This window comes from Leuresthes tenuis, unplaced genomic scaffold (genome assembly GCF_036924035.1).
Source record: "Leuresthes tenuis unplaced genomic scaffold, fLeuTen1.0.hap1 SCAF_22, whole genome shotgun sequence".
NCBI classification, from domain to species: domain Eukaryota; kingdom Metazoa; phylum Chordata; class Actinopteri; order Atheriniformes; family Atherinopsidae; genus Leuresthes; species Leuresthes tenuis.
In genome coordinates, this window is record NW_027325376.1 from 28650446 (window position 1) to 28794624 (window position 144179).

At 42.4% G+C, this 144179-nt stretch overlaps 1 protein-coding gene across 1 annotated transcript; it reads left to right on the plus strand.

The window, feature by feature from the left end:
• The first annotated feature begins 11312 nt into the window (after positions 1–11312).
• On the plus strand, positions 11313–83419 carry LOC140281736 (uncharacterized). Its single transcript, XM_072376224.1, has 5 exons — positions 11313–15911; positions 15991–16088; positions 16244–16434; positions 16588–16669; positions 83131–83419. The coding sequence occupies exons 1-5, from the start codon at positions 11313–11315 to the stop codon at positions 83417–83419; spliced, it is 5259 nt and encodes a 1752-aa protein (XP_072232325.1).
• The last annotated feature ends 60760 nt before the right edge of the window (positions 83420–144179 follow it).

Here is a 144179-nt window from a genome sequence, read left to right on the forward strand (position 1 = left end):
TCCACGGATTACAACGGTACCTCATTTGTGAAATTTGGACAAACGGGTCAAAAGTTATGACCAAAAATGCATTTTTGCTAAATATAGCGCCACCTATAGGTCAAAGTTCTCCAAAATTCTTGGGCCTCTTCAAGATCGAGTTATGAATATGTGTTATGAGTTTGATGTCAAAAGATTAACCGGTTGCTGAGATATGGTCTCACGTGCTTTTTGGCGTAGTCGCCGTCAACTTTGATTGGATGTACTGGGTGAACAAAGTCGAAATTGAAGTAAAAAACGAGCAACTTTTGTGCGGATTGGTCCAAAGATACTGTGTGCCAATTTTCATGAGAATTGGTCAAAATTTGTGACCTGTGAAACTTTTTGAAGGTTTTCAACAAAATCCAAGATGGCGGAAAATCTAGTTAGACGGAAAATGACGTCATAGGGTGCGATGGACTCGTCATCATCCAAGGATTCCAACGATGCCTTGTTTTTGAAATTTGGATCAACGAGTCAAAAGTTATTTAGCTGAATGGGCTTCAAACTTTGACATGTTGGTGGCGCTAGAGAGTTTAGAATTTGGGCACCAAATTTGTTGAATTTGCTAATGGGAATGTGCTAAATAGATGTGCCAAATTTCACAACTTTTTACCATTGCGTTAATGGGGCTGCCATAGACTTCAATTGCAGCGGAAAGTAGAAGAATAATAATAAATATAGCTGCGAGCAGCGATGGCGGGGTCTAGCAGAACAGCAGGTAAGCCTGCGGCTGCTCAGGAAGGCATCATGAGTCCACACACCAAGTTTGGTGTTTGAGATGAACTCGTCTTCATCCAGGGATTCCAACGGTACCTCATTTGTCCAATTTGAACAAACGGCTCCAAAGCTATGAGCAAAATGCAGTTTTTCTACTTATAGCGCCCCCTCTGGGTGGAAGTTCCCCAGACTTCTTGGGCCTCTTAAAGACTTGGTCATGAGTCTGTGTTAGAATTTTGATGTCAAAAGATCAAATGGTTGCTGAGATATGGCCTCACGTCCTGTTTGGCGCGTCATTGCTGAATTTGATTAGCTGCTACGGGCAAATGGAAGTGAATATAAAAATTTCACATGATAGCTCTTGTGGGGCATGGTCTGAAGATTCTATATGTCAAGTCCCGTGGAGATCAGACAATCTGGGTGACCTGTAATGCGTTTTGAAGGTTTTTGACATAATTCAAAATGGCGGACAATCCAAGATGGCGCGAATGACGTCATAGGATTCGTTTACCTCGGCTATATCCACGGATTACAACGGTACCTCATTTGTGAAATTTGGACAAACGGGTCAAAAGTTATGAGGAAAAATGCATTTTTGCTAAATATAGCGCCACCTATAGGTCAAAGGTCTCCAAAATTCTTGGGCCTGTTCAAGATCGAGTTATGAATATGTGTTATGAGTTTGATGTCAAAAGATTAACCGGTTGCTGAGATATGGTCTCACGTGCTTTTTTGCGTAGTCGCCGTCAACTTTGATTGGATGTACTGGGTGAACAAAGTCGAATTTGAAGTAAAAAACGAGCAACTTTTGTGCGGATTGGTCCAAAGATAATCTGTGCCAATTTTCATGAGAATTGGTCAAAATTTGTGACCTGTGAAAATTTTCTAAGGTTTTCAACAAAATCCAAGATGGCGGAAAATCTAGTTAGACGGAAAATGACGTCATAGGGTGCGTTGGAATCGGCATGATCCAAGGATTCCAACGATACCTTGTTTTTTAAATTTGGATCAACGAGTCAAAAGTTATTTAGCTGAATGGGCTTCAAACTTTGACCCGTTGGTGGCGCTAGAGAGTTTTGAATTTGGGCACGAAATTTGTTGAATTTGCTAATGGGACTGTCCTAATTAGATGTGCCAAGTTTCACAACTTTTTACCATTGCGTTAATGGGGCTGCCATAGACTTCAATTGCAGCGGAAAGTAGATCAATAATAAATATAGCTGCAAGCAGCGATACGGGGTCTAGCAGAATAGCAGGTAAGCCTGCGGCTGATCAGGAAGGCATCATGAGTCCATAGACCAAGTTTGGTGTTTGAAATGAACTCGTCTTCATCCAGGGATTCCAACGGTACCTCATTTGTCCAATTTGAACAGACTGCTCCAAATCTATGAGCAAAATGCAGTTTGTCTACTTATAGCGCCTCCACTGGGTGGAAGTGCACCAGACTTCTTGGGCCTCTTAAAGACTTGGTCATGAGTCTGTATTAGAAGATTGATGTCGAAAGATCAAATGGTTGCTGAGATATGGCCTCACGTCCTGTTTGGCGCGTCATTGCTGAGTTTGATTAGCTTTTACGGGCAAACGGAAGTGAATATAAAAATTTCACATAATAGCTCTTGTGGGGCATGGTCTGAATATTCTATATGTCAAGTCCCGTGGAGATCAGACAATCTGGGTGACCTGTAATGCGTTTTGAAGGTTTTTGACATAATTCAAAATGGCGGACAATCCAAGATGGCGCGAATGACGTCATAGGATTTGTTGACCTCGGCTATATCCACGGATTACAACGGTATGTCATTTGTGAAATTTGGACAAACGGGTCCAAAGATATGAGCAAAAATGCATTTTTTCTAAATATAGCGCCACCTATAGGTCAAAGATCACCAAAATTCTTGGGCCTCTTCAAAATCGAGTTATGAATATGTGTTATGAGTTTGATGTCAAAAGATTAAACTGTTGCTGAGATATGGCCTCACGTCCTTTTTGGCGTAGTCGCCATCAACTTTGATTGGATATACTGGTTGAACAAAGTCAAATTTGAAGTAAAAAACGAGCAACTTTTGTGCGGATTGGTCTAAAGATACTCTGTGCCAATTTTCATGAGAATTGGTCAAAATTTGTGACCTGTGAAAATTTTTTAAGGTTTTCAACAAAATCCAAGATGGCGGAAAATCTAGTCAGACGGAAAATGACGTCATAGGGTGCGTTGGAATCGTCATGATCCAAGGATTCCAACGATGCCTTGTTTTTTAAATTTGGATCAACGAGTCAAAAGTTATTTAGCTGAATGGGCTTCAAACTTTGACCCGTTGGTGGCGCTAGAGAGTTTTGAATTTGGGCACGAAATTTGTTGAATTTGCTAATGGGAATGTGCTAAATAGATGTGCCAAATTTCACAACTTTTTACCATTGCGTTAATGGGGCTGCCATAGACTTCAATTGCAGCGGAAAGTAGATCAATAATAATAATAGGAAAAACTACTAAAACAATAGGGTTCTGCAGCTTCGCTGCTAGACCCCTAATAATAATAGGAAAAGCTACTAAAACAATAGGGTTCTGCAGCTTCGCTGCTAGACCCCTAATAATAATAAATATAGCTGCAAGCAGCGATACGGGGTCTAGCAGATTAGCAGGTAAGCATACGGCTGCTCAGGAAGGCATCATGAGTCAATAGACCAAGTTTGGTGTTTGAAATGAACTCGTCTTCATCCAGGGATTATTACAAATGTAAAAATGTGTTTAACGTGCTGTTTTTATGTGCACATGTATGTTCGCAGGGATAAACGTAACTATTTTGAAGGGCCATCACAGAATTAAGAGTTTTATTTTGAAGAGGTAGACCGCGTCACTCAGGGAAACTGGGCCTGCCTGCCATTCGTCTCGAGAGCTTCGATACAGGTAAGACGTGTGGCTTGATTGTTGCTAAGCTAGTGATTGCAAATGATGTTCGTGTATTTGATCTCATTGTGTTAGTTATACTGTTCCTGAGAAAGCTAAAAGTAATATGATGATATAAAACAAGGCAGAGTTTGACCGTTACTTTTTGAAGTCTGTGCGATAGCAATTAACGTGGCGTATGTTGGTTCGTGAAAGGTAAGATGGCCGACGCGGCTTTGCAATTATGATGTTGGCAAATGTTGTTTGCGGTGTTTTGCTAAGCGAGTGATTGCAAATGATGTGTGTGTATTTTATCACTGTGTTAGTTATACTGTTAATGAGAAAGCCAAAAGTAATGTAATATAAAACGAGGCAGAGTTTGTCCGTTTCTTTTGTAGTTTGTGCGATAGCAGTTTTGCAACACATGCTTGGGAATGTGCTCCAAAGAAGCTTTTAGCACTAAGAGCTTCTTAGCTAATCTGGGAAACGTGGCCTCTGTTGGTTGTGAAAAGTAAAATGGCCGAGGCGGCCTTGCAATTATGATGTTGGCAAATCGTGTTTGCATTGTTTAACCGCGTTAGTCAAGATGATCTGCTGGCAGATAGTACGCGTTCATAATTAACTGGTAAAAGGCACGTCTGATATGTTGTCTGACAGCGCTAAGAGCTTATTAGCTAATCTGGGAAACGTGGCCTATGTTGCTTCGTGAAAAGTAAAATGGCCGACGAAACGTGGCCTCTGTTGATTTGTGAAAAGTAAAATGGCCGACGCGGCCGTGCAATTATGGGCAAATGGTATTTGCGGTGTTTCACCGCGTTAGTCAAGATGATCTGCTGGCAGATAGTACGCGTTCATAATTAAATGGTAAAAAGCACGTCTGATATGTTGTCTGACAGTCGAAGCATTTATTAATTTAAGTAATTGGTTAGCTGTTAGATTCGGCGGGGAGGGAGGTGGTGAGGTGAAATGAAATGCATGTGGTGCATGCATTCGGGATGTTGAAAGAAGGCCAGTCGATTTTAAAATGTTTGAAGAACTTATTGTCAAAAAGTCCTAATTGTTAATGATTTAGTGTGCTTTTTGCGTAAGAGTAATGGGATGAATGCATTGGGTGAATGCTAGCTTGTAATGTATTTATCAAGAATGAAACAATCGCGCTAATTTAAGACAACCGCTCTGAAAGAATCGGGGAATAACTGTTTATTTTTCAGATTAATTGAAGCGTTGTGGAGGCCGGTGGTGGTTTATTATTATGCTATGTGACTTAATGAAACCATTATCCCTCTGTCTGTTTGAGGTGTGATGTTGGCGGTGTTTATATGTGCTTAATGTACTCACTGTAATTAATGTAAAAGTAGACGCTGATAATTTAATGTGATTTGTGTCCAATGATTGGAGATGGAGAATGATGGAGAATTTGTAAAATGTACAGAAAGCAGGCAACTATGCAAATATTTTGTATTTAAATGAACAATGTGTTGGTCACTTGTTTGACCCACACACATGTACATGTATATTGTCATGTCAGTGGGTTCTGCTCCACATTGTCAGCGTTTGAGAGATTCATTAAATACATGTCAATTAATGGAATAATCATGTGATGCAAATGTGACTTACATTGAGTTTAAAAAACAGTCATCACTATTCATTGTATTAAAGTATAAATGAAAACCGATGATAAAAGTAGCAGTGGTTTGCATCTCAAGTCAGTGGCAGCTGATTTGAGTGTATTGTGGCTGTCCTAAGAAACTAATTGCTTTCATGTTGATAAGGATTTGGCTTCTAATGTAGTAATATTATAAAACAATCACATAAGAAGTGAAAGTGAAATTTGTTATGAAAAATTATATTATACAAAACACTTAGAAATCATAAAAAGTGATGTGTAGCATAAATGTACTGTTGTGAGCCATTTTATAATGAATGCTAATTGATAATCAATTATACTAAATAATTGATAATGAATGTTTATTATTTTAAATGTATGTTGAAAATTGTTATAGAAAATTGTATTTCTGAAATATTTTGAATGGTTGAAGTAGTATTTTCTTACTTGAATTAATACATCTGGAGGAACACTTTTGATCATATTTATATTAATAGTATATCTGACTTTTGATAGTGCATGCAGATGTGTAATAAATGTGATAATGTGGTTCACAGAGCTTCTAAAAGTAGAATGGGAGGCAGAGCCTTCAGTTATCAGGCCCCTCTCTGTGGAACCAGCTGCCAGTTTGGCTTCAGGAAGCAGACACCCTCTCTACCTTTAAGATCAGGCTGAATCTTTCCTTTCTCATAAAGCTTATAGTTAGGGATGGCTCAGGTGAGCCTGAAACATCCCATAGTTCTGCTGCTATAGGCTTAGACTGCTGGGGGAGTTCATCAAAGAAGAGCCACCATTGTCAAAGAAGAGCCATCAACATCATCAAAGACCCTACCCACCACTCTATACGCACTGCCCTTCATCAAGTTTACAACTTTCATCTCCATGTTGCTGCTTGCCTCATTGCACCTTTTTGTAACTCAATACTATTGCACTCCAGCAACATACATACCTTAAGGACTCTTGATACACTGACAGTCTAGAATGTATGCCCACAGTTCTGCTGCTTGTTATATGTTACCGTTTACTGTTAGCGATATCTGATATCAATTGCACTTTGTTCTAGTGTGCTGTTTCAATACAGTTATGTCTTAGTTGTATGTCAACTTTTAACTCGTGCACATTTGGAGTTAGATAAACGAAATTTCAGTCTGCTTGCAATGTACTGTTGAAAAGCTTGATTGACGATGAAGTTGACTTTGACCTGTCACACCTTTCCTCACTTTGATGCCCCCCCCCCCCCCCCCCCCGTTTCATTTCTCAAATAATTTTATGTCCATGTGACATTATTGTGGTTGTTAACTTGTGTTTCCCTGTTCCAACAGTTATCCTTTGAATGGTGTTATGGTGTTTTTTTTCCCCCTCTTTTCTGGCTTCTCAAACCCTAGCTGGTTGAGGCGGATGGCCACTCTTCCTGAGTCTGGTTCTGCCAGAGGTTTCTTCCTGTTAAAAGGAAGTCGTTCCTTTCCACAGTCGCCACAGGCACGCTCAGGACGGGAGATTGGACTGAAGACAAGTTTCAGTGCAATCTGTTGGTTTCCTTAGCTAGGATATTATTTTTGAATTGGCTCTATGTGAATAAATTGGATTATTTTTAAATGAATGGATTTCATTGGTTTATGATGAAAATGAATTGAACTCCAATTGGCTTAAATTGGACTACATTATTTTAGTACCTTGAGATGACGATTGTAATTTGGTGCTATATAAATTAAACTGAATAGAATTGAACGTGTGGATTCGAGATTGTGTTATTTTGCTTTCACTTGTATCATGATATTTCTTTGTTTTCCAGATTTGAATTTGCAAGCAATTGTTGGAGAGGTAAGCACATGACTGATAATGTGGGAGTATTTTATAGAAACTTATTGACTTATAGCAGTTGGGGTCTTTGACATTACATCCTGGTACATGATCTTCTGCATCAAAGTTGCCAGACATGAATAAATGGAAATTTACAGAACTGCTGAGTCTGGTTCTGCCAGAGGTTTCTTCCTGTTAAAGGGAGTCGTTCCTTTCCACAGTCCCTCAGGCTCAGGACGGGAGATTGGACTGAAAACAAGTTTCAGTGCAATCTGTTGGTTTCCTTAGCAATGATATTATTTTTGAATTGGCTCTATATGAATCAATTGGATTATTTTTAAATAGGATTTTATTGGATTATGATTACAATGAATTGAAGTTTAATTGGCTTGAATTGAACCACATCATTTAAGTGCCTTGAGATGACATTTGTAATTTGGTGCTATATAAATGAAACTGAATAGAATTGAATGTGTGGGTTCTAGATTATGTGTTGTTTTGCTTTCACTTGTATCATGATATTTCTTTGTTTTCCAGATTTGAAATCGCAACCGATTGTTGGAAAGGTAAGCACATGAATGATAATGTGGGTGAATTTTATAGAAACTTACTGACTTGTAGCAGTTGGGGTCTTTGACATTACATCCTGGTACATGATCTTCTGCATCAAAATTGCCAGACATGAATAAATGGAAATTTACTGGTGTGTGTCTATTATTTTGTATGAGACAGTACTTGTTTAAGATTATTATTATTATGTATCACTCAGGCTTACATGAGTTGCATCTTTTTTTTTTCGTTTTGCATTTATTTTGGCAATATGATCTTCAAACTATTCCAACTTTATTATGCCATTTTCACATTTGTTTAATGTTTATTAATATAGAGACAGAAGGAAATGAGTGGCACATGTCTCAACCATCAGTTTCCATTTCTGATATGTTTTAACTTTGTGTTCCAGATGCCACATCCCAGCAAACGGTCTTTGGCCTCCAGAAATAATCGGGGTGCTGCTGCAGCCAAGGAGCCCTCTGAGGGGGTTAGAAACATCACTATTTTGGTTCACAAGTATTATGATTGTGTGTGTTTGGGAAATATGTTATCCTGTGGAATGCTAATGATCAAAAAGTCATGCCAGCCAACATCTGACTTTTGCAGGAGTTTTCCACCTTAACTTTCTCTCCCTTAGTGCTCAGAATTGGTCATTTCTTTGACTACATTTCCAAATTCTTAGAACATTGTGATGAATATTGAGATAACTTTAACATTTTTCCATCATGGTGTTAAAGAAGGAGAAAAGTGTCAACTTAGTCAGGAACATTCCTCATGAACAAGAAGCTGTGGCAAATACATACCATGTGTTTTGCAAAGGTTGTAGCACTGTCTTTACGGTAGGGTGTAGTTGGAAATACTAGTAAAGGCTCAATTCAAATGAGCTGTGAAAGAGCCTCCTTATTTTGTATTAAAGTTTCTATTTTCACAACATAAATTAGGCAGTTATGAAATATGTGCATTCCTATATAAAAAAACGTGGAGATTACTAGTGATAAAATGATTTTAGTGGTGCTGTATCAGATGATAAAGGAAATGTGTTACATTACAACTTATTGTTTGTTCTGTGTGTTGCAGATTCCCTGTGCCAAAGAGGGGTTGGTGGATGGTGCCGAGGCTGGGCGTCCTCGTATAAAAAAAGCCAAAACATTCCCCCTTCCCCAAATGTCAAAATCCCCAATCAAGGCATCTGAGGCAAACTTGTGCAATGAACTGTCAAAAAACCTGTGCAAAAACTTGTCAAAAAACCTGTGCAAAAACTTGTGCAATGAACCCTTGAAAAACCAAAAGCCAAATTCTCAAACTGTATCTACTGACTGTGCAGTTGATTTTCCAGAGATATCTGTGCTGATGGGGTCGTTTCATCAAGGTCATTCCCGGTTTGGAACCGTGCGGAACAAGCAGTGTGGTGCCATCAGTCTGACAGCAGTTCTGAAGAGCAAGACCAAGAATGTGTGGACCTGGAACTCCAGAGATCTGGATGATGTGTTGATTAAAGGAACTGTTATTTACAGGTCAATGAGTGCACAGGGAAGAATAAATGATAGTGTGGCACGCCGTGGTTACATTGCTGTGTCTGAACTGCCTACACAACAGCGAATGTGGAATTGTAATTTTGCAATAAACTTTGCTGAATCTTACACTGGCTTTGTCAATATTGATGATTATGACCAAGCTTTGCAGGATGTGGCCATGCCTTTTGATGAAGCACTACAGCGAGCACTGTATGGTAATGATGCATGTTTATTGACAGTTTGTGCTAGTACATGTGCTATAATTAATGAAGGTGGAAGATTTGCCTTTGTGGATTCACATGCAAGTGCAAGGATTAACCAGCAAGGTGAGAATGCAAGTTGTGTTGTATACATCAGCTCTGTACAGTCTCTGGTTAGCTTTGTGTATGATTATGCACGATCGTTTAACGTAAGGACGCCGAGCTTTGAAGTGACGGGAGTGAAAGTGGTAAGCAACATCCGTACTGATACACGAGCACAGATGACCGAGCCATCGTCCGGTCGCGTGACAACTACTTCACACATCCGCCCGCTGTACAGCAAAGTGGTAACAGGTGAGCACAAAGTCGGCAAGCAGGAGCCCTCTGTTGGTAAGCTGACTAAGGTCGCTTCAAATGTTGGTAATGGTTGTAATAGTTCAACAGAGACGCGATCACACATGAACGAGTCAGCTTCTGGTGACGTAAGCACAACAAATGCTACACACAGTCGCCTGCTGTACAGCAAAGTGGTAACAGGTGAGCACAAAGTCTGCAAGCAGCAGTCCTCTATTGGTAATGGTTGTAACAGTTCAACAGAGACGAGATCACACATGAACGAGGCAGCTCCTGGTGACGTAGGTGCAACAAGTCCAACACTCAGCCGCCCCCTGTACAGCAAAGTGGTAACAGGTGAACGCAAAGTCTGCAAGCAGCAGTCCTCTCGTGGTGGGCCGACTAAGGTTGCTCGGAATGTAAACAATGTTAATAATAAAACAGTAAGTTCCGTTAACGTGAATGCCGATCTTGATGTCATTGTGAGCAATGTGACAATTGCCAAGCAGCCTTTCAAACCACTGACCCGTCAAGACCGCGATGACTTGTGCAAAAAATTAGGACTGTCAAAAGAAAAAGCTGACAAAGACCAAATGATAGCTGACGTGGATGATATGGGGTGTCCTTGCAACATTAAAAGCATAAAACCAGATGGAAACTGTTTTTTTCGTTGTCTGGCCTTCAGTGTTTGTCACGATGAGGAGAAACATTTGAAAATAAGACGGGCTGTTGTACGACACCTCCAGAACAACAGTGGTAAATTTGCACAGTATTTAAGAAATGAATATACATCTGTGCAGGACTATGTCACAAAATCAAGGATTTACTACTGTGGGACCTGGGCAAAGGAGATCGACATATTTGCTGCCGCCGATTTATTCCAAACTGCTATCTTCACATTAAATGATGGGAGATGGAACATGCACAGACCTACTGTACAACCATGCATTCAGAACTGTATATATTTAAGTCACACTGCCAATCATTATGAGGTTGTAACATGTGTCAAAAACAGGAATACACAGAGTCCTTGTGCCGGAACATGCCAGTCTATCGACTATGGACAGTTAAGACCCCAGCGGAAGAGAAAGTTCACTGAGTCAGACAAGAAAGCAGAAAAAGAACGTCTACGATGCAGTGACATCAATGTGAAGAAACGAAAAATTGAGACTGAAAAGACAAAATATAATGAATATGAGTGCATTAGGAATTCCAAATGTGAGACATCTCGTAAACATTTTCATAAGAACAGAAAAAATTCTGAGTTTCGGAAAAAGAAATGTGATTATTTCAACACAAACTATGGGACCCAAGAGCAGTTCAAGGCACATATACTTGCACAGCGTAAAAATAAATATGGTACTGATCCAAATTATAAAAAATCAAAGTGTGATTCCTCAAAAAACACTTATAAGACAAACATCTCGTTCCAACATAAAGTTCGTGATTATAGTCATACGAAATACAAAAGCAACATCGTCTTTCAAAATAAAGTTCGTGATTATAGTCATACGAAGTACAAAAGCAACATCGTGTTTCAAAATAAGGTTCGTGATTATAGTCATACGAAGTACAAGAGCAATATCGTGTTTCAAAATAAAGTCAAGGAGAATATCAAGATGAAATATCATGAAAATGATGAAATGCGCGAAAACAAAATTAAGACTAGCAATGACACTTATGCAAATATGAGAAAGAAGCAACAAGACATTGACTTTGTCATTGGTCAGTTTCGTCAAGACGTCAGCCGTGGTCCTGAATACGTATGCTCTGTTTGTCATCGCTTACTTTTCAGGAAACAAGTGATTGAGTGTAAAAGAAGTCATTATGAAAGCAAAAGACCAGAGGTTGCTGCACTGGCAAAGCGGTGTATAACATTACAATATTTACATGTTTGTGATACTGAATGTGGGCAGGAATGTCATTTGTCTGATAGTCCTTTTAGCAAATTATGGGTTTGCCATTCCTGCCATCAAAAAATGCTTAGAGGAAAACTACCAGAAGAGAGTGTCACCAACAACATGTATTTGGATGAAATTCCACCTGAACTGAAATGTCTGAACTCTTTGGAGGAACATCTCATTGCTCGTCATATTCCCTTCATGAAGCTGCTGTGTTTGCCCCGAGGACGCCAAAGAGCTTGCCATGGTCCATGTGTCTCTGTACCTGTTGATAACAGTAGCGTGACAAATATTCTTCCAAGGAATGAGGGTGATGACAAAATGATAAGAGTCAAACTCAAACGGAAGTTGACATACAAAGGTCATTATGAGTACATGTATGTTCACACTGATCGTGTAAGGAATGCACTGAGATATTTGATCACAAACAATAAGTGGTATGATGATGTGATTTTTAATGATGAATGGGTAAACACTCTGAATGGAAGTGATGAATGCGAGGCAAATGAGGACACCGAAGAGCTGACAGCTAACAGTGATGATGAAAATAACCTTGAAGAGCAAGCAGAGGAGGAACTGACCTACATTAAAGACCAGGGTGGCCTCTTGTCAGACACATCATTGCAACCTGTCAATCTGGGTTCAGAGATCATTGATCAGAATTTCCAGGATATACTGAGCGTGGCACCAGCTGAAGGTAACAGTCCTGTTCGGTTGCTATCTGATAAAACCAACGAGGCCAAATGTTTTCCTGTTCTGTTTCCATTGGGTGGACCTACATTCCATGATGAAAGGGAATCAAAAATAACTCTGTCACGTTACCTGAACTGTCGCATTCTCAATGCTGATGGACGTTTTGGTCGCAACACAGACTACATTTTTTATGCACAATACATGTCAGAAGTGCATCAAGTCATATCTGGTGTATCAGTGGCAATGCGCAAAGGTGGTGGCAAGTCATCTCTGAAAGAAGTATCAGACCTGTTGTTGAACTCAGATTCACTAAGTAAAATATTACGAAATGATGAAGGGTACAAGTTCTTGCGAGGAATTCGTGGAACCCCACCTTACTGGATGTCAGTACAGAAAGATTTGTTCAGTATGATTCGACAACTATCAATTCCAACGTTTTTCATAAGCATGTCAAGTGCCGATCTGAGATGGCCCGAAATGCTTGGTTCTCTTTTGAGGTTGGAAGGAAAAGAAACACCTGTGGAGGATCTTGACTGGTCTGACAAATGTGCGCTGATTGGAAGAAATCCAGTTACTGCAGCAAGAATGTTTGATCATCGATGGCATTGTTTTCTTCGTGATGTAATCATGTCACCAGCTGAACCCATTGGGAAAATAAAGGACTACTTCTATCGAGTTGAATTCCAACAGCGTGGTTCTCCTCATGTTCACTGTTTGTTTTGGGTGGAAAATGCACCAAAGATTGATAAAGACAGTGATGCCGATGTGGTAACTTTCATAGACAGATACATTTCATGTGAGATTCCACCAGAGTCTGATGCAGAGCTTCATGAGGTTGTGAACAGTGTACAAAAACATAGCACCAAACACTCAAAAACATGCCGTAAGAAAAAAACTGTGTGTCGATTCAATTTCCCACGACCTCCATCAAGCCGTACTTTCTTTACAAGAAGTGGGAACTCAGAGGACTTGAGTGGAAAAGATGACAATACCAATGCCAATGCAATCATAAAGAAAGTGAAAACAGCGCTGGACAATCCTGACCTGAATTATGATACAGCTGATGCTTTTTTTGAGTCTCTTGGGATACATCAAGGCCTGTTTGAGAGAGCATACAGCATATGTTCCAAAAAGAAAAGCATTGTCCTTAAGCGAAATCCTTCTGAAATTTGGGTGAACCAGTACAATAAAGACTTACTGCGTGCTTGGCAAGGAAACATGGACATTCAGTTTGTCACCGATGCCTTTTCTGTTGTGGTCTACATACTGTCATACATCACAAAAGCAGAGCAGGAAATGGGTTTGCTGTTACAGCGTGCACAGAATGAGGCGAGGAATGGCAATCTTGATGCAAAAGCTGCGTTCAAACAGCTCGGCAGTGTCTACTTGCACAACAGAGAAGTTTCAGCTCAAGAGGCAGTGTATAGATTGACACGTATGCACTTAAAGGAATGTTCTCGGGAAGTACAGTTTATTCCTGTCGGTGAAAATCCTGTTAGGATGAGTTTGCCTTTGCATGTGCTCCAAGCTAAAGCTCAGCTCCAACAGTCTGATGATGAGAGTAGCATTTGGATGACTAATGTGGTGGAACGGTACAAGAGCAGACCTCGATCAGCAGAAATGGAGGAGTTATGCCTTGCCAGCTTTTGCTCTCAATACAGAGTTATTTCAAAGTCTGAGGGTTCACAACAAAGAGAATCACATGACATAATACAACTCAACAACAACCGTGGTTTCATCAGAAAAAGGACCAGAACACAGCCTGCTGTTGTGAGGTATCCCAGGTTTTCACAGACAAAAAATCCAGAACAGTACTTTCATTCATTGCTGCAGCTGTTTTTGCCCTATTATGAAGACTTGCACCTCAGACCACCTCAGTTTGATACATACGAACAGTTTTACAGAAGTGGCGCGGTGAAATGTGGCACTGACATTGAAAAAGTGCAATCAATTGTGGATTCCAACAAAGCTTTATTTGAAAAAGAAAGCGATGAGATTGACAAAGCCAAAGAATTGCTGGATAACGACATTGATTTAGAAGACGCTTGGGCTCAGATATGTCCGGAAACAGAAAGGGAACGTCTCAGTTGTTTGGATATCATGAAACACAAAGCTGTAGATGATGAGGAAGGCAGTGATGATGTTGGTGATCTTATTCCTGACCTGACAGCAAACCCAAAGACAACATGCACTTTGGAAACTAATCACATGACAATGCCCCGAGAGGCTGCACTAGGTTTATTGCGAACATTGAATGAAGAACAGGCAACAATATTTTATGCTGTTCGTCAGTGGTGTCTGCAGATACTCTTTGGACAGAATCCTGAACCGTTGCGATTGTTCATTACTGGTGGAGCAGGAACAGGTAAATCCCATTTGATCAAAGCCATCCACTATGAATCTACACGACTGCTGTCACAAATTGCTGACAATCCAGAGGATCTGACTGTGCTTCTTACAGCACCCACTGGTGTGGCTGCATATAACATTGGTGCTGCAACTATTCACAATACATTCTCCATTGGTGCAAATGTTAAACTGCCTTATCAACCTCTTGGTGATGAGAAGGTCAATACTTTAAGGATGAAAATGCGAAACTTGCACATTTTGATCATCGATGAAGTGTCCATGGTTGACCACCGTCTTTTGTCCTACGTTCATGGCAGACTACGTCAAATCAAACAGACTGGTGATTATTCTTTGTTTGGAAATGTTTCCCTGATTTGCGTGGGTGACTTCTTTCAGTTGAGACCTGTCAAAGGCACACCTCTTTTTTCTGACAACACAGAAGTCAACATGTGGGACAACAACTTTGAAGTTGCGGAGCTTACTGAAGTTTTGAGGCAAGAAAATGCAGATTTTGCAGAGATGCTGAATCGCCTCAGAGTTCGTAAAAAGAATGAATGTCTCAGTGCTCGTGATGTCCTTGCATTAAAGCAACGTGAAACTGGTGAAGGCTCCACAGACATTCACATATATGCTACAAATGCAGAGGTTGATAAATACAATATTACTAGATTGCAAGAACTTTGCCCAGATGCAATCAGCATAGATGCCCAAGATTTTACACGGAGTCCCAAAACTGGAAGAATGGAACCAAAACTAGGCTTCCATACAAAGGTTTTCAATTCATGCTTGCCAAGGTGTGTGTCATTGGGCATTGGTGCAAAGGTGATGTTGAAGAAAAATATAGACGTGTCTGACGGCCTTGTCAATGGTGTGTGTGGTACGGTTGTGGAAATTATTAATGGTGAAGATGAGGATGACATTCCTATTGCTATCCATGTTGAATTTGAAGACCCTAATGTTGGAAAGATGCAGAGGTCAAAATCCAAAAGAAGTTCTGAACGCTCTACAATTGTGGAGGTACAAGAGGATCAAGTATCAAATGCTGGTGGAATACGAAGGCAATTTCCTCTCACCCTGGCTTGGGCAATGACAGTACATAAGTGCCAAGGCCTTACTGTGGACAGAGCTGTTGTATCACTCAACAAAATCTTTGCTGCAGGGCAAGCGTATGTTGCATTGAGTCGGGTGAGAACTGTTGATGGACTGATTATTGAGGACTTCAAAGAAGCAGCTATATTTTGTGATGACAAAGTAGACACAGCCATGAAAAGCTTGCCAAAGTTCAACTTTAAAAGTATTGGTTCAGCTGACATTGATCCGGTCTGCACAATTGCACTCCACAATGTACAGAGTTTGAATGCTCACTTTGACGACATGCGATCCCACAAAACCCTCATGAAAGCTGACTGTATTTGCTTAACAGAAACATGGCTCAATGCAGACAGCAAAGACCAACCACAACTACCGGGATATGTCTTTAATCACAATCCAAGACAGAACTGTTACGATGACTCTGACACAGTTTTTACAGCATTGAAACATCAGCAAAGAGGAGGAGTTGGTTTGTATTATTCAGACAACATTGATGTGCAGGTGTCAATTCCAACGAGATGCAACTTGGAATGTTTGTATTTCCATATATCTCATGTAAATTTGACTGCTGTTGTTTTGTACAGGCCAACTTCCTACAAGATTGACATGTTTCGACAGCAGTTATCACAGGTCGTCTTTGAACTTGAGAAGCATGCAGGGAGGAAGGTGATCATGGGAGACTTCAATGAGGACGTCTTTGTTTCGTCTACTGTGGCAAAATTCCTGGAACAACATGGATACACTCAACATGTCCAAGCAGCTACAACAGAAAGAGGTACGTTAATAGATCATGTGTACTGTAAAGATGTAGGAGATGTTGTTGTCGATGTTGTACAGACATACTACAGTTTCCATGAAGCAATTCTTATCTCACTGTTGTAATATTTGTGTTTGCAATGTGAATTATCCACCATTATATGTACTGTAGATGTTCCGTCCGCTATTTGGGGTTTGGGGGGGTCGCAAGGAGGGAGCGATATACAGGACGGCTCCTTGCAGGGAGTGGGAGGGTATGTAATCTATTTTCCAAAAGAAGTTTTGTGTTTTGGAGACCAGGGCTGGTTAGCATGCAAAGGAAAAAATAATGTGAGTGTCTGTCTGATATTTTGTGATCTTCGCAAGTGCAACCCCAGCTATCACAGATACTTAGTAACTTTCTCCCTCTCTTTCAGTTCATCATTGACAGATTAGTTGGCACACAATTATGTTCATGCTTTTGGAGTGGGTTACTGTTAAGATCTTAACAGATCTTAACAAGTGGGCCCATTCAAGACTACAGTCATTTTACTCTTAGTTTATTTTTAGTCACTGCCCCATAGTCACTGCACTTGCACTTTATCTCCTGTATTGACTATCCTTGCATCAACTAGCCCTGGTCTCCAAATAAAAGCACAAAAGAACAATATCTAAACATAAACTAGGTGAAAATGTAATGTATTGTCTTGATAAATAAATTATATGCTCAGTCAGCTCATTTGAAGCCATTGAATCATTAGGCCTATCTAATTATAAAGTGAATATAAGGACTTTTAAAAATGTGTTTTATCCATTACAGTTCCTGGCTTATTTGAGATTTAGATCAATATACTGTGTGTTCTTTTTAAAAACATAAGTTATTTTTTTAAAGGAAAAAGCCATACATATTAAAAGTTTGAGACACAACCTTCTTTTGGAAAATGTGTTACTTCATTTCATTCTTATTTCTTTGTTTTTACAAATCATCACAAGTGGGCAGGCATGGCTATACTGTAATCTCTGTCTTTTTCTGTCATTCAGCTGTCCAATCAGCACTATGTTCACCTTCCTTCTAAAAAACTGTTACACTTTGTATGCAGCATCTTTTTTTTGTTGGTTATCTTTGTAATAACAAAGATAAAGATATTTTAAACATAAAGTCCTGCTCACTTGTGATCCAGTTTTGTAAACAGGGTATTTTAACACTGTGTACTATTTTATAATAATGTTTCTATTGTACACTATTTTATAAGGTTAATTTAATGTAAAAATTCTGTTTTGACAGTTATGGGACCATTCACTGCATTAATTGTGTGCGTGAGTGAGTAACACAAGGCTATCACATTTGCCTTAATTTTCAGTAACTGTGTTGTGTGTCCCATTGAAGATGAATTGTTTTTAGGCTTTTTTGGTTTACTTGTTGTTTTTATTTCATCACTTTGCATTTGTAATAGAGTTAAGTATTACTTAAGGATTACTTAAAAATGGACAGTTGTTTTGCAAAAGCCAACTAAGGAATTTTTCCCACTTTAAGGTGCACAACAAAATGTTTGTAAGCTTACTGATGTCAAAGAACTGTACAAATCATGTTTTCCCAAAACTTAAAAAGCTGTGTGGACCTTGCCTATCTACCTGGTTAAATTCCCATGGGATACACAGATGATGAAACCGGCAAAGACTTTTGAACATCGGCAATACAACCTGCCAAAGCAGCTGTCACTCATTTGACTTTTGCATCCTTGGTGCTTTGCAAAGCTGAAATGTCTTCATCTGTGCCCTGGAACTTCAAAAGAAACTACACCTCTTGAAAATATGATTATTGGAAACAGGGAATTTTGTGAGTATCTCTACTTCCACAATTAGAAATTCATGTATCTTTCACAAGATTTAATGAAGAAACATTGTTCTGTGTTTATTGCTCACAGTAGTGTTCCACCCGTGGTCCATGCCTGTATTTCCAACTGAACCCTGGCCGTCCAAGACCCATTTGAAGAAAAAAAATGACAGCAGTCTGAGTTAATAGTCCTTGATTTAATTTAATTCCGTGAGTATCAATTCATTCTTTTACTTTAAATAAATGTATAACCTATGTTTTTTTTGCCAATGCTGTAAATGTCTTTGTTTTATTCATCACTAGATGGATGTCCTACATCTGCAGCCCACTGAATGATTCGTACCAGCCACAGAACCTGTTGATGGTCATCGACCTTTACTATCCATGGTCATTCCTAAAGACTGCTGTGTTTCACTGTACACCTTCTGAACTACAGAAATCTGATTCCAAGAAATGTTTCTCAGTGACAAAACATGTAAGTATACAGACTGTTCCAAACTACATTTTAATTGTCATTTTTCTATGTTGTTCAATATTAGGAATGAAGTGATTTGTTCTGTTTGATTGGCCTGATGAGGAACATGTACCAACCTATCTAGTATGCATGTTTTGTGCGATTTTTCCTTACAACATATTGTTCATTGCCAGGAATACCTGTGCACTGACGGTCATGTCGCTTTAACAACATCCATGGAACAACAGGACAACACTGTGCTATGATCACCAGCATGGAAGATCTTCTCAACTCGACTGCTCAGAGCCGATGGATATAATCTGTGGACGTATCAACACAGCTCTGAAGTTGATCTGGCTGCTTAACGTTTGCTGCAGACACTTGCTGAGACTGTCTGGACCACTCTCCTATCTCCTCTTCTTCTTCTGCAGCTACAAATATTCAAGACATCAACTCCATGCTTGCTTTTGTGACTCTTATAAACGGTGAAGGTGCTGACTGCTCCTGCAGTCAAATTGGTTGTGCATACTGCAAAGTCTGTATGTAATGAGGTATTTGTTTTAAAGGATCATTTCATTTAACCTCAGCTGAAATTTATGTTCATCACAGAGTCCTTGCTCTGACGACATAGTCCCTGGGGAACTCCGCACTGTACTTAATGCTTTCACTACATCAAAACTAGATTATTGCAACTTACTTTATACAGACCTTACTCAAATCACCTTAAGCTGGCCTTACACTATACTTTTTTTCAGTCTTAAGAGTCTGAGATTAGATTTGATAAGTCCTGCCGAAATCTGAAGTAATGACAGAAACACAGCACACTGCCTTTCGTCTAGTTACATATTGAGCGAGTATGACTGGACAATCTCAAACTAGTGAGCTGTTATCTCACAGTAGTCTTTCACAAATCTTATACAAATCTTTTTCATGTCTTTCGGTGTAAAGCCAGTTTTACCCACAGTACATCGTGTCCAGGATGCAACTGTCATAAGTACAAAAACACGGAATAGTTCACTCTTGTTTTTATTAAGCTGCAATCGCTGGCGGTGAAATTTAAGATACATTTTAAAATTCTTTTAATTAAAAAAAAAAAACAACAACATTGAATGTATTGCTTGTATGCTTCTAAATTTATCACTGACTTAGTAAGACCTTATTCTGCATCTAGTTAAATAATCCTCCGAAAACCTTGTCTCAATTCCCTTTTCACTTAAAAAAAAGGGGGAACATTCTCTGTGGTTACACTCATGCTTTGGGATGATCTCATTCATATCAAATGTTGTACAACTACAAATAGTTTTGTTGATTTGTTTATTTTCTTATTAAAAAATTGTTTAAAATACTCTTGATCATTTTTTTATTTGTATCATTGCTAAGATACAGTATATGCCCACATAAGATACCTATATCTTCCAATCGTCACCCAAATTTTTGGGTCTCTCAAAAAAGTGGTCACGGGTTTGTCAGAAGTTTGAAGTGAAAACATCAAATGGTTGCCAAGATATGGCCTCACTCATGTTCAGCGGTGTTAGCGTTTGATTGGCTGCTACAGGTAAACGGAAGCTAGATTAAAAAATACACATGACAGCTTTTATGAGGCTTAGTCTAAAGAATCTATGTGTCAAGTCCCGTGGAAGTCAGAAAATCTGGGTGACCTGAAATGCTTTTTGAAGGTTTTTGATATAATTCAAAATGGCGGAGAATCCAAGATGGCGCAAATGACGTCAGAGGTTGCCTTGACCTCATCTACATCCAGGGATTCCAACGGTACCTCATTTGTCCAGTTTGAACCAACGGCTCCAAAGTTATGACCAAATTGCATTTTTGATACTTATAGCGCCCCCTCTGGGTGGAAGTTCACCAGACTTCTTGGGCCTCTTAAAACCTTGGTCATGAGTCTGTGTTATGAGTTTAATGTCAAAAGATCAAATGGTTGCTGAGATATGGCCTAATGTCCTGTTTGGCGCATCAGCGCTGAGTTTGATTGGCTGCTACGGGGAAACGGAAGCGAATTTAAAAACACCACTTAATAGCTTTTATGAAGCTTGGTCTGAACATTCTATGTGTCAAGTCCCGTGAAAATCAAACAATCTGGGTGACCTGTAATGCGTTTTGAAGGTTTTTGATATAATTCAAAATGGTGGACAATCAAAGATGGCGCGCATGACGTCATATGATTGGTTGACCTTGGATATATCCAAGGATTACAACGGTACCTCATTTGTGAAATTTGGACAAACGGGTCCAAAGATATGAGCAAAAATGCATTTTTGCTAATTATAGCGCCACCTATAAGTCAAAAGTTTCCAAAATTCTTGGGCCTTTTCAAGATCAAATTATAAATATGTGTTATGAGTTTAATGTCAAAAGATTAAACTGTTGCTGAGATATGGCCTCACGTTCTTTTTGGCGTAGTCGCCGCCAGCTTTGATTGGTTGTAGTTAGTGAACAAAGTCGAAATTGAAGTAAAAAACGAGCAACTTTTGTGCGGATTGGTCGAAAGATACTCTGTGCCTATTTTGATGAGAATTGGTCAAAATTTGTGACCTGTGAAACTTTTTTAAGGTTTTCAACAAAATGCAAGATGGCGGAAAATCTAGTCAGACGGAAAATGACGTCATAGGGTGCGTTGGAATCGACATGATCCAAGGATTCCAACGATATCTTGTTTTTGAAATTTGGATCAACGAGTCAAAAGTTATTTAGCTGAATGGGCTTCAAACTTTGACCCGTTGGTGGCGCTAGAGAGTTTTGAATTTGGGCACGAAATTTGTTGAATTTGCTAATGGGAATGTGCTAAATAGATGTGCCAAATTTCACAACTTTTTACCATTGCGTTAATGGGGCTGCCATAGACTTCAATTGCAGCGGAAAGTAGAAGAATAATAATAATAAGAAAAACTACTAAAACAATAGGGTTCTGCAGCTTCGCTGCTAGACCCCTAATAATAAGAAAAGCTACTAAAACAATAGGGTTCTGCAGCTTCGCTGCTAGACCCCTAAATATAGCTGCAAGCAGCGATGGCGGGGTCTAGCAGAACAGCAGGTAAGCCTGCGGCTGCTCAGGAAGGCATCATGAGTCCATAGACCAAGTTTGGCGTTTGAAATGAACTCGTCTTCATCCAGGGATTCCAACGGTACCTCATTTGTCCAATTTGAACAGACGGCTCCAAAGCTATGAGCAAAATGCAGTTTGTCTACTTATAGCGCCTCCACTAGGTGGAAGTGCAACAGACTTATTGGGCCTCTTAAAGACTTGGTCATGAGTCTGTGTTAGAAGTTTGATGTCAAAAGATTAAATGGTTGCTGAGATATGGCCTCACGTCCTGTTTGGCGCGTCATTGCTGAGTTCGATTGGCTGCTACGGGCAAACGGAAGCGAATTTAAAAATTTCACATAATAGCTCTTGTGGGGCATGGTCTGAAGATTTTATGTATCAAGTCCCGTGGAAATCAGACAATCTGGGTGACCTGTAATGTGTTTTGGAGGTTTTTGACATAATTCAAAATGGCGGACAATCCGAGATGGCGCGAATGACGTCATAGGATTCGTTGACCTCGGCTATATCCACGGATTACAACGGTACCTCATTTGTGAAATTTGGACAAACGGGTCAAAAGTTATGAGGAAAAATGCATTTTTGCTAAATATAGCGCCACCTATAGGTCAAAGTTCTCCAAAATTCTTGGGCCTCTTCATGATCGAGTTATGAATATGTGTTATGAGTTTGATGTCAAAAGATTAACCGGTTATTGAGATATGGTCTCACGTGCTTTTTGGCGTAGTCGCCGTCAACTTTGATTGGATGTACTGGGTGAACAAAGTCGAATTTGAAGTAAAAAACGAGCAACTTTTGTGCGCATTGGTCCAAAGATAATCTGTGCCAATTTTCATGAGAATTGGTCAAAATTTGTGACCTGTGAAAATTTTTTAAGGTTTTCAACAAAATCCAAGATGGCGGAAAATCTAGTTAGACGGAAAATTACGTCATAGGGTGCGTTGGAATCGTCACGATCCAAGGATTCCAACGATACCTTGTTTTTGAAATTTGGATCAACGAGTCAAAAGTTATTTAGCTGAATGGGCTTCAAACTTTGACATGTTGGTGGCGCTAGAGAGTTTTGAATTTGGGCACGAAATTTGTTGAATTTGCTAATGGGACTGTCCTAATTAGATGTGCCAAATTTCACAACTTTTTACCATTGCGTTAATGGGGCTGCCATAGACTTCAATTGCAGCGGAAAGTAGAAGAATAATAATAAATATAGCTGCGAGCAGCGATGGCGGGGTCTAGCAGAACAGCAGGTAAGCCTGCGGCTGCTCAGGAAGGCATCATGAGTCCACACACCAAGTTTGGTGTTTGAGATGAACTCGTCTTCATCCAGGGATTCCAACGGTACCTCATTTGTCCAATTTGAACCAACGGCTCCAAAGCTATGAGCAAAATGCAGTTTTTCTACTTATAGCGCCCCCTCTGGGTGGAAGTTCCCCAGACTTCTTGGGCCCCTTACAGACCTGGTCATGAGTCTGTGTTATAAGTTTGATGTCAAAAGATCAAATGGTTGCTGAGATATGGCCTCACGTCCTGTTTGGCGCGTCATTGCTGAATTTGATTAGCTGCTACGGGCAAATGGAAGTGAATATAAAAATTTCACATGATAGCTCTTGTGGGGCATGGTCTGAAGATTCTATATGTCAAGTCCCGTGGAGATCAGACAATCTGGGTGACCTGTAATGCGTTTTGAAGGTTTTTGACATAATTCAAAATGGCGGACAATCCAAGATGGCGCGAATGACGTCATAGGATTCGTTGACCTCGGCTATATCCACGGATTACAACGGTACCTCATTTGTGAAATTTGGACCAAGGGGTCGAAAGATATGAGCTAAAATGCATTTTTTCTAGATATAGCGCCACCTATAGGTCAAAGGTCTCCAAAATTCTTGGGCCTCTTCAAAATCGAGTTATGAATATCTGTTATGAGTTTGATGTCAAAAGATTAAACTGTTGCTGAGATATGGCCTCACGTCCTTTTTGGCGTAGTCGCCATCAAGTTTGATTGGATGTACTGGTTGAACAAAGTCAAATTTGAAGTAAAAAACGAGCAACTTTTGTGCGGATTGGTCTAGAGATACTCTTTGCCAATTTTCATGAGAATTGGTCAAAATTTGTGACCTGTGAAAATTTTTTAAGGTTTTCAACAAAATCCAAGATGGCGGAAAATCTAGTTAGACGGAAAATGACGTCATAGGGTGCGTTGGACTCGTCATGATCCAAGGATTCCAACGATGCCTTGTTTTTGAAATTTGGATCAACGAGTCAAAAGTTATTTAGCTGAATGGGCTTCAAACTTTGACCCATTGGTGGCGCTAGAGAGTTTTGAATTTGGGCACGAAATTTGTTGAATTTGCTAATGGGAATGTGCTAAATAGATGTGCCAAATTTCACAACTTTTTACCATTGCGTTAATGGGGCTGCCATAGACTTCAATTGCAGCGGAAAGTAGAAGAATAATAAATATAGCTGCAAGCAGCGATGGCGGGGTCTAGCAGAACAGCAGGTAAGCCTGCGGCTGCTCAGGAGGGCATCATGAGTACACAGACCAAGTTTGGTGTTTGAAATGAACTCGTCTTCATCCAGGGATTCCAACGGTACCTCATTTGTCCAATTTGAACCAACGGCTCCAAAGCTATGAGCAAAATGCAGTTTTTCTACTTATAGCGCCCCCACTGGGTGGACGTTCACCAGACTTCTTGGGCCTCTTAAAGACTTGGTCATGAGTCTGTGTTATAAGTTTGATGTCAAAAGATTAAATGGTTGCTGAGATATGGCCTCACGTCCTGTTTGGCGCGTCATTGCTGAGTTTGATTGGCTGCTACGGGCAAACGAAAGCGAATTTAAAAATTTCACATAATAGCTCTTGTGAGGCTTGGTCTGAAGATTCTATGTGTCAAGTCCCGTGGAAATCAGACAATCTGGGTGACCTGTAATGCGTTTTGGAGGTTTTTGACATAATTCAAAATGGCGGACAATCCGAGATGGCGCGAATGACGTCATAGGATTCGTTGACCTCGGCTATATCCACGAATTACAACGGTACCTCATTTGTGAAAGTTGGACAAACGGGTCAAAAGTTATGAGGAAAAATGCATTTTTGCTAAATATAGCGCCACCTATAGGTCAAAGTTCTCCAAAATTCTTGGGCCTCTTCAAGATCGAGTTATAAATATGTGTTTTGAGTTTGATGTCAAAAGATTAACCGGTTGCTGAGATATGGTCTCACGTGCTTTTTGGCATAGTCGCCGTCAACTTTGATTGGATGTACTGGGTGAACAAAGTCGAATTTGAAGTAAAAAACGAGCAACTTTTGTGCGGATTGGTCCAAAGATAATCTGTGCCAATTTTCATGAGAATTGGTCAAAATTTGTGACCTGTGAAAATTTTTTAAGGTTTTCAACAAAATCCAAGATGGCGGAAAATCTAGTCAGACGGAAAATGACGTCATAGGGTGCGTTGGACTCGTCATCATCCAAGGATTCCAACGATGCCTTGTTTTTTAAATTTGGATTAACGAGTCAAAAGTTATTTAGCTAAATGGGCTTCAAACTTTGACATGTTGGTGGCGCTAGAGAGTTTAGAATTTGGGCACGAAATTTGTTGAATTTGCTAATGGGAATGTGCTAAATAGATGTGCCAAATTTCACAACTTTTTACCATTGCGTTAATGGGGCTGCCATAGACTTCAATTGCAGCGGAAAGTAGATCAATAATAAATATAGCTGCAAGCAGCGATACGGGGTCTAGCAGAATAGCAGGTAAGCCTGCGGCTGCTCAGAAAGGCATCGTGAGTCCATAGACCAAGTTTGGTGTTTGAAATGAACTCGTCTTCATCCAGGGATTCCAACGGTACCTCATTTGTCCAATTTGAACAGACGGCTCCAAAGCTATGAGCAAAATGCAGTTTTTCTACTTATAGCGCCCCCTCTGGGTGGAAGTTCCCCAGACTTCTTGGGCCTCTTAAAGACTTGGTCATGAGTCTGTGTTAGAATTTTGATGTCAAAAGATCAAATGGTTGCTGAGATATGGCCTCATGTCCTGTTTGGCGCGTCATTGCTGAATTTGATTAGCTGCTACGGGCAAATGGAAGTGAATATAAAAATTTCACATGATAGCTCTTGTGGGGCATGGTCTGAAGATTCTATATGTCAAGTCCCGTGGAGATCAGACAATCTGGGTGACCTGTAATGCGTTTTGAAGGTTTTTGACATAATTCAAAATGGCGGACAATCCAAGATGGCGCGAATGACGTCATAGGATTCGTTTACCTCGGCTATATCCACGGATTACAACGGTACCTCATTTGTGAAATTTGGACAAACGGGTCAAAAGTTATGAGGAAAAATGCATTTTTGCTAAATATAGCGCCACCTATAGGTCAAAGGTCTCCAAAATTCTTGGGCCTGTTCAAGATCGAGTTATGAATATGTGTTATGAGTTTGATGTCAAAAGATTAACCGGTTGCTGAGATATGGTCTCACGTGCTTTTTTGCGTAGTCGCCGTCAACTTTGATTGGATGTACTGGGTGAACAAAGTCGAATTTGAAGTAAAAAACGAGCAACTTTTGTGCGGATTGGTCCAAAGATAATCTGTGCCAATTTTCATGAGAATTGGTCAAAATTTGTGACCTGTGAAAATTTTCTAAGGTTTTCAACAAAATCCAAGATGGCGGAAAATCTAGTTAGACGGAAAATGACGTCATAGGGTGCGTTGGAATCGGCATGATCCAAGGATTCCAACGATACCTTGTTTTTGAAATTTGGATCAACGAGTCAAAAGTTATTTAGCTGAATGGGCTTCAAACTTTGACATGTTGGTGGCGCTAGAGAGTTTTGAATTTGGGCACGAAATTTGTTGAATTTGCTAATGGGACTGTCCTAATTAGATGTGCCAAATTTCACAACTTTTTACCATTGCGTTAATGGGGCTGCCATAGACTTCAATTGCAGCGGAAAGTAGATCAATAATAAATATAGCTGCAAGCAGCGATACGGGGTCTAGCAGAACAGCAGGCAAGCCTGCGGCTGCTCAGGAGGACATCATGAGTCCATAGACCAAGTTTGGTGTTTGAGATGAACTCGTCTTCATCCAGGGATTCCAACGGTATCTCATTTGTCCAATTTGAACCAACGGCTCCAAAGCTATGAGCAAAATGCAGTTTTTGTACTTATAGCGCCCCCTCTGGGTGGAAGTTCACCAGACTTCTTCGGCTTCTTACAGACTTGATCATGAGTCTGTGTTAGAAGTTTGATGTCAAAAGAGCAAATTGTTGCTGAGATATGGCCTCACGTCCTGTTTGGCGCGTCATTGTTGAGTTTGATTGGCTGCTACGGGCAAAGGGAAACGAAATAAAAACATCCACATGATAGCTCTTGTGAGGCTTGGTCTGAAGATTCTATGTGTCAAGTCCCATGGAATTCAGACAATCTGGGTGACCTGTAATGCGTTTTGAAGGTTTTTGACATAATTCAAAATGGCGGACAATCCAAGATGGCGTGAATGACGTCATAGAATTCGTTGACCTCGGCTATATCCACGGATTACAATGGTACATCATTCATGAAATTTGGACAAACGTGTCCAAAGATATGAGCAAAAATGCATTTTTTCGAAATATAGCGCCACCTATAGGTCAAAGGTTTCCAAAATTCTTGGGCCTTTTTACAATCAAGTAATAAATATATGTTATGAGTTTGATGTAAAAAGATTAAATTGTTGATGAGATATAGCCTCACGTTCTTTTTGGCGTAGTCGCCGCTAACTTTGATTGGTTGTAGTTAGTGAACAAAGTCGAAATTGAAGAAAAAAACGAGCAACTTTTGTGCGGATTAGTCCAAAGATAATCTGTGCCAATTTTCATGAGAATTGGTCAAAATTTGTGACCTGTGAAAATTTTTTAAGGTTTTCAACAAAATCCAAGATGGCGGAAAATCTAGTTAGACGGAAAATGACGTCATAGGGTGCGTTGGAATCGTCATGATCCAAGGATTCCAACGATGCCTTGTTTTTGAAATTTGGATCAACGAGTCAAAAGTTATTTAGCTGAATGGGCTTCAAACTTTGACCCGTTGGTGGCGCTAGAGAGTTTTGAATTTGGGCACCAAATTTGTTGAATTTGCTAATGGGAATGTGCTAAATAGATGTGCTAAATTTCACAACTTTTTACCATTGCGTTAATGGGGCTGCCATAGACTTCAATTGCAGCGGAAAGTAGAAGAATAATAATAAGAAAAGCTACTAAAACAATAGGGTTCTGCAGCTTCGCTGCTAGACCCCTAATAAATATAGCTGCAAGCAGCGATGGCGGGGTCTAGCAGAACAGCAGGCAAGCCTGCGGCTGCTCAGGAGGGGCATCATGAGTCCACAGACCAAGTTTAGTGTTTCAGATGAACTCGTCTTCATCCAGGGATTGCAACGGTACCTCATTTGTCCAATTTGAACCAACGGCTCCAAAGCTATGAGCAAAATGCAGTTTTGCTACTTATAGCGCCCCCCTTTGGGTGGAAGTTCCCCAGACTTCTTGGGCTTCTTACAGACTTGGTCATGAGTCTGGGTTATAAGTTTGATGTCAAAAGATCAAATCGTTGCTGAGATATGGCCTCACGTCCTATTTGGCGTGTCAGCGCTGAGTTAGATTGGCTGCTACGGGCAAAGGGAAACGAAATAAAAAATTCCAGGTGATAGCTCTTGTGAGGCTTGGTCTGAAGATTCTATATGTCAAGTCCCGTGGAGATCAGACAATCTGGGTGACCTGTAATGCGTTTTGAAGGTTTTTGACATAATTCAAAATGGCGGACAATCCAAGATGGCGCGAATGACGTCATAGGATTCGTTGACCTCGGCTATATCCAGGGATTACAACGGTACCTCATTTGTGAAATTTGGACAAACGGGTCCAAAGATATGAGCAAAAATGCATTTTTTCTAAATATAGCGCCACCTATAGGTCAAAGTTCTCCAAAATTCTTGGGCCTCTTCAAGATCGAGTTATGAATATGTGTTATGAGTTTGATGTCAAAAGATTAACCGGTTACTGAGATATGGTCTCACGTGCTTTTTGGCGTAGTCGCCGTCAACTTTGATTGGATGTACTGGGTGAACAAAGTCGAATTTGAAGTAAAAAACGAGCAACTTTTGTGCGGATTGGTCCAAAGATAATCTGTGCCAATTTTCATGAGAATTGGTCAAAATTTGTGACCTGTGAAAATTTTTTAAGGTTTTCAACAAAATCCAAGATGGCGGAAAATCTAGTTAGACGGAAAATGACGTCATAGGGTGCGTTGGAATCGTCATGATCCAAGGATTCCAACGATACCTTGTTTTTTAAATTTGGATCAACGAGTCAAAAGTTATTTAGCTGAATGGGCTTCAAACTTTGACATGTTGGTGGCGCTAGAGAGTTTTGAATTTGGGCACGAAATTTGTTGAATTTGCTAATGGGAATGTGCTAATTAGATGTGCCAAATTTCACAACTTTTTACCATTGCGTTAATGGGGCTGCCATAGACTTCAATTGCAGCGGAAAGTAGATCAATAATAAATATAGCTGCAAGCAGCGATACGGGGTCTAGCAGAACAGCAGGTAAGCCTGCGGCTGCTCAGGAAGGCATCATGAATCCACAGACCAAGTTTGGTGTTTGAGATTAACTCGTCTTCATCCAGGGATTCCAACGGTATCTCATTTGTCCAATTTGAACCAACGGCTCCAAAGCTATGAGCAAAATGCAGTTTTTGTACTTATAGCGCCCCCTCTGGGTGGAAGTTCACCAGACTTCTTGGGCCTCTTACAGACTTGATCATGAGTCTGTGTTAGAAGTTTGATGTCAAAAGATGAAATGGTTGCTGAGATATGGCCTCACGTCCTGTTTGGCGCGTCATTGCTGAGTTTGATTAGCTGCTAAGGGCAAACGGAAGTGAATATAAAAATTTCACATGATAGCTCTTGTGGGGCATGGTCTGAACATTCTATTTGTCAAGTCCCGTGGAGATCAGACAATCTGGGTGACCTGTAATGCGTTTTGAAGGTTTTTGACATAATTCAAAATGGCGGACAATCCAAGATGGCGCGAATGACGTCATAGGATTCGTTGACCTCGGCTATATCCACGGATTACAACGGTACCTCATTTGTGAAATTTGGACAAACGGGTCCAAAGATATGACCAAAAATGCATTTTTTCTAAATATAGCGCCACCTATAGGTTAAAGGTCTCCAAGATTCTTGGGCCTCTTCAAAATCGAGTTATGAATATGTGTTATGAGTTTGATGTCAAAAGATTAAACTGTTGCTGAGATATGTCCTCACGTCCTTTTTGGCGTAGTCGCCATCAACTTTGATTGGATGTACTGGTTGAACAAAGTCAAATTTTAAGTAAAAAACGAGCAACTTTTGTGCGGATTGGTCCAAAGATAATCTGTGCCAATTTTCATGAGAATTGGTCAAAATTTGTGACCTGTGAAAATTTTTTAAGGTTTTCAACAAAATCCAAGATGGCGGAAAATCTAGTTAGACGGAAAATGACGTCATAGGGTGCGTTGGAATCGTCATGATCCAAGGATTCCAACGATACCTTGTTTTTGAAATTTGGATCAACGAGTCAAAAGTTATTTAGCTGAATGGGCTTCAAACTTTGACATGTTGGTGGCGCTAGAGAGTTTAGAATTTGGGCACGAAATTTGTTGAATTTGCTAATGGGACTGTCCTAATTAGATGTGCCAAATTTCAAAACTTTTTACCATTGCGTTAATGGGGCTGCCATAGACTTCAATTGCAGCGGAAAGTAGAAGAATAATAATAATAATAATAAGAAAAGCTACTAAAACAATAGGGTTCTGCAGCTTCGCTGCTAGACCCCTAAATATAGCTGCAAGCAGCGATGGCGGGGTCTAGCAGAATAGCAGGTAAGCCTGCGGCTGCTCAGGAAGGCATTATGAGTACATAGACCAAGTTTGGTGTTTGAGATGAACTCGTCTTCATCCAGGGATTCCAACGGTACCTCATTTGTCCAATTTGAAACAGCGGCTCCAAAGTTATGAGCAAAATGCATTTTTGCTACTTATAGCGCCCCCTGTGCTTGGAAGTTCACCAGACTTCTTGGGCTTCTTACAGACTTGGTCATGAGTCTGTTTTAGAAGTTTGATGTAAAAAGATTAAATGGTTGCTGAGATATGGCCTCACGTCGTGTTTGGCGCGTCATCACTGAGTTTGATTGGCTGCTATGGGCAAACGGAAGCGAATTTAAAAATTTCACATAATAGCTCTTGTGAGGCTTGGTCTGAAGATTCTATGTGTCAAGTCCCGTGGAAATCAGACAATCTGGGTGACCTGTAATGCGTTTTGGAGGTTTTTGACATAATTCAAAATGGCGGACAATCCGAGATGGCGCGAATGACGTCATACAATTCGTTGACCTCGGCTATATCCACGGATTACAACGGTACCTCATTTGTGAAATTTGGACAAACGGGTCAAAAGTTATGAGGAAAAATGCATTTTTGCTAAATATAGCGCCACCTATAGGTCGAAGTTCTCCAAAATTCTTGGGCCTCTTCAAGATCGAGTTATGAATATGTGTTATGAGTTTGATGTCAAAAGATTAACCGGTTGCTGAGATATGGTCTCACGTGCTTTTTGGCGTAGTTGCCGTCAAATTTGATTGGATGTACTGGGTGAACAAAGTCGAAATTGAAGTAATAAACGAGCAACTTTTGTGCGGATTGGTCCAAAGATAATCTGTGCCAATTTTCATGAGAATTGGTCAAAATTTGTGACCTGTGAAAATTTTTTAAGGTTTTCAACAAAATCCAAGATGGCGGAAAATCTAGTCAGACGGAAAATGACGTCATAGGGTGCGTTGGAATCGTCATGATCCAAGGATTCCAACGATACCTTGTTTTTGAAATTTGGATCAACGAGTCAAAAGTTATTTAGCTGAATGGGCTTCGAACTTTGACATGTTGGTGGCGCTAGAGAGTTTTGAATTTGGGCACGAAATTTGTTGAATTTGCTAATGGGACTGTCCTAATTAGATGTGCCAAATTTCACAACTTTTTACCATTGCGTTAATGGGGCTGCCATAGACTTCAATTGCAGCGGAAAGTAGATCAATAATAATAATAATAGGAAAAGCTACTAAAACAATAGGGTTCTGCAGATTCGCTGCTAGACCCCTAAATATAGCTGCAAGCAGCGATACGGGGTCTAGCAGAATAGCAGGTAAGCCTGCGGCTGCTCAGAAAGGCATCGTGAGTCCATAGACCAAGTTTGGTGTTTGAAATGAACTCGTCTTCATCCAGGGATTCCAACGGTACCTCATTTGTCCAATTTGAACCAACGGCTCCAAAGCTATGAGCAAAATGCAGTTTTTCTACTTATAGCGCCCCCTCTGGGTGGACGTTCACCAGACTTCTTGGGCCTCTTAAAGACTTGGTCATGAGTCTGTGTTAGAAGTTTGATGTCAAAAGAGCAAATGGTTGCTGAGATATGGCCTCACGTCCTGTTTGGCGCGTCATCGCTGAGTTCGATTGGCTGCTACGGGCAAACGGAAGCGAATTTAAAAATTTCACATAATAGCTCTTGTGAGGCTTGGTCTGAATATTTTATGTGTCAAGTCCCGTGGAAATCAGACAATCTGGGTGACCTGTAATGCGTTTTGGAGGTTTTCGACATAATTCAAAATCGCGGACAATCCGAGATGGCGCAAATGACGTCATAGAATTCGTTGACCTCGGCTATATCCACGGATTACAACGGTACCTCATTTGTGAGATTTGGACAAACGGGTCAAACGTTATGAGGAAAAATGCATTTTTGCTAAATATAGCGCCGCCTATAGGTCAAAGTTTTCCAAAATTCTTGGGCCTCTTCAAGATCGAGTTATGAATATGTGTTATGAGTTTGATGTCAAAAGATTAACCGGTTGCTGAGATATGGTCTCACGTGCTTTTTGGCGTAGTCGCCGTCAACTTTGATTGGTTGTAGTTAGTGAACAACGTCGAAATTGAAGAAAAAAACGAGCAACTTTTGTGCGGATTGGTCCAAAGATACTCTGTGCCAATGTTCATGAGAATTGGTCAAAATTTGTGACCTGTGAAAATTTTTTAAGGTTTTCAACAAAATCCAAGATGGCGGAAAATCTGGTTAGACGGAAAATGACGTCATAGGGTGCGTTGGAATCGTCATGATCCAAGGATTCCAACGATATGTTGTTTTTGAAATTTGGATCAACGAGTCAAAAGTTATTTAGCTGAATGGGCTTCAAACTTTGACCCGTTGGTGGCGCTAGAGAGTTTTGAATTTGGGCACCAAATTTGTTGAATTTGCTAATGGGAATGTGCTAAATAGATGTGCTAAATTTCACAACTTTTTACCATTGCGTTAATGGGGCTGCCATAGACTTCAATTGCAGCGGAAAGTAGAAGAATAATAAATATAGCTGCAAGCAGCGATACGGGGTCTAGCAGAACAGCAGGCAAGCCTGCGGCTGCTCAGGAGGGCATCATGAGTCCATAGACCAAGTTTGGTGTTTGAGATGAACTCGTCTTCATCCAGGGATTCCAACGGTACCTCATTTGTCCAATTTGAACCAACGGCTCCAAAGTTATGAGCAAAATGCATGTTTGCTACTTATAGCGCCCCCTCTGGGTGGAAGTTCACCAGACTTCTTCGGCTTCTTACAGACTTGATCATGAGTCTGTGTTAGAAGTTTGATGTCAAAAGAGCAAATTGTTGCTGAGATATGGCCTCACGTCCTGTTTGGCGCGTCATTGTTGAGTTTGATTGGCTGCTACGGGCAAAGGGAAATGAAATAAAAACATCCACATGATAGCTCTTGTGAGGCTTGGTCTGAAGATTCTATGTGTCAAGTCCCATGGAATTCAGACAATCTGGGTGACCTGTAATGCGTTTTGAAGGTTTTTGACATAATTCAAAATGGCGGACAATCCAAGATGGCGTGAATGACGTCATAGAATTCGTTGACCTCGGCTATATCCACGGATTACAATGGTACATCATTCATGAAATTTGGACAAACGTGTCCAAAGATATGAGCAAAAATGCATTTTTTCGAAATATAGCGCCACCTATAGGTCAAAGGTTTCCAAAATTCTTGGGCCTTTTTACAATCAAGTTATAAATATGTGTTATGAGTTTGATGTAAAAAGATTAAATTGTTGATGAGATATAGCCTCACGTTCTTTTTGGCGTAGTCGCCGCTAACTTTGATTGGTTGTAGTTAGTGAACAAAGTCGAAATTGAAGAAAAAAACGAGCAACTTTTGTGCGGATTCGTCCCAAGATACTCTGTGCCAATTTTCATGAGAATTGGTCAAAATTTGTGACCTGTGAAAATTTTTTAAGGTTTTCAACAAAATCCAAGATGGCGGAAAATCTAGTTAGACGGAAAATGACGTCATAGGGTGCGTTGGAATCGTCATGATCCAAGGATTCCAACGATATGTTGTTTTTGAAATTTGGATCAACGAGTCAAAAGTTATTTAGCTGAATGGGCTTCAAACTTTGACCCGTTGGTGGCGCTAGAGAGTTTTGAATTTGGGCACCAAATTTGTTGAATTTGCTAATGGGAATGTGCTAAATAGATGTGCCAAATTTCACAACTTTTTACCATTGCGTTAATGGGGCTGCCATAGACTTCAATTGCAGCGGAAAGTAGAAGAATAATAAATATAGCTGCAAGCAGCGATGGCGGGGTCTAGCAGAACAGCAGGCAAGCCTGCGGCTGCTCAGGAGGGGCATCATGAGTCCACAGACCAAGTTTAGTGTTTCAGATGAACTCGTCTTCATCCAGGGATTGCAACGGTACCTCATTTGTCCAATTTGAACCAACGGCTCCAAAGCTATGAGCAAAATGCAGTTTTGCTACTTATAGCGCCCCCTGTGGGTGGAAGTTCCCCAGACTTCTTGGGCCTCTTACAGACTTGGTCATGAGTCTGGGTTATAAGTTTGATGTCAAAAGATCAAATCGTTGCTGAGATATGGCCTCACGTCCTATTTGGCGTGTCAGTGCTGAGTTAGATTGGCTGCTACGGGCAAAGGGAAACGAAATAAAAAATTCCAGGTGATAGCTCTTGTGAGGCTTGGTCTGAAGATTCTATATGTCAAGTCCCGTGGAGATCAGACAATCTGGGTGACCTGTAATGCGTTTTGAAGGTTTTTGACATAATTCAAAATGGCGGACAATCCAAGATGGCGCGAATGACGTCATCGTATTGGTTGACCTCGGCTATATCCAGGGATTACAGCGGTACCTCATTTGTGAAATTTGGACAAACGGGTCCAAAGATATGAGCAAAAATGCATTTTTTCTAAATATAGCGCCACCTATAGGTCAAAGGTCTCCAAAATTCTTGGGCCTCTTCAAAATCGAGTTCTGAATATGTGTTATGAGTTTGATGTTAAAAGATTAAACTGTTGCTGAGATATGGCCTCACGTCCTTTTTGGCGTAGTCGCCATCAATTTTGACTGGAGATACCGGTTGAACAAAGTCAAATTTGAAGTAAAAAACGAGCAACTTTTGTGCGGATTGGTCTAAAGATACTCTGTGCCAATTTTCATGAGAATTGGTCAAAATTTGTGACCTGTGAAAATTTTTTAAGGTTTTCAACATAATCCAAGATGGCGGAAAATCTAGTCAGACGGAAAATGACGTCATAGGGTGCGTTGGAATCGTCATGATCCAAGGATTCCAACGATACCTTGTTTTTGAAATTTGGATCAACGAGTCAAAAGTTATTTAGCTGAATGGGCTTCAAACTTTGACATGTTGGTGGCGCTAGACAGTTTTGAATTTGGGCACGAAATTTGTTGAATTTGCTAATGGGACTGTCCTAATTAGATGTGCCAAATTTCACAACTTTTTACCATTGCGTTAATGGGGCTGCCATAGACTTCAATTGCAGCGGAAAGTAGATCAATAATAAATATAGCTGCGAGCAGCGATGGCGGGGTCTAGCAGAATAGCAGGTAAGCCTGCGGCTGCTCAGGAAGGCATCATGAGTCCACACACCAAGTTTTGTGTTTGAGATGAACTCGTCTTCATCCAGGGATTCCAACGGTACCTCATTTGTCCAATTTGAACCAACGGCTCCAAAGCTATGAGCAAAATGCAGTTTTTATACTTATAGCGCCCCCTCTGGGTGGAAGTTCCCCAGACTTATTGGGCCTCTTACAGACTTGGTCATGAGTCTGTGTTAGAAGTTTGATGTCAAAAGATCTAATGGTTGCTGAGATATGGCCTCACGTCCTGTTTGGCGCGTCATTGCTGAATTTCATTGGCTGCTACGTGCAAAGGGAAATGAAATAAAAAAATGCACATAATAGCTCTTGTGAGGCTTGGTCTGAACATTCTATATGTCAAGTCCCGTGGAAATCAGACAATCTGGGTGACCTGTAATGTGTTTTGAAGGTTTTTGATATAATTCAAAATGGCGGACAATCCAAGATGGCGCGAATGACGTCATAGGATTCGTTGACCTCGGCTATATCCACGGATTACAACGGTACCTCATTTGTGAAATTTGGACAAACGGGTCAAAGGTTATGAGGAAAAATGCATTTTTGCTAAATATAGCGCCACCTATAGGTCAAAGTTCTCCAAAATTCTTGAGCCTCTTCAAAATCGAGTTATGAATATGTCTTATGAGTTTGATGTCAAAAGATTAACCGGTTGCTGAGATATGGTCTCACGTGCTTTTTGGCGTAGTCGCCGTCAACTTTGATTGGATGTACTGGGTGAACAAAGTCGAAATTGAAGTAAAAAACGAGCAACTTTTGTGCGGATTGGTCCAAAGATAATCTGTGCCAATTTTCATGAGAATTGGTCAAAATTTGTGACCTGTGAAAATTTTTTAAGGTTTTCAACAAAATCCAAGATGGCGGAAAATCTAGTTAGACGGAAAATGACGTCATAGGGTGCGTTGGAATTGTCATGATCCAAGGATTCCAACGATACCTTGTTTTTTAAATTTGGATCAACGAGTCAAAAGTTATTTAGCTGAATGGGCTTCAAATTTTGACATGTTGGTGGCGCTAGAGAGTTTTGAATTTGGGCACGAAATTTGTTGAATTTGCTAATGGGACTGTCCTAATTAGATGTGCCAAATTTCACAACTTTTTACCATTGCGTTAATGGGGCTGCCATAGACTTCAATTGCAGCGGAAAGTAGAAGAATAATAAATATAGCTGCAAGCAGCGATACGGGGTCTAGCAGAATAGCAGGTAAGCCCGTGGCTGCTCAGGAAGGCATCATGAGTCCATAGACCATGTTTGGTGTTTGAGATGAACTCGTCTTCATCCAGGGATTCCAACGGTATCTCATTTGTCCAATTTGAACCAACGGCTCCAAAGCTATGAGCATTATGCAGTTTTTCTACTTATAGCGCCCCCTCTGGGTGGAAGTGCACCAGACTTCTTGGGCTTCTTACAGACGTGGTTCTGAGTCTGTGTTAGAAGTTTGATGTCAAAAGAGCAAATGGTTGCTGAGATATGGCCTCACGTCCTGTTTGGTGCGTCATCGCTGAGTTTGATTGGCTGCTACGGGCAAATGGAAAGGAAATAAAAAAATCCAGATAATAACTATTGTTTGGCTCAGTCTGAACATTCTATATGTCAAGTCCCGTGGAAATCAGACAATCTGGGTGACCTGTAATGCGTTTTGAAGGTTTTTGACATAATTCAAAATGGCGGACAATCCAAGATGGCGCGAATGACATCATAGGATTCGTTGACCTCGGCTATATCCACGGATTACAACGGTACCTCATTTGTGAAATTTGGACAAACGGGTCCAAAGATATGAGCAAAAATGCATTTTTTCTAAATATAGCGCCACCTATAGGTCAAAGGTCTCCAAAATTCTTGGGCCTCTTCAAAATCGAGATATGAATATGTGTTATGAGTTTGATGTCAAAAGATTAAACTGTTGCTGAGATATGGCCTCACGTCCTTTTTGGCGTAGTCGCCATCAATTTTGATTGGAGATACTGGTTGAACAAAGTCAAATTTGAAGTAAAAAACGAGCAACTTTTGTGCGGATTGGTCTAAAGATACTCTGTGCCAATTTTCATGAGAATTGGTCAAAATTTGTGACCTGTGAAAATTTTTTAAGGTTTTCAACAAAATCCAAGATGGCGGAAAATCTAGTTAGACGGAAAATGACGTCATAGGGTGCGTTGGACTCGTCATGATCCAAGGATTCCAACGATGCCTTGTTTTTTAAATTTGGATCAACGAGTCAAAAGTTAATTAGCTGAATGGGCTTCAAACTTTGACCCATTGGTGGCGCTAGAGAGTTTTGAATTTGGGCACGAAATTTGTTGAATTTGCTAATGGGAATGTGCTAAATAGATGTGCCAAATTTCACAACTTTTTACCATTGCGTTAATGGGGCTGCCATAGACTTCAATTGCAGCGGAAAGTAGAAGAATAATAAATATAGCTGCAAGCAGCGATTGCGGGGTCTAGCAGAACAGCAGGTAAGCCTGCGGCTGCTCAGGAGGGGCATCATGTGTCCACAGACCAAGTTTAGTGTTTGAGATGAACTCGTCTTCATCCAGGGATTCCAACGGTACCTCATTTGTCCAATTTGAACCAACGGCTCCAAAGCTATGAGCAAAATGCAGTTTTGCTACTTATAGCGCCCCCTGTGGGTGGAAGTTCCCCAGACTTCTTGGGCCTCTTACAGACTTGGTCATGAGTCTGGGTTATAAGTTTGATGTCAAAAGATTAAATCGTTGCTGAGATATGGCCTCACGTCCTATTTGGCGTGTCAGCGCTGAGTTTGATTGGCTGCTACGGGCAAAGGGAAACGAAATAAAAAATTCCAGGTGATAGCTGTTGTGAGGCTTGGTCTGAAGATTCTATATGTCAAGTCCCGTGGAGATCAGACAATCTGGGTGACCTGTAATGCGTTTTGAAGGTTTTTGACATAATTCAAAATGGCGGACAATCCAAGATGGCGCGAATGACGTCATAGGATTCGTTGACCTCGGCTATATCAAGGGATTCCAGCTGTACGTCATTTGTGAAATTTGGACCAAGGGGTCGAAAGTTTTGAGCAAAAATGCATTTTTGCTAAATATAGCGCCACCTATAGGTCAAAGGTCTCCAAAATTCTTGGGCCTCTTCAAAATCGAGTTATGAATATGTGTTATGAGTTTGATGTCAAAAGATTAAACTGTTGCTGAGATATGGCCTCACGTCCTTTTTGGCGTAGTCGCCATCAATTTTGATTGGAGATACTGGTTGAACAAAGTCAAATTTGAAGTAAAAAACGAGCAACTTTTGTGCGGATTGGTCTAAAGATACTCTGTGCCAATTTTCATGAGAATTGGTCAAAATTTGTGACCTGTGAAAATTTTTTAAGGTTTTCAACAAAATCAAAGATGGCGGAAAATCTAGTCAGACGGAAAATGACGTCATAGGGTGCGTTGGAATCGTCATGATCCAAGGATTCCAACGATGCCTTGTTTTTGAAATTTGGATTAACGATTCAAAAGTTATTTAGCTGAATGGGCTTCAAACTTTAACATGTTGGTGGCGCTAGAGAGTTTTGAATTTGGGCACGAAATTTGTTGAATTTGCTAATGGGACTGTCCTAATTAGATGTGCCAAATTTCACAACTTTTTACCATTGCGTTAATGGGGCTGCCATAGACTTCAATTGCAGCGGAAAGTAGATCAATAATAATAATAGGAAAAACTACTAAAACAATAGGGTTCTGCAGCTTCGCTGCTAGACCCCTAATAATAGGAAAAACTACTAAAACAATAGGGTTCTGCAGCTTCGCTGCTAGACCCCTAATAAGAAAAGCTACTAAAACAATAGGGTTCTGCAGCTTCGCTGCTAGACCCCTAAATATAGCTGCAAGCAGCGATACGGGGTCTAGCAGAATAGCAGGTAAGCATACGGCTGCTCAGGAAGGCATCATGAGTCCATAGACCAAGTTTGGCGTTTGAAATTAACTCGTCATCATCCAGGGATTCCAACAGTACCTCATTTGTCCAATTTGAAACAACGGCTCCAAAGCTATGAGCAAAATGCAATTTTGCCACTTATAGCGCCCCCTCTGGGTGGAAGTGCAACAGACTTCTTGGGCCTCTTACAGACTTGGTCATGAGTCTGGGTTATAAGTTTGATGTCAAAAGATTAAGTCGTTGCTGAGATATGGCCTCACGTCCTATTTGGCGTGTCAGCGCTGAGTTTGATTGAATGCTACGGGCAAACGGTAGCGAATTTAAAAATTCAAGGTGATAGCTCTTGTGAGGCTTAGTCTGAAGATTCTATATGTCAAGTCCCATGGAATTCAGACAATCTGGGTGACCTGTAATGCATTTTGAAGGTTTTTGACATAATTCAAAATGGCGGACAATCCACGATGGTGCGAATGACGTCATAGGGTTGGTTGACCTCGGATATATCCACAAATTACAACGGTACGTCATTTATGAAATTTGGACAAACGTGTCCAAAGATATGAGCAAAAATGCATTTTTTCTAAATATAGCGCCACCTATCGGTCAAAGGTCTCCAAAATTCTTGGGCCTCTTCAAGATTGAGTTATGAATATGTGTTATGAGTTTGATGTCAAAAGATTAAACTGTTGCTGAGATATGGCCTCACGTCCTTTTTGGCGTAGTCGCCGTCAACTTTGATTGGATGTACTGGGTGAACAAAGTCGAATTTGAAGTAAAAAACGAGCAACTTTTGTGCAGATTGATCCAAAGATACTCTGTGCCAATTTTCATGAGAATTGGTCAAAATTTGTGACCTGTGAAAATTTTTTAAGGTTTTCAACAAAATCCAAGATGGCGGAAAATCTAGTCAGACGGAAAATGACGTCATAGGGTGTGTTGGACTCGTCATGATCCAAGGATTCCAACGATACATTGTTTTTGAAATTTGGATCAACGAGTCAAAAGTTATTTAGCTGAATGTGCTTCAAACTTTGACGTGTTGGTGGCGCTAGAGAGTTTAGAATTTGGGCACGAAATTTGTTGAATTTGCTAATGGGATGTTCCTGAAGATATGGGCCAAATTTCACAACTTTTTACCATTGCGTTAATGGGGCTGCCATAGACTTCAATTGCAGCGGAAAGTAGAAGAATAATAAGAAAAGCTACTAAAACAATAGGGTTCTGCAGCTTCGCTGCTAGACCCCTAAATATAGCTGCAAGCAGCGATACGGGGTCTAGCAGAATAGCAGGTAAGCCCGTGGCTGCTCAGGAAGGCATCATGAGTCCATAGACCATGTTTGGTGTTTGAGATGAACTCGTCTTCATCCAGGGATTCCAACGGTACCTCATTTGTCCAATTTGAACCAACGGCTCCAAAGCTATGAGCATTATGCAGTTTTTCTACTTATAGCGCCCCCTCTGGGTGGAAGTGCACCAGACTTCTTGGGCTTCTTACAGACGTGGTTCTGAGTCTGTGTTAGAAGTTTGATGTCAAAAGAGCAAATGGTTGCTGAGATATGGCCTCACGTCCTGTTTGGTGCGTCATCGCTGAGTTTGATTGGCTGCTACGGGCAAATGGAAACGAAATAAAAAAATCCAGATAATAACTATTGTGAGGCTCAGTCTGAACATTCTATATGTCAAGTCCCGTGGAAATCAGACAATCTGGGTGACCTGTAATGCGTTTTGAAGGTTTTTGACATAATTCAAAATGGCGGACAATCCAAGATGGCGCGAATGACGTCATAGGATTCGTTGACCTCGGCTATATCCACGGATTACAACGGTACCTCATTTGTGAAATTTGGACAAACGGGTCCAAAGATATGAGCAAAAATGCATTTTTTCTAAATATAGCGCCACCTATAGGTCAAAGGTCTCCAAAATTCTTGGGCCTCTTCAAAATCGAGTTATGAATATGTGTTATGAGTTTGATGTCAAAAGATTAAACTGTTGCTGAGATATGGCCTCACGTCCTTTTTGGCGTAGTCGCCATCAATTTTGATTGGAGATACTGGTTGAACAAAGTCAAATTTGAAGTAAAAAACGAGCAACTTTTGTGCGGATTGGTCTAAAGATACTCTGTGCCAATTTTCATGAGAATTGGTCAAAATTTGTGACCTGTGAAAATTTTTTAAGGTTTTCAACAAAATCCAAGATGGCGGAAAATCTAGTTAGACGGAAAATGACGTCATAGGGTGCGTTGGACTCGTCATGATCCAAGGATTCCAACGATGCCTTGTTTTTGAAATTTGGATCAACGAGTCAAAAGTTAATTAGCTGAATGGGCTTCAAACTTTGACCCATTGGTGGCGCTAGAGAGTTTTGAATTTGGGCACGAAATTTGTTGAATTTGCTAATGGGAATGTGCTAAATAGATGTGCCAAATTTCACAACTTTTTACCATTGCGTTAATGGGGCTGCCATAGACTTCAATTGCAGCGGAAAGTAGAAGAATAATAATAAGAAAAACTACTAAAACAATAGGGTTCTGCAGCTTCGCTGCTAGACCCCTAAATATAGCTGCGAGCAGCGATGGCGGGGTCTAGCAGAACAGCAGGTAAGCCTGCGGCTGCTCAGGAAGGCATCATGAGTCCACACACCAAGTTTGGTGTTTGAGATGAACTCGTCTTCATCCAGGGATTCCAACGGTACCTCATTTGTCTAATTTGAACAAACGGCTCCAAAGCTATGAGCAAAATGCAGTTTTTCTACTTATAGCGCCCCCTCTGGGTGGAAGTTCCCCAGACTTCTTGGGCCTCTTACAGACTTGGTCATGAGTCTGTGTTAGAAGTTTGATGTCAAAAGATCAAATGGTTGCTGAGATATGGCCTCACGTCCTGTTTGGCGCGTCATTGCTGAATTTGATTAGCTGCTACGGGCAAATGGAAGTGAATATAAAAATTTCACATGATAGCTCTTGTGGGGCATGGTCTGAAGATTCTATATGTCAAGTCCCGTGGAGATCAGACAATCTGGGTGACCTGTAATGCGTTTTGAAGGTTTTTGACATAATTCAAAATGGCGGACAATCCAAGATGGCGCGAATGACGTCATAGGATTCTTTGACCTCGGCTATATCCACGGATTACAACGGTACCTCATTTGTGAAATTTGGACAAACGGGTCCAAAGATATGAGCAAAAATGCATTTTTTCTAAATATAGCGCCACCTATAGGTCAAAGGTCTCCAAAATTCTTGGGCCTCTTCAAAATCGAGTTATGAATATGTGTTATGAGTTTGATGTCAAAAGATTAAACTGTTGCTGAGATATGTCCTCACGTCCTTTTTGGCGTAGTCGCCATCAACTTTGATCTGATGTACTGGTTGAACAAAGTCAAATTTGAAGTAAAAAACGAGCAACTTTTGTGCGGATTGGTCTAAAGATACTCTGTGCCAATTTTCATGAGAATTGGTCAAAATTTGTGACCTGTGAAAATTTTTTAAGGTTTTCAACAAAATCCAAGATGGCGGAAAATCTAGTCAGACGGAAAATGACGTCATAGGGTGCGTTGGACTCGTCATGATCCAAGGATTCCAACGATGCCTTGTTTTTGAAATTTGGATCAACGAGTCAAAAGTTATTTAGCTGAATGGGCTTCAAACTTTGACCCGTTGGTGGCGCTAGAGAGTTTTGAATTTGGGCACGAAATTTGTTGAATTTGCTAATGGGAATGTGCTAAATAGATGTGCCAAATTTCACAACTTTTTACCATTGCGTTAATGGGGCTGCCATAGACTTCAATTGCAGCGGAAAGTAGAAGAATAATAATAAATATAGCTGCAAGCAGCGATACGGGGTCTAGCAGAATAGCAGGTAAGCCTGCGGCTGCTCAGGAAGGCATCATGAGTCCATAGACCAAATTTGGTGTTTGAAATGAACTCGTCTTCATCCAGGGATTCCAACGGTACCTCATTTGTCCAATTTGAACAGACGGCTCCAAAGCTATGAGCAAAATGCAGTTTGTCTACTTATAGCGCCTCCACTCGGTGGAAGTGCAACAGACTTCTTGGGCCTCTTAAAGACTTGGTCATGAGTCTGTGTTATAAGTTTGATGTCAAAAGATCAAATGGTTGCTGAGATATGGCCTCACGTCCTGTTTGGCGCGTCATTGCTGAGTTTGATTGGCTGCTACGGGCAAACGGAAGTGAATATTAAAATTTCACATGATAGCTCTTGTGAGGCATGGTCTGAAGATTCTATATGTCAAGTCCCGTGGAAATCAGACAATCTGGGTGACCTGTAATGCGTTTTGAAGGTTTTTGACATAATTCAAAATGGCGGACAATCCAAGATGGCGCGAATGACGTCATATGATTCGTTGACCTCGGCTTTATCCACGGATTACAACGGTACCTCATTTGTGAAATTTGGACAAACGGGTTCAAAGATATGAGCAAAAATGCATTTTTTCTAAATATAGCGCCACCCATAGGTCAAAGGTCTCCAAAATTCTTGGGCCTCTTCAAGATCGAGATATGAATATGTGTTATGAGTTTGATGTCAAAAGATTAAACTGTTGCTGAGATATGGCCTCACGTTCTTTTTGGCGTAGTCGCCGTCAACTTTGATTGGATGTACTGGGTGAACAAAGTCGAAATTGAAGAAGAAAACGAGCAACTTTTGTGCAGATTGATCCAAAGATACTCTGTGCCAATTTTCATGAGAATTGGTCAAAATTTGTGACCTGTGAAAATTTTTTAAGGTTTTCAACAAAATCCAAGATGGCGGAAAATCTAGTTAGACGGAAAATGACGTCATAGGGTGCGTTGGAATCGTCATGATCCAAGGATTCCAACGATACCTTGTTTTTTAAATTTGGATCAACGAGTCAAAAGTTATTTAGCTGAATGGGCTTCAAACTTTGACATGTTGGTGGCGCTAGAGAGTTTTGAATTTGGGCACGAAATTTGTTGAATTTGCTAATGGGACTGTCCTAATTAGATGTGCCAAATTTCACAACTTTTTACCATTGCGTTAATGGGGCTGCCATAGACTTCAATTGCAGCGGAAAGTAGAAGAATAATAATAAGAAAAACTACTAAAACAATAGGGTTCTGCAGCTTCGCTGCTAGACCCCTAATAATAGGAAAAACTACTAAAACAATAGGGTTCTGCAGCTTCGCTGCTAGACCCCTAAATATAGCTGCAAGCAGCGATGGCGGGGTCTAGCAGAACAGCATGTAAGCCTGCGGCTGCTCAGGAAGGCATCATGAGTTCATAGACCAAGTTTGGTGTTTGAGATGAACTCGTCTTCATCCAGGGATTCCAACGGTACCTCATTTGTCCAATTTGAACCAACGGCTCCAAAGTTATGAGCAAAATGCATGTTTGCTACTTATAGCGCCCCCTCTGGGTGGACGTTCACCAGACTTCTTGGGCCTCTTACAGACTTGACCATGAGTCTGTGTTAGAAGTTTGATGTCAAAAGAGCAAATGGTTGCTGAGATACGGCCTCACGTCCTGTTTGGCGCATCATTACTGAATTAGATTGGCTGCTACGGGCAAACGGAAACGAAATAAAAATATCAACATGATAGCTCTTGTGAGGCTTGGTCTGAACATTCTATATGTCAAGTCCCGTGGAAAGCAGACAATCTGGGTGACCTGTAATGCGTTTTGAAGGTTTTTGATGGAATTCAAAATGGCGGACAATCCAAGATGGTGCGCATGACGTCATGAGATTGATTGACCTCGGCTATATCCAGGGACTCCAATGGTACCTCATTTGTGATATTTGGACAAACAGGTGTAAAGTTATGAGCAAAAATGCATATTTGCAGAATATAGCGCCACCTATAGGTCAAAGATCACTAAAATTCTTAGGCCTGTTAAGGATCGAGTTATGAGTCAGTGTCATAAGTTTAATGTCAAAAGACCAACCGGTTGCTGAGATATGGCCTCACGTCCTTTTTGGCGTTGTCGCCGTTAACTTTGATTGGTTGTATTGGGTGAACAAAGTCGAAATTGAAAAATCCGCTTCGTATCCTTTGTGCGGATTCGTCCAAAGATACTGTGTGCCAATTTTCATGAGAATTGGTCAAAATTTGTGACCTGTGAAACTTTTTGAAGGTTTTCAACAAAATCCAAGATGGCGGAAAATCTAGTTAGACGGAAAATGACGTCATAGGGTGCGTTGGACTCGTCATGATCCAAGGATTCCAACGATACCTTGTTTTTGAAATTTGGATCAACGAGTCAAAAGTTATTTAGCTGAATGGGCTTCAAACTTTGACGTGTTGGTGGCGCTAGAGAGTTTTGAATTTGGGCACAAAATTTGTTGAATTTGCTAATGGGACTGTCCTAATTAGATGTGCCAAATTTCACAACTTTTTACCATTGCGTTAATGGGGCTGCCATAGACTTCAATTGCAGCGGAAAGTAGAAGAATAATAAGAAAAGCTACTAAAACAATAGGGTTCTGCAGCTTCGCTGCTAGACCCCTAAATATAGCTGCAAGCAGCGATGGCGGGGTCTAGCAGAACAGCAGGTAAGCCTGCGGCTGCTCAGAAAGGCATCATGAGACCATAGACCAAGTTTGGTGTTTGAAATGAACTCGTCTTCATCCAGGGATTCCAACGGTAACTCATTTGTCCAATTTGAACCAACGGCTCCAAAGCTATGAATAAAATGCAGTTTTTGTACTTATAGCGCCCCCACTGGGTGGAAGTGCACCAGACTTCTTGGGCTTCATACAGACTTGGTCATGAGTCTGTATTAGAAGATTGATGTCAAAAGATTAAATGGTTGCTGAAATACGGCCTCACGTCCTGTTTGGCGCGTCATTGCTGAGTTTGATTGGCTGCTACGGGCAAAAGGAAACGAAATAATAAAATCCACATGATAGCTCTTGTGAGGCTTGGTCTGAAGATTCTATGTGTCAAGTCCCGTGGAAATCAGACAATCTGGGTGACCTGTAATGCGTTTTGAAGGTTTTTGACATAATTCAAAATGGCGGACAATCCAAGATGGCGCGAATGACGTCATAGGATTCGTTGACCTCGGCTATATCCACGGATTACAATGGTACGTCATTTATGAAATTTGGACAAACGTGTCCAAAGATATGAGCAAAAATGCATTTTTTCGAAATATAGCGCCACCTATAGGTCAAAGGTCTCCAAAATTCTTGGGCCTCTTCAAGATCGAGTTATGAATATTTGTTATGAGTTTGATGTCAAAAGATTAAACTGTTGCTGAGATATGGCCTCACGTCCTTTTTGGCGTAGTCGCCGTCAATTTTGATTGGATGTACTGGGTGAACAAAGTTGAATTTGAAGTAAAAAACAAGCAACTTTTGTGCGGATTGGTCCAAAGATACTCTGTGCCAATTTTCATGAGAATTGGTCAAAATTTGTGACCTGTGAAAATTTTTTAAGGTTTTCAACAAAATCCAAGATGGCGGAAAATCTAGTTAGACGGAAAATGACGTCATAGGGTGCGTTGGACTCGTCATGATCCACGGATTCCAACGATGCCTTGTTTTTGAAATTTGGATCAACGAGTCAAAAGTTATTTAGCTGAATGGGCTTCAAACTTTGACATATTGGTGGCGCTAGAGAGTTTTGAATTTGGGCACGAAATTTGTTGAATTTGCTAATGGGACTGTCCTAATTAGATGTGCCAAATTTCACAACTTTTTACCATTGCGTTAATGGGGCTGCCATAGACTTCAATTGCAGCGGAAAGTAGAAGAATAATAATAATAAGAAAAACTACTAAAACAATAGGGTTCTGCAGCTTCGCTGCTAGACCCCTAAATATAGCTGCAAGCAGCGATGGCGGGGTCTAGCAGAATAGCAGGTAAGCCTGCGGCCGCTCAGGAAGGCGTCATGAGTCCATAGACCAAGTTTGGTGTTTGAAATGAACTCGTCTTCATCCAGGGATTCCAACGGTACCTCATTTGTCCAATTTGAACCAACGGCTCCAAAGCTATGAGCAAAATGCAGTTTTTCTACTTATAGCGCCCCCTCTGGGTGGAAGTGCACCAGACTTCTTGGGCTTCGTAAAGACTTGGTCATAAGTCTGTGTTAGAAGTTTGATGTCAAAATATTAATTGGTTGCTGAGATATGGCCTCACGTCCTGTTTGGCGCGTCATCGCTGAGTTTGATTGGCTGCAACGGGAAAAGGGAAACGAAATAAAAAAATCCACATGATAGCTCTTGTGAGGCTTGGTCTGAACATTCTATGTGTCAAGTCCCGTGGAAATCAGACAATCTGGGTGACCTGTAATGCGTTTTGAAGGTTTTTGACATAATTCAAAATGGCGGACAATCCAAGATGGCGCGAATGACGTCATCGGGTTGGTTGACCTCGGCTATTTCCACGGATTACAACGGTACCTCATTTGTGAAATTTGGACAAACGTGTCCAAAGATATGAGCAAAAATGCATTTTTTCTAAAAATAGCGCCACCTATAGGTCAAAGGTCTCCAAAATTCTTGGGCCTCTTCAAAATCGAGTTATAAATATGTGTTATGAGTTTGATGTCAAAAGATTAAACTGTTGCTGAGATATGGCCTCACGTCCTTTTTGGCGTAGTCGCCATCAACTTTGATTGGATGTACTGGTTGAACAAAGTCAAATTTGAAGTAAAAAACGAGCAACTTTTGTGCGGATTGGTGCAAAGATACTTTGTGTCAATTTTCATGAGAATTGGTCAAAATTTGTGACCTGTGAAAATTTTTTAAGGTTTTCAACAAAATCCAAGATGGCAGAAAATCTAGTTAGACGGAAAATGACGTCATAGGGTGCGTTGGACTCGTCATGATCCAAGGATTCCAACGATACCTTGTTTTTTAAATTTGGATCAACGAGTCAAAAGTTATTTAGCTGAATGGGCTTCAAACTTTGACATGTTGGTGGCGCTAGAGAGTTTTGAATTTGGGCACGAAATTTGTTGAATTTGCTAATGGGACTGTCCTAATTAGATGTGCCAAATTTCACAACTTTTTACCATTGCGTTAATGGGGCTGCCATAGACTTCAATTGCAGCGGAAAGTAGAAGAATAATAAATATAGCTGCAAGCAGCGATGGCGGGGTCTAGCAGAACAGCAGGTAAGCCTGCGGCTGCTCAGGAAGGCATCATGAGTCCATAGACCAAGTTTTGTGTTTGAGATGAACTCGTCTTCATCCAGGTATTCCAACGGTACCTCATTTGTCCAATTTGAACAGACGGCTCCAAAGCTATGAGCAAAATGCAGTTTGTCTACTTATAGCGCCTCCACTGGTTGGAAGTGCAACAGACTTCTTGGGCCTCTTAAAGACTTGGTCATGAGTCTGTGTTAGAAGTTTGATGTCAAAAGATCAAATGGTTGCTGAGATATGGCCTCACGTCCTGTTTGGCGCGTCATTGCTGAGTTTGATTAGCTGCTACGGGCAAACGGAAGTGAATATAAAAATTTCACATGATAGCTCTTGTGGGGCATGGTCTGAAGATTCTATATGTCAAGTCCCGTGGAGATCAGACAATCTGGGTGACCTGTAATGCGTTTTGAAGGTTTTTGACATAATTCAAAATGGCGGACAATCCAAGATGGCGCGAATGACGTCATAGGATTCGTTGACCTCGGCTATATCCACGGATTACAACGGTACCTCATTTGTGAAATTTGGACAAACGGGTCCAAAGATATGAGCAAAAATGCATTTATTCTAAATATAGCGCCACCTATAGGTCAAAGGTCTCCAAAATTCTTGGGCCTCTTCAAAATCGAGTTATGAATATGTGTTATGAGTTTGATGTCAAAAGATTAAATTGTTGCTGAGATATGTCCTCACGTCCTTTTTGGCGTAGTCGCCATCAACTTTGATTGGATGTACTGGTTGAACAAAGTCAAATTTGAAGTAAAAAACGAGCAACTTTTGTGCGGATTGGTCTAAAGATACTCTGTGCCAATTTTCATGAGAATTGGTCAAAATTTGTGACCTGTGAAATTTTTTTAAGGTTTTCAACAAAATCCAAGATGGCGGAAAATCTAGTTAGACGGAAAATGACGTCATAGGGTGCGTTGGACTCGTCATGATCCAAGGATTCCAACGATGCCTTGTTTTTTAAATTTGGATCAACGAGTCAAAAGTTATTTAGCTGAATGGGCTTCAAACTTTGACCCATTGGTGGCGCTAGAGAGTTTAGAATTTGGGCACGAAATTTGTTGAATTTGCTAATGGGAATGTGCTAAATAGATGTGCCAAATTTCACAACTTTTTACCATTGCGTTAATGGGGCTGCCATAGACTTCAATTGCAGCGGAAAGTAGAAGAATAATAATAAGAAAAACTACTAAAACAATAGGGTTCTGCAGCTTCGCTGCTAGACCCCTAATAATAAATATAGCTGCAAGCAGCGATGGCGGGGTCTAGCAGAACAGCAGGTAAGCCTGCGGCTGCTCAGGAGGGCATCATGAGTCCATAGACCAAGTTTGGTGTTTGAAATGAACTCGTCTTCATCCAGGGATTCCAACGGTACCTCATTTGTCCAATTTGAACCAACGGCTCCAAAGCTATGAGCAAAATGCAGTTTGTCTACTTATAGCGCCCCCACTGGGTGGACGTTTACCAGACTTCTTGGGCCTCTTAAAGACTTGGTCATGAGTCTGTGTTATAAGTTTGATGTCAAAAGATCAAATGGTTGCTGAGATATGGCCTCACGTCCTGTTTGGCGCGTCATTGCTGAGTTTGATTGGCTGCTACGGGCAAACGGAAGCGAATTTAAAAATTTCACATAATAGCTCTTGTGAGGCTTGGTCTGAACATTCTATATGTCAAGTCCCGTGGAAATCAGACAATCTGGGTGACCTGTAATGCGTTTTGAAGGTTTTTGACATAATTCAAAATGGCGGACAATCCACGATGGTGCGAATGACGTCATAGGGTTGGTTGACCTCGGATATATCCACGAATTACAACGTTACCTCATTTGTGAAATTTGGACAAACGGGTCAAAAGTTATGACCAAAAATGCATTTTTGCTAAATATAGCGCCACCTATAGGTCAAAGTTCTCCAAAATTCTTGGGCCTCTTCAAGATCAAGTTATGAATATGTGTTATGAGTTTGATGTCAAAAGATTAACCGGTTGCTGAGATATGGTCTCACGTGCTTTTTGGCGTAGTCGCCGTCAACTTTGATTGGATGTACTGGGTGAACAAAGTCGAAATTGAAGTAAAAAACGAGCAACTTTTGTGCGGATTGGTCCAAAGATAATCTGTGCCAATTTTCATGAGAATTGGTCAAAATTTGTGACCTGTGAAAATTTTTTAAGGTTTTCAACAGAATCCAAGATGGCGGAAAATCTAGTTAGACGGAAAATGACGTCATAGGGTGCGTTGGAATCGTTATGATCCAAGGATTCCAACGATACCTTGTTTTTGAAATTTGGATCAACGAGTCAAAAGTTATTTAGCTGAATGGGCTTCAAACTTTGACATGTTGGTGGCGCTAGAGAGTTTTGAATTTGGGCACGAAATTTTTTGAATTTGCTAATGGGACTGTCCTAATTAGATGTGCCAAATTTCACAACTTTTTACCATTGCGTTAATGGGGCTGCCATAGACTTCAATTGCAGCGGAAAGTAGAAGAATAATAAATATAGCTGCAAGCAGCGATGGCGGGGTCTAGCAGAACAGCAGGCAAGCCTGCGGCCGCTCAGCAAGGCATCACGAGTCCACAGACCAAGTTTGGTGTTTGAAATGAACTCGTCTTCATCCAGGGATTCCAACGGTACGTCATTTGTCCAATTTGAACCAACGGCTCCAAAGTTATGAGCAAAATGCATGTTTTCTACTTATAGCGCCCCCTCTGGGTGGAAGTTCACCAGACTTATTGGGCTTCTTACAGACTTGATCATGAGTCTGTGTTAGAAGTTTGATGTCAAAAGATCAAATGGTTGCTGAGATATGGCCTCACGTCCTGTTTGGCGCATCATTGCTGAGTTTGATTAGCTGCTACGGGCAAACGGAAGTGAATATAAAAATTTCACATGATAGCTCTTGTGGGGCATGGTCTGAAGATTCTATATGTCGAGTCCCGTGGAGATCAGACAATCTGGGTGACCTGTAATGCGTTTTGGAGGATTTTGACATAATTCAAAATGGCGGACAATCAAAGATGGCGTGAATGACGTCGTAGGTTTGGTTGACCTCGGCTATGTCCAGGGATTACAACAATACATCATTTGTGAAATTTGGACAAACGTGTCCAAAGATATGAGCAAAAATGCATTTTTGTTAAATATAGCGCCACCTATAGGTCAATGGTCTCCAAAATTCTTGGGCCACTTTAAGATTGAGTTATGAATATGTATTATGAGTTTGATGTCAAAAGATTAAACTGTTGCTGAGATATGTCCTCACGTCCTTTTTGGCGTAGTCTCCATCAACTTTGATTGGATGTACTGGTTGAACAAAGTCAAATTTGAAGTTAAAAACGAGCAACTTTTGTGCGGATTGGTCTAAAGATACTCTGTCCCAATTTTCATGAGAATTGGTCAAAATTTGTGACCTGTGAAAATTTTTTAAGGTTTTCAACAAAATCCAAGATGGCGGAAAATCTAGTCAGACGGAAAATGACGTCATAGAGTGCGTTGGAATCGTCATGATCCAAGGATTCCAACGATACCTTGTTTTTGAAATTTGGATCAACGAGTCAAAAGTTATTTAGCTGAATGTGCTTCAAACTTTGACATGTTGGTGGCGCTAGAGAGTTTTGAATTTGGGCACGAAATTTGTTGAATTTGCTAATGGGAATGTGCTAAATAGATGTGCAAAATTTCACAACTTTTTACCATTGCGTTAATGGGGCTGCCATAGACTTCAATTGCAGCGGAAAGTAGAAGAATAATAATAATAAGAAAAACTACTAAAACAATAGGGTTCTGCAGCTTCGCTGCTAGACCCCTAAATATAGCTGCAAGCAGCGATGGCGGGGTCTAGCAGAACAGCAGGTAAGCCTGCGGCTGCTCAGGAGGGCATCATGAGTCCACAGACCAAGTTTGGTATTTCAGATGAACTCGTCTTCATCCAGGGATTCCAACGGTACCTCATTTGTCCAATTTGAACCAACGGCTCCAAAACTATGAGCAAAATGCAGTTTTTGTACTTACAGCGCCCCCACTGGGTGGAAGTGCACCTGACTTCTTGGGCTTCATACAGACTTGGTCATGAGTCTGTATTAGAAGTTTGATGTCAAAAGATTATTTGGTTGCTGAGATATGGCCTCACGTCCTGTTTGGCGCGTCATTGCTGAGTTTCATTGGCTGCTACGGGCAAAGGGAAACGAAATAAAAAATTCCACATAATAGCTCTTGTGAGGCTTAGTCTGAAGATTCTATATGTGAAGTCCCGTGGAAATCAGACAATCTGGGTGACCTGTAATGCGTTTTGAAGGTTTTTGACATAATTCAAAATGGCGGACAATCCAAGATGGCGCAAATGACGTCATGGGATTCGTTGACCTCGGATATATCCACGGATTACAACGGTACCTTATTTGTGAAATTTGGACAAACGGGTCCAGAGATATGAGTAAAAATGCATTTTTACTAAATATAGCGCCACCTATAGGTAAAAGGTCTCCAGAATTCTTGGGCCTCTTCAAGATTGAGTTATACATATGTGTTATGAGATTGATGTCAAAAGATTAAACTGTTGCTGAGATATGGCCTCACGTCCTTTTTGGCGTAGTCGCCGCCAACTTTGATTGGTTATAATGGGTGAACAAAGTCGAAATTGAAAAATCCGCTTCCTAACTTTTGTGCGGATTTGTCTTCAGATACTCTGTGCTAATTTTCATGAGAATCGGTCAAAATGTGTGAACGAAGAATCCTTTTGAAGGTTTTCAACAAAATCCAAGATGGCGGAAAATCTAGTCAGACGGAAAATGACGTCATAGGGTGCGTTGGAATCGTCATGATCCAAGGATTCCAACGATGCCTTGTTTTTGAAATTTGGATCAACGAGTCAAAAGTTATTTAGCTGAATGGGCTTCAAACTTTGACATGTTGGTGGCGCTAGAGAGTTTTGAATTTGGGCACGAAATTTGTTTAATTTGCTAATGGGAATGTGCTAAATAGATGTGCCAAATTTCACAACTTTTTACCATTGCGTTAATGGGGCTGCCATAGACTTCAATGGTGGCGGAAAGTAGAAGAATAATAATAAGAAAAACTACTAAAACAATAGGGTTCTGCAGCTTCGCTGCTAGACCCCTAAATATAGCTGCAAGCAGCGATTGCGGGGTCTAGCAGAACAGCAGGTAAGCCTGCGGCTGCTCAGGAGGGGCATCATGTGTCCACAGACCAAGTTTAGTGTTTGAGATGAACTCGTCTTCATCCAGGGATTCCAACGGTACCTCATTTGTCCAATTTGAACCAACGGCTCCAAAGCTATGAGCAAAATGCAGTTTTGCTACTTATAGCGCCCCCTGTGGGTGGAAGTTCCCCAGACTTCTTGGGCCTCTTACAGACTTGGTCATGAGTCTGGGTTATAAGTTTGATGTCAAAAGATTAAATCGTTGCTGAGATATGGCCTCACGTCCTATTTGGCGTGTCAGCGCTGAGTTTGATTGGCTGCTACGGGCAAAGGGAAACGAAATAAAAAATTCCAGGTGATAGCTGTTGTGAGGCTTGGTCTGAAGATTCTATATGTCAAGTCCCGTGGAGATCAGACAATCTGGGTGACCTGTAATGCGTTTTGAAGGTTTTTGACATAATTCAAAATGGCGGACAATCCAAGATGGCGCGAATGACGTCATAGGATTCGTTGACCTCGGCTATATCCAGGGATTCCAGCTGTACGTCATTTGTGAAATTTGGACCAAGGGGTCGAAAGTTTTGAGCAAAAATGCATTTTTGCTAAATATAGCGCCACCTATAGGTCAAAGGTCTCCAAAATTCTTGGGCCTCTTCAAAATCGAGTTATGAATATGTGTTATGAGTTTGATGTCAAAAGATTAAACTGTTGCTGAGATATGGCCTCACGTCCTTTTTGGCGTAGTCGCCATCAATTTTGATTGGAGATACTGGTTGAACAAAGTCAAATTTGAAGTAAAAAACGAGCAACTTTTGTGCGGATTGGTCTAAAGATACTCTGTGCCAATTTTCATGAGAATTGGTCAAAATTTGTGACCTGTGAAAATTTTTTAAGGTTTTCAACAAAATCAAAGATGGCGGAAAATCTAGTCAGACGGAAAATGACGTCATAGGGTGCGTTGGAATCGTCATGATCCAAGGATTCCAACGATGCCTTGTTTTTGAAATTTGGATTAACGATTCAAAAGTTATTTAGCTGAATGGGCTTCAAACTTTGACATGTTGGTGGCGCTAGAGAGTTTTGAATTTGGGCACGAAATTTGTTGAATTTGCTAATGGGACTGTTCTAATTAGATATGCCAAATTTCACAACTTTTTACCATTGCGTTAATGGGGCTGCCATAGACTTCAATTGCAGCGGAAAGTAGATCAATAATAATAATAGGAAAAACTACTAAAACAATAGGGTTCTGCAGCTTCGCTGCTAGACCCCTAATAATAATAAGAAAAGCTACTAAAACAATAGGGTTCTGCAGCTTCGCTGCTAGACCCCTAAATATAGCTGCAAGCAGCGATGGCGGGGTCTAGCAGAATAGCAGGTAAGCCTGCGGCTGCTCAGGAAGGCATCATGAGTCCATAGACCAAGTTTGGTGTTTGAAATGAACTCGTCTTCATCCAGGGATTCCAACGGTACCTCATTTGTCCAATTTGAACAGACGGCTCCAAAGCTATGAGCAAAATGCAGTTTGTCTACTTATAGCGCCTCCACTGGGTGGAAGTGCAACAGACTTCTTGGGCCTCTTACAGACTTGGTCATGAGTCTGTGTTAGAAGTTTGATGTCAAAAGATCAAATGGTTGCTGAGATATGGCCTCACGTCCTGTTTGGCGCGTCATTGCTGAGTTTGATTAGCTGCTACGGGCAAACGGAAGTGAATATAAAAATTTCACATGATAGCTCTTGTGGGGCATGGTCTGAAGATTCTATGTGTCAAGTCCCGTGGAGATCAGACAATCTGGGTGACCTGTAATGCGTTTTGAAGGTTTTTGACATAATTCAAAATGGCGGACAATCCAAGATGGCGCGAATGACGTCATAGGATTCGTTGACCTCGGCTATATCCACGGATTACAACGGTACCTCATTTGTGAAATTTGGACAAACGGGTCCAAAGATATGAGCAAAAATGCATTTTTTCTAAATATAGCGCCACCTATAGGTCAAAGGTCTCCAAAATTCTTGGGCCTCTTCAAGATCGAGTTATGAATATGTGTTATGAGTTTGATGTTAAAAGATTAAACTGTTGCTGAGATATGGCCTCACGTTCTTTTTGGCGTAGTCGCCGCCAACTTTGATTGGTTGTAGTTAGTGAAGAAAGTAGAAATTGAAGTAAAAAACGAGCAACTTTTGTGCGGATTGGTCCAAAGATACTCTGTGCCAATTTTCATGAGAATTGGTCAAAATTTGTGACCTGTGAAAATTTTTGAAGGTTTTCAACAAAATCCAAGATGGCGGAAAATCTAGTCAGACGGAAAATGACGTCATAGGGTGCGTTGGAATCGTCATGATCCAAGGATTCCAACGATACCTTGGTTTTTAAATTTGGATGAACGAGTCAAAAGTTATTTAGCTGAATGGGCTTCAAACTTTGACATGTTGGTGGCGCTAGAGAGTTTTGAATTTGGACACGAAATTTGTTGAATTTGCTAATGGGACTGTCCTAATTAGATGTGCCAAATTTCACAACTTTTTACCATTGCGTTAATGGGGCTGCCATAGACTTCAATTGCAGCGGAAAGTAGATCAATAATAATAATAGGAAAAACTACTAAAACAATAGGGTTCTGCAGCTTCGCTGCTAGACCCCTAATAATAAGAAAAGCTACTAAAACAATAGGGTTCTGCAGCTTCGCTGCTAGACCCCTAATAAGAAAAACTACTAAAACAATAGGGTTCTGCAGCTTCGCTGCTAGACCCCTAAATATAGCTGCAAGCAGCGATACGGGGTCTAGCAGAACAGCAGGCAAGCCTGTGGCTGCTCAGGAGGGCATCATGAGTCCATAGACCAAGTTTGGTGTTTGAAATGAACTCGTCTTCATCCAGGGATTCCAACGGTACCTCATTTGTCCAATTTGAACCAACGGCTCCAAAGCTATGAGCAAAATGCAGTTTTGCTACTTATAGCGCCCCCTGTTGGTGGAAGTTCCCCAGACTTCTTGGGCCTCTTACAGACTTGGTCATGAGTCTGGGTTATAAGTTTGATGTCAAAAGATTAAATCGTTGCTGAGATATGGCCTCACGTCCTATTTGGCGTGTCAGCGCTGAGTTAGATTGGCTGCTACGGGAAAAGGGAAACGAAATAAAAAATTCCACATGATAGTTGTTGTGAGGCCTGGTCTGAACTTTCTATATGTCAAGTCCCGTGGAGATCAGACAATCTGGGTGACCTGTAATGCGTTTTTAAGGTTTTTGACATGATTCAAAATGGCGGACAATCCAAGATGGCGCGAATGACGTCATAGGATTCGTTGACCTCGGCTATATCCAGGGATTACAGCGGTACCTCATTTGTGAAATTTGGACAAACGGGTCCAAAGATATGAGCAAAAATGCATTTTTTCTAAATATAGCGCCACCTATAGGTCAAAGGTCTCCAAAATTCTTGGGCCTCTTCAAAATCGAGTTATGAATATGTGTTATGAGTTTGATGTCAAAAGATTAAACTGTTGCTGAGATATGGCCTCACGTCCTTTTTGGCGTAGTCGCCATCAATTTTGATTGGAGATACTGGTTGAACAAAGTCAAATTTGAAGTAAAAAACGAGCAACTTTTGTGCGGATTGGTCCAAAGATACTCTGTGCCAATTTTCATGAGAATTGGTCAAAATTTGTGACCTGTGAAAATTTTTTAAGGTTTTCAACAAAATCAAAGATGGCGGAAAATCTAGTCAGACGGAAAATGACGTCATAGGGTGCGTTGGAATCGTCATGATCCAAGGATTCCAACGATATGTTGTTTTTGAAATTTGGATCAACGAGTCAAAAGTTATTTAGCTGAATGGGCTTCAAACTTTGACATGTTGGTGGCGCTAGAGAGTTTAGAATTTGGGCACGAAATTTGTTGAATTTGCTAATGGGAATGTGCTAAATAGATGTGCCAAATTTCACAACTTTTTACCATTGCGTTAATGGGGCTGCCATAGACTTCAATTGCAGCGGAAAGTAGAAGAATAATAATAAGAAAAACTACTAAAACAATAGGGTTCTGCAGCTTCGCTGCTAGACCCCTAAATATAGCTGCAAGCAGCGATGGCGGGGTCTAGCAGAATAGCAGGTAAGCCTGCGGCTGATCAGGAAGGCATCATGAGTCCATAGACCAAGTTTGGTGTTTGAAATGAACTCGTCTTCATCCAGGGATTCCAACGGTACCTCATTTGTCCAATTTGAACAGACTGCTCCAAATCTATGAGCAAAATGCAGTTTGTCTACTTATAGCGCCTCCACTGGGTGGAAGTGCACCAGACTTCTTGGGCCTCTTAAAGACTTGGTCATGAGTCTGTATTAGAAGATTGATGTCAAAAGATCAAATGGTTGCTGAGATATGGCCTCACGTCCTGTTTGGCGCGTCATTGCTGAGTTTGATTAGCTGCTACGGGCAAACGGAAGTGAATATAAAAATTCTACATGATAGCTCTTGTGGGGCATGGTCTGAAGATTCTATATGTCAAGTCCCGTGGAGATCAGACAATCTGGGTGACCTGTAATGCGTTTTGAAGGTTTTTGACATAATTCAAAATGGCGGACAATCCAAGATGGCGCGAATAACGTCATAGGATTCGTTGACCTCGGCTATATCCACGGATTACAGGGGTATGTCATTTGTGAAATTTGGACAAACGGGTCCAAAGATATGAGCAAAAATGCATTTTTTCTAAATATAGCGCCACCTATAGGTCAAAGGTCTCCAAAATTCTTGGGCCTCTTCAAAATCAAGTTATGAATATGTGTTATGAGTTTGATGTCAAAAGATTAAACTGTTGCTGAGATATGGCCTCACGTGCTTTTTGGCGTAGTCGCCATCAACTTTGATTGGATGTACTGGTTGAACAAAGTCAAATTTGAAGTAAAAAACGAGCAACTTTTGTGCGGATTGGCCTAAGGATACTCTGTGCCAATTTTCATGAGAATTGGTCAAAATTTGTGACCTGTGAAAATTTTTGAAGGTTTTCAACAAAATCCAAGATGGCGGAAAATCTAGTTAGACGGAAAATGACGTCATAGGGTGCGTTGGAATTGTCATGATCCAAGGATTCCAACGATGCCTTGTTTTTGAAATTTGGATCATCGAGTCAAAAGTTATTTAGCTGAATGGGCTTCAAACTTTGACATGTTGGTGGCGCTAGAGAGTTTAGAATTTGGGCACGAAATTTGTTGAATTTGCTAATGGGACTGTCCTAATTAGATGTGCCAAATTTCACAACTTTTTACCATTGCGTTAATGGGGCTGCCATAGACTTCAATTGCAGCGGAAAGTAGAAGAATAATAATAAATATAGCTGCAAGCAGCGATGGCGGGGTCTAGCAGAACAGCAGGCAAGCCTGCGGCTGCTCAGGAGGGGCATCATGAGTCCACAGACCAAGTTTAGTGTTTCAGATGAACTCGTCTTCATCCAGGGATTGCAACGGTACCTCATTTGTCCAATTTGAACCAACGGCTCCAAAGCTATGAGCAAAATGCAGTTTTGCTACTTATAGCGCCCCCTGTGGGTGGAAGTTCCCCAGACTTCTTGGGCCTCTTACAGACTTGGTCATGAGTCTGGGTTATAAGTTTGATGTCAAAAGATCAAATCGTTGCTGAGATATGGCCTCACGTCCTATTTGGCGTGTCAGTGCTGAGTTAGATTGGCTGCTACGGGCAAAGGGAAACGAAATAAAAAATTCCAGGTGATAGCTCTTGTGAGGCTTGGTCTGAAGATTCTATATGTCAAGTCCCGTGGAGATCAGACAATCTGGGTGACCTGTAATGCGTTTTGAAGGTTTTTGACATAATTCAAAATGGCGGACAATCCAAGATGGCGCGAATGACGTCATCGTATTGGTTGACCTCGGCTATATCCAGGGATTACAGCGGTACCTCATTTGTGAAATTTGGACAAACGGGTCCAAAGATATGAGCAAAAATGCATTTTTTCTAAATATAGCGCCACCTATAGGTCAAAGGTCTCCAAAATTCTTGGGCCTCTTCAAAATCGAGTTCTGAATATGTGTTATGAGTTTGATGTTAAAAGATTAAACTGTTGCTGAGATATGGCCTCACGTCCTTTTTGGCGTAGTCGCCATCAATTTTGACTGGAGATACCGGTTGAACAAAGTCAAATTTGAAGTAAAAAACGAGCAACTTTTGTGCGGATTGGTCTAAAGATACTCTGTGCCAATTTTCATGAGAATTGGTCAAAATTTGTGACCTGTGAAAATTTTTTAAGGTTTTCAACATAATCCAAGATGGCGGAAAATCTAGTCAGACGGAAAATGACGTCATAGGGTGCGTTGGAATCGTCATGATCCAAGGATTCCAACGATACCTTGTTTTTGAAATTTGGATCAACGAGTCAAAAGTTATTTAGCTGAATGGGCTTCAAACTTTGACATGTTGGTGGCGCTAGACAGTTTTGAATTTGGGCACGAAATTTGTTGAATTTGCTAATGGGACTGTCCTAATTAGATGTGCCAAATTTCACAACTTTTTACCATTGCGTTAATGGGGCTGCCATAGACTTCAATTGCAGCGGAAAGTAGATCAATAATAATAATAGGAAAAACTACTAAAACAATAGGGTTCTGCAGCTTCGCTGCTAGACCCCTAATAAATATAGCTGCAAGCAGCGATGGCGGGGTCTAGCAGAATAGCAGGTAAGCCTGCGGCTGCTCAGGAAGACATCATGAGTCCATAGACCAAGTTTGGTGTTTGAAATGAACTCGTCTTCATCCAGGGATTCCAACGGTACCTCATTTGTCCAATTTGAACAGACGGCTCCAAAGCTATGAGCAAAATGAAGTTTGTCTACTTATAGCGCCTCCACTCGGTGGAAGTGCAACAGACTTCTTGGGCCTCTTAAAGACTTGGTCATGAGTCTGTGTTATAAGTTTGATGTCAAAAGATTAAATGGTTGCTGAGATATGGCCTCACGTCCTGTTTGGCGCGTCATTGCTGAGTTTGATTGGCTGCTACGGGCAAACGGAAGTGAATATTAAAATTTCACATGATAGCTCTTGTGAGGCATGGTCTGAAGATTCTATATGTCAAGTCCCGTGGAAATCAGACAATCTGGGTGACCTGTAATGCGTTTTGAAGGTTTTTGACATAATTCAAAATGGCGGACAATCCAAGATGGTGCGAATGACGTCATAGGATTCGTTGACCTCGGCTTTATCCACGGATTACAACGGTATCTCATTTGTGAAATTTGGACAAACGGGTTCAATGATATGAGCAAAAATGCATTTTTTCTAAATATAGCGCCACCTATAGGTCAAAGGTCTCCAAAATTCTTGGGCCTCTTCAAGATCGAGATATGAATATGTGTTATGAGTTTGATGTCAAAAGATTAAACTGTTGCTGAGATATGGCCTCACGTTCTTTTTGGCGTAGTCGCCGTCAACTTTGATTGGATGTACTGGGTGAACAAAGTCGAAATTGAAGAAGAAAACGAGCAACTTTTGTGCAGATTGATCCAAAGATACTCTGTGCCAATTTTCATGAGAATTGGTCAAAATTTGTGACCTGTGAAAATTTTTTAAGGTTTTCAACAAAATCCAAGATGGCGGAAAATCTAGTCAGACGGAAAATGACGTCATAGGGTGCGTTGGACTCGTCATGATCCAAGGATTCCAACGATACCTTGTTTTTGAAATTCGGACACATGAGTCAAAAGTTATTTAGCTGAATGTGCTTCAAACTTTGACGTGTTGGGGGCGCTAGAGCGTTTAGATTTTGGGCACCAAAATTGTTGAGTTTGCTAATGGGATGGTCCTAAAAATATGGGCCAAATTTCACAACTTTTTACCATTGCGTTAATGGGGCTGCCATAGACTTCAATTGCAGCGGAAAGTAGATCAATAATAATAGGAATACCAGCTAAAACAATAGGGTTCTGCAGCTTCGCTGCTAGACCCCTAATAATAAGAAAAGCTACTAAAACAATAGGGTTCTGCAGCTTCGCTGCTAGACCCCTAATAATAATAAGAAAAGCTAGTAAAACAATAGGGTTCTGCAGCTTCGCTGCTAGACCCCTAAATATAGCTGCAAGCAGCGATGGCGGGGTCTAGCAGAACAGCAGATAAGCCCGCGGATGCTCAGGAAGGCATCATGAGTCCATAGACCAAGTTTGGTGTTTGAGATTAACTCGTCTTCATCCAGGGATTCCAACGGTATTGGTCATTTGTCCAATTTGAACCAACGGCTCCAAAGTTATGAGCAAAATGCATGTTTGCTACTTATAGCGCCCCCTCTGAGTTGAAGTTCACCAGACTTCTTGGGCCTCTTAAAGGCTTGATCATGAGTCTGTGTTATAAGTTTGATGTCAACAGATTAAATGGTTGCTGAGATATGGCCTCACGTCCTGTTTGGCGCGTCATCGCTGAGTTTGATTGGCTGCTACGGGCAAAGGGAAACGAAATAAAAAAATCCACATGATAGCTTTTGTGAGGCTCGGTCTGAACATTCTATATGTCAAGTCCCGTGGAAATCAGACAATCTGGGTGACCTGTAATGCGTTTTGAAGGTTTTTGACATAATTCAAAATGGCGGACAATCCAAGATGGCGCGAATGACGTCATAGGATTCGTTGACCTCGGCTATATCCACGGATTACAATGGTACGTCATTTTTGAAATTTGGACAAACGTGTCCAAAGATATGAGCAAAAATGCATTTTTTCGAAATATAGCGCCACCTATAGGTCAAAGGTCTCCAAAATTCTTGGGCCTCTTCAAGATCGAGTTTTGAATATTTGTTATGAGTTTAATGTCAAAAGATTAAACTGTTGCTGAGATATGGCCTCACGTCCTTTTTGGCGTAGTCGCCGTCAACTTTGATTGGATGTACTGGGTGAACAAAGTCGAATTTGAAGTAAAAAACAAGCAACTTTTGTGCGGATTGGTCCAAAGATACTCTGTGCCAATTTTCATGAGAATTGGTCAAAATTTGTGACCTGTGAAAATTTTTTAAGGTTTTCAACAAAATCCAAGATGGCGGAAAATCTAGTTAGACGGAAAATGACGTCATAGGGTGCGTTGGACTCGTCATGATCCACGGATTCCAACGATGCCTTGTTTTTGAAATTTGGATCAACGAGTCAAAAGTTATTTAGCTGAATGGGCTTCAAACTTTGACCCGTTGGTGGCGCTAGAGAGTTTTGAATTTGGGCACGAAATTTGTTGAATTTGCTAATGGGAATGTGCTAAATAGATGTGCCAAATTTCACAACTTTTTACCATTGCGTTAATGGGGCTGCCATAGACTTCAATTGCAGCGGAAAGTAGAAGAATAATAAGAAAAGCTACTAAAACAATAGGGTTCTGCAGCTTCGCTGCTAGACCCCTAATAAATATAGCTGCAAGCAGCGATGGCGGGGTCTAGCAGAACAGCAGGTAAGCCTGCGGCTGCTCAGGAAGGCATCATGAGTCCATAGACCAAGTTTGGTGTTTGAAATGAACTCGTCTTCATCCAGGGATTCCAACGGTACCTCATTTGTCCAATTTGAACCAACGGCTCCAAAGCTATGAGCAAAATGCAGTTTTTGTACTTATAGCGCCCCCACTGGGTGGACGTTCACCAGACTTCTTGGGCTTCTTACAGACTTGATCATGAGTCTGTGTTAGAAGTTTGATGTCAGAAGAGCGAATGGTTGCTGAGATATGGCCTCACGTCCTGTTTGGCGCGTCATCGCTGAGTTTGATTGGCTGCTACGGGCAAACGGTAGCGAATTAAAAAATACCACTTGAAAGCTCATGTGAGGCTTAGTCTGAAAATTCTATATGTCAAGTCCCGTGGAAATCAGACAATCTGGGTGACATGTAATGCGTTTTGAAGGTTTTTGACATAATTCAAAATGGCGGACAATCCAAGATGGCGCGAATGACGTCATAGGATTCGTTGACCTCGGCTATATCCACGGATTACAACGGTACCTCATTTGTGAAATTTGGACAAACGGGTCCAAAGATATGAGCAAAAATGCATTTTTTCTAAATATAGCGCCACCTATAGGTCAAAGGTCTCCAAAATTCTTGGGCCTCTTTAAAATTGAGTTATGAATATGTGTTATGAGTTTGATGTCAAAAGATTAAACTGTTGCTGAGATATGTCCTCACGTCCTTTTTGGCGTAGTCGCCATCAACTTTGATTGGATGTACTGGTTGAAGAAAGTCAAATTTGAAGTAAAAAACGAGCAACTTTTGTGCGGATTGGTCTAAAGATACTCTGTGCCAATTTTCATGAGAATTGATCAAAATTTGTGACCTGTGAAAATTTTTTAAGGTTTTCAACAAAATCCAAGATGGCGGAAAATCTAGTCAGACGGAAAATGACGTCATAGGGTGCGTTGGACTCGTCATGATCCAAGGATTCCAACGATACCTTGTTTTTGAAATTTGGACCAACTAGTCAAAAGTTATTTAGCTGAATGGGCTTTAAACTTTGACATGTTGGTGGCGCTAGAGAGTTTTGAATTTGGGTTCCAAATTTATTGAATTTGCTAATGGGACTGTCCTAATTAGATGTGCCAAATTTCACAACTTTTTACCATTGCGTTAATGGGGCTGCCATAGACTTCAATTGCAGCGGAAAGTAGAATAATAATAAATATAGCTGCAAGCAGCGATGGCGGGGTCTAGCAGAATAGCAGGCAAGCCTGCGGCTGCTCAGGAAGGCATCATGAGTCCATAGACCAAGTTTGGTGTTTGAGATGAACTCGTCTTCATCCAGGGATTCCAACGGTACCTCATTTGTCCAATTTGAACCAACGGCTCCAAAGCTATGAGCAAAATGCAGTTTTTGTACTTATAGCGCCCCCACTGGGTGGACGTTCACCAGACTTCTTGGGCCTCTTAAAGACTTGGTCTTGAGTCTGTGTTATAAGTTTGATGTCAAAAGATTAAATGGTTGCTGAGATATGGCCTCACGTCCTGTTTGGCGCGTCATTGCTGAGTTCGATCGGCTGCTACGGGCAAACGGAAGCGAATTTAAAAATTTCACATGATAGCTCTTGTGGGGCATGGTCTGAAGACTCTATATGTCAAGTCCCGTGGATATCAGACAATCTGGGTGACCTGTAATGCGTTTTGGAGGTTTTTGACATAATTCAAAATGGCGGATAATCCGAGATGGCGCGAATGACGTCATAGGATTCGTTGACCTCGGCTATATCCACGGATTACAACGGTACCTCATTTGTGAAATTTGGACAAACGGGTCAAAAGTTATGAGGAAAAATGCATTTTTGCTAAATATAGCGCCACCTATAGGTCAAAGTTCTCCAAAATTCTTGGGCCTCTTCAAGATCGAGTTATGAATATGTGTTATGAGTTTGATGTCAAAAGATTAACCGGTTACTGAGATATGGTCTCACGTGCTTTTTGGCGTAGTCATCGTCAAATTTGATTGGATGTACTGGGTGAACAAAGTCGAATTTGAAGTAAAAAACGAGCAACTTTTGTGCGGATTGGTCTAAAGATACTCTGTGCCAATTTTCATGAGAATTGGTCAAAATTTGTGACCTGTGAAAATTTTTTAAGGTTTTCAACAAAATCAAAGATGGCGGAAAATCTAGTCAGACGGAAAATGACGTCATAGGGTGCGTTGGAATCGTCATTATCCAAGGATTCCAACGATGCCTTGTTTTTTAAATTTGGATTAACGATTCAAAAGTTAATTAGCTGAATGGGCTTCAAACTTTGACCCATTGGTGGCGCTAGAGAGTTTTGAATTTGGGCACGAAATTTGTTGAATTTGCTAATGGGAATGTGCTAAATAGATGTGCCAAATTTCACAACTTTTTACCATTGCGTTAATGGGGCTGCCATAGACTTCAATTGCAGCGGAAAGTAGAAGAATAATAATAAGAAAAACTACTAAAACAATAGGGTTCTGCAGCTTCGCTGCTAGACCCCTAAATATAGCTGCAAGCAGCGATACGGGGTCTAGCAGAACAGCAGGTAAGCCTGCGGCTGCTCAGGAAGGCATCATGAGTCCATAGACCAAGTTTGGTGTTTGAAATGAACTCGTCTTCATCCAGGGATTCCAACGGTACCTCATTTGTCCAATTTGAACAGACGGCTCCAAAGCTATGAGCAAAATGCAGTCTGTCTACTTATAGCGCCTCCACTGGGTGGAAGTGCAACAGACTTCTTGGGCCTCTTAAAGACTTGGTCATGAGTCTGTGTTAGAAGTTTGATGTCAAAAGATCAAATGGTTGCTGAGATATGGCCTCACGTCCTGTTTGGCGCGTCATTGCTGAGTTTGATTAGCTGCTACGGGCAAACGGAAGTGAATATAAAAATTTCACATGATAGCTCTTTTGGGGCATGGTCTGAAGATTCTATATGTCAAGTCCCGTGGAGATCAGACAATCTGGGTGACCTGTAATGCGTTTTGAAGGTTTTTGACATAATTCAAAATGGCGGACAATCCAAGATGGCGCGATGACGTCATAGGATTCGTTGACCTCGGCTATATCCACGGATAACAACGGTACCTCATTTGTGAAAATTTGAACAAACGGGTCCAAAGATATGACCAAAAATGCATTTTTTCTAAATATAGCGCCACCTATAAGTCAAAGGTCTCCAAAATTCTTGGGCCTCTTCAAAATCGAGTTATGAATATGTGTTATGAGTTTGATGTCAAAAGATTAAACTGTTGCTGAGATATGGCCTCACGTGCTTTTTGGCGTAGTCGCCATCAACTTTGATTGGATGTACTGGTTGAAAAAAGTCAAATTTGAAGTAAAAAACGAGCAACTTTTGTGCGGATTCGTCCAAAGATACTCTGTGCCAATTTTCATGAGAATTGGTCAAAATTTGTGACCTGTGAAAATTTTTTAAGGTTTTCAACAAAATCCAAGATGGCGGAAAATCTAGTTAGACGGAAAATGACGTCATAGGGTGCGTTGGAATCGTCATGATCCAAGGATTCCAACGATGCCTTGTTTTTCAAATTCGGACACATGAGTCAAAAGTTATTTAGCTGAATGTGCTTCAAACTTTGACGTGTTGGGGGCGCTAGAGAGTTTAGATTTTGGGCACCAAAATTGTTGAGTTTGCTAATGGGATGGTCCTAAAAATATGGGCCAAATTTCACAACTTTTTACCATTGCGTTAATGGGGCTGCCATAGACTTCAATTGCAGCGGAAAGTAGATCAATAATAATAGGAATACCAGCTAAAACAATAGGGTTCTGCAGCTTCGCTGCTAGACCCCTAATAATAATAATAATAATAAGAAAAACTACTAAAACAATAGGGTTCTGCAGCTTCGCTGCTAGACCCCTAAATATAGCTGCAAGCAGCGATGGCGGGGTCTAGCAGAACAGCAGGTAAGCCTGCGGCTGCTCAGGAGGGCATCATGAGTCCATAGACCAAGTTTGGTGTTTGAAATGAACTCGTCTTCATCCAGGGATTCCAACGGTACCTCATTTGTCCAATTTGAACCAACGGCTCCAAAGCTATGAGCAAAATGCAGTTTGTCTACTTATAGCGCCCCCACTGGGTGGACGTTTACCAGACTTCTTGGGCCTCTTAAAGACTTGGTCATGAGTCTGTGTTATAAGTTTGATGTCAAAAGATCAAATGGTTGCTGAGATATGGCCTCACGTCCTGTTTGGCGCGTCATTGCTGAGTTTGATTGGCTGCTACGGGCAAACGGAAGCGAATTTAAAAATTTCACATAATAGCTCTTGTGAGGCTTGGTCTGAACATTCTATATGTCAAGTCCCGTGGAAATCAGACAATCTGGGTGACCTGTAATGCGTTTTGAAGGTTTTTGACATAATTCAAAATGGCGGACAATCCACGATGGTGCGAATGACGTCATAGGGTTGGTTGACCTCGGATATATCCACGAATTACAACGTTACCTCATTTGTGAAATTTGGACAAACGGGTCAAAAGTTATGACCAAAAATGCATTTTTGCTAAATATAGCGCCACCTATAGGTCAAAGTTCTCCAAAATTCTTGGGCCTCTTCAAGATCAAGTTATGAATATGTGTTATGAGTTTGATGTCAAAAGATTAACCGGTTGCTGAGATATGGTCTCACGTGCTTTTTGGCGTAGTCGCCGTCAACTTTGATTGGATGTACTGGGTGAACAAAGTCGAAATTGAAGTAAAAAACGAGCAACTTTTGTGCGGATTGGTCCAAAGATAATCTGTGCCAATTTTCATGAGAATTGGTCAAAATTTGTGACCTGTGAAAATTTTTTAAGGTTTTCAACAGAATCCAAGATGGCGGAAAATCTAGTTAGACGGAAAATGACGTCATAGGGTGCGTTGGAATCGTTATGATCCAAGGATTCCAACGATACCTTGTTTTTGAAATTTGGATCAACGAGTCAAAAGTTATTTAGCTGAATGGGCTTCAAACTTTGACATGTTGGTGGCGCTAGAGAGTTTTGAATTTGGGCACGAAATTTTTTGAATTTGCTAATGGGACTGTCCTAATTAGATGTGCCAAATTTCACAACTTTTTACCATTGCGTTAATGGGGCTGCCATAGACTTCAATTGCAGCGGAAAGTAGAAGAATAATAAATATAGCTGCAAGCAGCGATACGGGGTCTAGCAGAATAGCAGGTAAGCCTGCGGCTGCTCAGAAAGGCATCGTGAGTCCATAGACCAAGTTTGGTGTTTGAAATGAACTCGTCTTCATCCAGGGATTCCAACGGTACCTCATTTGTCCAATTTGAACCAACGGCTCCAAAGCTATGAGCAAAATGCAGTTTTTCTACTTATAGCGCCCCCTCTGGGTGGAAGTGCCCCAGACTTCTTGGGCCTCTTACAGACTTGGTCATGAGTCTGTGTTAGAAGTTTGATGTCAAAATATTAATTGGTTGCTGAGATATGGCCTCACGTCCTGTTTGGCGCGTCATCGCTGAGTTTGATTGGCTGCTACGGGAAAAGGGAAACGAAATAAAAAAATCCACATGATAGCTCTTTTGAGGCTTGGTCTGAACATTCTATGTGTCAAGTCCCGTGGAAATCAGACAATCTGGGTGACCTGTAATGCGTTTTGAAGGTTTTTGATATAATTCAAAATGGCGGACAATCCAAGATGGCGCGAATGACGTCATCGGGTTGGTTGACCTCGGCTATATCCGTGGACTTTAAGGGTACCTAATTTCTGAAAGTTGGACAAACGGGTCCAAAAATATGAGCAAAAATGAATTTTTTCTAAATATAGCGCCACCTATAGGTCAAAGGTCTCCAAAATTATTGGGCCTTTTCAAGATCGAGTTATGAATATGTGTTATGAGTTTGATGTCAAAAGATTAAACTGTTGCTGAGAAATGTCCTCACGTCCTTTTTGGCGTAGTCGCCATCAACTTTGATTGGATGTACTGGTTGAACAAAGTCAAATTTGAAGTAAAAAACGAGCAACTTTTGTGCGGATTGGTCTAAAGATACTCTGTGCCAATTTTCATGAGAATTGGTCAAAATTTGTGACCTGTGAAAATTTTTGAAGGTTTTCAACAAAATCCAAGATGGCGGAAAATCTAGTTAGACGGAAAATGACGTCATGGGGTGCATTGGACTCGTCATGATCCAAGGATTCCAACGATGCTTTGTTTTTTAAATTTGGATCAACGAGTCAAAAGTTATTTAGCTGAATGGGCTTCAAATTTTGACCCATTGGTGGCGCTAGAGAGTTTTGAATTTGGGCACGAAATTTGTTGAATTTGCTAATGGGAATGTGCTAAATAGATGTGCCAAATTTCACAACTTTTTACCATTGCGTTAATGGGGCTGCCATAGACTTCAATTGCAGCGGAAAGTAGAAGAATAATAATAAGAAAAACTACTAAAACAATAGGGTTCTGCAGCTTCGCTGCTAGACCCCTAAATATAGCTGCAAGCAGCGATTGCGGGGTCTAGCAGAACAGCAGGTAAGCCTGCGGCTGCTCAGGAGGGGCATCATGTGTCCACAGACCAAGTTTAGTGTTTGAGATGAACTCGTCTTCATCCAGGGATTCCAACGGTACCTCATTTGTCCAATTTGAACCAACGGCTCCAAAGCTATGAGCAAAATGCAGTTTTGCTACTTATAGCGCCCCCTGTGGGTGGAAGTTCCCCAGACTTCTTGGGCCTCTTACAGACTTGGTCATGAGTCTGGGTTATAAGTTTGATGTCAAAAGATTAAATCGTTGCTGAGATATGGCCTCACGTCCTATTTGGCGTGTCAGCGCTGAGTTTGATTGGCTGCTACGGGCAAAGGGAAACGAAATAAAAAATTCCAGGTGATAGCTGTTGTGAGGCTTGGTCTGAAGATTCTATATGTCAAGTCCCGTGGAGATCAGACAATCTGGGTGACCTGTAATGCGTTTTGAAGGTTTTTGACATAATTCAAAATGGCGGACAATCCAAGATGGCGCGAATGACGTCATAGGATTCGTTGACCTCGGCTATATCCAGGGATTCCAGCTGTACGTCATTTGTGAAATTTGGACCAAGGGGTCGAAAGTTTTGAGCAAAAATGCATTTTTGCTAAATATAGCGCCACCTATAGGTCAAAGGTCTCCAAAATTCTTGGGCCTCTTCAAAATCGAGTTATGAATATGTGTTATGAGTTTGATGTCAAAAGATTAAACTGTTGCTGAGATATGGCCTCACGTCCTTTTTGGCGTAGTCGCCATCAATTTTGATTGGAGATACTGGTTGAACAAAGTCAAATTTGAAGTAAAAAACGAGCAACTTTTGTGCGGATTGGTCTAAAGATACTCTGTGCCAATTTTCATGAGAATTGGTCAAAATTTGTGACCTGTGAAAATTTTTTAAGGTTTTCAACAAAATCAAAGATGGCGGAAAATCTAGTCAGACGGAAAATGACGTCATAGGGTGCGTTGGAATCGTCATGATCCAAGGATTCCAACGATGCCTTGTTTTTGAAATTTGGATTAACGATTCAAAAGTTATTTAGCTGAATGGGCTTCAAACTTTGACATGTTGGTGGCGCTAGAGAGTTTTGAATTTGGGCACGAAATTTGTTGAATTTGCTAATGGGACTGTTCTTATTAGATATGCCAAATTTCACAACTTTTTACCATTGCGTTAATGGGGCTGCCATAGACTTCAATTGCAGCGGAAAGTAGATCAATAATAATAATAGGAAAAACTACTAAAACAATAGGGTTCTGCAGCTTCGCTGCTAGACCCCTAATAATAATAAGAAAAGCTACTAAAACAATAGGGTTCTGCAGCTTCGCTGCTAGACCCCTAAATATAGCTGCAAGCAGCGATGGCGGGGTCTAGCAGAATAGCAGGTAAGCCTGCGGCTGCTCAGGAAGGCATCATGAGTCCATAGACCAAGTTTGGTGTTTGAAATGAACTCGTCTTCATCCAGGGATTCCAACGGTACCTCATTTGTCCAATTTGAACAGACGGCTCCAAAGCTATGAGCAAAATGCAGTTTGTCTACTTATAGCGCCTCCACTGGGTGGAAGTGCAACAGACTTCTTGGGCCTCTTACAGACTTGGTCATGAGTCTGTGTTAGAAGTTTGATGTCAAAAGATCAAATGGTTGCTGAGATATGGCCTCACGTCCTGTTTGGCGCGTCATTGCTGAGTTTGATTAGCTGCTACGGGCAAACGGAAGTGAATATAAAAATTTCACATGATAGCTCTTGTGGGGCATGGTCTGAAGATTCTATGTGTCAAGTCCCGTGGAGATCAGACAATCTGGGTGACCTGTAATGCGTTTTGAAGGTTTTTGACATAATTCAAAATGGCGGACAATCCAAGATGGCGCGAATGACGTCATAGGATTCGTTGACCTCGGCTATATCCACGGATTACAACGGTACCTCATTTGTGAAATTTGGACAAACGGGTCCAAAGATATGAGCAAAAATGCATTTTTTCTAAATATAGCGCCACCTATAGGTCAAAGGTCTCCAAAATTCTTGGGCCTCTTCAAGATCGAGTTATGAATATGTGTTATGAGTTTGATGTTAAAAGATTAAACTGTTGCTGAGATATGGCCTCACGTTCTTTTTGGCGTAGTCGCCGCCAACTTTGATTGGTTGTAGTTAGTGAAGAAAGTAGAAATTGAAGTAAAAAACGAGCAACTTTTGTGCGGATTGGTCCAAAGATACTCTGTGCCAATTTTCATGAGAATTGGTCAAAATTTGTGACCTGTGAAAATTTTTGAAGGTTTTCAACAAAATCCAAGATGGCGGAAAATCTAGTCAGACGGAAAATGACGTCATAGGGTGCGTTGGAATCGTCATGATCCAAGGATTCCAACGATACCTTGGTTTTTAAATTTGGATGAACGAGTCAAAAGTTATTTAGCTGAATGGGCTTCAAACTTTGACATGTTGGTGGCGCTAGAGAGTTTTGAATTTGGACACGAAATTTGTTGAATTTGCTAATGGGACTGTCCTAATTAGATGTGCCAAATTTCACAACTTTTTACCATTGCGTTAATGGGGCTGCCATAGACTTCAATTGCAGCGGAAAGTAGATCAATAATAATAATAGGAAAAACTACTAAAACAATAGGGTTCTGCAGCTTCGCTGCTAGACCCCTAAATATAGCTGCAAGCAGCGATACGGGGTCTAGCAGAACAGCAGGTAAGCAGGTGGCTGCTCAGGAAGGCATCATGAGTCCATAGACCAAGTTTGGTGTTTGAAATGAACTCGTCTTCATCCAGGGATTCCAACGGTACCTCATTTGTCCAATTTGAACAGACGGCTCCAAAGCTATGAGCAAAATGCAGTCTGTCTACTTATAGCGCCTCCACTGGGTGGAAGTGCAACAGACTTCTTGGGCCTCTTAAAGACTTGGTCATGAGTCTGTGTTAGAAGTTTGATGTCAAAAGATCAAATGGTTGCTGAGATATGGCCTCACGTCCTGTTTGGCGCGTCATTGCTGAGTTTGATTAGCTGCTACGGGCAAACGGAAGTGAATATAAAAATTTCACATGATAGCTCTTTTGGGGCATGGTCTGAAGATTCTATATGTCAAGTCCCGTGGAGATCAGACAATCTGGGTGACCTGTAATGCGTTTTGAAGGTTTTTGACATAATTAAAAATGGCAGACAATCCAAGATGGCGCGATGACGTCATAGGATTCGTTGACCTCGGCTATATCCACGGATAACAACGGTACCTCATTTGTGAAAATTTGAACAAACGGGTCCAAAGATATGACCAAAAATGCATTTTTTCTAAATATAGCGCCACCTATAAGTCAAAGGTCTCCAAAATTCTTGGGCCTCTTCAAAATCGAGTTATGAATATGTGTTATGAGTTTGATGTCAAAAGATTAAACTGTTGCTGAGATATGGCCTCACGTTCTTTTTGGCGTAGTCGCCGTCAACTTTGATTGGATGTACTGGGTGAACAAAGTCGAAATTGAAGAAGAAAACGAGCAACTTTTGTGCAGATTGATCCAAAGATACTCTGTGCCAATTTTCATGAGAATTGGTCAAAATTTGTGACCTGTGAAAATTTTTTTAAGGTTTTCAACAAAATCCAAGATGGCGGAAAATCTAGTCAGACGGAAAATGACGTCATAGGGTGCGTTGGACTCGTCATGATCCAAGGATTCCAACGATACCTTGTTTTTGAAATTCGGACACATGAGTCAAAAGTTATTTAGCTGAATGTGCTTCAAACTTTGACGTGTTGGGGGCGCTAGAGAGTTTAGATTTTGGGCACCAAAATTGTTGAGTTTGCTAATGGGATGGTCCTAAAAATATGGGCCAAATTTCACAACTTTTTACCATTGCGTTAATGGGGCTGCCATAGACTTCAATTGCAGCGGAAAGTAGATCAATAATAATAGGAATACCAGCTAAAACAATAGGGTTCTGCAGCTTCGCTGCTAGACCCCTAACTACTAAAACAATAGGGTTCTGCAGCTTCGCTGCTAGACCCCTAATAATAAGAAAAGCTACTAAAACAATAGGGTTCTGCAGCTTCGCTGCTAGACCCCTAATAATAATAATAATAATAGGAAAAGCTAGTAAAACAATAGGGTTCTGCAGCTTCGCTGCTAGACCCCTAATAAGAAAAGCTACTAAAACAATAGGGTTCTGCAGCTTCGCTGCTAGACCCCTAATAATAAGAAAAGCTACTAAAACAATAGGGTTCTGCAGCTTCGCTGCTAGACCCCTAATAAGAAAAACTACTAAAACAATAGGGTTCTGCAGCTTCGCTGCTAGACCCCTAATAATAATAATAATAGGAAAAGCTAGTAAAACAATAGGGTTCTGCAGCTTCGCTGCTAGACCCCTAATAATAAGAAAAACAATAGGGTTCTGCAGCTTCGTTGCTAGACCCCTAATAATAGGAAAAACAGCTAAAACAATAGGGTTCTGCAGCTACTGCATGGCTCCTTACCGTGTTGTGTTCCAACACCGGCCGCAGCTCTGTGCACAGTTCCAGGAGGATTGCCCTCAAAACAGCTGATGAGCCAGTTACCTTCATGTGCCAGCAAATACTCTCAGTCTCTGAACACACGCTCTCTTCCAATTGCACCATTTGCAGTGTCTTCCAATATCACTAAAGCAGCCATTGTTTTTAATGGTATGCACTGCAGACACATGGGTGTGTTAATTGTTCATCAGTGCACATCACTCAGTCTGAGGACTAATTGTGTTCACATTTATTTTCCCAGTTTCCCAACATCACCTCCAAGTGTCGCCAAAGAATCAACAGCTGTAGAAACATGCGTACGCCAGCCTTAAAGTTGGCGTGAGGCACTGCACATTTCCACGACCATTTCGCTCTTGATCTGATCGATGACATGAAATGAAAAAATGTGTACGGAACTTCGTTGTGCGTATACACCTTTGTACATGAGGCCCGTCCTCTGTCGGTGAAGCCAAAAGAATGTCATCCACATATAACAATATCTGGCTGCCATTTGCAGGACTGAACTTGGCTATGTTAGCTGACATTGCTTGGGAGAATATTGTTGGTGATTCACAATATCCTTGTGGAAGACTGGTATAAGTGTAACTTTTCATTCTGTAGGTAAAAGCAAACTAAGATTGACTATCTGGGTGCACAGGTACAGAAACGCAAGCATTACTAATATCAACAACAGAGAAGACAAAAGGTCTTCGGTGATAAATAATTTAACAGACTGTGTGGATCTGGTACTGTGGGGGCATGTGGCACAATTCAATTCAATTCAATTCAATTTTATTTATAAGATTACAACAATTGTCATCTCAAGGCACTTAAGTAATATAGTCCAATTCAAGCCAATTGGAATTCAATTCATTGTAATCATAATACAATTAATTCACCATAACACCATTCAAAGGATACCTGTTGGAACAGGGAAACACAAGTTAATGACCACAGTAATGTCACATGTACATAATATCATTTGAGAAATTAAACAGGGGGAAAAAGAGAGCAAAGTGAGGAAAGGTGTGACAGATGAGGTCCCCCAGCAGTCTAAGCCTATAGCAGCTTAACTATGGGATGTTTCAGGATTACCTGAGCCATCCCCAACTATAACCTTTATCAAAAAGGAAAGTTTTAAGCCGACTCTTAAAAGTGGAAAGGATGTCTGCTTCCCGGACATTTACTGGCAGCTTATTCCACAAGAGAGGGCCCTGATAACTGAAGGCTCTACCTCCCATTCTACTTTTAGAAACTCTGGGAACAACAAGTAAACCTGCAGTTTGGGAGCAAAGTGCTCTGTTAGGAAAATATGTTACAATGAGATCTTTAAGATATGATGGAGCTCGGTCATTAAGAGCTTTATATGTGAGGAGAAGAATCTTAAATTCTATTCTGAATCTAACAGGTAGCCAATGAAGAGACGCTAAAACTGGAGAAACATGATCTCTCCTGTTAGTTTTCATCAGAACTCTGGCTGCAGCATTTTGGTTCAGCTGGAGGCTTTTCAGAGAATATGTGGGATAGCCCAATAATAAGGAACTACAGTAGTCCAATCTTGAAGTAACAAATGCATGAACTAGTTTCTCTGCATCACCCTGAGACAGGATGTTCCTGATTTTAGCAATATTACGGTTAAGGTGAAAGAAGGCAGTTCTAGAAACCAGTTTTATATGTGCGTCAAATGATAAATTCTGCTCAAAGATAACTCCAAGGTTCCTCACTGTAGAACTAGAAGCCAAGGAAATACCATCTAGAGTAACTATATAACTAGACAATTTCTCCCTGCGCTCAGGTCCAGGGAGAACAACTTCAGTTTTGTCTGAATTTAAAAGCAGTCAATTCTGAGTCATCCAGGTCTTTATGTCTTTAAGACAGGCTTGTAGTCTGACCAACCTATTGGTTTCATCTGGTTTCATAGATAAGTACAGCTGAGTATCATCAGCATAGCAATGGAAATTTATGCCATGCTGTCTAATAATGTTACCTAATGGAAGCATGTACAAAGTAAAAAGAATTGGTCCAAGCACAGAACCCTGAGGAACTCCATGACTTACTCCAATGTGTGAGGAAGATTCTTCATTTACAAGAACAAACTGGAATCTATCAGATAAATATGACTTAAACCAGCTTAATGCAGTTCCTTTAATCCCAATAACATGTTCAAGTCTCTGGAACAGAATGCTGTGATCGATCGTATCAAATGCAGCACTGAGATCCAACAGGACAAGCACAGAAACAAGTCCGCTATCAGAGGCTAAGAGGAGATCATTGGTAACTTTCACCAGTGCTGTTTCTGTGCTATGATGCACTCTGAATCCTGACTGAAACTCTTCAAACAGATTATTTCTATGTAAATGATCACTAAGTTGAGCTGCAACAATTTTTTCAAGAACTTTATAGAAAATAGGGAGTTTGGATATAGGTCGATAATTAGCCAACACTTCTGAATCAAGAGTAGGTTTTTTAAGTAAAGGTTTAATTACAGCAACCTTAAAAGTCTGAGGTACATATCCTGTCAACAAAGACCGATTGACCAAATCCAATATGGAAGTGTCAATTAAGGGGAAAAACCTCCTTGAACAGTCAGAACCCAACAGGATTGGGTCTAACATACTTGTTGATGGTTTAGAAGAGACTATTGCTGTTGTTAGCTCAGAGAGATACAGAGAGAACTGGGCAGAAGCCGTCTAAATACAAATCAGGTTCGAAAGATACTTCTAAAGCTGCTCTACTTGATGATACCTCAGTGATAATAGTGGGAAGGATTCCATTAATCTTATCTGTGATATAAACTATTTTATTGATGAAGAATCTCATGAAATCATCACTGCTGAGAGTTAAAGGAATACATGGCTCAACAGATCTCGGACTCTTTGTCAGCCTGGCTACAGTGCTGAAAAGAAACCTGGGATTGTTCTTATTCTCTTCTATCAATGATGAATAATAAGCAGTTCTAGCTTTACGTAGGGCTTTCTTTTATGTTATTAAACTATCTTTCCAGACTAATTGAGACTCTTCTAAATTAGAGGAACACCACTGTCTCTCCAGCTTTCTTGCAGTCTGCTTTAAAACAGCTGTGAATTATACCAAGGAGCCAACCTCTTCTGACTGATTACCTTCCTTTTCAGAGGGGCAACATTGTCCAGTGTTGTACGCATTGAAACTATAGTGCTGTCAACAAGAGAGTCAAGTTCTACTGGAGTAAAGTTTAGGTAGCCGTCCTCTGTCATATCAGCACATGTCAGTGAAGAAAAGGATGATGAAATCAACTCTTTAAATCTGGTTACAGCATTCTCTGATAGACACCTTCTATATGTAGAATTCTTCTCAGAAACTGTATAGTCAAGTAATGTAAATTCAAAAGTTATTTAAAAATGGTCAGACAAGACAGGATTATGAGGGAACACTGTTAACTGTTCACTCTCAATGCCATAAGTCAGCACAAGGTCAAGGGTGTGATTAAGGCAGTGAGTAGGTCTGTGAACACTTTAAGAAAATCCAATAGAGTCTAATATAGAATTAAAGTTAATATTTAGGCTGTCATTTTCAACATCTACATGAATATTAAAGTCACCCACTACAATGACTTTATCTGTACTCAGCACTAACTGGGATAAAAACTCTGAGAATTCAGACAGAAACTCAGAATAAGGGCCAGGTGGACGATACACAACAACAAACACAAGAGGTTTTTGTGATTTCCACTTTGGGTGGGAAAAACTGAGAATCAGAGATTCAAAAGAGCTAAAACTAATCTTGGGTCTAGGACTGATTAGTAACCCTGATCTGAAGATAGCTGCCATTCCTCCTCTGCCTGTGGTTGGAGGAACGTGAACATTTAAATAGTCAGAGGGAGTTGATTCATTAATGCTAACATGATCCTCCTGCTGCAGCCAGGTTTCTGTAAAACAAAATATATCAATATGATGATCACAGATCAAATCATTCACTAACAGAGACTTCCAAAGTAGAGATCTAATATTCAGCAAACCACATTTAATAGTTTGATGTTTTTGTTCAGTTAAAGTTTTTGTTTTAAATTTTTTTTGCACAAGAGGATTTGCTCATTTTGTGTTTTTTGATTTAGGGGGGGGCAGCATCAGGTGGGAAGCCACAGAGAAGTGTGTTAGACTACAACTCTACATCCTGATCTCAACCCTGGGTTGTCATGTTTTTGGATGACTAATAAATTCGTCCATATTTCTAGAAATGAGTGCCGCTCCTTCCAAAGTGGGATGGATGCCGTCTCTCCTCATCAGACCAGGTTTTCTCCAGAAAGATTTCCAATTATCTATGTAGCCCACGTTGTTTGCTGGACACCATCTAGACAACCAGTGATTGAATGAGGACATGCGGCTAAATATGTCATCACTGGTCAGATTTGGCAGGGGTCCAGAGAAAACTACGGAGTCCGACATTGTTTTGGCAAAATTACACACCGATGCAACATTAATTTTAGTGACCTCCGATTGGCGTAACCGGGTGTCATTACCACCGACGTGAATAACTATTTTACTGTATTTACGCTGATCCTTAGCCAGCAGTTTTAAATAGGATTCTATGTCGCCCGCTCTGGCCCCTGGAATACATTTGACTATGGTCGCTGGTGTCGCTAATGCCACGTTTCTGACTATAGAGCTGCCAGTTACCAGGGTTTTGTCCTCAGCGGGTGTGTCGCTGAGTGGGGAAAATCTATTTGAAACGTGGACAGGTTGATGGTGAACCACGGGCTTGACTTTAGGACTATGACTCCTCTTCCTGACAGTCACCCAGCCACTCTTAAGTCCTGGCTGCTCGGATCTGCTAGGGGACAACTAACACAGCGAGCTACGCTAGGTGGCTCCGCACTGACTAAAGGGGCCTGGCTCGCTATCGGGTGGTTTTCAACAGTGCAGAGCCGAGCTTCCAATTCAGATAACCTTGCCTCCAAAACTACAAAAAACTACATTTGTTACATGTACCATTACCACTAAAGGAGGCAGAGGAGTAACTAAACATCTGACACACGGAGCAGGTGAAAGCAGGAGATAGAGGAAGAGAACTGGTAGCCATGCTAGAGAACCAGACACACTGCTAAAAAGTGAAAAATAAAAACTAAAGATCTGTAAGAGTGAGCGTTAGAATATAACAAGTAGTCCCTGGCTTCCCTCTCCGGGGTAGAGTAGCTCCCCCGGTGTATATCCCCATACCCCTCTCCCTTCTGGCTCCTGTACACAGCACACACAAGGGTTTTGGGGGCGTGTGTGTTCGGTGGGGTGTAGTGGATGGGGCCACGTAGGTGGTCCCCTTTGGTTGCATTCTGCAGTTCCCCGCCCCTGTTTTAATTACACCTTAGACATTACTACTTATCAAACACACTCACACACACACATTAGGTCTTGGGGGGTGGTTACACTGAGTAGCATCTGGTGGGCGGGGCTCTTTGGGTATGTAGGCTGCCCGGAGGGCCGCGCTCCCAGTTCTACAAGTTTGGCTGCCCCTCAATTTTAATCGCTCACTATTAGAAAATATTGAAGAGCCAGAAGGGTGAGGGGAGGGGTCTTCTTCCCACACCCCTGCTTCCTGGTTGCTGCTCGGGGCGGGAGGGGCCAAGAGGATTAATTAATTGTTCTGCTGGTTCGGGGTCTGTGGTGGCTGGGGGGCTGCTGGCCCCCTGGTGTGCCCGCTGCGTTACACCCCAGCGGAGTTGAGGGAGGGAGGACGTGAGGATGTATGGGACGTGAAAGTGTGTGTGGTGATGATTGGGCCTGGATCTGGGACTTGCTGTCGCCTGGCCTGCTTGTGCTTCTCCCGATGGGGGGGCGGCGTTGCCTCTCCCTGCTGCTCGCGACTTCACCCACCTGTGGGCACGTCTTGACTCCCAGGGCACTTGGCCAGGGGCGCTGGGGCAGGCGCTGACCCACTGTGTGGCTGTCTGGGGCGCTTGGCCCTCCTGGGTATTGGGTGGGGCCTCTGCCGGGGGGTTTGGGGGCGCTCGGGCTCCCGGGGCCCGGGTCCAGTGCACGGCCCATGTCTGGGCGGCTGGGGCCTGGCGGGGTCGGTGGGCTGTTGCCCCTGGCTCCCGGAGGGCCTCTGCCCTATGCTTATGGGGGCTCTGTCCGGGGGCTTCCTCTGCAGTCTTCTGGGTGGATGCGTGGTTGTCCCTGTGGTGGGCTTCCTGGGTTCTGTGCTCTGTGGGGGCTGCTGGTGGCCTGGGTCTTGTGGCCCTCTCTGCCTGCTTCTGATTGCTGGGGGGGTGCTGTGGATTGTGGCTCTGTACACTTATACACTCATAACTAAGCACGGTTACCATGTAGGTCCTGTGCCATGGGTGTTGCATGTTCTCACACACACACACACACACATTTATTAGCCCAGTAGCATGGTCGCTAAGCAGTTGATGTATGTTGATGTCGCAGGTCATCTATATTCACAGCTGTGTTGTATGCGATTGCCGCTTCTTGTGCTTGTTTTTGTTTGGTTGTGTGTTTGTTTTTTCTCTGCTTGTCTGCTTTCAGGTGCTCCTGGTGGCGCTAAGGCTGGATTCCCCTCAGAGGCCATGGATTGTTGTCTGTTTTGTTTTTTACAGGTGTAGCAGTTGGTTGTCTGGTTTTTGTTTCTATTTTTGTTCTGTTTCCCCTTCTTTCCTCTTCTTCTTTCCTTGTCCCCCGGTCCGGTTCAGTTCCATTACATGTCATATATTGTAAACAGAAATAAATAAATGGGCATCAAGGGGAGCTTTACATTTATAAAACTTCCCTTGGCAAAGCAAATCTGTTTGGCATCAAAGGTATTCAGACTACAATTCTGCTGCCATAATGCTGAACAGGACCAGGGAAAAAAAAAAAAAAAGCCTCATGGCGGTGGGGACAAAGGACCTCCTGAACCTCTGTTCTGCAGTGCAGTGAGATGAGCCTCTCACTGAGAGGCCTTCTGCCTGCTACAGAACTGGCCTTTTTCACCAGTTTGTTCAGGCACCTACAGTTTTTGTCTGTAGTGCAACTCCCCCAGCAGACAACAGCATAGAACAGTGCACTCTCAATGATAAAGCATTCACATCATGTCACTGCAGACATTGAAGGACCTGAGCTCTGCCCCCCCCCTGTACACTGCTTCTATGTTGGCAGACCACTCCAGTTAATTATCCAGCACCACCCCCTGGTATTTGCAGGTCTGAACAGTCTCTATCTCCCCTCCATGAATGCAGACTGACTGGTATGGAGTTTTAGATCTCCTGAAGTCCACCAGCATCTCTTTGGTTTTGGTAGTGTTCAGGAGCAAACAGTTCATTCACACACATGCCACAACAGCCGTACCATCAGAATAATTCTGTGTGTCTGGACTCTGAGTTGTACCTGAAGTCTGATGTGTACAGGGTGAAAAGAAAAGGAGCTAAAACGGTACCCCGCAGAGCCCCAATACTGCATTCCAGTGTTCCAGAAACACATCTCCCCATCCTGACATACTGTGGTCTGGCAGTCAGATAGTCTATAATCCACAATGTCAGGGATGGGACCACAGCCATACCTAGAAGCTTGTCTTTCAGTATGGGAGGCTGTATCATGTTGAAGGCACTGGAGAAGTCAAAGAACTTGATTCTCACATATGAACCAGACACATCCAGATAAGCATATGCCCGTTGCAGCAGTACAGAATTGCATCTTCCACTCCTATGTGTTTCTGCTAGGTTAACTGGAGGGGGTCAAGATCCTCACCAACCTGCAATTTCATGCGACGAACAAGGAGTCTCTCCAAGGTCTTCATGATCAGAGATGTCAAAACCACTGGTCTGCAATCATTCAGCTCCACCAGTGGTGGAAGAGACACTGCCCTGTAAGCCTCCTTTACGTTGGCATTGAACAATTCTAATGTCCTTTCTCCACGTGTTGGACAGTTCACATCCATTCCTACTTTTCACCCAAGAAGTTTTTCTGAACTTTTGGCTGGCAGTGCAGCAGCTCTGTGCGGGATATGGAGGAGACACAGATGAGGGAAGCAAGCGGGCGCTGTGTTCGGACTGCGTGGCGGAGCTAATGCCCTGCCCCCACTAATGGTCTTTTAACTGGACTTCCCAAAAAGAGCATTAAACATCTGCAGCTCATCCAGAACGCTGTGGCTAGAGTTTTAACCAGGACTAAGAGATCTGAACACATCACACCAGTTTTAAAATCTTTACTCTGGCTTCCAGTCAGTCACAGAATAGATTTTAAAAGCCTATTGATGGTTTACAAATCCCAGAACGGTTTAGGCCCAAAATGCATCTGTGATATGTTCAGAGAATATAAACCCAGCAGAGCTCTTAGATCCAAGGACTCAGGTCAGCTGGTCCAGTCCAGAGTCCAGACTAAACATGGAGAAGCAGCATTTAGCTGTTATGCTGCAAACAAGTGGAACAAACTGCCAGAGGAGATTAAACTGTCACCAAATGTAGACATTTTTAAATGCAGGTTAAAAACATTTCTTTTCTCATGTGTCTATGCATGAAATCTGCAGGATGTCTTTTAACTTATCGACACTGTTGCTTGTTTATATTAATTTTAATTATTTTATTTCTTTCTATTTATATTCTTTTACATATTTTTAATCCTTTTTCTGCTCCCTGCTGCAATGCTTTTATTTTATGTAAAGCTCTTTGAATTGTTTTGTACATTAAATGTGCTATACAAATAAATCTGACTTTGACTACTGAAGCCAACAAATGACCTCAACACTTTTTACTGCAGGTTTCAGAGGGACCACTTCACACCCGTCTCTCTATTTTCTGAAGCTTCTCTTCCTGCCCTCCCTCACCCACCACCCATCCCCTGCTGCCGCACCCACTTCACACCTCCACCCCCCTCAAACGCTCCACCATCATTCTGGTTCCCAAGAAATCCTCCATCACAGAACCAAATGACTACAGACCTGTCGTTCTGACATCTGTTGTTATGAAGTCCTTTGAATGCCTGCTGTTGGCCCATCTGAAGTCCATTACAAGGGACCTGCTTGACGCCCTGCAGTTTGCATACCGGGCAAACGGATCAGTGGACGATGCAATCAACATGGCTCTGCGCTAAATCCTGCAGCATCTGGATCGTCCTGGGTCTTATGCACGGATCCGTGCCTATTTTTGTCAGGTTGGTTATCATTGCTGGGTTGTCAACTGCCGGGTGGGGTCTGGTTGAGCAAGGACTGGAGCTGTGGTGAATTTTCTTTTTAGTGTGATGAAAGCCTTTTCAGCTGTGGGGTTCCAAGAAAAGGGTCTTTTGACGGAGGTGAGTTGGGTTAATGGTGCCATCCTCCTGCTGTAGTCCTGTAATTTTCTGTAAAAATGAGCAAATCTAAGGAATCTCTGAAACTGCTTGTGGTTGGATGGGCGAGGCCACTCAACAATGGCTCTTTCAGGGTCTGTTTTAATCTGTCCACTCTCTATGATGTAGCCAAGGAAAATAATAGAAGAGACATGAAATTCACACTTTTCCACTTTTACAAACAATCTGTTTTCCAAGAGTCGTTGCAGTACCTGCTGAAAATGCTGGTTATGATCATTATGATGTCATCCAAATAAATGAAGACAAACCTGTTTAACCAGACCCACACACACTGTTAAACCAGTTGTGACCAGAGTCAACTCATTTCTCTGTTATAGAGTTGAGTAATGCTTTCTTTTCCATCCCAATTCATCCAGACTCTCAGTATTGGTTTGCATTTACTTTTGAAGGAAAAAGATACTGTTGAAAATTATGTTTTAAAAGACATACAACAACAAGCACCAGACAGTGAAATAACTATGTGGTGCAACAAAGGAGCAGTTTTGAAAGTTGACATCTACACCTGACCACTAGGAAAACGGATCCTGCCAAAGTCAATGTATAAATGGGCAGCAATTGTGGCACATGGGCCTTGCCATGTGTCAATAGGAGGGATGAACAGTATAATAGAACAATATTATACACATTATGGTTTTACTACTTATTCAAAAAAAAATTTGTGCAGAATGTCAGATTTGCATAAAACATAATCCACAGGGAGGCTGCGCGGTGGTGTGGTGGTTAGCACCGTCACCTCCCAGCAAGAGGGTTCCATGTTCGATCCCTGCCTGGGGCCTTTCTGTGTGGAGTTTGCATGTTCTCCCCGTGTATGCGTGGGTTCTCTCCAGGTACTCTGGCCACCATCCAAAAACATGCATGTCAGGTTAATTGGTGACTCCAAATTGTCCGTAGGAGTGAGTGTGAGCATGCATGGTTGTTTGTCTCGTTTGTCTCTATGTGACCCTGCGATGGACTGGCGACCTGTCCAGGGTGTACCCCGCCTTTCGCCCAATGACTGCTGGGATAGGCTCCAGCCCACCCGCTACCCGATTAACGGACTGTCGGTATAGAAAATGGATGGATAATCCACAGTAAAATATGAGACCACAAAGAGGTCAATTCCCTAAACCAGAGTATCCTTTCCAAGAAGTACACATGGATTTTATCAAACTAAACAAATGTAACAACCAGAAGTACTGTTTGGTAATAATTTCTAAATGGGTAGAAATATTTCCATGTCATTCAGCAGATGCCCTGATCGTAGAAAAGCCTTATAATACCTACTTTTGGGATTCCACAAATTATCAGGAGTGATAATGGAAGTCATTTTGTGAATGAAGTGATCCAAAAGATAGGAGATCACTTCTGTATAAACTTAAAAAACATTATGGTTATCACCCCCAGAGTGCAGGGCTAGTGGAAAGAACTGATGGAACAATTAAGCTGAAACTGAGGAAAGCAATGGAAGAAACAGGGAGAAATAGTCTGATTGCATAGACTTAGTTCAGCTAAGCATGCGGATAACTCCCACACAAGGTCAATCTTTAACTCCATTCGAAATAATGTATGGAAGACCATATTCTCTCTCAGACCTAGCTAAAATTGCATGCTACCGGTATGAGGATGATGACACTGTAATGGAAAATTAATTCTTATATGCATTGTATTGAGTGTTACTGTGCATGACCTGCAAATGGCCGAGTTGCAAGGTACCACCCTGCCCTGTTTTTCTTAAATTCCCCTTTAAAATGGAGGACTTGTTGTAATGAGTTAGCTGCACTTTAAGAGGGACAGGGTTAGGTTGGTATTTACGACTGTGTCTGGGTAACCTCAACTGATGGTTGGGGAGGAAAGATGGAAGAACAATCAACTATACCCAAAGAGAGATGACGTGATAAGAGGGCGATATAACTGTGTTTTTGCTTCAGTTGTCAGAGCAACTCTGTATTTTGTACTGTGTTGTTCTCTCTTGCAATGTATTATTACAAAAGCCTCTTATCTCCTCAGAAGAAAATAACTGAAACTGACATTACTAAATTTCCCCAACAACACTCTTGCAAGTTTTATGAAAAGGATGTTCGAAACAAAAGAAATAAGTCAATATAATAATGTTCCGAATGAGACTTTGCCATTACAGGTTGGAGCAGAGCTTAATGTCGGAGACTGGGTCTTCACGGAGGTGATAAAGAGGAAGCCGTGGAACAAACCCAGTTGGGAAGGCCCATTCCAGATTCTGATAACCACTGTCAAGATCGATGGACATGATACTTGGATACACAGGAGCCATTTCCCCTGACTGCTGAAGACGGAAGTCCAGCTACAAAGTGGACCAGGTGTATAGATCCTGGTAAACTCAATGCTGGTGAAGCAGAGACATCTCTCTAGCACTTAGCAGGGCAAGGGGCAGAGAGAACCAGAGAAGAGAGAAAAAGAACAAAAAATGGAAGGTTCAAAGTGGTTGTTGGCAGCTGGACTGGTCATAAGTCTCTTTGTGTTTCTGCCTATTTTAGGTTGGGAGACCTACGAGAGATTGAAAAAACAAAACAGGTCCATCAGGGCCCTGTTAAGCAGCAAAGGAAGTTGTGAAGTAGGGAAGGTGTATACCTTCGAAACTACTGTGTCATCAGGAGAATCATCAGGAGAATCTTTAACTTTTCAACTGTCTGTGTCCTTCTTTCCTGGCTGAAAAAGGAGGAGTGTGTTCTAACGTCTTGTTGTACTCTGATACCTAAGAACACAGCACCAGACGGATCTTTGTGTTGTGTTGTCCAAATTAAGAACCATGTTTGAATAATTGAAGGAACACTCAGGAGTTGACGCTTTTATATGGTCTCACTTGATGAATATGTTTGGGAGATATCGTGCCATGATTCTATCGCTCATGATAACGCTCAGTATTTACTGCAGTATTGGTAGTGTGCGGGTGCTGTTGTGTGCCTTGTCTCCATTCGCTATGCACCAGGTTGGTGGTCCAGACCATAGAGGGACGCCCTTCTGAGTTCAGAGCGTTGCTTCTCCAGAAGGACGAACTAGATGAAGAATATCATCCGGACCTATATCCAATGTCGCACAATGGCCAAGAAACTGACGATGATTGTGTTTAGACAAAAATAAAATTAAGAACCTTTTGAGTGTAAATTGATAAGGTTGTCATACAAATGATGTTCTTACAGAAAGCTGAAAGGACTGACATGAAGGTTGACATTTATCAATGGAAAACAGAAGGGAAATGTCTGAAAAGTTTAATTATTATCAGTATATAAATGTCATGGCCAGAGAGGCCATTATATATCAAAACTTTCCAAGGAGAAGAGGGGAGACAAAGAGAACTGTGTTTTAAAGAGGAATGTTATCTCCACTGTGATCGTTATCTTTATGCTGCCCAAATAAGTTGACTCAGGAGATATACCAGGTGCACATGAAAGCAAGTAGAAGATTGTGTATGTGTGTGTGTGTGTGTGCACGTGTGTGTGCCCAAATAAAAGGGAGGCAACCACTCACTGGAGAACTCTTGCGAAGCTAGAGAGAGAAGGTTTGTGTGTTGTTCTCCCCTTGCAAGTAAAATACTGAGGCCTCTGAGGGATTTCTTGGTCTCATGCCGTTGTCAGTGAGTGAATTTTTCTAACAATTAGCGACACCAGCGACCACAGTCAAATGTATTCCAGAGGCCAGAGCGGTCAACAGAGAGTTTTTATTTAAAACTGCTGGCTAAGGATAAGCGTAAATACAGTAAAACAGTGATTCACATCGGCGGTAATGGCACCCCGTTACGCCAATCGGAGGTCACCCGGAAACTTTTTTCCACCTTCAAAACTCTACTTAATCCTCCGCCTCCACCACCTGCTACCAATCTGACAGCAGACACCTTTGCCTAATTTTTTACTGACAAAGTGGCAGCTATAAGCAAACAGTTTACCAAACCTTGTACCACAAAATCGGCATGCAGAAGTCCTACTGCATCATTTTCCTCATTTACCCCTCTCGCTCAAAGCAGTGTCTCTAAACTTCTCACATGTAGCCGTCCTACTACATGCTCGCTGGACCCCGTTCCTACTAATCTTCTCCAATCCATTGCTCCTACTGTAACTGCAGCAGTCACGCATGTGATTAATGGTTCACTGTCATCGGGCACATTTCCTACCACATTCAATTAAGCTCAGGTTACACCGCTGTTCAAGAAATCTTCCCTCCCTCCAACTCATGTGGAGAATTATCGGCCGGTCTCTCCTCCCGTTTCTGTCTAAAATCATTGAAAGGGCGGTTTTTAAGCAGGTCACTGATTACCTCTCACATAACAACCTCCTTAACCCAAGCCAATCTGGGTTTAAAAGTGGACACTCCACCGAAACGGCTCTGTTAGCTGTGACAGAAGCCTTAAAAGAAGCCAGAGCGACAGCTAAGTCCTCTATACTTATCCTGCTCGACTTATCAGCTGCATTTGATACTGTCAACCACAGTATCCTTTTGTACATACTCTCTAGCATGGGCATCACAGGGAGAGCACACTCCTGGTTTGAATCATACCTCACTGGTCGCTCTTTCAAAGTATCCTGGCTTGGTCACACTTCTGCAGCGCACCACATCGCCACAGGGGTCCCACAAGGTTCAGTACTGGGACCTCTTCTCTTTGCCATTTACACCAACTCACTGGGACAGATCATCCGACCACATGGCTTCTCATACCAATGTTATGCTGATGATACCCAGGTCTATCTGTCATTCCCACCTGATGACCACACTGTCTCAGCACGAATCTCAGACTGTCTCTCTGACATATCAACATGGATGAAAGCTCATCACCTCCAACTTAACCTCCCAAAAACTGAACTGCTTGTCTTCCCAGCCAAACCAGCCATACACCACAGCATCTGCATCCAAACTGAATCCCTATCTCTTGCTCCATCAAAGGTAGCTAGAAACTTGGGTGTCATGATTAATGACCAACTAACCTTCAAAGATCACATTGCCTCAGTTGCTCGTTCATGCCACTTTGCATTACTAAACATAAGAAAGATCAGACCATACCTAACCCAACATGCCACCCAACTCCTGGTGCAGGCCATGGTCATCTCCCGCCTTGATTACTGCAATGCTCTCCTAACTGGTCTCCCAGCCTGTACTATGAAACCTCTGCAGATGGTCCAGAATGCGGCGGCGCGTCTGGTCTTCGATCAGCCTAAAAGAGCACACGTCACCCCTCTGTTCATTGAACTCCACTGGCTACCCTTATCCGCCCGCATCAGGTTCAAGTCACTGATGTTAGCCTACAAAGTGCTTAATGGAACGGCTCCCATCTACTTGAATGCTCTTGCAAAGGCTTATGTCACAACTCGGTCCCTCCGTTCGTCCCAGGATTGTTGTCTAGCAGCTCCTACACCACGCCTAAGACAACCCAAACTCTTTTCATGCGTCGTCCCACGATGGTGGAATGACCTACCGAGCGCTACCAGGACAGGGGCGTCCCTGTCTATCTTCACTCTTGAAAACCCAGCGCCTCAGAGAGCATCTCCTATTCTAGCACTTACCTTGTACTTTCCGTACCCCCTCTATCTCTGCACTTTATCTTTCTGTACTTTCCTCTATGCATGCACCCTATCTCTGCGCTGTCACCTCTGACAGAGTCAGACTAGTGGCTTCCTTCTATGTAGTTTATTGTTAGCTTGTTATATTAGTCATCTATATTATTATATTAGTCATCCAAAAACATGACAACCCAGGGTTGAGACCAGGATGCAGAGTTGTAGTCTTACACACTTCTCTGCAGTTTCCCACCTGATGCTCCCCCCTCTCCCCCCAATCAAAAAACACAAAAGGAGCAAATCCTCTTGTGCAAAAATAATTTAAAACAAAAACATCGAAACCCTTCGAAGTCTCTGTTAGTGAATGATTTGATTTGTGATCATCATATTGATATATTTTGTCTTACAGAAACCTGGCTGCAGCAGGAGGATCATGTTAGCATTAATGAATCAACTCCCTCTGACTATTTAAATGTTCACGTTCCTCCAACCACAGGCAGAGGAGGAGGAGTGGCAGCTATCTTCAGCTCAGGGTTACTAATCAGTCAGAGACCCAAGATTAGTTTTAGCTCTTTTGAATCTCTGATTCTCAGTTTTTCCCACCCAAAGTGGAAATCACAAAAACCTCTTGTGTTTGTTGTTGTGTATCGTCCACCTGACCCTTATTCTGAGTTTCTGTCTGAATTCTCAGAGTTTTTGTCCCAGTTAGTGCTGAGTACAGATAAAGTCATTGTAGTAGGTGACTTTAATATTCATGTAGATGTTGAAAATGACAGCCTAAATATTAACTTTAATTCTGTATTAGACTCTATTGGATTTTCTCAAAGTGTTCACAGACCTACTCACTGCCTTAATCATACCATTGACCTTGTGCTGACTTATGGCATTGAGAGTGAACAGTTAACAGTATTCCCTCATAACCCTGTCTTGTCTGACCATTATAAGTATATAAGTATAAGAAAGCCCTTCGTAAAGCTAGAACTGCTTATTATTCATCATTGATAGAAGAGAATAAGAACAATCCCAGGTTTCTTTTCAGCACTGTAGCCAGGCTGACAAAGAGTCCGAGCTCTGTTGAGCCATGTATTCCTTTAACTCTCAGCAGTGATGATTTTCATTCTTTATCAATAAAATAGTTTCTATCAGAGAGAAGATTAATGGAATCCTTCCCACTATTATCACTGATGTATCATCAAGTAGAGCAGCTTTAGAAGTATCTTTAGAACCTGATTTGTATTTAGATGGCTTCTGCCCAGCTGATCTTTCTGAGCTAACAACAGCAATAGTCTCTTCTAAACCATCAACTTGTATGTTAGACCCAATCCCAACCAGACTGTTCAAGGTTCGAGGTTTTCCCCTTAATTGACACTTCCATATTGGATTTGATCAATCTGTCTTTGTTGACAGGATATGTACCTCAGACTTTTAAGTTTGCTGTAATTAAACCTTTACTTAAAAAACCTACACTTGATTCAGAAGTGTTGGCTAATTATCGACCTATATCCAATCTCCCTTTTTTGTCTAAAGTTCTTGAAAAAATAGTTGCTGCTCAACTTTGTGATAATTTACATAGAAATAATCTGTTTGAAGAGTTTCAGTCAGGATTCAGAGTGCATCATAGCACAAAAACAGCACTGGTGAAAGTTACCAATGATCTCCTCTTAGCCTCTGATAGCGGACTTGTTTCTGTGCTTGTCCTGTTGGATCTCAGTGCTGCATTTGATACGATCGATCACAGCATTCTGTTACAGAGACTTGAACATGTTATTGGGATTAAAGGAACTGCTTAGGTGATTCTTACCTTTGTTGCCTTCTTTAAGTTATGTTTGTACCTGAAAGCATTTGTAAAGAACAGTGTTGTTTTTCAGGCTGGGCTGGACGGTAATAACTGATGCACCTGCAAAAGCATTTGTAAAGAACATAAAGCCACATAATGGATATTACGGTTGTGGCAAATGTGTGCAAGGAGGACTTTAAGTAAACAAACGGATGACTTTTCCATTAACTGATAGGAAGGACTGATGAATCTTTTGCACAGCAGATTTATGGGGATCAGCAAAATGGACCAAAATGTTGGCATGTTGTCACAATTTCCATTGTCCTTCTGTCCTCTTTTTTGGCCAAGTAATATTTACAACAACTTCATGTTACTGTCCACTGCCATTGCTATTTTGAGCAATGCAGACCCCTCATTGTCCTATTGTCAAATATACACTACTTAAAACTTTTGTATCACATTTTCTTGAAATATATGGAAAAGATGTGATTGGGTATAATGTGCATGGTTTAGTTAATCTTCCAATGGATGTACAGCAGTTTGGTTGTCTGGATCACATTTCAGCATTTCCCTATGAAAACTACTTAAAAAATAAATAAAAAGACTTGTAAGACTTGTAAGAAAACCAGATTGTCCTTTTGCCCAGATTTTTCAAAGACTGTCGGAACAAACATATTTGGGGCATCTGGTGTGTCATCAAGATCTTTAAAAAAACAGCACTTTGATGGACCAATTCCAGAAAGACTTGATGGGAAAGGACAGTGCAGTCAGTTACATACTGACAGATGTACAATGAAAATCTCAACAGGGAACATCTTTTTTATTGGAGGTTTGTCCAATTAAAAACAATTAAAAACATTGTTAAGTGCACTGATGGAATATACATTGTATACAAGGTCTTCTCGGAATGGTCACTCTTCTTACCATCACCATTCAGGTCTGACATTCTAAATATATTGCGTGTCTCTCATCCATCAAGCCAAATCAAGTGTGCCAAAGTGTCAGAATTATCAACAAAAAAAAGTGCATGGCCCTTCCACATAGGGGAGGCTTTGTGGTCATGTCTTTACTGCATACATTAAAACAGTAGTTAACGTTGTTCGGTTTCCAAATATTTAATTATATCTTTTCAATGTTGTCGCCTGAAAAGATATAATAAATTTGCAAACATGTCAGGGGTGTACTTGCTTTTATGAGATACTGTATGTACATACAGTAGGTATACAGAGGTACTGCTTCCTGCCTCTGCAGAGGGCAAACATGTCTCTGCTTCCTCCTGCTGCTTAGTGCTTTATTTGCTTTCAAATAATTTTACTTCTTTCCACAAGTCTTGGATATAATTTTATTCTTTTTCTTTTAAGTGAACAAAGACTTTTAAAATAATTTTTATTCTTTTTTTACAACTTATCTGATGAGCCAGCGACTACAATCCTGTCAACATGCCCTGTGAAACCTGTCGGATATATCAACAAGAAAGCTGTGCGCTACAAGAAAGGATTTTTGCCTTAGAAACTGAAAAAGAACCAACGGAATCCAGTGGTAAGAAGTCCACATTTACTTCCAATAGAAAGGGTGAAAAAACTGCATTACAACTCAAAGCTAAATGATAAATGATACTGTGTCTTTTCCAAGACTCTGCAAAGACACTTAGAATGGACTTGGTGCTAAGCCGAAAAACGTCCAACTGTTGGTATCAACGGAGGATGTAACATCACCCGGAATAAAGTTAACAAACAGATTTTGACCACTGTCAGAGCCAAATGCGAGTGTAACAAACAGAGAGACAGTACAAAGCAGCAGATGGACAGAAAAACTGGGCCATGTGTCAAGGTCAAAGATACTCTTGTGCTTGGAGATGGAGCTATATCTCATATTAACATAAACAGAGTAGTTAGATGCAGCTATCCAAGTGCCACTGTCCCTGACATCACAAAACTACCACCTGAGGTACTGGCAAAACACCAAGGGGTGAAACAGCCGATTGTGCACGTGGGTGCAGTGGACATCGGAGAGAATCAGTCTGAAATCTGAAAAAAAAAAAGACTTTGAGAAACTATTTGAGAGTCTTGACAAAGTGGCGATACCAACGCTCATTAGTGGACCTCTCCCAAACATCGACAGGAGGATAAAACAATTCAGCCGGCTGCTTCAGTTGAACACATGGCTGTCCAAAGTCTGAGTCCAGAGGACTGCATTTCATTGAGAACTTTAATCTTTTCTGGCAAAAAGATGATCTGTTAAAAGGAAAAGGCCCACACCTGAACAGAGGTGGAGTGAGACGACAGATAATCTCCTCCACGCTCTGAGGCATCAGAATGGGCCAGGACCGGGTCCTGTGCTGCCGCAGAGAGAGAAGAGGAGCGAAAGAAGAGCTCCTGCCTCGCCACCCAAGGACCCAAAAAAAGGATTCAACCACTGCAGCACCTCCAGCATCCTGAACACAGGATTCAGCAGCTCCTCCATCGCTTTCACCACAGGCCTGGGACCCACCTGCTGCATCTACACCCTCCAGAAATGTTTCTCTATCGTTCTCTTCTCCAACATCACCCGTGAGACTTCCTGATCAACTTGAAAGCTTGGTGAAATCAGGGATTAAAATGGTTCCTCTCACGCCAAACATGGCAAGATCAAGAATTATATCCTCAAAGAAGCATCAGCCCCTCTCCCTCCTCAGCCTTACCCCCCCCCCCCCCCCCCCAACAGCGTCAATGCTGTTGTCTAGGACGGCAAGGGCCCCTGTGCTGGTGAACCCCATCTAACCAGAGGTCCAGGGAGTCTTCTCTCTAATCTCAAACACGCAGTACTCAATGTCGGATCTTTAAGTAACAAATAATTCTTGATTAATAGTTTTATTTCCTCTCACAATCTTGTCTAGTCTTTAACTGAGACATGGCTTGATAAAAACACAGCTAATGCAGTCCTGATTGAGTCTAGTCCACCTCACTTCAATTTTAAGTCTGAAACATGAGAAAACCAGAGAGGTCGGAGTGTTTGTGCCATGTTCAGGGACAATTGTCAGGTTCTATGGTGCAGGAAGGGAGGACCCAGATGCAGACTTCTCAAAAAAGCAGAAAGGTTTATTCCAAAACGCACAAAGGGCAAAAACAGAAGATGCGGCTGAGCCGGTTATCATAAACACTTAACACTTAACTAATAAAACAAGACTGAAACAAGCGAAACGAGACTGTGGATAAATAAACAGGACTATGAATAAGCAAGACTATGGAGCTATGATTTAACAAGATTATGGAGCTATGATTTAACAAGGCTATGAGGCAAAAACCAGACTTAGCGTTTGTGGCATAAGCGTGGAAGGTAAAGTGAGGATTTTGCAATGAGTGACGGTAACTTGGAAACAATATACTGTGGGGAGGTGATTCTCGATGAGGTGCAGCTGTCAAACAGAAAACAGGTGACCTGAGTGAAGCTAAGTGACAGGGGAAAACAAACATGACAAGAAGCCTGAAAATCTGAAAACAAAACTAAGAACCTGAAAGCATGATTAGAACCTGCAACATAACAAATAACCTGAAAACAAAAGAGTCAAAACACCTGGAAACTAAATACTAAGGGAGGTGATTGATGGAGTGCAGCTGTGAACAAAAACAGAGTCCAGACTAAACATGGAGAAGCAGCATTTAGCTGTTATGCTGCAAAGAAGTGGAACAAACTGCCAGAGGAGATTAAACTGTCACCAAATGTAGACATTTTTAAATCAAGGTTAAAAACTTTTTTTTTCCTCGTGTGTCTTCACAGTATCTTTTAACTTAGACACTGTTGCTTGTTTATATTCATTTTATTTCTATTTATATTCTTTTACATATTCTTTATTCTTTTTCTGCTCCCTGCAGCAATGCCATTTTATGTAAAGCACTTTAAATTACAAATAAATCTGACTTTGACTTGGATCTAAGAGCTCTGCTGGGTTTATATTCTCTGAACATATCAGAGATGTATTTTGGGCCTAAACCGTTCTGGGATTTGTAAACCATCAGTAGGCTTTTAAAATTTATTCTGTGACTGACTGGAAGCCAGTGTAAAGATTTTAAAACTGGTGTGATGTGTTCAGATCTCTTAGTCCTGGTTAAATTTCTAGCAGTAGCGTTCTGGATGAGCTGCAGATGTTTAAAGCTCTTTTTGGGAAGTCCAATTAAAAGACCATTACAGGGGGGAGGAACTGCAGCCGTTTACATTCAGTTGTAGCATGGCTTTCAAAAAAGGCTTTTCAGCATTTTTAGCCGCATTTTTTAAATACAAAAATCCCTTTTTCTGACCCATAATCAAAAACACAAAATACATAAATATGGGGCGCTAGCGAGCGACTGATGGAGTAAGACGCATAATTGAATAAACTGACAAATTACATGCGCCACCCTACAAAAACTTTATGTATTGAAGGAAGACCCGAAGAGAGCCCAAGTGAAGCCGATGGCATCTAATCTCCAAAAATGTAAATTTGAGGGCACGTCCACCACAACACCCATTACCTCCTCGGGTAAAAGGTCAGGTAGCCCCACCTCAGCCACGCCCAAACCCAGGAACACACCAACCATGGACATCATGTCAATAAAGACGGATATCCTCTCCTCACTGAGAAGAGATATATTGGTGGTAGTAAGAGAGGAATTGAAGAGTGCCTTGGCAGACGACTTTGAATCTATATCTATCAGTGACATCTGAAATAGCTAACAATGCTATGGCTATCCACGCTGAGCTCGAGGATGTGATGGCTAACGTCGGAGCTGTCAAGGGGGTCCTATCAACATGGACGGACAAGGTTGTGTCAACACAACGCACAATGAAAGATCTCGAGAAGTGTCAAGGCCTCGATTACACAGGACACAGATGCAGGGTTGTTTTCACAGTCAAGAGTGTTTATTCATATAAACAGCAGGTTGAGGATCTCCAGGCAGAGCAAAAGAGGCTGTGAAACTCCTGAGCAATCTCTTCAGTAACTATGGATGAGGAGAGTGCAGCTATGAAAGTTATCAATTACAAAACTCTCCACTCTAGGAGGAAAACAGAAAGGCTACAAAAGATAACAAATAAACTCAACGCTCTCCAAATGAGACGGACTTAAACAAAAGACACTCGCTCAAAAAACTCCTTTAACGGAGGCACAACAGGTTCACTGAAATATAAAACACAAAAATCACTCAAAACGGAGGAACAGAAACAGGCTATAGGCTATAGGACCTACCGTTGTTAAACTAGGACTAAAGAATACATTATCAAACAAAGGATATGCTCTGCAGGAGGATCGCTCACTGCAGGCTCAAGGGATCTGTGGCTGTGGATTTCTGTGGAAAGCGCCACTAGGATAAGGCTCATGACATGAGGCAACACAATAGCACAAGGGAGACGCAGACTATTTGAGCACATGAGGAACCAAGGGGAACAGGTGGAAACACTTTGGGAACCAGGGAAGACAACCAGACACTTGACACAAGAGGAAGGGCAAGATACCTGAAACGAGAGGTTAGTTAGTGATTTTCAAAATAAAACAGGAAATGACGAGACAAGACATGAATCAAAACTTAAATAGTGACAAAAAGCTGGTGGGTGATTTAAGAGAAAAGTGTGAGGACTTGGAGTATGAAAGTGAATCGTAACCATAATTCAAATTAAAATGCATTAGCAGAAATGCTTTTTCATTTTAAGAATGTGGCTGCATTATTTGACTCAGAAATTAAATTAGTTATCAATCATCCTATTTGCATTCAAATTTTTTTCTTCAAGAGTGTTCAATCTTTCACTTAATTATAATGAAAAAGAAATAGACATTTGAGATTGAATTTTCAAAATATGCCCCAGCAAATTGATACCAAAATTCAATTTGAAATTTAAAATTTGAAAATTAAAATGCATTTGCAGAAATGCTTTTTCATTTTAAGAATGTGGCTGCATTATTGGATTCATAACTAAAATTAGTAATCAATCATTTCATTTGCATTTGCATTTTCTTCTTCAAGACTGCACATTATTGCATTTTCATTTCATGGTCTGCCCGCAAAGTGCTGTCCATGATTCTCCTCCGAGATTGACCGAGCTACCCATCTTGTTCAGTAGGGGGCGGCATGTACATCTGCATTGCATTACATTGCAAATGTGCCGGGAAATTGATTGAATTGCCGGGCCTTCATAAATCATGGCGCTCCCTCAAACTGTGCAAACACTGTTAGAATTAGCTGAGCAGGTAGAATCTAATAATATATCTGGGTCTGATGCCCGTGGCCGAGTAGAACAAGTCAGAGAGCTTGGCTGCATGCTCTGCCGTCACAGATTTACACATTAATGAGGTTGCCATAGTAAACCTCTGTTCAGTCCTGGAACGGCTGGATGCTGTGGAGCCTTAAATGGGACGAGGACAACCAACCGTCAACATCTGTTCGAGTCCATTGAAAGCTATTAGAGAGAAAATAGGATCCCTTCGATCAAACTCTTTTGGACAGGTGACCCTTGACCTCTTATCGATCAATCAAATTAATATGACAGGTACCCTTTGTTTGACATCCGTTTGCTGACATCTGGGGATATGACTTTTGACCTCTTATCGATCGATCAAGCTATTTTGACGTGTGACCTTTGTTTGACATAGATCAGCCATCTGTTGAGGAGGCCTTTGACATCTAAGGAAGGGGGAGTTTATGGCTAGGGTTAAGAATGATTACAGCTAAGGTCAGGAGGTTGTGAGAAATATATTAGTTGAATGTTTAAATAAGAGAAAGGGTTAGGGTTAATAGAAAAGGTTAAGTTGTAGAAGCGGTCAACATTTTAACAGCTTCAAAGACCGGTCCCTGTAAGGTAAAGATGAGAAAATAATTAGATGTGTGGGGGGTATTGTTCGATCCCAGGTTTGAGGGCCAATGGGTGGACAGGGGAAGGGTTTCGAGTAAAGGATAAAAACCCTGAGACAGTTAGTGTGTAGAGAACGACTTTGGGGTGAAAGATAGCTGATTCAAGATGCCCAGGACAAGAAGCAGAGTGAGTGTAGAGGAGAAATCTACGCAGGCACCGGAGAGGACGTGTGCTCTGCGGTCTCTCATTTCTGAGACTCCGGTAACGATATTTGAAGATCAGCCCTTGATACCAAATGCTCCCAAGAAAAGGATGGTGTTTCTGTGCAGAACGCAGCAACCGCCGCCCGTGTCTCTACAGGAAGAATGGTCACTGGAGCCTTATGGACTGCGGGGAAGATGGGGCTATGTGTTCATGTATGAAACAGGTGACCTCTGTCTGTATCAGCTTGAAGAGGGTGGTGAGAAGCCGGGACCTCTGATCACTGTGGGTATGCTAACTTCCAACGACTGGGGAGTGTTGAAACTAGCGATACTGTGTCATATAGAAGGAGGTAAGGACTCGGCTGAGGAGGTGTTAACAGTGAAAGAAGAACCCGAAGAAATCCCAGTAGCGTCTGCAGCCAAACGTCCGAGACTGGAGAGTCCGAGACTGAAGAGTCCTCTGGATGATGCTGAGCTGGCCAAAACAAGGATGGTTTTCACTTCTGTGTGGCAATCGAAAACAGGCGTTACAGGCCGTTGGTTCTTCCGTGCAAGCCACCGGAAATCTAATGAGAATGAAGAGGGGGATCTTCTTGTTCTTGAGTGCTATAACTCTGACTGTGGTGTGTTTAGGACGCTGTTAGCAATACCTCATGCAGCCTGGGTGGAGAAGATGAATGATATAGCGGATCGAGTTTCCATGCTGTTCCGCAGTTGCCAGAACTGGGGTGAGATTCTAGCAGTCAAGAAAACCCTGGCCGTGTAGACCTCCCTCCACTGAGCACCCTCCTCCTCAACCTCAATAACCACACCCCCTTCAGGTTTATAAGGACACACTCCAGCACAGGTCATACACCGATCAACACGAGGAACAGGATGAGAACTAGCGTCCAGAAGACATTGTGCAAGGAGATCACTGACAGCGATCTGGAGAATGCTTCTCCATCGCTATTGATGCATACAGGGAGCCCTTCTGCAACATCCACATCACCGCAGTTTGGATCACCAGACAGCGACAGATACTACCTGGAGCAGTATCACCCTCCTTCACCAGCGACTTCGTCTGAGTCTTTCTTCTCCTCCAACTCCTCCTCTTCTCAAAGAGGAGTTCTCAAATTCGGCGCCTGATGACCGCTGCTTAACGCTCTACCCAATAGGATCCACCGTGGCCGTAACAACGGAGGAAGCTAAATGTAACGAAATGGAGGACTCTCAGCTTCCACCAGGCCAGGGGCCCCCTGCAGACACTCAGGATGGGGGAGGAGAGGGCGAGGACGAATTTGATGGATGGGTCCCCTCAGGTTTTATCAAAGTGAAAACTGCAGTGATACACCTCTTGAATGAGACCATCAAAAAATGTATGATTGAATCATGCTACGGGTGTAGTGTCGATCACCCTAGTTTACGCCAACATCAGTGCAAGGATGTCCTCGAGGACGACTTTTTTCATGACCATTACTACACTCTGATGCGGAAACTTTATAATCAATGATTCATTGCTTCCATTCAACATCTTCTCACTGCGCGTAACATTTGTGAAGATGATGCCAGAGTCAGGGCTGTGGCAGAAGCTTACTTGTACGAACTAACTCTGGTGAAACAAATCCACACTTCTATACACGATATGTACGAGCAGTTGATTGGAGAAAATGTAAAGAAATTGCAGCAGCTTCAAACCATGACAAAGTTCTGGGAGGGTTAAAAGAAGGGTGTAACATTCCTTCTTTCCATCAGCTGGATGTGTTTAGACTAATATTGTAATCATGTGATGTTGTTATAACATTTAACTTTTCTTAAATCCTATATTACTAGCATTCCTGCTTTTCGTGATCATGTGTGTGTGTGTGTGTGTGTGTATTATCACACATTAGAGAAAAAATGAAAGGTTGAAATATACTTGCGTTTTGTGTTTTCTGTCATTACAAGCCGGAGTTTGTATAAGGTGAGATGGCTGAAACGAGATTAATGAAAAAGGTTCTCTACAATCCTATCCACCCAGGTAGTTTTGGGGGAGTAGAGAGGTTGCGTAAAGCTGTACAGGACGAAACGGGTAAGAAAGTCGCGTGCGAAAAAGTGCAAGACTTCTTATCAGAGCAAGATGCATATACTCTACATAAACCTGCAAGAATACATTTTCCGAGAAACAGAGTTTTTGTCACCAGCCCTTTAAATCAATTCCAAGCAGATCTCTGCGACATGCAGGCCTTGGCTGAGTACAATGACGGGTATAATTATCTGTTAACCGTCATTGACGTGTTTTTAAAAAAGGCTTACGTTCGCACTATGAAGAGAAAAACAGCCGCAGAGGTGGTAAAGGCTTTTGAATCTGGTTTTAGAGAAAGCGAGACCCCTAAAAAACTTCAAACTGATGCGGGGAAAGAATTTTTTAACAAAAAATTTAAGGCATTATTGGAGAACCACGGAGTTGTGCATTTTGCTACGCCGAGTTTTACGCACGTTAAAAACCAGGATGTGGAGATATTTTACTGCTAATAACACACGTCGATACCTCGGCGTCCTGCAGGATCTCGTGGAAAGTTACAACCACAGTTACCACACGAGCATCAAATTGAAGCCTGTAGAGGTGACTCTAGAAAACACCTTTAAAGTTTTTCAGAACCTGTACGGCTCTGCACGCGATCGACGCTGCAAGGACTCAAGGATAAAGTTTAAAAAAGGAGATCTTGTAAGAATATCTAAACTGCGAGGCGTGTTTGACAAGAAATATTAACAAAGTTTTACAGATGAAGTGTTTACAGTGACCGAGCAGCTTGCACGATCTCCCCCTGTGTACAAACTCAAAGATTTTGATGGAGAAACTATTGAAGGTTCCTTTTACGCGGAGGAGCTTCAAAAAGTTAAACTGAATAAAGACAAGATGTATCAAGTGGAGAAGATATTAAAACGACACAGCATCAGGGGTGTAAAACAGGTTTTTGTCCGTTGGAAAAACTGGCCTGAGAAATTCAACAGCTGGGTCAGAGCCAGTGACCTTCACGGGGTATAAAGGAGCCATCGCTACTCCTAACCCGCTACATTACGCCATGAACCGAACGGTAGAGGATGAGGGGTTTTATATCACCCTGCCCTCCAACGCTAGTCTCAACGTCTTTAAGAATAATACCAGTTCCAGTTTCCGTGTGGATTTAACCCAGCATATCGATTTGGAAGGTTTGTGGCAAGTTGCCTTGACGGAGATTTCTTATCCGTACACATGGCATAATGCCCCCAGGGACCAGGCTTTTTTTGAATGGAGGAAAGCGGGGCTGGAAAAGTTCTACCGCCAGAATATAGGATGCGGACATTTCAAGGATTTGAATCAGCTCAAAGCCGAGATTGAGGGCCACCTTAGAAAAATAGGTTCTGATATTTATTTAGTCGTGAACACGGTGAAAAATAGATTGTGAAATTCAACAGCTGGGTCAGAGCCAGTGACCTTCACGGGGTATAAAGGAGCCATCGCTACTCCTAACCCGCTACATTACGCCATGAACCGAACGGTAGAGGATGAGGGGTTTTATATCACCCTGCCCTCCAACGCTAGTCTCAACGTCTTTAAGAATAATACCAGTTCCAGTTTCCGTGTGGATTTAGCCCAGCATATCGATTTGGAAGGTTCGTGGCAGGTTGCCTTGACGGAGATTTCTTATCCGTACACATGGCATAATGCCCCCAGGGACCAGGCTTTTTTTGAATGGAGGAAAGCGGGGCTGGAAAAGTTCTACCGCCAGAATATAGGATGCGGACATTTCAATGATTTGAATCAGCTCAAAGCCAAGATTGAGGGCCACCTTAGAAAAATAGGTTCTGATATTTATTTAGTCGTGAACACGGTGGAAAATAGACTCATGTATCAGGCAGGTGCCCAGTACCACCTGCGTTTTTATCCACTACATGCTATGTGTGGAGCCTGGCAAATGGATCGTATTTGATAAAAGGAGTGCCCCTTACCCGATGGATTTAAAAGTAGGTTTCTACCAGCTTTACTGTTACAGCGATGTGGTTGCTCCTCAGATAGTCGTCGATGCTTATGCCCCGCTCTTGCGAACAGTTAGAGTAGAGGGTAAGTTTGGCTATATAATTACGCATACTTTTAACCCAGTCAACTATCTACTTGTAGCAAAGAGGCATATTGAAAACATCCACATAGAGATTAAAACGGATCAAAACACTCCGGTTAAAACCGTTGTGAGACTACACTTCCGACCTGTGATATCACAACGCGTAATGAAATGATGGTCATTCACTCTGATATCACAGAGAGAGTAAGAGGGAATTGTGATTCTATCTCTCTCGATAAGCTCTGATCAGAAGTAAATATATATATGTATATATATATATATATATATATATAAACGGGTTGATCACAGACTCATTAGTCACTATCAAGAAAACGTTCAGTCAGAGGTCACCTCAGTGTCTGTGTCTGTGTCAGGAGGAGGATAACAAAACAAAGCAACATGGTTCAGATAAACATGAGGGATGATCCTCACCGCTTCGTAAACTATTACCAGAACCAGGTCGGAGGTACCCTGCCTGGTTTTTATGGAGCACCTGTAATGTACGGTCGCAGAATAGGCTCTATATTTTCAAAATTATTTCGCTTCGTAGCCCCCCTAGTTAAAAAAGGTTTTGCTATAGCTAAGCCTCATCTGAAAACAGCAGCTACAAACATTGCCTCAGATGTCATAGGCAAAACCATGAGAAGGATCTCTGGTCCTGCAGAGACGGGAGGACAAGAAGGATCAGGTATTATGGTTCTGTCACGAAGACCAAGAAAGCGGCCGCCGGGTGAACGTGTGAGGGGGTACAAATAGTGAGGCCGCTCAAAAGAAAGAAGTCAGTTGGAAGGATCAAGCCTAAAGGGAGGAAGTCTGCACGGAGCAGGGATATATTTCACTGAATCATAAATAGAGAGAGAAAGAGAGTAAAATATGGCTCTTTTGCATCACAAATCCCCTGAGTGCACCCTGGCAGAACTGGACTTATTTTCAGTCCCTATGACACAGCTTTCTATCGAGGATAAGATCTACACGGAAATTATGCCTCTATCCGCTATTACTGAGAATGGTCCAATTGAGTTTTTTATACCGGGAGACGGTGAAAAGTATCTGGATCTCAACGATACCTTGTTACATCTACGCGTGAAGATCACCAATGCAGACGGCACAAACTTGGCGAACGACGCACCTGTGGGTCTCATCAATTATCCTCTCAATACACTATTCAGTCAATGCGATGTTACTCTGGGTGATAGATTAATTTCACAGTCTAGTGCCACCCACCCATATAGAGCTATGATCGAGACTCTGCTAAACTTTTCTGAAGACACGTTAAAGAGTCAGTTCAGCGCTGGTCTTTATTATAAAGATACAGCCGGCGCCATAGACTCTATAGTATCCAATAATGGGCCGAACAGAGGGCTAAACCAGAGGGCTCTCTGTACAGCTAATTCCAGAGAAGTACACCTAATGGGCCCCCTCCATGGGGATATTTTTTTCTGCGAACGGCTCCTGCTGAACTCTGTGGATATGAGAGTTAAACTAACCAGAGCCAGTGAGGCTTTCTATCTCATGGGAACCAGAGACTCGACTTTCCGATTAATGATATTAACCGCCTCTCTTTTTATCAAAAAAGTTTCCGTCTCCCCCGCTGTTCGTTTAGGCCAAACATCGGCCTTAATGAGAGGAAACGCTCTCTACCCACTGTCACGAGTGAATGTAAAAACATACTCCATCCCTGAAAATTCGAGGATATGTAATCAGGAGAATCTCTTTTTAGGAGCGATGCCTAAATATATTGTTTTAGGTATGGTGCACCACGAGGCATTCACGGGAAGAAGTGACTTGTCACCCTTCAACTTTAAACATATGGATATAGAGTATCTAGCTCTTTGTCAGGATGGTAAACAAGTTCCCGCCAAGGCGTTCCAGCCTCAGTTCAACCAAGGCATTTCAGTCCGGGAATTTTACAATTTGTTTACAGCGACCGGTCGTCATTTAAAAGATCTCCCTCTGAGTATCACACGTGAAGAATTTAACAACGGTTACTCGCTGTTTATCTTTAATCTCAATCCTGGTGAGGATAGCGACGCCTTGTCACCTGTTTCTAATGGGAATTTAAGACTGGAGATGAGGTTTAGAGTACCGCTACCTCACACCACAACCCTCATTGTCTACGCATGTTATGATTCCATTTTGGAGATCAACTCGAGAAGACAGGTGCTGGTGGACTATTATTAAAAGAGTAAGCATGAATAACCACCAACTGGAGAGCCTGTTGCACCATCTACTGGGAGACCTATTTTGTGGCGTGTGGGCTAGTGACCAACTCCCCTTGCTCACACAAACGTTTACAAAGCCGGCTTACTTTATTGTGAACACACATCCTTCTCACATGCCTGGGGAGCACTGGCTAGCTCTGACTCTGGAGGAGAACGGTCAAGCCACCTTTTTCGACTCTTACGGGCTACCGCCAGATTTTTCTCACTACCCCTCAGACATTGTGTCATTTCTGAAAGACCGATCCCTGAAGATAACGTACCATAATCGCCAACTTCAGAACACCTTGTCCCCCGTGTGCGGTCAGCAGTGCGTTTATTACCTCTGCCACCGGGCGTGCGGAATGTCTCTGCAACAAGTATTATCCTCCTATAGTGACGATGTTCTTAAAAATGATGTGATGGTATCTAACTTATCATATTATTAAAAAATATCAGAGATGCATCAGAAAGCACAGTGCTACCTCATTTCATCACGGAGCCTGTTCTTTACAGATGTTCAAAGAGTGCTACAAATTGTGAATGCATGAAAGTGATGACTCTGTAGACTCTGAAAATTGGAATCAATAAAAATTTTTATTGAGAACAAATGACGGTATCATTTTATTAATTTCTTACAGAAATTTATGGTGAAAAGGTAACCCAGCGCAGAGGCTTTATCTTTTTATGCAAACTATGTTCATCTGCAGCCTCGTCTCGCTTACCATGTCCAGATCTTAAAAAATGTGGGGAGAGGGTTATCTTCTTCTTCGGTTTTACAGATGGTATTTTCTCCATTCCGCTCGGCTCTGTTTTGAGACGACGGTATTGTTCACGGGCTTGTGGATTATTCACAGAGGATAAAGGTATGTTCAGTTCATTCAGGACATTGAGAAAACTTGTCCAGCCTGTTGGTTGCATGGTTTGGGCTTTTCTTTTAAAAGGGAGCAGAAGGTTTTTAAGTAAATCAACCAAATGTAATCCTCTCACAACCTGCCCCTGATAAACAAATTCTCCTCTGGTGGTCCAGCCATTTCTCTCAGATAATTTCCTCAAGATGTATTCACCATTTCTGCGATCGCGCTTTGGAAGGATTTTTAATACCTCACTCGCCGTTGCATCCAATTCTAGCTGATCAGGCTCGTGAACATGGTCCGTCTCACGGGAATCTGATTCAGGTATTAGATCATTAAGACTGTTTCGCTGAAGAGTCACAGTCATCCGTGGCTCCTCCATCTGACCTTGCTTGATTAGGGTGAGGTATCTTTGCAGCAGGGCGTCGTATTTCTTAATTTTTTCATAAGAGGTCATTCCTGACTCGTCGAGTATCGCTCTCATTTTATTATCCAAATCATCCTCCGCCATCTGTCTGATAGAAGTCTCTGACTGACTCAAGTGTTTGAACTTATGAGGTGAGATGAGAAACATCTTTTGTGCCGTCCTGAGCGACATGGTTCTTATCTTCTGTTGTTCTTATCTTCTAACGATTCAGGCCACTAGATCCCTAATTACGGGTGCAAGAGCCGTTAGGATGGGGAGAATAAACCCACCTCCTTGACTTTTGAGAGCCAACTGCTTACGTTTTAAACCGGTTCTCTTATCAGCCAGCAGTCTGATAACTTTCTTTTGCTTTTTCAAACTCCGATACTGGGGAGGGGATAGCTTAATGTTACCCTTTAAAATATTCAGAGCAATCTCACACAAAGCTTTAAGAAAGTCGGGTGAACAATGGTCGAGAATGTCCTTACGTTTCTGAGGTGTGGCGTGGTACAGAGCTCTGAGTAACGGAGCATTCCTTTTTATACGGGCTGACATGATAAATTACTATGCTTTCGGAACATAGACAACAGACCACTGACTAGGAAGTAAACCTGTTCTCAGTCTGTATTGTTCTGGGCATGAGTGGGTCAGGTCGACGATTAAATACCCGTGCGGCTCTCTGGTGGCGTCCTCAAAGCTCTCCAGGAAGATAGCTTTCTCTGAGGGGAAGATTTGACGGGCTAGTATATTCACCTGCAATCTGTATCTGGAATTCTTAAACAGCACCAGGTAGTTACTGTTCAGGCTGATGGTGTGACTGTATTTCCCTTGATGAAATACATTTTGAGTCAACATCATGACACTCATATTTCTGTGATGTCTGTACTGTGTGAAAATTTTTTAACACTTCAGGATGGTCTGAAGCCTGAAAAATAACGTCGTCCAGAATAAGTGCTTACGATCCGGAGGGAAAGGATTTTCATCTTCAAAAGAATGAGGCAATCCTTCCACAAATTTGATGTTTTTATTCAGCCGCTGCAGTTCAGCGTACAATGGTTGGAAAGAGGTATAAATCCAAACAATATTATCAGGTACATCATCCATCACATGGTTACAGTTTTTTAAAACACTTTTAACAAAAAACGATTTCCCACATCCGCTGGGCCCCACAACCAGACATGAAAAAGGAGTCTTTAGTCTGGGGTCAAAATCAATCTCCTTCATATCAGAAAATTGTGACATTTTTTTCCCTCTTAATCACCTTAATACCTTAATAACCGAAAGGCAGAGTTGTACCGTCAGGAAAAAGGCGTCTCTTGTCATACACCACCCGGAACTTTTTCAGGAATGTCACATTTTTTAACAGAAACCCCTTTTTATCTCTTCTGATGGTACGCTGAGGGGTCTCGATCAACGTTTCTCTGGAGCCAGCCAAGTATCCCTCCAATAACTCTTTGACGCTGTCAAAGTTGACCTTCTCGCTGCATTCATGCGTCTGAGTGATGACTTTAACGCGCATCGATACTTTTTTCTGATTTCTGGTCTGGTAGGCGTAACTCTTGGGTCCTGCTGCAACAAATTCCTGAATTGTGTCACCCCCCAGCTCATCGGTCAAATCCCCCAGATAGATTCCCAGTTTCAGAGGAGTCTCACCTTTTTTCACCACATAGATCAGACTGTCTGATCTATTTTGTCCTGCATTACTTCCAGACAGCTGTACTGTTTTAAACGTGCATATGCGGTGGTAAATGCTGCAAAGAATACATTGTTTACTTTGTTGGGAGGAGCGATGCACCGTTTGTTGTAATGGTGCAGTGGCACCATGCACATGTCACGGTTTAGAAATTGGAAGTAGGCTATCTTGTATTTACCCGAGAACATGAAATTAAAAAATTCATTCGGGTCTGTGACGATGGTGGTCTGATGGAGGTCGTTCCTCTGCGCAAATTTCCCCCAGAAACTTTTCAGACACAGTTTAGCCACCTGTCTTTTAGCAGGGTTCACCTCTATTTTGCTGGTATCCAGCTGAATACCTTGATGGAGTTTGTAATCTCTGACGTACCTCAACTTACTCTCCTCATCAAGTGCATCTGCGGGATATCCTGAAGCCTCTTGTTTACCCTTAAGAAATGTGTGTATGTAGTCTACAAAGATTGAGCTACTGGTCCTGTCAAAGTGCCACACCTCAGTGATTTTAGCAAAATGATAACCAAGCTTTAACGCCTTGCTAAACTCCACACTCACCCACACACCTGTTAGTGCTCTCTCCTCATCGCTGTGGTTGCATGCACCTGCCTGGTTATTCATTTCAGCACAGGTGCGACAGAGAGTGAATACAAGTTTTCCGTGAGATGACTTGTAAGGTAAAACTGGGAAGAACAGCCCGCGCGGAGGATAAACAACAGCTCTTATGAAACCAAAGTAGCTGTCAGGGTCATCAAAATCTTTGCAACTAATTCTGGGATGGCCGAGAGGGTAAGGAAAGCTGCAATTTACATAGGGGTAAAGAGATGTAAAGTCAGCGTAGTGCACAGTTTCATCTACCCCCGCACTGTACCTCAACCTGAGTGCGCAGGTCCGACCACTGTACAGTGCTTGTCTGGGAGAGAGGTTCAGGGGCGTTAAAGCTCTTGAGAAATTCAATCACCTCCGGATGGGACTTTTTCATCTCAGTCCACTCGTGCTCCCACATGATATGCAGACAAAGACCATACACTGACTGAAGCACTCTCTCTCGCTCACGGGTCTCTGCATAGAACTGTTCAAATGGCGCCTTCCTCAGCGGACATGCGTCCTGAGGCAGATGGCAGACGGGGCAGCCGTGAAAGAAACAGCCGTAAAACTCAAAAGTTACCCTCACACCGTCAATTTCCACATACCCATCTACGTGATAAGGACCGATTCCCTTTTCCCCTGTGTTTAACGCGTAGCTAATCTCAATCCCTCTGCTAAACGCTAACCACTCCAACCACTGGATGGATGCGTTTGAGAGGGTCTTACTCTGCTGACTGTAATCAACGGGTGAAAGTATAACCAGGGTTTTAGGCTGCAGAAAGTTGGCGGTAAAAACCTTCATACAGGCCGACGCGATCGTGATGCATTTCACACGCGGTCCACGCGCGTCTCGTTAAAGAATTGCCCGCGGAATTTGACGCACCCCTTGAAGAGTATGTCTACATCATTTTTGCAGTAAAGCATGCTCTGTTCACGAAAGTTAAAGGTGCCTTTACACACTCCACCGTACCATCTGTAGAACTCTCCCTGCTCACTGGGGCTCATGAGTTCTACAGAGTAGTAAACTCGGTGAAGGAAAAGGCCCCACATATTTCAAATTCTGTTCTGAAGAGAATCTGTGGGGAAAGAAACCTTTGGTATGATCACTGAAATCTAATGCTTTCGGCATCATACTCAGTTTCATAGCCAGGAATGACAGACTATCGATGAATCTCAAACCATAATCACAGTCTGTAAAACAGAGAATTTTACTCTCCTGTGTGATGAGAGAGGGCTTCATACCTAGTTGCACCATGACGTTAAGGATAAGATAGCTATCATACCCTCGTCCGTTGTGAGCAATAAACGTGTATCCACGGTAGCGTGGTCTCCTGAAATGGAGGAGAAATTTCCTGACACAATCCAATCCGTAGGCAGACCACTCGACACCTTTCAGCGTTTTTGCACAGACCAGAAAGGGGACATGCACATCGTTCTGACCGACTAAGGATTCAAAATCATAAAAGATCAGTTTTTCGTCAAGCCGTTCGTCAGCGCTGCTAGGCTGAATGTAGCACTGGTGTCCACTGAGAGTTGCTGTAGAGCCGGGGGTCAGTTTAAACCTTCACACACGTGGAGGGTTTTTACCTTAGTCATCGCAACGCAATAAAATCTCTTACACGTCGGACACCTTTTAATCAGATCATAATCACTCACTTGCATTCTGGCTCGGGGTCTCTCACAAGGTTCTTTGTGTCTGTTGAAGCACGACGAGTTACGACAGCTTCTGTTGCAATCGCCACAAAATACAGGACTGAGCTCTTGATTTGTACATGACGAGTCGCAACACACAGGACAGTAACAAGGACAGTAGTGTGAGTGTGGCTCATTATAACTGGTGTAGCAGTGCTCGCAAATGTACCTCGACCCTATAAATCCTTGTATGAGGTTTTTTATTCCATAGTAATGGTTTTGGAGTCATTACAGAAAGAGAGGGCTTGATCGATCTCTGAAATCAGTCTCAAATTTACACAGAGCTCGATCACCCTTGGTTCTGTGAAACACCACAATTTTTCTGTTTTTTTTCAAATTTTCCAACATCACTGAAAGATACAAGTGTCTGATCAGTCAGCCCTGCCAGACGCTGCCACTCTCTCGCCTGGGCCAAAGCCTGACTATCGGTAAATTTAGAGCCGGAGACGTGCGTGAGACTGATGGTGAAGCAGAGCTGATTGTCACAATTATCTGTAATGTACAAGTGACGTTTTTTCTTATGGATTAATTCGCATTCTAAGGTTTTTGAAGCCTTCCGTTTGGCGATCTCTGAAATCAGTCTCAAATTTACACAGAGCTCGATCACCCTTGGTTCTGTGAACCACCTGGAGGACTTACTACCTGGAGGACTAACTCCAGTTTAGTATCAGAGGCAATCTCTGCGTTCGATTGAGTTAACTCGTCTAAAAAGTCCAGAAAGGCTTTCAGGATTACATCAGACTCATCTGTGACAGAAATGGTAATGTGTTGAGAAATACTCTCACCTACTAATTCTAGCTGGACGACATCATTACATCTGGCGAGTGATCGCGCTGTTTCTGCCACTTCAATAAGATTGCTCATAATAGCTGAAGTGAACTCAGCGATGTTGGGCATTATATCAGGGCACGGACGCGGTATTGTGACGGGATGTCTTATTTCAAGACAATTGAAACGTTCACGCTCAATCGGTGGAGGTGTATCTCTCTGATTCTGTTCAAGGACGGCTACATTCTCCTGATTCAAGCCCCCAATCAGTGGAGGTGTATCTCTCTGATTCTGTTCAGGGACGGCTACATTCTCCTGATTCAAGCCCCTACCATGCTTCCGCGTTTGTTCTGCTGCAGCTGGAGAAGGTAAAGAAATAAGATTTGGTGAGACAGTATCTGATGCTGAAGTTTGAGAAGCACTATTCGCTGAGGCTGTATCTAGTGATGTGACACAAGGAGCTGGATTTGGTGAGACAATATTCGGTGACTCGTTTTGCAAACTCAGGGCGGGTGGCGGAGGCCCGTTTAAATTCAGGATTGATGATTCTAATTCGTGTAACACGCCAATTTCATCATTTTCCTCTTCTTCAATATTCGTAGGAGATGACTGATAATCGACATTAAGGAGCGCATACTCCAGCGGTGTAAAGTAATTCCACACATGAACCGGTATGGGAATGTTTTCCAAATTTTCCACAGCCATATTTCAGCCGGCACAGCTCTGCCTGCTTGATTATCCATCTTTACATAGAATTGAGAATGGCTAAGAGGGGATAAGATATTTACTTATATATATATATACACATTTACTTTACTTCGAAATCACCTTCAAGTCACGATTAATTTTCTGTATAAGAATCATGCTACTTCTCATGAATGCCCGAGCTCTTGATTTTTCACGTCGGATGGTGGCATTTCTTTTCCTCCACAGACAAGGGTCTGGCCAGATTGTAGGACTTATCCGTTCCACTGACAGGTCGGCCTCTGTGGATGAAGGAGAAATAACCATAAAAGCATTTTAAATACACCTGGTTCTGTGATTGTGAATGTTTAAAAAATAAATAAATAAATAATAATACATTTTTTTTAAAAAGTAGAGAAAGAAACTGCACCTCTGATTAACCCTTGGACAAGCGAGAGCCTTGAGCGCACTCTAATGCTCCGTTGATTCTTTACCACGGACCTCACAGGAACTGTCACAGGAACTGTCAAATTGAAACACAGTTTAATAGCATAAAAATAGATAAATAAATAAAAAACCTTGCTTAAGTATACACTATGTGAAATTTGCATAGATGTTACCATGTAATGCTCCCGTTGAAAGCAGCATGGAAAAGTGGACAGAGCAGTAATAATATATCAACTGGCTTGTTTTACAGGCACTTCACATGACTTCTACTGAAAAAGGCTGCGCTCTTTTAACCACTACCCCTCCCACCCTCACTCTCTCCCTATGCGTCACATCCGTGTTGATGCCGTATGACGCTTACGCGCACACGTGAGAAAACAAAAACAAAGAATGATGAGGGTTTTTTTTTTAACTTACCCCGCAGATCAGGCTTATTATCGAGGGGTTCGGGGCTGTCCAATTTTATTTCAAATCCCAAAGAACCGCCGGATGGTTGTGTATGGATGTCAACCTTGTCCCGAGGTAAATGCCTGAACCATTTTATATAGTCTTACATCCCCCTCCATAGAAATAAGGGAGTGTTTTAAAAATTTCTTGAAGTGGTAATTTCAACTAATTTGTTCTTCACACTTAGTCTACACCCATCCTACGGTTAGAAACAGATGTATTGAAACTGTTTACTTGTGGACTGAGACACAGGCTGTTTCTCACCCAGTATGGTGCATTCTTGCGACCCCCTGCAGTTCAGTCTCATGGTATGAGTTGCACCAAACTTAGAGGGAAACCTTTTTGTGTAATTTAAACCTACCTCTATTTGCTATAAACACCCCATCCTCCATTCAGTGTCACAGTATGTTGCATTTTTGTGACCCCCCTCACACGTTCAGTCTCATGGTATGAGTTGATCGGTCAGAGAAAGCCAAATGTCTGTTACCCCCCACCCCACCCTAATCCTTGTAGTGCTGGCAACACCTGGCAAAAGGAGGACTTTCCGGCACCCTGAGCCATACTCATACGAGACTTAAAATGTTGTCTGTTTCCCACACTGTACTTTCCATTCTTATGACCCCTGGCCATTTGTTCCTACTGTTCAGTGCCACAGTATAATGCATTCTTGCGACCCCCTGCAGTTGAGTCTCATGGTATGAGTTGATCAGTCAGAGAGAACCAGATGTAAACTTTATGGGCAACCTCGTCTATTAGTGAATTCACTGAAGATCAACCCTTGATACCATGCGCACCATGTGTGCAAACTAAGAGGGAAACCTTTTTGTGTAATTTAAACCTACCTCTATTTGCTATAAACACCCCATCCTCCGTTCAGTGTCACAGTATGGTGCATTCTTGTGACCCCCCCTCACACGTTCAGTCTCATGGTATGAGTTGATCGGTCAGAGAGAGCCAAATGTCTGTTACCCCCCACCCACACCCAAATCCTTGCAGTGCTGCATTCTTGCGACCCCCCACACATCTAATTATTTTCTCATCTTTACCTTACAGGGACCGGTCTTTGAAGCTGTTAAAAAGTTGACCGCTTCTACAACTTAACCTTTTCTATTAACCCTAACCCTTTCTCTTATTTAAACATTCAACTAATATATTTCTCACAACCTCCTGACCTTAGCTGTAATCATTCTTAACCCTAGCCATAAACTCCCCCTTCCTTAGATGTCAAAGGCCTCCTCAACAGATGGCTGATCTATGTCAAACAAAGGTCACAAGTCAAAATAGCTTGATCGATCGATAAGAGGTCAAAAGTCATATCCCCAGATGTCAGCAAACGGATGTCAAACAAAGGTCACCTGTCATATTAATTTGATTGATCGATAAGAGGTCAAGGGTCACCTGTCAAAAAGAGTTTGATCGAAGGGATCCTTTTTTCTCTCTGCTATTTATTAAATGGTTTAAAGATAAAGGAAATAGCGGAGCTGTTTCCTTTCCTTTAGCTGTTCACCAGACAATCAGTCGGAGGATGCAAAGCAAAGGATTTATGTAGCAGACTCCTTATTACTATTATTTGTAAAGGGACCGTGTTCACAACTAAACATATTTGTTGCCATTTGATGCTTTGTGCCAAAGTTATAACCTGATCATTGTTGATGTGACTGTCACTAAAAATAACTTTTATAACGTAGATCAGCGGCTCCCAAACTAAACGATCAGTGGCTCCCTTCTATGTCCCAACCGGGTTGACCCACCCTCAATCCCCCAGACATTAAGAAACTGGGCGGGCGGTTACGTCCGCTCTTTATTTATGGAATGGGAGTTTACGTCCACTGCTGAATTGGAATTGGAACAGAATTGGAACATAAAATAGTACGATTGGAACGACAACATAAAAGAACACTAACTCCGAATTTGCTCATACAAGCACGGAGAGATTTAAACAGTCTGATTACAGAAAAAGGTAATTTGAGGTTCACTAAGCAGAAATAATATGAATATGGCAACAGAGCAAGTAGACTATTGGCTTTAAGACTTAAAAAACAACAATCCTCTAATACAGTACACAAATTAAAATCTAGGAATTCAACAATCGAAATTGCAGGGTCTTTTGCTGAATTTTACAAATCCTTATACACAAATACTGACACCTGCACTGATGATAAAGAATTGGCACAATTTTTGAAAGATCCATCCATCCATCATCTACTGCTTATCTGGGGGTCGGGTTGCGGGGGCAGCAGCTTTAACAGAGAAACTCAGACGTCCCTGTCCCCGGCCACTTCCTCCAACTCTTCCGGGGAGACCCCAAGGCGTTCCCAGGCCAGCCGAGAGACATAGTCTCTCCAATGTGTCCTGGGTCTTCCCCGGGGTCTCCTCCCAGTGGGACGTGCCCGGAACACCTCACCAGGGAGGCGTCCAGGGGGCATCCTAACCAGATGCCCGAGCCACCTCATCTGACTCCTCTCAATGCGGAGGAGCAGTGGTTCTACTCCGAGCCCCTCCCGGATGACTGAGCTTCTCACCCTAACTCTAAGGGAGAGCCCAGACACCCTGCGGAGGAAACCCATTTCGGCCGCTTGTATTCGCGATCTCGTTCTTTCGGTCACTACCCACAACTTGTGACCATAGGTGAGGATGAGAAAGTAGATTGACCAGTAAATAGAGAGCTTCGCCTTCTGGCTCAGCTCCTTCTTCACAACGACAGGTCGGTGCAGAGCCCGCAACACTGCAGACGCCGCACCGATCTGCCCGTCAATCTCACGCTCCATTCATCCCTCACTCGTGAACAAGACCCCAAGATACTTGAACTCCTCCACTTCCACTTGAGAAGGATCTCATTCCCGACCCGGAGAGAGCATTCCACCCTTTTTGAAAGATATTAACTTAAAACAGTTATCTGAGCTGGTGGCAAAGGAACTAGATTAACCTATCAAAGAATCGGAAATACTACAGGCCATTACATTTAGAAATGGTAAAAGCCCTGGACCAGATGACTATATCAATGAATTCTACAAAACATTTTTAAAAATTTAATGGCACCTTTGCTGTTAAAAGCCTACCATTATGCATTGCAATCTGGAACCCTGGCACACTCTTGGAGGGAAGCGAAAATAGTTGTAATACATAAAGAAGGAAAGGATCCTACCAAATGTGAATCAAATAGGCCAATATCCTTGTTGAATACAGACCTACGTATATTAACATCCACATTAGCAAGGCATGTTAATAAAATTATAACAAACATTGTTCATCACTAGAAGATAATACGTCGACAATATTAGAAGATTGTTAAATTTGATGACCCATTCAGAGACTAAACGGAAGGAAACAATGTTACTATCACTGGATGACCAGAAAGCATTCAAAAGAGTATCTTGGCAATACATTTTTCAAACATTGAAATGGTTCCAATTTGGCCCTGAATTCATTAAGTGGATACAAATCTTATATTCCAATCCACAAGCTGCTGTGAAAGTGAACGGGTTCCTATCAGACCGATTTGCCCTGGAGCAAGGATTATATTGTTTGATTTAAGTATCAAACCATTAGCACAGCTTATAAGGGACGATAATAACATAAAGGGACTGACAATAAACGGGGAACAACATAAATTATCATTATACGCAGATGACGTGCTCCTGTATCTCACTGAACCTACAATAACAATCCCACGTTTAAAGGACATTATCTGCACATTTGGGTATTTTTCAGGATATAAAGTTAATATAGACAAAACGATGGCCAAGGATATAGGTAATACAATCTCCCAAACAGTCAAGGCCCAGAGTGGGTTTAAATGGCCCAAAGATGGGATTAAATATCTTGGTATTGTGGTGTAAGTTCACCGGACCTTTAAAGTAATAGAATAGGAAAAAAGGCTTACGAAAGTAAAGGCTGGAAAAACACAAAATGAGGCCATGGAAAGTACCAAAGTTTAGCTCTGTGTAATGTCGAGTCAGGCATTAGTGCCATGGAGAGTACCAAAGGTTAGCTCTGTGTAGTGTCGAGTCACGCATTAATGCCATGGAAGGTACCAAGGTATGGCCACATCAAGCAGTAATAAAATGTATGTGTTATAAAGATAGTAAACAGGAGACTATTACATGAATAAAGGTTTTAAAAAAGACAGGACAAAGGGCCCTGCCACGGGTAAACTAAGTAATTAAGACATAACGGTGGAAGATTATTCAAGAATTAAGACATAACGGTGGAACACGCCATATGAAACGAGGGGCCCGGGGAGGAGCATCCACAGGCCCAACTTGTATAAAAGAGGGGAACTTTCAGAAGAGTTTTCAGACTTAGCCCGGGCTACTTCTCATGTATGGTCGAATTGTAACTCTGCAATAAACCATCATTGGACCGCGAACCAGCTGAATCTGTCTCATCCTTGATACTTCGTGACTTCTCATCTTTAACTACTGAGTATAGCATAATAGGTAAATTGAACTCCACAAATGTCACAACAATTGGCGAGCCAGCTTTTCAGGAGGAAGTGACAACACCGGAAGGCCACAGGCGCTGGTTGGAGGCCAGGAACCCCAAAGGGCCCACATATCCACCAAAAACAGGTGAGATACCAAATCCTTTTTATTTTTTCCAAATTTATGGGGATCCAGCCTCCACCTAAGATCCAGTGGTCAGAAGGTACTAATACACTATCCTAAACAACCTAGCAACATTGAATGTGTATACGAGCAGAGTAACAGCTGGTGATCGGTCCACGTGTGAATGATTGTGTGAAAATATGACAAATATGGGATGGATAAGCTCCAACAATGCATATTTAACCTACTGATTTGTCTGTGGGTTGTTATGTCACTTACAGGTCTTGGAGTTGTAAGTTATGTGCTGGTAAGGTATATGAAGTGTGAAGAAGGAAGGTTTAATCAGACAGCCCCACTGGCTGTCTGATCAAGAAGGTCACAGTAAGTCAGTATAGAAAGCAACAAGAAGCTGAGTTGAAACTTTGTAGGATAATCCTGTTTTTGTCTATGTTATTGATGAAATATTTTTATTGGTGATTAAAATGCTAAGGTAAAGCATAAAGTACCGCCTGTGGAGACGTCAACCACCGCGCCTTCTCAAGGGGTGGTCCAAGGCAGGGAAAAATACTGTAGAAAACAGTAAAGTACAGCGAGTACAAAGAAGTAACTGTTGAAGGAAGAGACTTGCAGTTAACAAAAGGATTGATACCTTTAAAAAAGTGCTGTAAAATGTACCTGTGTTGTCGTTAATGTGTAATTAATTAACAAAAGCTAAAGTATAATCGGGATAGTCATTAAAGGTGCAAACAAGGCATATAATATAGATGAAAGGTGTCTATGTTGTAAGCATAGTGCACAAGCATAAATAAAATAAGATATGGTCACTAGAAACGTTGTAGTGTAACGAATTGACATACGATAAGTAATATCATCTCTAAAAATTTCAATTAAGCATAAAACAATCAAAATAATTATTAGTAGTAACAAAAACTGTAACAAAAACTGTAACAAAAATTGGGAAATACCAAAGTGCAGATATCAGCTCTGCATTCAGTAGAGTGGGGGCAGTGAGAAAGAAAGCAGGTGTAAGAAAGCAGGTGTTAAAAGAAAAAGTTAATAAGTAACCACACTACCCCGAGGATTGCTGTGAACTGCCATAAAACATGGGAGCCAACAAAAGTAAGCAGAAAAATGAGATAACGCCTGCAAAATTAGTCATGGTCACCCATCCAACAAACGGGCACAAAATTCTCCGATGTATGAAGAGTTGGCACAGGATAACATCTGGTAAAAATCGATGGACTCTCGAAGGCAGCTTTGATCCAAGATGCTGTGATGAAGTGGAGGAAGAGTTAAGAAATAAAGACAAAAAGTATGATGTAACACACATGAAGAAAAAACAGAAGAATGCTGAGCAGAGAGACATCCTGCAGTATTTCAGAGTAGAAGCCAGCAGAAACCCCATGATGAATAAAAACACAGGCCCCAGACCACCACCTTACAACCCTGGTAGAGTGGGACAATTTGTTTAGCTAGAGCAGAATAGAGCAGGTGGAGTAATTACAGGAAGGATAAAAATTATAGTAAACGAGGAAGAGGAAGATGTAGAAGAGGACTCATGCAGACAGAGTGATACATGTGACTCATCATCTCATTATCACGAAGATGAGTCACACAGACAGAGGGATACATGTAACTTACCAGTCTAGAGTCAGAGAGAACACATAAGAGGGCAACACAGGAAGAAACGCCTGAAAAAGTATGTGAAAAGATAGAATCTAGGAGTCACAGTGAAAAAAGGAAAGAGAGAATAAAAACAAGACTACAAAAAGAGCAAGAAGCGTACGAGTGCCTGAAGGAGGCTAGTGAACAATGCACATTTCGGTTGCTGCAAAGAAAGACAGGAGAACAGATGAGGAAAGGGGGATTAGATTATCTAAGTGGTAAAGATGATGATGAGGACAGGGAGAGTGAAGAAGAAGGAAGGTCAGAAGGATATGTAGATGCACTAGAAGAGAGCTCAGCAGAGGATAACGGACAGCTGGATGGCGAGGAAGGCGGAGAGGAATATGTAAGCCTGAAAGATCAGCAGATGCGCGAGAGAGAGTATACACCAATCTCACGCTCCAAAACCACACTTGGGGCAACCTATGATCTTAAAATACAGATGGAAACGGGAAAGAAGGAGGAAGGGATGCGGCTGCGCAATCGAAAGATGGTAAAGAGAGTTCTGTGCCAGAAGAACTTACAACCAAAGCCAGCTTCTGGAGTATACCCTCTGCTGGCCAAAGGACCCGACAACGACTACCGGTACGTGCCTTGGTCATTCATGGATATGATAACACTTGCAAGTAAATTAACTCCTTTGACAGATGGAGCCGACAAATGGATCGAGAACCACGAAGAAATCACCGGAGGAATTAAGCTGACAAGTGGCCCTAAGAGAGAAGTACCCCTCACGCATGGATCCAGCCAAACTGGAAAGAGAATGTTTGAAGGACAGTGACAGCCCCTCACAGTTTTTGCACAATTATCAGAGAATGTGGAAGGACGAGACTGGGAGTGAGTGGGACAGTAATGAATCAACAAAAGCTCTGTTTATGTTGTATGTGAAAAATGCCATCCCAAAAGAAGTACAAGATAAATTGAATGCGGTGGTGGGGTTGATGAAAATGGACTGGCCAGTTTTCTCTGAGCATATAATACACTATGTGAAGGCACACAGGGCTGAGAAGCAGGCCCTGGACGATCAGAGTAAGATGCTGGCTAATAAACTAACTCAGCTGCAAATAGGTGAATTGGCAAAGCAGAAGAAGGAGAGGGAGAGACCAAAGCCTCAAGCAGCTGTAAGTGTGGCCGCTCCAGTGGAGGGAGGACCAACAGAAGGAGGGGTAATGCAGGCACCCGTTATTACACCCACCATGTCATTCAACAAACATCTGCTGTGCCTAATGTTTACCCCACAGCTCCACCTGCAAGTCAACTCCAGAATCAGCAGATCCCTCCAATCCATGTGCACCTCAACCAAGGGGGAGGCATCCAGCAGCATGCAGCAGGAAGAGGACGTGGTGGCCCTCCCATGCGGGGAAGATGGAGGAGGCCCCAAGGACCGTCTGGGGGACCCCCACCCGGGCAATATCAACCACAGCCACAGGCAGCCTCAACAGCACCCTCATTCCAATCAAGACTGCAGTGCTGGGGGTGCGGACAGACGGGACACATGCAGAGGAACTGCCCGATCAACCCATGGCCAGAGCCCCAACAACCTGGTTCAGGACCCCGAAATGCTGGAACGGGTCCTAATCCTCAGTACAATGGACCATGGATGGGTCCAGCCACACATTGGCAATAGGGAGGCCCAGAGAAACCTGAAGGGGGGGTGATTTTATCAATCTTAACACAACGACCACATGCTGAGCCCACAATAGATGTAACTGTATATAACCAGCATCACCAGTTCATGATAGACACAGGAGCCACATACTCCTGTATAGGAAAAGACGGAGCCAGCCTTCCCCTCTCAGCTTCGAAGAAACGAACAGTAGGTTTCTCTGGGAAAACACAAATAATACCAATGACGGAACCGGTTCCGTTGAAGATAGGAGAAAAGACAATTTATTCTTCTCTTTTATATTCAGCAGATACACCAATTAATCTCCTGGGAAGAGATGTGTTGTACAAGCTTAATGCAAAAATCAAATGTACCCCTGATGGTATCTATTTTGAGGTGACAGACGACCAGTCTGATAAATCTGATAACATGTCTGTTCCTATGATGCCACTAACAACTCCTACAGGATCTCCACAGATGTCAACTAACAACCCAACCAAGGCCCAAGTTTTCTGGATGAAGCTGACAACACCGGGCTCTTTTCTTCGTCATGAATGGGAAGCATGGAGACCACTGGTAATGAATCACTATGACATGGCTAAAGAGCCAACACTCCCACTCCACTGCACCATGCTTTATGACAAAGACCAAGTTCACGAAGACTATGAGAAAAGTTGGGATGAAAACAAACAACAAAGCACTGATTGTCCAGTACGAAGACATCATAGTAGGACCTCAAGGAGCAGCTGCAGCTGTGAAATTTGCAGGAAAAGATGTCAGTGACTGGTTTCAAGTCCCCAACTCCACACCTCACGTCACTCTTTTGATTGCGGACGAGTATGAATCACATGACTTGGGCCCCATGGTTCAAAATGCAAGACAAGTCAAAGATTGGACTCCCACAGACTGCCACCAGATTAGTGTCTCCACAGATGGACTATTTTTCAAAATCGCTTTCACACATGCAGATGAGGTAATAGCAGAAAGGGTTAAGGTATCCAGAGAAAGAGTTGGGCTTATGGTGACAACTGAAGAGCACTTGACATTATTAGAACAAGTCCCATCTCAAGTATGGTCCCAACACAAGACAGATGTAGGGCTAGTGAAATCGGCCGAACCACAACGATTCCACTTAAAACCAGGCATCAGATTGCCATATCAAAAGCAATATCCCCTCAGACAGGAAGCCATAGAAGGTATAAATCCCATCGTAACAGGATTAGTAGAGGCAGGGGTCCTGATAAAAACGAATAGTGCATGCAATACCCCCATCTTTCCCATAAAGAAACCAAATGGTGATGAATGTTGATGATTTATGGCTAATCAATTCTATAGTCGCCGAAGAAGTGCCCATCGTGCCTGATCCATACACATTGTTGTCCAACATACCACCAGGCACAAAATGGTTCACAGTGATAGATCTGTGCTCTGCATTCTTCAGTGTACCAGTGCATCCAGATTCACAACATTTGTTTGCTTTCACGTTCAAGGGTCAACAATACACATACACTCGCTTGTCACAAGGATTTGTGGACACTCTCCCTCCATCTTCAATCGCGTTCTTGCACATGATCTCAGTCACTTGGACATACAGTCCACCGCCTTAATGTATGTGGATGACATTTTGATTTGCTCTGACTCAAAAGAACAGTGCGAGAAAGATTCCATCGCTGTATTGACAGCTCTGGCTGAAGGAGGACACAAAGTGAGTAAGAAAAAGCTGCAGTTCTCCCAAACAACGGTACAGTATTTGGGCAGACAGCTAAGTGGGGACAAAAGACAAATTGCACCGTCCCAGCTTGAAGCCATCAGTAAAACGCCTAAACCTCAAACTGTTGGTCACATGTTGTCTTTTCTTGGTATGGCAGGCTACAGCAGGCCCTGGATTTGTGATTACGCTCTCAAAACGGCACCATTGAGAGCTTTGATCCGTGCAGCAGGACAAGGACAACAGTCGACCCTGCTGCAATGGACTGATGAGGCAGAAGGGGCTTTCCAGCTGCTGAAAAATGATCTCCAGACTGCCCCAGCTCTAGCCAATCCAGACTATGGCAAACCATTCCATCTGTATGTGGCAGAAAAGCAAGGGTATGCATGCGCAGTATTGATGCAAGAAACCCCAACAGGTAAACAACCAATTTCGTACTACAGCACAAAGTTAGATGGTGTGGAAGAAGGGCTGCCACCCTGTTACCAGGGGCTAGCAGCGGCCGCTTTTGCATATAAGAAGGCCTCTGTAATCACTATGGGCCATCCAATATTCTTGTACACTTCACATCAACTGCATGCAATGCTCACAAGCCCACGCTTTGTGATAACCCAAGCACGACGAACAGGTTATGAGATCCTGCTTTCAGGACCTGACCTGACGGTACTGAGATGCACTACCATAAACCCGGCCACGAGAACGGTATTGCCAACAGAAGGTGAGCCCCATGATTGTCTCAAGGAGACGGACACCTTCATGAAAGTCAGGGATGATTTATTCAATCACCCTATTCCGTCCGACCTGACCTTGTTCGTTGATGGCTCATGTGTCAGGGGCGAGACAGGGAACAAGGCTGGATATGGAATTGTCCAACTTAATCCAGACGGCTCTTTCTCTAAACTACTATCAGTGAGTCAGGACCAGCCTTGTTCTGCCCAATTAGCTGAGATTAAAGCACTGACAGCAGTTTGTACATTAGCAGCTAACAAAAGGGCAATAATCTACACAGATAGTGGGTATGGCTATGGAGTGTGCCATATAAATGCCAGTATCTGGAAGCAAAGAGAGTTTGTGCATACTGATGTCACCCCTGTGGCACATGGACAAGCAGTGATCGAACTAATACGGGCTATACAACTTCCAACCTCGTTAGCCATAGTCAAATGTGCAGCGCATCAAAACAACACCTCACCCATTGGGGTAGGCAACAATTTGGCAGACGAGGCAGCAAAAGAAGCGACAGGCCAGGTAGTGCAGGGACCAATTCTGTTTGAAGAAGATTGTGCACCTATAACAAACCTAGCATCATTGATAGAAGCACAAAACAAGGTCTCAGAGGCAGAAAAACGCCTATGGGCTCAAAGGGGAGCTGTTCGAACATCACACCCCCATCTAGGGTTGTGGCGGGGTTTCCGCGGGCATTTTGTTTTGCCACTATCTCTGCTGCTGATTGCTATTAAAAAGATGCATGAACCTGATCATTGTTCTAGGGCCCAAGTTATCAGAAAACTGCAAGCTGTGTGGTGGTCGCCATACATGACACGATGGTTGATAGAGAACTTGCCATGTGTCCTCACTGTCCAAAGTACAATGTCCGCAAAATGTTCACCCAGCCTTTGGCTCACATTCCCATGCCAGATGGTCCTTTTCGACATCTGGTTATGGATTATGTGGACATGATTGACCGGGTACAAGGTAAAAGATACATGCTGGTTGTTGTTTGCAGGTTCAGCAGGTGGATTGAGGCCTGCCCCACATCCAAGGCTGATCACAAGGCTGCAGCAAAATTTCTGTGTAGAGAGGTGTTTCCCAGGTTTGGCATGCCAGACACCATCTCATCTGATAATGGTCCACATTTTGTTTCAGAGGTGATACAGGAAATGTTCAAAATCCTCGGTATCAAGCAGAAGTATGGATGTGTTTATCACCCACAGTCTCAGGGGTCTGTGGAGCGAGCCAATGGTGTCTTGAAAACCAAGATCGCTAAAATCATGGCTGATTGCAATGGCAAACTAACATGGGTAGACGCACTACACCTGGCATTGATGGCAATGCGCCCCCAAACTAATCGACTAACCCATCTAACTCCTCATGAGATGCTTACAGGGCGTCCTATGCCTCTCCCAGAAACTAGAGGACCACTGGAGGGGCCTGCCATGGCTCAGCTGGAACGTGAGTTGAGTGATTATTTGCGTGCATTAACTCAAATCTACAGACTTGTGTTCCAACAGGTGAAAGAAGCCCACAGCAAAGACGAGACGCACATTCCCGTTGACGTTCGCGACGTCCAAATTGGTGACCTGGTGTTCATACGGGTGTTTAGGCGTCAGTGGAACGAACCACGTAGGGAGGGACCCTTTAAGGTTGTGCTCACTACTCCCACTGCATTGAAGGCCGAAGGTAAGCCCTTCTGGTTCCATAAGAATCACTGCACCTGCCATAGAACCGTCGGGGTCTGAGCGTGCTGAAAGGGCAGCGCACAGCCTCCCTCAGGACACCAGTTCCAGTCCGTCACCGACCTCCTCAAGTTCTGAATCCCTGTCACCACATGGTCAGAGGAGGTCAGCCCGTTTGTCAGCCCGTCGGCACAGACTGCAATCCAGCGACTCGGAGCATTCACATGCTGCTGAGACGCCTGACAGGCCCAGTGACCCTCTTACTGACGCAGGTGCTCCTGCAAGTCAGGTGGTGCCTCAAGACGGCCCACCAGCACCTGAAGAGCACGATTCGCAACACACACAGGGTTCTGATGGCGGTGTGGCACGTTCATCAGATGGCCCTTCACATGCATGCCCATCACCACTTTCACCGCAAGAGGAAGTACCAGGCCCGTCTGACCCACAAACTTTCACATATCAGCCCACGCCGGGGGGGGGGGGGGGGGGGGGGGGGACTGGTTTACCTCTGATTTAGATTAGCTGCATGATGGTGTTAACCCTTTGTGAGTTAACAACGGGGGAACTTATAGTGACCACCACTGCTAATCCTCACACAGTCACCCCGCGACACACATTAGACACATGCGCTTTGGCAATGACCACATTAGCCACTAACAGAGGGATAATAGATAGTGATAATGGGGAAATTAAATACATAATGCATGTCAAAGCAGATATATATGATTATGTGTTAACAGAAGAAATAACAGGGCCGAGTCAATGGGTAAGCATTGGCTGGGATATCCCCAAAACGCGGACTGCAGTGGGGAGGGGACGGTGACCATTCAGGTAAGATGCACTAAGACAATGTGTCAAAACACACAAACAGGACAGAGCATGTCAGTAGAAGAAGCCAGAATCAACATAAGATTGATGAATAAAAGACAAAGAAGGGATTTGAACAAGTTAAGAACAGCATATTGAGACACAAATTTGTTCCAACAATGGATACAGTATTCAATAAGCGATATGTTTGCAGCAAGAAAGCAGGAAAAACGAGACTGCATTGCCTGCTATAATGCTGAAAAACTGCCCCAAGTTCAAATATTACCAGGGAGTAAGATTGATAAGGGGAGTAAGGGGATTGTCCAGACATTTCCAAATGTTTTCCCCACTGTACAATGCACATGGCAGGGCGACTGTCGGGGTGGAGTGTAAACAAGAAGGTCTTCCCCATAAAGCTTTCTTTTGATGATTATGACACACTGACAGTACTTCCCCCAGTGGTGCGCAAGCCTGACGACCTTATCTTTCCTTTCTGCATAGCACGAGGAGAAGAATTGGAGAAGGTTACGCAGAGAGCATCTGCAGTGATGACGGATGCGGAGGGATTGGTGAGATGCAGCAGATTAACATGGTACCCGAAACTAACCACAGGAAATGCCACAGGAACCATCAAAATATGTGAGACCAGTCCGAAAGCCCGAATACAATGTAAGCAAATAGTACCAAATGGGGGACACGTGATTTATGAACAAAATTCGTCCTATATAGCCCAGTACAGACTGCTGGATTTGGGAAAGGGAACAGAACCATTGGGAGATATCTTTTGGACTTGTGAGAGTAACACCACCATGTTGCCACACCTACCGGCCAATTGGACGAGCATATGTGCTCCAATAATGTTAACAGGACATTTATCCTTAATTACACAAGAATCAAATTAAACTAAAATACACCTTAGGAGCAAACGAAGTGCTCCTGTCTCCAACCCAGATAAGGACTGGGATGATTGGAAAGCATGGGATTGGAGAGCATCCAATAAAGTTTATATTACCTGGGATCAGGTCCCCTTGGGTGTTCCTGATGATAACACTGCTATAGGAGACACCTGGATAGAGACTGGGAGGGGATTAGGATCAGCTCCGTTTCTAGGAACTGTCGCAAACGCCCAATACATAGCTAGAAACAGTTGGTGGGTTAATCTCCTTTGGTTTAATCAGCAAAGATTTATGAATTTTACTGTAAAAGGGGTGGCACTAGTGCGGGAACAGTTACATGCAACGTCATTAATGACCTTACAAAATTGATTTGTGATAGAAACACGCATGGCAGAGGATCAGGGAATTTGTGACGTAATTGGGGAAGAATGCTGCACCTTGATCCCAATGCACACAGGCGCCAACGGTAGTTTGACGGGAGTCCTGAAAGAAATGAAGCGGCTGCGAGATGAACATGTGAAAAATTCCAATTGGAATACGCAAATTACAAGCTTTTGGGACTGGCTAGGTAAATTGGGATGGCTATAATATCTAAAAATGGCTGGAATAGTGCTGGCTGGAATTGTGTTGGTGGTATTGCTGGTGATCTGCTGTGTCATACCTTTGCTCCGTCTCCTAATATCACGTCTTTGTGCTAGCATAACTGGACAATTCCCTGTAGTGTTGATGCAAAATCACCCAGACGTGGAAGAGCGCATAGGGCTGTATGAAATGTAGGAAAATAGGTAGGAAGGTAAATGGTCGCCGCCTGCTCCCCACAAGGTACGTGGCTGCCAACCCATTTGTTCCAAATAGGCACCTTGGTGACTCCCAGCAGGACGAAAGACCCTTCGACCCGCCGTCAGGGGGGCCTGAGTGGAGCCAGTCCCAGACACCACCAAGGGGGAATCCAGCGAGACCACCAGCAGATCTGTCCGAGATCCAGTGGCCAGCAGCTTTCCACAGACCTCCGTCCAACCCGCAAAGTCCAGACGATCCAGAGGATCGAGGACATCCTTCGGAGATCCACATCGGCCAACCAGCAGTTGCAATCCAACCGATGGCAAGACCTCCGTCTGTCAGACCGACCTATCTTCAAGTCCGCCCAGGTGATAGAGCTTATATCTCAGCATTCCTGGCCCGGCCTTTCGATCAGTACATACAACTCAGTGATCTTCGGGGTGAGATTGGGACCATGACAAAAACAGTCTACTCTGCGCTGCGAGCAGGTCTCACCCCTATGGCCCGCAAACAGAACCTAACTCGGGCGAGAGCGGAGGAAGAGCGACTGACTCAGCAATTAGTCCTTGCCCAACAGACAGCCAACACTCTGCAGAGGCAGGTGGATCGGACACAGGCTGACTATGATCGGACTCAGCAAACCCTAACACAACTGCGACAAGCCAACGCCTCACTTCTCACATTTTGTCAAAACAGACTGCGGCGACAAACCACTGCAGTCAATGGAATGGAAGCCATACTGAGAAGGGGGGTGGGGGAACCCACCGCACCGCAGGAAGGACCTACTGGAGGATTAAGACAATAGAAATGGGACTATCAGAGAGAGGATGTATAACATATTACGATGGATTAAAGGGATGAAAGTAATTAATGCAATGGTAGTAAGTGCGGATATATAATTAGTGCTTGTTTATGGATAAAGGGGATAATGATTAATATCAGTAAATTAGTAACCTTTCTATGTAGGCATGGTTCAATTATGTATTCACGAGTGCATAAGCACCGTGAGTAAGTATATTGCTGCATAGCACTATGTTGTGTTGCTATATAGCAATATACATGCTGAGGTAGCGAGGGTGTGAACCCTCTGTTGTAAGCACAGGCCTGATGAGTGACTTTAAATTGGTACAATTTAAGCATTGTCCTAGTGGCAATGAATTTAGAGAAAACAATAATCAAAAATCGTTCTATAAAACAAGTTTAAGAGGATTGACCCTCATAAGTGTGCCAAGGGTTCGCCCTTTGAACAAACCAAAGGTAACTAGCTGCATGAGCAGAAATGGACATGGTTTGGTGTGTGCTGTTGCAACTCTTATTATTTCACAAGTATATTTACCCTGCATGTTCACATGTGATTTTTATGGTACGTTTAGTTTAATGTTGACATGTTGTACTGCTGACTTTGCCACCTGGCGAGGGCTTTACCTCTCACAATCTACATGTGAGAGGATGTTTCCCTGGCCATGTATGCAGGGTTCAGCTAGGAGCCCGTCAGGGACGATCACGAGAGCCATCTGGATGGGCCAGTCCCAGGATGGATTTTAAGGTGAAGTCATACAGCTGTCTTTACAGCTGATACTTCATCTTCTAGTGATCCTCACTGTGGGATGCATATATGCTGACAACTTACTATTGGTGTGGTGTTTTTACCTCTATAATCAGTGTGCTGTACTTCATTAGTCTGTGTGTGCACGATATCTACTGAAACGTGGTTTTCTTTGATGTGTGGTCCTTCCAGGACCACAAGGGGGAAATGTGGTGTAAGTTCACCGGGCCCTAAAAGTAATAGAATAGGAAAAAAGGCTTACGAAAGTAAAGGCTGGAAAAACACAAAATGAGGCCATGGAAAGTACCAAAGGTTAGCTCTGTGTAGTGTCGAGTCACGCATTAATGCCATGGAAGGTACCAAGGTATGGCCACGTCAAGCAGTAATAAAATGTATGTGTTATAAAGATAGTAAACAGGAGATATGGATGTAGAGGGGAGGTCAGGAGTAGTGGGAAGGACTATTACATGAATAAAGGTTTTAAAAAAGACAGGACAAAGGGCCCTGCCACGGGTAAACTAAGTAATTAAGACATAACGGTGGAAGATTAGGGAAAACACACCTTATGAAAGGAGGGGCCCCGGGGAGGAGCATCCACAGGCCCAACTTGTATAAAAGAGGGGAACTTTCAGAAGAGTTTTCAGACTTAGCCCGGGCTACTTCTCATGTATGGTCGAATTGTAACTCTGCAATAAACCATCATTGGACCGCGAACCAGCTGAATCTGTCTCATCCTTGATACTTCGTGACTTCTCATATTTAACTACTGAGTATAGCATGATAGGTAAATTGAACTCCACAAAAGTCACAACAGTATCAAAATTCCCCCACAGTTAGAAAACTTGTTTCACATGAATTACAAAACCATAATACAAAATATTAGTAAGGAGTTTGACAGATGGTCGACACTTCCCTTATCCATGGCAGGTCGCATCGAGTGTATACGAATGAATGTTCTACCTAAACTATTCTACCCCATTCTAGATGCTGCCTGTAGACATCTACATTTGATAAACTAGACCAGCTGATTTAAAAATGTATATGGCAATCAAAAAGCCCTAGGGTCAGACTAAAAATACTTCAGCAATTCAAATCACAGGGGGGTCTCAAACTCCCAAACTTCAGGTTGTATTTCTGGGCTGCGCTGTTGAGACTCCTAACAGCATGGCTGCAAGACTCTGTATGTACAAGGTGGCTAGACGTTGAGAAAAGCACATGCCAACAGCCTTTACAGACTCTGCATTTCTTAGATGTCTCGCTTGGTGAGACTCAAATGAATGAGTGGACTAGGACCACATTGAAGATTTGGAGGAAAATAAAATTATTTTATGGGCTGCCTAAAGCAATCTCAGCATTAACCAACATTGGTTTTATAAATGGTTTTGTCCCTTCTCAGATGGACTGAGCTTTTAGAAAGTGGTCTGAGCATGGACTCACAAACCTACACCAACTTCATAAATATGGGTGTTTTAAATCATTTGAACAGTTAAGATTGGAATTTACACTTCCCAATACAGACTTTTTCAGGTACTTACAACTAAGGAACTTTGTGACAAAACATAGAGAGTGGACTAAAATCCTAGAGCCTATCCCGATTGAAGAATTTTTGATAAAATTACAAATTGGTAGCAGAAATGAAAAAAATATCAGCCACTTTTGCAAACTGTTTATAGATATGAATCCCAATGAAACTCTTCAGATTGAAGAAAAATGGGAAAATGAGATGAACATAGGCATACAGCAAGACGGATGGGAGGAAATATGTACAGTAGCACATCAAGGCAAGACAATTTTATTTGTATAGCGCATTTCATACACAAGTGCAACTCAATGTGCTTTACAAAGCAGTACAAACAACAGAATAAAAGGATGAAAAGATAAAAACGTGCAAAGACACGTAAAACAAAGCAAGACAATAAAACCTTCTGTAACAGCTGGAACCAGACATAGTGCAAGATAGAATTAATAAAATGCTTTGGTAAGAAAAAAAAGGATAAGACAAGTAAAAAGGAGATAATAGACACTCAAGAGTATCTGTAACTCTAACCATTGGCACCCATCATCACATTTCAAAGGCCTGACAAAACAAGAAAGTTTTGAGCCTTGATTTAAAAGTAGCAACATTTGGGGCAAATCTCAGTGTTTCAGGGAGTTTGTTCCAGAAATAAGCAGCACAATGTCTGAATGATGCTTTACCATGTTTTGTCTTAGGACTATAAACCGTTAGCAGTCCCTTTCCAGATGACCTAAGGGTCATCAAGTAACTAACTCTAACATATGGCAGGAATTCAGGTGGAAGATAATAATAAGATTCTATAGGACACCAGCAATCATATCCAAAATGGGGCCCACACACTCAGATAAATGCTGGAGAAGCTGTGGGTCACACATTGGTAACATACTTTGGACATGTCCCAAACTGAAAACATTTTGGGATGAGGACTTTGAGGCACTTGGAAAAGTATTTCAGAAAATTTTTAATAAAGATCCCCAGATGGTAATGCTTGGACTAATACCAAATTATATAATTGAAAGAGGGAAAAAATACCTTTTACAAATATTACTGATTGCAACTCTTAAATGTATTACAGTTACATGGTTAAAAGCCGAACCTCCAACATACAATATGTGGATTGAAAAGGTATGGGAAATCTATCATATGGAACAAATATTCCTTATTCCTTGAGGCTTCAAAGGTACATATTTATTAACAGATGGAGACCTGCCATGACTGTACCAATGCAGTAAAAGTCAAGTTATTTTTATTTTATAATTATTTTGCTTTATTTTATTTTATTTCACTTCATTTTATTTTCATTTACACTGCTTATTATTGGATTAGCTATTATTATTGGATTATTTATAGCTAGGCTTGTGTCATGATCTGACGACTTGGTTTGGAGGTGTGTTTGGAATTTCAGGCTGGGTGAGCAGATTTCCCCGGTTACCTGGGCGCAGTCTGGTGGCTGCCTGCTGGCACACCTGTTGTGCATCTACTGTCATCAAGAGCCCTTCTAAAGGAGCAGCAGGAGCACCAGTCTTCACCAGATCATTTTGCCACGTTTGTGGTAACTTGGCAAGTGCTCACCAGAGTGTATTGAGTTCTAAGAAAAAGTGGTTTGCTCTTACCTTGTCTCCTCGTTCCAGCCCCAGTACTGCCTTGTTTCTTCTAAGCCTGACAGATCTGCTGGCTACTCTTCACATCCTTCATTCCTCTCGGCCTAGTCTGGATCTGCCCTTTCACCTGCCTGCTCAACCGCCGCTACTCTGGATAACACCCTCCAGCCAGTCAGTCGCTACCTCTCCCTCCAACCATGTTTTCACCAGACCACAGTAAGGCAACCTTTCTATACATCACTGGAACATTTATCCACTGGAACTTCCACGCTGACTAACCTGTCTACGTCCAGTTGCTCCAGCAGCCCTGGGCCCCTTGCACTTTCCTGTGTTTTTTTGTTGTTTTTTTCCAGGACACAGACTCACCAGCATTTTCCCAGGACACGGATTTAACGTTTCTGTCAAAATCCCACTTGTGTCAAAATAAAATCTTCAATTGTTCTAATCCTGCAATTTAGTCCTACCTGTGTTTTGGTGGTCACCCCGTGACAGATAAGAGATGTTCTCTGAACAGCTGGGTCTTCAAGAGTTTCTTGAAGATGGACAGGGACATCCCTGATCTGGTACTTGGGAAGTCATTCCACCATCGTGGAACGACACATGAAAAGAGTCTGGATTGTCTTAAGTGTGGTGTAGGCACTGCTACATGACAATCCTGTGACAGATTTATAGAATTTACTTTTTTGTTTCTATTTAGCCTATTTATTGCTTTTGTTTTATATTATCTTTTGATTTAACAATTTTGGTATGGTTTTTGCTATTAAATAGACATATTTTTGCTTTTCCTGATCAAAATGGGTTTCACTTTGTCCCTGCTCTGTGTGCTAATCTTAGAAGTTAAAACAGCACCCCCAAATTCTAGTCTTTAACCTGTAGCTTTGAACTTGTAAATCACTGAAGCACCAGACTATGCCCACAAGCTGATTGCTATGTTTGGGATTTGTGTAAATACTTGTACCTCCCAGTAGCAGTTCTGAGTAACTTTTGAGGAAGTATAAGACCTCAGCAGGCTGTATTATGTACATTGAAACCTCCTGCTAGAGCTTGGCTGCACACATAGTGAAGCAAATCCTTTTCCTCAAAAGTGCTACCTGTGTCACACTTTCTTACACTGTATACACATGTACAGTTAAAAAAAAAAAAAAAAGTTTTTCTGGAAGGAATGATCCATGTGTACATGAAGTACACATAGCAGTCAGTTAGCAAGTATAGTTTAGTGGTTAATTTGATAGACTATCGAGAACAAAGTGGCAGATTCAAGACCACCACCTGGTAACTGTGTCTCAACAGTGAGCTTCCATTTCTAATTGCCAGTGGTTCTCAACCTCTTTGAGTCGCGACCCCCAATTTAACATGCATTGCTGTACGCGACCCCCCCCCCCCCCCCCCCCCCACACACACACACACACACACACATACACACACACGCATGCACACTACACTAAACAATGCCCGATCAATACGCCTTATACGTTGCATTTACATAATCAGACAAGCACTTCTGATATGAACTCACTTCAGCTATTAGTTTCTTTATCATTTTATTTTGAAACACATTGGGATTTTTGGAAAAACATGAAGTAGCAAAGTAGCATCAAGAGGCTAACTTTCCGAGTAACGGACCGACAGTGGTCGCAACATCCCATCATTTTGTGGTTAAAATGTACCTAAACAAATAACGAAAACTTTATTTTCTTTTTAATGAAATAAAACGATAACCGCGCGTGCTAAACTTTAACAAAACACAGTAGAAAAACAGCCCATGCTTAATTTTAAACACCTATGTTTCTGAGAGCTTAAACATGGCTTTATGTTAGACACGCGAAGATCACTCTCAACTCTGAGGAGTCGTGATCGCTACAGCTGCGAGACGGATGAGACTCTCCGCGATCGTGTGAGCCTTTTTCGATTGGGCCACTAGATATGCCAGCTCATATGAAGCTGCCAGGGCTTTTGCAGGGACAGTAGTACATTCACTCACCACTGTTTTTTGCATTTTTAGTTCTTGCTCTCTGCACTGAAAAAAATCAATTGGTTTATGAATTAAGCTGCTGTGTTTTGACTCTAAATGTCTCTTAAGTTTTACCGGCTTCAAGCTCTCGTGTACCAGCACCTCAGAGCAAATGACACATTGTGGGTAGTCAACGTTGTTTTTTTGTTGTGCAGGAAAAGCCATATTTCAAAAAGTCGGGCTGATATTTACGGAGCCTCGAACCTTCGGCCGCCGGTGTCGACCCGGTCAGTGCCCTTCTTTTCTCTGGTGGTGGTTCTGGTGGCTGATCTTGGGACCCCTGCTGCTGCTGACTGTCTGGAACACTTTTTCTTTTAAGCCATCGCTCCATTTTTCCAGCTAGCAAAGTTGCTGCAGATGAGGCTAAAACAACAACAACGCGCCTGTTTTTAAAAAAAAAAAAAACTTTTTCTTCGTTCTCCCCCCACCACTTCACCATAGAGTGCTTCACTAACCAGAATCTGACCCGCACAGATCAGAATCGCATACAAACGCTGCGTTGATACAATGAATTTTGGACAAACAATGAAGCAGAAAACAACTCTCTGTTTGAAATTATGTAATTTAATATGAATGTAACAACGCTTACTTTTATAATGTTTAAGTAGCGTAATGTTTAAGTTTACGTTCTGCGATTTCAGACCGTCTATGAACGCTTTCTGCAGCCGCCGCTCCTGCTGACAGCAGACCGAGGAGAAAAAAATGTCTTTGCTCTGATGTGTGAATGACAACGGCAGACATGAGACTAGTGGACAGGTTCTTTGTTGTTGTTTTGGTGTAGCCTAGTTACGACCAACAGTAACTGGTTTTGAGTAATAAAATGCCTGTTTAAGACCAACCGCTTGTCGTCCTTCTAACGTCCAGTCGGAAGCTACATTAATTTTGTGCTTTTATATTTTTCCAAAATGATTTGGCGACCCCCAGAAATCATCTCGCGACCCCAATTGGGGTCGGGACCCCAAGGTTGAGAATGGCTGGTCCAGGGTGTACTCTGCCTGCCTCTGACTCACTGACAGCTGGGATAAGCCCAACATAGTCAAGTTAAACATTTAATTTAAATGTGTATATTTAGAACATATGATGTCAGTTTTGCATGAAAAATGTGAAAGTGTTGATATGAAATGAATGTAAGGAACAAAGCTAAATAAAAAGGCTTAAAATCAATAAGGCTTCAGAATGATCCAACAGCCTTATTCAGGCATCAGAACCTTAATTATTTAAGAATCTGTCTTCACTAAAGGAAATGCATATTTTTGTGTCTTATAGCTATACTTACATACTCACACATTTAAAATGTACACGCACGCGCGCACCTACGCGCTTTTTTTCATGCGTGCCTGTTCCCACCCTGACCTGCCTCCCCCACCTCCCACTGTGCTCTGAGCGGTTACAATTCAAAACACAACCACCTCGCTGATCTCCCGTCATGCACCGCGGTCTTGAAAAGCCCTTGCCTTTTTTCATTTAACATGAAAAATAAATGAAAACGCTTAGAATTAAAACTAGTGGCATGGATGGATTGTGCTGGTCCATTGTCACATTTTGTTGGAGGTGTCTGTGTGTGTGACAGCTGCGTAGTGAGCAGACGCGGCAGTTGGCGCCACTTTCAAACCCTCCAGTGGCTCAGAATGAGAGTCCGGCTTCAAACACATTCCTTTTCTCATACTAATTCGATCATGAGGGCTCTTCTTACACCATTTATCATTTGGACTTCCTCTCCTTCGAAGGTAAGCATGTGTTCGTTACACGGTTTTGACAGACTATTTAGTCTTCACGTTCTTTACATTTGTGGTAACAGTTAAGCAGCTGCCTGTCTTTGTGAAAGAACACGAGTCTGTGGCTGCTGGCCGGCAGGTCGCGATGCGTTCAGGAACACCGGACATGGAGCGCTTTTTCAATGTTTACATCCTATCGCTTGTTCGAAAATCGGAACGATATGAAAGAGTTGAACAGATAAGTGATTAAGTTGAGGAAGTAGACACTCCCCCAGCCACAGCCCCCTCCTCACAGACCCCAGCCCACTTTCGGCTGCTCGTGGTACTGAAATGCGACTACTTTTGTGGCATTAAAATCATCCTCTGTTTCAGGTCAGCCTGCCATATGATTAGAAGCAGCAGTTGTTGTCCACAGCTCACAGGGGACCACCAGGCGCTTCTGCCGGGTGGTCTGTGGGTTCAGCTACAGAACTGACCTCTTATGATTGGATTTCAAATGAATATCCACACGTGGATCTTACAGCGTGCAGCGAGCGCTCTAAATATGTTGTGGAATGGATTTTTCCAGCAAAATACTGCCGTTTTACTGAACAATTGGAGCAGAGAGGACACTCAGTGTGTGAGCCAGTTGGGGCTGACAATAACTGCACCCCCCCCCCCCCAGTGGAATACCACATTGTACACATGTTGTGATATTTCGCAGTTGGAGATCGCAGAACAGGTTGACATGGATTGATAGATTTCATTATGTATTCTCTTCCAGCTGGCACCTGACAGCACAGATCTCACACAGAACTGACTTCTTGTCATACACATAAAACTACATCATGTATCCTGTGCAGAGCCCTGGGCTTTCTTCTGAGTGTGTTCACATGCGTGTGGAACAGAGAGGGTGGACGGGCAGGGCCCACGTCCTGGTAAAGCAGAATGTTTGAGAGCAGCACTTTCAGCACCACCAAACTCACAGAACAAGATGCACGAGCTGTTTGGAGGCTGCTGTACGTGGCCCCCGCAGCTCGCTTTCAGTGGCAGCGTCTCACCTGTCCTGCACACATTGGGGGGTGTCAAAGTTTTTTTCCACACTAAATGTGTCAGTTTGCATGGTGGAAAGTGACTGCAGGGAAAAAGGCTGTTTCTGCCTGTGGAGCCTCCTCTCCGTGTCGGTGTGTGTAGCAGTGAGGCATCAGTGGGGATAGTTTTAGGGTGATATTTTCTGGTGTGGGGGCTCAGTGCTCTTCAGCACCCCCTGACACCCTCCTCCTACCAGGGGGGGCCTTCCCTGCTGTCTGGCTTTATCCCCTGTGATGTGTGTTTGAATGGAGTGTGTGTCGTGTCATTTTATGTCTTGTCTGCTTTCATTTTTACTTCAATAAGCTCTTCTTTCTGCAGCCTACATGCAGCGTGTGTGTGTGTGTGTATTCCATTCATGTTTCCAGCTGCTGGGGTGGTACTGTGAAGCCACACACACAGCGGGCAGAGCTGTCAGGGTTGGCATGTGTGCTGCAGAAGCGAGCAGCAGATGGTAAGGGAACCTTTTTTTCTCTGTAGTGTTAAGATGGCCTCTGTGAGTGGGTCTACTCCATTATACTGTAGCTATAGTTGGGTTCTGCTGCTTATCTGAGGGTAATTATCCTTGGATATATGGCGGTGAATGAATGGAATCACTGGCACAAAGCATGTCATACCCCGGTACGATAGGTGGCACTGTACCCATTACAGCTATCGCTAATAGAGCCACTTCCTGTTGACGTCTTCACCACCACCAACAAACTCAGGCATTCAGAGAGATGGCGAACGCAGAGCGAGATGAAGCTGCGTCCCTCTACATCTGTGATGAGCTGGTTATGGCACAGATGATGCACAACGGCGCATTCTCCATCACGTTGTTTGTTTGTTCTTTCTGACGGCGGCGACAACAACAGTAATATCGGTTGTGTCCGAAATCACTCACTCATTCCCTACTCCCTACATAGGGAAATAAATGTAGTGGACTATATAGTGAGCTCAACAAAAAATCTTTCCGGTAATTACGTCATCACTGTTGTACAATTAAAACGTACCACATTAACGTCATCTCACACGATACTTGTCAGCATTTTTGTTAAATTAGAGGATTCTGATTACTTTTCTTTCATTTTTATTTTTGGATTGTGTTTTCTATTTCAGCATATTTTCATATTTTATTCTCTTGCCTCTTTAGTAACTGTAAGTTACAGTGTAACCTGCTGGAATGTTTGATTACATGCTGTTCGTTTTTTTAATCATAAATGTTTTTTTTTTTTGTTTTTTTTTCCCCTTGTCCTGTTCAGCATTATGGCAGCAGAATTGTAGTCTGAATACCTTTGGTGCCAAACAGATTTGCTTTGCCAAGGGAAGTTTTATAAATGTAAAGCTCCCCTTGATGCCCATTTATTTATTTCTGTTTACAATATATGACATGTAATAGAACTGAACCGGACCGGGGGACAAGGAAAGAAGAAGAGGAAAGAAGAGGAAACAGAACAAAAATAGAAACAAAAACCAGACAACCAGCTGCTACACCTGTAAAAAAACAAAACAGACAACAATCCATGGCCTCTGAGGGGAATCCAGCCTTAGCGCCACCAGGAGCACCTGAAAGCAGACAAGCAGAGAAAAAACAAACAAACAAACAAAAACAAGCACAAGAAGCGGTAATCGCATACAACACAGCTGTGGATATAGATGACCTGAGACGACATGATAATACATCAACTGCTTAGCGAGCATGCTACTGGGCTAATAAATGTGTGTGTGTGTGTGTGTGTGTGTGAGAACATGCAACACCCATGGCACAGGACCTACATGATAACCGTGCTTAGTTATGAGTGTATAAGTGTACAGGGCCACAATCCACAGCCCCAGCAATCAGAAGCAGGCAGAGAGGGCCACAAGACCCAGGCCACCAGCAGCCCCCACGGAGCACAGAACCCAGGAAGCCCACCACAGGGACAACCACGTGTCCACCCAGAAGACTGCAGAGGAAGCCCCCGGACAGAGCCCCCATAAGCATAGGGCAGAGGCCCTCCGAGAGCCAGGGGCAACAGCCCACCGACCCCGCCAGGCCCCAGCCGCCCAGACACGGGACCGTGCACTGGACCCGGGCCCCAGGAGCCCGAGCGCCCCCAAACCCCCCGGCAGAGGCCCCACCCAATACCCAGGAGGGCCAAGCGCCCCAGACAGCCACAAAGTGGGTCAGCGCCTGCCCCAGCGCCCCTGGCCAAGTGCCCTGGGAGTCAAGACGTGCCCACAGGTGGGTGAAGTCGCGAGCAGCGGGGAGAGGCAACGCCGCCCCCCCATCGGGAGAAGCACAGGCAGGCCAGGCGACAGCAAGTCCCAGATCCAGGCCCAATCATTGCCACACACACTTTCACGTCCCATACATCCACACATCCACACGTCCTCCCTCCCTCGACTCCGCTGGGGTGTAGCGCAGCGGGCACACCAGGGGGCCAGCAGCCCCCCAGCCACCACAGACCCCGAACCAGCAGAACAATTAATCAATCCTCTTGGCCCCTCCTGCCCCGAGCAGCAACCAGGAAGCAGGGGTGTGGGAAGAAGACCCCTCCCCTCACCCTTCTGGCTCTTCAATATTTTCTAATAGTGAGCGATTAAAATTGAGGGGCAGCCAAACTTGTAGAACTGGGAGCGCGGCCCCCTGGGCAGCCTACATACCCAAAGAGCCCCGCCCACCAGATGCTCAGTGTAACTACCCCCCAAGACCTAATGTGTGTGTGTGAGTGTGTTTGATAAGTAGTAATGTCTAAGGTGTAATTAAAACGGGGGCAGGGAACTGCAGAGTGCAACCAAAGGGGACCACCTACGTGGCCCCATCCACTACACCCCACCGAACACACACGCCCCCAAAACCCTTCATGTGTGAGTGTGCGCTGTGTACAGGAGCCAGAAGGGAGAGGGGTATGGGGATATACACCGGAGCTACTCTCCCCCGGAGAGGGCAGCCAGGGACTGGCTGCAATAGGCATCCCCGCTACCTGGGAGCCAACCCAGGGCAGGAGGGGCTGATGTCCACCAGGCGAGGGCCTGCAGCGACCATATTCCGGGAGCTACTGTACCCCCAGAAGGTACCCATCCCGCCCCGCCCCACCCCACCCCGGAGGACCTCTACAAAAAACAAACAAACAACAACAAAAAACAAACAAACAAACCACCCGGTCACACCAGTCGCAGCAGCCCGGGCCTGAGACCCACCATCACCCAGGCCCCCCCAACAGGGGAAAAGCCCGGCACCAGGACCTGCACCAACCCACCCATACTGTGGCGCGTCCAGGGCAACCCAGCCCCCCCAGGCACAGACATTGCCCCCCCCCTGGCGCAAGGCAGCGCCCAGCCACCAGGGCCCAGGCCCAGCACCACCACCCACGCCAGAGCGGCCCGGCCATCCGGCATAGAGCCAGCAGCCACCACCCCAAGGCCCCTAAGGGACCCCGCCCCACACCGCAAGACAGCCCCACCCGCAAACCCCCAAAATTGCCCTCCAAGCCCGACACACAGTCCCCCCCAGCAATGGCCAACCCGGTCCCCACAACCCGAGACCACCAGACACCCGAAGCCGCCCCCCCCCCCCCCCCCCCCAGCACACACCCAACCGCCCAGAGCGACGGGACAGCAACCCACCACCACCACTATGTGATAAAGCTAATCAGAGGGGACCAGAGAGAATTAAATTCAGCCAATTGATGTTTTGAGGAGGCAGACATTGTTTCCATGCTAATATAGTCTAAAAGAACATTTCTAAACTGGTTAATACACAGATTGTTCTTCGCTTTCCAGTTCATGAGAATAGTTTTCTTTGCGATACATAACACTGTGAGAACCATATGTGCTGAGTTAATTTCCATGTTGATGTTGTCTAAGTCACCCTGTATGCACAGTGTGGGGCATGCAGGGATGCTACACTTTAGCCATGTTGATAGGTCCGCACAGACTTCAAGCCAGAACTTCTGGACAGGTGCACAGAACCACAAAGCGTGTGCATAATCATCAGGTGTGTTATCTGTGCAATGTGAGCAGATGTTTGAGTGTGTTAGACCCATCCTGAACATCCTTTGTCCTGTATAGTGTGTTCTATGAAGGATTTTGTATTGTATGAGCTGTAAATTAGAATTCTGAGTCATTCTGAAGGTGTTCAAACATATTTGTGGCCAGAAGCTATGACTAGAACAGATGGATAAATCTGCCTCCCATTTTGAGGATGGAAGAGACATTGTGTCATCTATTTTAGACAATAATTTCTATATTTTTGATAGTAGTTTTAGGGTGCAGATGCTTAGAAATTCTGCTACCCTAGTCGGGAGTTGTAAGTCTGGTTGGTGGAGGATATATTTCTTTGTTATTATAGACTTAAGTTGTTGATATTCTAGGAATTTATTGCTGCCTATCTCGTGTTGTGATATGAGCTCATCAAATGAAATAAAATTTCCATTTTGGATTATATGTTCCAGATGTTTGATTCCTTTGATCTTCCACAGAGTAAAGTTTAGCATTTTTTTGTTTTGCAATATGTCAGGATTGTTCCAGATGGGTGTAAGCTTACATGGGACAATTGAAGACTTTGTTATTTTAAGAAATTCAGGCTGTCAGAAAGGTGCTGATGTTAATGCTTTTGAAACATTTGTGATTTTTTACGTTTTGACTAATAAGTGGCAGGTCAGAGATTTCCAGATTATCACACAATGCTTGTTCTATATTTATCCATGGTTCTTCTATTGGGCTAGGTTTAAACCATTTTGATATATACTGTAACCTATTGGTTAAGGAATAGTGCTGAAAATGAGGTAAATCTAATCCACCACAGTCCTTGGTCTTCTGTAGGGTTTTTAAACTAATACGTGGTGGTTTGTTTTTCCACAGAAATTTGGAGATTTTAAAAATAAATGTACGAAGCCATTTAAACTGCCTTGTTTTGAAGTGTGTAATAAAATAAACCATGGAATGAACTGGCTTCGTGACTGTTGTACTGCTCCACAGCTCATGAGTTTGTCTCGCGCCTGTCATCCAACAGCCGACTACGAGCAATTCACTGGAAAAAAACCCAACAAAAACTTTTACTCACTCCCATCTGGCTGCGAAGGCGAAACGTTGCATGATGGGATATCTTGCTCCGGTTAGTGATCATCAGATGTTCACTACATTTCGCAATGAATTGTGGGATACATTCGGTGCACTATGTAGTGAACATCAATAATCATTAAACATTCAGACACCACTACAAAGTGGCATGGTCACTATATAGTGGACTATGTAGTGGTTAGGGAGTGATTTCAGACACAGCCATCATCTACTTCGACTTGCGGGTGACAATCCCGGGAAAAAATCTCGAACAGAACGTAAAGTCCAATTCACCACGTGCTTCACCGTCTTCAAGCACATTTAGTGTGACTATCAACTGAGTTATCTCGGGGTCTTAATCCAACGGCGAGGAAGCCGATCTGTTCCAATTTTTAGTCAAACTACGGTGTATACATAGGGCTGGGTATCAATCAAAAAATTTTGATATTGATACCAATACCTTCACTTCGATACCGGTTCATGAACGATACTTTTTTCGATACCAATTTTATAACATCAATTCTAACAAAAAGGAAATTCCATTACACATAACAGTACAAATCTTCAGTTTTATTTGTCAGCTCAGTATTGTTCCAATGCAAGCAGTTCTCTTCCAGAAAAAATGAACAACAAATAATTTCCAGTACAAAACACAAGTTAGCCATGAACTAAAGCTACACACTAATATCTGATTATTGTTAGTTAACAGTTAGCGTTACATGGATCCCAGTTTAACTCGCTGCTTTCTGCACGTATTAAGCTGTAGTAACATTAAGATTTCTGCATGATTTCCATGCAGAATTTGATTTCACTGAACATTAATTTTCCTGTTATAATCCCACACACTGCGCCGTCCTCGGTGCTCTTAGATTAAGCCGAGTCCAGTGGTGGAGACTTTGAATTATGCTGCTCGGGCTCTGTGGCGTCCACAGGCTGACTTGAATGCTGAGAGGAGGATGGCTGCCACGCTTTTGACCTCGGTGGCATCGTTTAACCGGTTGGACGACACGCACTGAACTACAGTTCCCAACGCAGATGCATATGAACCCGTCTGTGGGCGTAACCACATTTTCCTGCATGCGACCCAGTGTAACGTTAATACAGCCAATCCAGGGTCGCATGATCAGTTCTTGATCATGTGATTAATCTCCGGGTACCGAAACTTGGCACCGAAAGACGAGGCATGTTTTGATACTCGGTGCTACCGAAGCAATTCAGTGCCTTAAAAGAACCCAGCCCTATGTATACATGAACTTAACAACTCAGTCTTCTCGTCATTTAGCCATTCATTTGATTCTTTACAGTGCCATGGAACCCCACTGAGTGTGACATCAGGCAGGAGTCGCAGCCTTTCTCTTTTTCCTTCGGTTTTTCACCAACTTTTCTGAAAGTAGAATCTAGTGTGAGGCGCTTCCTTCCCATCCCACATGTCCATTGTTTGGATTTGTTGCTTTTCCATTTTTCTCAGTTGTTGGCGCTCTGTGTGTGCTTTATCTGTTAAGCCAAAGCTCTTCATGCTCAAAATGAACAGGCTGGTGTGTCCAGACTTGGACTGGAACAGAACTTTTATCTGAAGATATGTTTCGAGGTTTACACCACCGCCACCTGCTTAAAGTGACAATCAGCATTTACGACTGTCACTTTTCCCCAGGCATGCTTGCATGTATGCAATGAAATGCATTTAGATGATTTTGGATTTTTTTCGTTGACTGAATATATTTGGACTTTGTAATTGCTGGCACATTTTTACCAGGCAGATGAAGTATTCTGGTTGTTTCTATGTGCAGCAGAGCTGAAAGGCTTGAGCAGGCTGATGGTATGAAAGCAGCTGAACAGTGAACATGTCATGTCAGATTGCTTGAATCACAGTGGAGCAGCTCTGCGGCTGCTGGTGGGTTCAGCTTCACAACCTTTGTAGCGATGAGAGTGCAGAGGATTCTCCTCGTGTTCACGTTGAGTTGTTCATTGTTTTAATGCCTTTTCTCAATTTGATGTCCCAGTTTAGTCAGTCTCTTTCCTCAGACCACAGAGCTGCCTTTCACCTCAGCCTAGATTCAGAGATGAGCCCAAATAATACACTGTGGCATAAGTGTGGATCTTGGTCCAAGCTAACTCATGTCTTCCTGTTGCAGTGTTTGCTGTGGGAGCCGGCGCAGGCGTGCAGGTGAGATGCTGCCTCCTGATGCTTTTCACATGGCCACTTTGACTTCCGGTAACATGTTGATGTTATTTGTTAAGGTCATAAAATGAATCCTGCTCTCTCCACGTCTTGTATGTGGCAGTTGTCACAGGACAGCTTCAAACTTCAGCCCTCCTAAATCACTTTCTGGAGCTCTTTGTAATTTTACCTCAGACTTCTAAAAATGACTTGTAAGCATTACAGACATCTTTGGCAGACTGAAAGCCACGTGGATCTGTCAGTATGGAGATCCTCTCTGTCACCATGTGTAGATGCAGTGCTCACGTGACTGCATCATGGTGACGTTCTGCTGGTTCTGAGCAGGTGCTCCGGCCAACAAGTCATTTCATTTCAATAATATGCTTTATTCTGGTACAATGTCTTATTTTCACTACATTTCAGGGCGAGTTAGAATATCGTGAGATAAAAATGAACTTGTCAGGATCTAACCAATTAACCACACGTTAACATTCACTTTTTTATAGAATGTTCCCTTCCCGTGACCTCACTAAATGTTAGACGTGGTTGTTCTCAATGTCGTTAATTGCTGCTTAAAAAGCAGCATGCAGCGTTTAGACGGTGAGGATGATGAAGTGGAGCTTGGAGCTCGTGTTTGACACACTCTTGTTTTCCTTGACACAGCTGGTGCCAGTGAGTGTGATGTAGTGGAGCTCAGTGTGTCCAGCGTGCGCTGTAGCAGCACATCATGTTTTGCAGATACGGTTTGAATCACTCCGAATCATTGTGTGCTGCCTCTGCGAGCTCTGGGGTTCTCGGTGCCTCCTCTGTAGCTGCAGCAGCTGGCGTGTGTTCACACCCTGTGAGGCTTCTCCGCTCCGTCACTGACAGCTCTTATGTTGTTCTGTTGTCACCTTTCACAACAGTGAGCACAAACTCAGCGGGCTGCTCTTTTTTTAACAGAAGTGTATTTCATCCACCATTTGTCATCCGTTTCATCCAGCAGCACTGTCACCATTGATGCAAAGCGTATAGGCTCTGCTGTGCCAGAGGACTCCGCACACTACCCCACTTCAGGTTATATAGATCAGCACTGTGAAATATAATGATAAGAATGAGTTTTTAGTTGGTATCAGAAGAAAAGCTTTTTTTCTTCTTTATGTTGGGGTCTATGTGGTGGAATTAGTGACTGACTTTAGGACCGGTGCTGCGACAGGGAGCTCATGTTCACCCCATTAGCTGTCCTCACCAGTAATAACTGAACAGCTGGGAGGTAAAAGCTCAGTGGCAGCTCACTGTTCGTGCCTGTGGCTGATATGCAAGGGCTGAACAAGATTAAAATTTGAATAATGTCTTTAACATTTGTGTGAGGCAGTA

Excerpts from the sequence above, each read along its gene's own strand:
- LOC140281736 (XM_072376224.1), top strand. The coding sequence starts at position 11,313 with ATGAGAAAGAAGCAACAAGACATTGACTTTGTCATTGGTCAGTTTCGT. Across the intron at positions 15,912-15,990 it reads GCACAATTGCACTCCACAAT|AAACATGGCTCAATGCAGAC; the intron begins GTACAGAGTTTG and ends TTTGCTTAACAG. Across the intron at positions 16,435-16,587 it reads AGCAGCTACAACAGAAAGAG|ATGTTCCGTCCGCTATTTGG; the intron begins GTACGTTAATAG and ends TATGTACTGTAG.